Source organism: Lepidochelys kempii, chromosome 27, assembly GCF_965140265.1.
Source record: "Lepidochelys kempii isolate rLepKem1 chromosome 27, rLepKem1.hap2, whole genome shotgun sequence".
In the NCBI taxonomy this organism is placed as follows: domain Eukaryota; kingdom Metazoa; phylum Chordata; order Testudines; family Cheloniidae; genus Lepidochelys; species Lepidochelys kempii.
In genome coordinates this window covers 12,226,563-12,365,171 of record NC_133282.1, presented here as the reverse complement: position 1 = coordinate 12,365,171, position 138,609 = coordinate 12,226,563, and the positions used below count along the sequence as shown (strand labels likewise).

The 138,609-nt window shown below is 57.1% G+C and overlaps 3 protein-coding genes across 11 annotated transcripts; 2 read left to right on the top strand and 1 right to left on the bottom strand.

Moving 5' to 3' along the window:
• Nucleotides 1–25,170: 25,170 nt before the first annotated feature.
• Nucleotides 25,171–69,304, top strand: ITGA3 (integrin subunit alpha 3). Of its 3 annotated transcripts, XM_073326357.1 has the most exons (26): nucleotides 25,172–25,600; nucleotides 44,406–44,533; nucleotides 45,160–45,242; nucleotides 49,118–49,361; nucleotides 49,977–50,060; nucleotides 51,163–51,367; nucleotides 51,953–52,146; nucleotides 52,930–53,018; nucleotides 53,408–53,544; nucleotides 54,406–54,492; nucleotides 54,723–54,790; nucleotides 56,426–56,562; nucleotides 56,884–57,030; nucleotides 57,559–57,656; nucleotides 57,931–58,096; nucleotides 58,880–58,948; nucleotides 59,309–59,388; nucleotides 60,097–60,174; nucleotides 60,668–60,770; nucleotides 60,848–61,024; nucleotides 61,458–61,565; nucleotides 62,133–62,246; nucleotides 63,076–63,174; nucleotides 63,555–63,680; nucleotides 65,415–65,569; nucleotides 66,895–66,982. In XM_073326357.1, the coding sequence occupies exons 1-25, from the start codon at nucleotides 25,350–25,352 to the stop codon at nucleotides 65,523–65,525; spliced, it is 3,183 nt and encodes a 1,060-aa protein (XP_073182458.1). In that variant the 5' UTR covers nucleotides 25,172–25,349; the 3' UTR covers nucleotides 65,526–65,569; nucleotides 66,895–66,982. The 3 variants fall into 3 exon arrangements, with proteins under 3 accessions (XP_073182457.1, XP_073182458.1, XP_073182459.1); XM_073326356.1 differs by lacking the exon at nucleotides 65,415–65,569 and having other exon boundaries at nucleotides 25,171–25,600; nucleotides 66,895–69,304; XM_073326358.1 differs by lacking the exons at nucleotides 25,172–25,600; nucleotides 65,415–65,569 and adding an exon at nucleotides 40,548–40,711 and having other exon boundaries at nucleotides 66,895–69,304.
• A 4,245-nt stretch (nucleotides 69,305–73,549) lies between these two features.
• On the top strand, nucleotides 73,550–93,131 carry PDK2 (pyruvate dehydrogenase kinase 2). The gene is made up of 11 exons (XM_073325478.1): nucleotides 73,550–73,737; nucleotides 77,929–78,070; nucleotides 81,452–81,523; nucleotides 83,587–83,771; nucleotides 84,536–84,625; nucleotides 85,226–85,303; nucleotides 85,829–85,905; nucleotides 86,479–86,577; nucleotides 87,194–87,301; nucleotides 87,675–87,788; nucleotides 91,600–93,131. Exons 1-11 carry the CDS (start codon nucleotides 73,617–73,619, stop codon nucleotides 91,738–91,740), a joined length of 1,227 nt encoding a protein of 408 aa, XP_073181579.1. The 5' UTR covers nucleotides 73,550–73,616; the 3' UTR covers nucleotides 91,741–93,131.
• Nucleotides 93,132–98,445: 5,314 nt separating this feature from the next.
• SAMD14 (sterile alpha motif domain containing 14) lies at nucleotides 98,446–135,184 on the bottom strand. 7 transcript variants are annotated; one of them, XM_073325568.1, is made up of 11 exons: nucleotides 135,090–135,184; nucleotides 131,507–131,747; nucleotides 119,534–119,585; nucleotides 107,420–107,577; nucleotides 104,870–105,191; nucleotides 104,232–104,310; nucleotides 102,155–102,229; nucleotides 101,381–101,540; nucleotides 100,782–100,901; nucleotides 99,789–99,944; nucleotides 98,446–99,319 (listed from the first exon to the last, which is right to left on the bottom strand). In XM_073325568.1, the coding sequence occupies exons 3-11, from the start codon at nucleotides 119,571–119,573 to the stop codon at nucleotides 99,155–99,157; spliced, it is 1,275 nt and encodes a 424-aa protein (XP_073181669.1). In that variant the 5' UTR covers nucleotides 119,574–119,585; nucleotides 131,507–131,747; nucleotides 135,090–135,184; the 3' UTR covers nucleotides 98,446–99,154. The 7 variants fall into 7 exon arrangements, with proteins under 7 accessions (XP_073181669.1, XP_073181673.1, XP_073181668.1 ...); XM_073325572.1 differs by lacking the exon at nucleotides 135,090–135,184 and having other exon boundaries at nucleotides 104,870–105,128; nucleotides 131,507–131,859; XM_073325567.1 differs by lacking the exon at nucleotides 135,090–135,184 and having other exon boundaries at nucleotides 131,507–131,858.
• Nucleotides 135,185–138,609: the final 3,425 nt, after the last annotated feature.

Sequence of the window (138,609 nt, the reverse complement as noted above, 5' to 3'; positions counted from 1 at the left end):
AATGGGCCACTTCACAATGATGCGCAAAGGGCAAAGGTATGTAGAGCCTTCTCCGTGTGCAATAGGAACGGATTTGGGATTGGGTCTCTGCATCTCCCAGTCTCCTGGCATTGTCTGCCTCCGGCTGGGGCTACGGGTTGAGACGTGCCTCATCTGAGCTGTGGCCGGGGCGGGGGAGAGCCCAGGAGAGGAGCAGCCCTGGACCAGAACAGCAGTGGGGTTGCAGGTTAGGGCTGAAGTCTATTATCCAGCACACACGCGAACTAAGACTGGCTTTCACTGTTGCTTCCACTTCCCCACTCTCATGAGCTCCAACGCCAAGCCGGAGTTTAAAGGGCATGGAGCAGTGAATCCATGTGCCAAGGAGTGTCCCGTAATCCAGGTTTGAAAGGAGCACAGGATGGATCCGGTGGCCCTTGACTACAAGCCTGAATTCCCGTAGGACAGAACACAGGTACCCGTGTAATTTATAAAACGGGAATGTAACGCCGCTTACCCTAGTGTCAATTATTGGTACGGTCAAAGCAAGAACCACCCTGCCAGAGCCCTGTGCGAAGGGGCAGCAGCCAGGTCCTCAGCTAAAGTAAACTAGCAGATCTCTATGTCCTGGTCTACCCTAGGACTTTAGGTCGAATTTAGCAGCGTTAAATCGATGTAAACCTGCACCCGTCCACACGATGAAGCCCTTTATTTTGACTTAAAGGGCTCTTAAAATCGATTTCCTTACTCCACCCCTGACAAGTGGATTAGCGCTTAAATCGGCCTTGCCGGCTTGAATTTGGGGTACTGTGGACACAATTCGAGGGTATTGGCCTCCGGGAGATATCCCAGAGTGCTCCATTGTGACCGCTCTGGACAGCACTCTCAACTCAGATGCACTGGCCAGGTAGATAGGAAAAGAACCCCGAACTTTTGAATCTCATTTCCTGTTTGGCCAGCGTGGCAAGCTGCAGGTGACCATGCAGAGCTCATCAGCAGAGGTGACCATGATGGAGTCCCAGAATCGCAAAAGAGCTCCAGCATGGACTGATCGGGAGGTACGGGATCTGATCGCTATATGGGGAGAGGAATCCGTGCTATCAGAACTCCGTTCCAGTTTTCGAAATGCCAAAACCTTTGTCAAAATCTCCCAGGGCATGAAGGACAGAGGCCATAACAGGGACCCGAAGCAGTGCCGAGTGAAACTTAAGGAGCTGAGGCAAGCCTACCAGAAAACCAGAGAGGCAAACGGCCGCTCCGGTCAGACCCCCAAACATGCCGCTTCTATGATGAGCTGCATGCCATTTTAGGGGGTTCAGCCACCACTACCCCAGCCGTGTTGTTTGATCCTTCAATGGAGATGGAGGCAACACGGAAGCAAGTTTTGGGGACGAAGAAGATGATGATGATGATGAGGTTGTAGATAGCTCACAGCAAGCAAGCAGAGAAACCGGTTTTCCCGACAGCCAGGAACTGTTTCTCACCCTGGACCTGGAGCCAGTACCCCCCGAACCCACCCAAGGCTGCTTCCTGGACCCGGCAGGTGGAGAAGGGACCTCCAGTGAGTGTACCTTTTAAAATACTATACATGGTTTAAAAGCAAGCATGTGAAAGGATTACTTTGCCCTGGCATTCGCGGCTCTCCTGGATGTACTCCCAAAGCCTTTGCAAAGGTTTCTGGGGAGGGCAGCCTTATTGCATCCTCCATGGTAGGACACTTTACCACTCCAGGCCAGTAACACATACTCGGGAATCATTGTACAACAAAGCATTGCAGTGTATGTTTGCTGGCTTTCAAACAACATCCGTTCTTTATCTCTCTGTGTTATCCTCAGGAGAGTGAGATATAATTCATGGTCACCTGGTTGAAATAGGGTGCTTTTCTTCAGGGGACACTCAGAGGAGCCCGTTCCTGCTGGGCTGTTTGCCTGTGGCTAAACTGAAATGTTCCCCGCTGTTAGCCACGGGGAAGGGGGAGGGTTGAGGGGGTAGCCACGTGGTGGGGGGAGGCAAAATGCGACCTTGTAATGAAAGCACATGTGCTATGTATGTAATGTTAACAGCAAAGTTTACCCTGAAAGAGTGTAGCGACTGTTTTATAAAATGTGTCTTTTTAAATACCGCTGTCCCTTTTTTTTTCTCCACCAGCTGCATGTGTTTCAATGATCACAGGATCTTCTCCTTCCCAGAGGCTAGTGAAGATTAGAAAGAAAAAAAAACGCACTCGTGATGAAATGTTCTCCAAGCTCATGCTGTCCTCCCACACTGACAGAGCACAGACGAATGCGTGGAGGCAAATAATGTCAGAGTGCAGGAAAGCACAAAATGACCGGGAGGAGAGGTGGCGGGCTGAAGAGAGTAAGTGGCAGGCTGAAGACAGGGCTGAAGCTCAAATGTGGCAGCAGCGTGATGAGAGGAGGCAGGATTCAATGCTGAGGCTGCTGGAGGATCAAACCAGTATGCTCCAGTGTATGGTTGAGCTGCAGCAAAGGCAGCTGGAGGACAGACTGCCACTGCTGCCCCTCTGTAACCAACCGCCCTCCTCCCCAAGTTCCATAGCCTCCACACCCAGACGCCCAAGAACGCGGTGGGGGGGCCTCCGGCCAACCAGCCACTCCACAACAGAGGATTGCCCAAAAAAAAGAAGGCTGGCATTCAATAAATTTTAAAGTTGTAAACTTTTAAAGAATGCATGAATGTGAAGCAACAATGACTTTATTGCCTCTGCAAGCGGTGATCAAAGGGAGGAGGGGGAAGGTGGTTAGCTTACAGGGAAGTAGAGTGAACCAAGGGGCGGGGGGTTTCATCAAGGAGAAACAAACAGAACTTCCACACCGTAGCGTGGCCAGTCATGAAACTGGTTTTCAAAGCTCCTCTGATGCGTACCGCGCCCTCCTGTGCTCTTCTAACCGCCCTGGTGTCTCGCTGCACGTAACCAGCAGCCAGGCGATTTGCCTCAACCTCCCACCCCACCATAAACGTCTCCCCCTTACTCTCACAGATATTGTGGAGCACACAGCAAGCAGTAAGAACAGTGGGAATATTGATTTCGCTGAGGTCTAAGCGAGTCAGTAAACTGCGCCAGCGCGCCTTTAAACGTTCAAATGCACATTCTACCACCATTCTGCACTTGCTCAGCCTGTAGTTGAACAGCTCCTGACTACTGTCCAGGCTGCCTGTGTACGGCTTCATGAGCCATGGCATTAAGGGGTAGGCTGGGTCCCCAAGGATACATATAGGCATTTCAACATCCCCAACAGTTATTTTCTGGTCTGGGAAGAAAGTCCCTTCCTGCAGCTGTTGAAACAGACCAGAGTTCCTGAAGATGCGAGCGTCATGCACCTTTCCCGGCCATCCCACGTTGATGTTGGTGAAACGTCCCTTGTGATCCACCAGAGCTTGCAGCACTATCGAAAAGTACCCCTTGCGGTTTATGTACTCGCCGGCTTGGTGCTCTGGTGCCAAGATAGGGATATGGGTTCCGTCTATAGCCCCACCACAGTTAGGGAATCCCATTGCAGCAAAGCCATCCACTATGACCTGCACATTTCCCAGGGTCACTACCCTTGATATCAGCAGATCTTTGATTGCGTGGGCTACTTGCATCACAGCAGCCCCCACAGTAGATTTGCCCACTCCAAATTGATTCCCAACTGACCGGTAGCTGTCTGGCGTTGCAAGCTTCCACAGGGCTATCGCCACTCGCTTCTCAACTGTGAGGGCTGCTCTCATCTTGGTATTCATGCGCTTCAGGGCAGGGGAAAGCAAGTCACAAAGTTCTATGAAAGTGCCCTTATGCATGCGAAAGTTTCGCAGCCACTGGGAATCGTCCCAGACCTGCAACACTATGCGGTCCTACATGTCTGTGCTTGTTTCCCGAGCCCAGAATCGGCGTTCCACAGCATGAACCTGCCCCATTAGCACCATGATGCATGCATTGGCAGGGCCCATGCTTTCAGAGAAATCTGTGTCCATGTCCTGATCACTCACGTGACTGCGCTGACGTCGCCTCCTCACCCGGTATCGCTTTGCCAGGTTCTGGTGCTGCATATACTGCTGGATAATGCGTGTGGTGGTTGATGTGCTCCTAATTGCCAAAGTGAGCTGAGCGGCCTCCATGCTTGCCTTGGTATGGCGTCCGTACAGAAAAAAGGCGCGGAACGATTGTCTGCCATTGCTCTGATGGAGGGAGGGGTGACTGACGACACGGCTTACAGGGTTGGCTTCAGGGAGCTAAAATCAACAAAGGGGGTGGCTTTACATCAAGGAGTATTTCAGGCAGGACTTCACGGAGGGTTCCAATAAGAAATGGTGCACCTAAGTTATTGTCCTTATTGGAACAAGGAGGTTAGTCTGGCCTCTGATTGATACATGGCTAGATTTATCTCGCTGCACCTTCTCTGTGAGTGACTGCAGTGTGACCTAGAGGAATGAGTCCCCTAGACGGGGGAGAGGGGGAAGGAAATGAGTACAAAACAAATCTGGTCTATTTCTTGTTTTGATCCACTCCATCTATCTTTTACATCTTTGGCTGGCAGCAGACAGTGCAGAAGGACTGCAAGCCATCCACATCTCATGGCTGCTCGGCAGAAGATGGTACAAGAGGACTGCTAGCAATCCGTATTGCCTGCCTGCTCACCATAAGACGGTTCAATAGGACTGACTGCAGGACTAAAGAGAATGACCTGGTCAAGTCACTCCAAATTTAGTCCCTGCACCCATGTCTGCCCAGGCGCTCCCAGCCGACGTGGCCAGGAGCACCTCGGACACGACGATGACGGCTACCAGTCGTACTGTACCGTCTGCTGCCAGAAGGCAATGGGTTGATGCTGCTGTGTAGCAATGCAGTACCAGGTCTGCCAGCACCCAGGAGACATACGGTGACGGTTACCTGAGCGGGCTCCATGCTTGCCGTGGTATGTCGTCTGCACAGGTAACTCAGGAAAAAAGGCGCGAAGCGATTGTCTGCCCTTGCTTTCACGGAGGGAGGGAGGGAACGGGGGCCTGACGATATGTACCCAGAACCACCCGCGACAATGTTTTAGCCCCATCAGGCGTTGGGATCTCAACCCAGAATTCCAGTGGGCAGAGGAGACTGCGGGAACTGTGGGATAGCTACCCACAGTGCAACGCTCCGGAAGTCGACTCTAGCCTCAGTACTGTGGAAGCGCTCCGCCGAGTTAATGCACTTAATGCACTTAGAGCATTTTCTGTGGGGACACACACACTCGAATATATAAAACCGATTTCTAAAAAACCGACTTCTATAAATTCGACCTTATTCCGTAGTGTAGACATACCCTAGGACTTCATTGGCGCTATGGCTGATTTATACCAGCTGGGATCCAGCCCCATTGACTTCAGTGGAGCCACGGTGATTTCACCAGCTGAGGATCTGGCCCAAGATTTTCCCCTGTGTCCCTCTGTCCCAGCAGCTGCTGCGCCGTTTGTTTCTCTGTCCCTGCGGTGGAAAGGGATCTCTCAGCTCAGTAACTCTCCCACCAGCGACCCAGCTGCCAGACGCCCATGAGCAAGTCCCCGTGGGCCAGAGCAGATAGGATGCCAGCAGGAATTCCCGACACTCATCTGCCTTTCTTGGGATCCTGCCTTCTGGCAAGTTTTGTGCCTGTGGATCGTGGGGAATCCCTGGAGGATGGGCAGGACCTGGCAGGTTCGGGGCCAGTGGGACTGCATCCCTCTGTCTGACTTTTGTGTGTTGCTTGGGGAACCAGCTCCATCTAGTGTCCTCTTTGGTGCCACACAAGCCAGGGACAGCTCCTCATCGGCCCCCTTCGCTGAGAGCTGCCCACTTGCGGCGAGCGACGGGAGAGGCATGGGGGTGCCTTTCAGGACTAGCAGGAAAATCAGACCAGAACCTCACCTCCTAGCTCTGTGGCTTGGGCTCATCCTTGCTCCGAGCCTCCGGGGCCTGCAAAATCAGACCGGGATTGTCCCACAAGCAGGCTGTTCGCACAGTCTGTGGCATTCCCTGCTGTAGGCTGGGCTGGAAATAGCCTTTCTCAGAGTGTCTCGCTGCTCCAGACCTAGGGCGGGAGCTGGGGGCTCAGAAGCAGCTTGAGGAATTGGTTGTCAAGAGGGCAGGGGGAGAGAGAGGGTATTTTAAACTGATCAGGGCGCCCAGGGAGTTTGGGCTCTGGTTTGAGTTTGGGCCCATCATCCAGACTGGGTTTTAATGTCCTTAGAAGGCCCGGTTCTTCCATTGCGATTAGAGCTGGGCCTGATGGTGATTCCTTTATAGCAGTAATGCCCCAAAGGCCCCAGCCATTCTAGTCTCTCTTGCTCTAGTCGCATTCTTACAGGTGGTATCTGCGTACCAGGATACCACACTAATGGGTGTCACTCCGAAAAGCTGGATAAGGCAGACAGGGGCCCCATCAAACTAAGCTGGGGAAAGAGACAGCCCCTACCTCAAAGAGCTCACGGTATAAACAGACAAAGGGTGTGTGTGTGAGAATACAACATACAAGCAAAGGGCCTGATCATGCATGGTGCTGAGTGCCCTGTAGGCTCATAGGAATCAGTGGAATAGAGGATGCTCAGTATATCATAAGCACAGGCCCAAAGGAATCAAGAGGGTGGTGGGCTGCTGACATGTTAGCCCCATCTCCCTCTCTCGCTCTAGATTTCTTTTAGTGAAATCACAAACACTTAGTTTTAGGGGTTTTGTATATTTTTAGAGGGGCAGTTTGGGGTAAAGGAAAAGGGAAAGAGTCAGGAAACCAAGAGTGAGACGTAATGGGTGATTGACACAAACAGATGAGACAGAGAGTGAGTTAAGTGGCTGGAGGAATATAAAGGGTAGAGCTTGTTTTAATTAAAAGAATCAATAGTTTTTGTGGGTTTTTTTGGGGGGGGGTCTTTTAAACAAACCATGAAAAATTGTCCATTCACAAAACATCTTGTGATTTTTTAAAAAAAACAAAAGTAACTGGATACAATTAATTTAGGCTTGAATAAAGACTGGCAGCGGATGTGTCATTACACAAAGTAAAACTATTTCCCCTTGTTTATTTCCCCTTCTACTGTTCTTGTAAAGTGCTGGAAATGGCCCGCCTTGATTATCACTACAAAAGGTCTGTGTCCCCCCCCACCCCCCGGGCCCCGCTCTCCTGCTGGTAATAGCTCACCTTTCCTGGTCATTCTTGTTACAGTCTGTATGGTAACGCCCATTGTTTCATGTTCTCTGTGTATATAAAATCTCCTCACTGTATTTTCCACTGCATGCATCTGATGAAATGAGCGATAGCTCACAAAAGCTTATGCTCTAATAAATTTGTTAGTCTCTAAGGTGCCACAAGTCCTCCTGTTCTTTTTCCATCCCTTGTTTTTCTTTTTTTCTTATTCATTCTTTGACAATCATTTTTTTTCTTCTAAACTTAAAAGGGGAGTGAGGGGAGTGTGTGTGTGTGTGTGTGGAAAAAGACCAAGAAAAGATAGAAAAAAAGAAATGAGAATGGTCTTGGAGGGAGACAAACGATCGGTCACTCTCAAACTCTGCAAAAGGACCATGTCAACATATCGAAACTTGCCCCAGAATTTTTTACCCGTTTTTCCATGAGCTCTAAGAGTGGGACAGTGACAACTCAAAGTTCACATACCCAATATGCCATCGCCACCGAGAACTTCAGGCCGTCTGGGACTAAATTTGTTTGCCAGAAGCGGGGAATGGGCGACAGGGGATGGATCACTTGATGATTCCCTGGTCTGTTCATTCCCTCTGGGGCGCCTGGCACTGGCCACTGTCGGAAGACGGGAGACGGGGCTAGATGGACCCTTGGTCTGACCCAGTGTGGCCGTTCTTATGTTCTTAAATTAATCCACTACTGTACTGTCTTTAGGAAGCTATGGCGTATTTATCTGTAGGAAGCCACAGCAGCCACGAGGGGGCGGTAGAAAGAACGCTTTGCACTTCAATAAATCATCCAAGGATCTGAAAGACTTTTATAGACTCTAATCATCCAGCTGTCCTCATGCAGCAGGTTAGGATTTTACAGATGGGGCAGCACAGAGAGGGGAAGTGGCTTGCCCTCGGTAACACAGCAAGTTAGCAGCAAAGCAGGGATTAGAAGCCAGGAGTCCTGACTCCTCGTTCAGTGATTTAATCACAAAATCATCCTTTCTCAACCAGCAGAGAGAAAAGGAGAGAGGATTAAAAAGGCAGCGGGGAAGGATGGAGCGATAACAAAGGGTCAAGAAAAGTCTCTTAGTGGCAGTGTTGGAGGGGAGAGAAAGTTAAAGGGAAAGTGTCGGGTTGATTTATTATTTAATTGAGGCTGCATGGCCTAGTGAATAAAGCAGGAGGCTGGCGATCAGGTTCCAATCCTGGCTTTGCCACGAGTCTACTGGGTGACCTTTGGCAAGTCGCTTCACCTCCCCATGCGTCAGTTTCTCCATCTGTAAACCCCGGATAAGGACACTGCCCATCTTCATAAAGCACATTGATAGCTACTGAGGAAAAGCACTCCATAAAGGCAGGCAGTATTCTCGTTAATCACGTTTACTTGTATTACAGTAGCATGTCCTGGCCTTACACAGGATCAGGGATCCCTTTGTGTCAGGTGCAGCATAAACACACAGTCCCTACCTTTCAGATCACCCCATTTAATTTTAAGGGACATTTGGTAAAACCATCCTTAAGAACAGCTATAAATGTTTCCATGATTCTAGTAAAATCAGTTTGGATCTAAACATCCCCCTCCTACCCACCCCCACCCTTGACCCTGCAGGGAGACAGACCACCTTGAGTCCAAGGAGGAGAAGTGGAAAATGAAACTGACTAGAAATGGAAAGTGAAACTCATCATCCTGCTTTATATTCCTCCAGGGAACCAAGTGACAACCAGAAAACAAGCCTCAATATTGTAACTGACGCTTACACCCACCGCCAAATGTCACTTGATAACTGTGCAACAAAGGGCCCTTCTGCTCAGACTGGATTTATATCTTGACTCGATTTCTCCCTTTTACACATTCATTCAGATCAGAGGCCTGGGTCACCTGTAAGAGCTATTGGGAGCCACTTCCAGGTGAGACTGGCCAAGCCACTGGGAAACTTACTGTCGTCCTGATTGTCTTGGAGGAAATGACTCAAACTGAGACTGGCTCAGCACAGCTCCGGATGGCTTGGCCGGAGGGGGGAAGAACTCTGCGGGGACCAGTTCCACACCTTCCTCCTTGGCCAGGGGGCGGCTCCTTCCTGACTTGGCATGGGAGAGCTGCAAGAATCGGCTGTGGGAACACTTAGGACGAACATGCAGTGTAGACCAGGTGGGGTTGCCTCTGCCAACATTTTGATCTTCTTTGATCAACAGAGATCTCTGAGCCGGTGACTGTCCCAGTTGCTGGGTCAGGTGCTCACGCCATTTGTCCCATGAAGTCATTGTCTCCAGCCATGCCAAAAGGCTGCATTGTTGTAAATGCTTCTTGCTAAGACTTCCTGCCTCTGGGATGCAGCCTCCTTTGCGGAGGGACGCCTAGGCCAAGAGGTGACGTCAACGGGGAAGGAGAGCAGGATGTGCTCTGGGGATTCGCTGTGCAGTTAACAGATCCTTCAGCATGGACTAGGGCACAGAATGTCCTGCATCGTGGGATAGGTTTCCTGGAGCCAGCTGGGGTCACAAGAAGGTAGAGGATGCTGTGAACAGCCAGCTCTCTAGCGACCCAGAGCAGGGACTCAGACCTGAAAGCTTTGAGGCCAGGAGCTATTGCAGCCTGGCTTGTGAGCCCATCAGCTTGCAGGACAAAGAGTTTATTCCAGGATGCAAATATGATTGTGGTTGGGTCTGGATCCCAGGCCGAGTCCCTTTCTAGTTGCAACATAACTTTGACTCCTAGATCAGCTGCTGTGCAGAGTGAAGGCAGTTTTCAGCTTGGCTGACCTTACCCCCTGGGAAGGGGCTGTCTCTGGGCTTCCCCTCTGCCCTTCACAGACACGCCCGCTGACCCCACCCCTCCCAAGCAGAATCCAGGATGCTGCATGGAATAATAGCATATGTGGCGAGCCTGCTGTGGGCTGGGCCCCAGCCCTGCAGCTCTCAGTGGTCCGGAGCTGATGGATTGACAAGGCTTTCCACGCTCAGCTCTTTGTGTGGCTGGCCAGTCCTGGAACCAGTAACATAACTACCCCTGCAGGTGGGATCCCAGCCTTTGGCTCTAGGCTCCTGCAGCCAGCCTCATTCTCAGCCCCGGAGCTGTGAGTTCCTGGGCCAGGTACCGCGCAGAAATCACAGCCCAGGGAAGGGGGGAGGGTAAAGGTGGCTTTAAATCACCTGAGTGCCCCCTGGATGCTGGGCTGCTCCAGAGTTGGTCGTAGATTTGGAGGCCGGAAGAGACCATCAAATAGTCTAGTCTGACGTGTATCTCGCAGGCCACTCCTGCATACCAAATCCAACAACCCTGGGTGTAAGTTAGACCCGCCCCGAGGCTGCTCCAATTTACAATGGTCTTGGCCAGCTCTGCAGCCCAGGGCGCACCAGCCATTCCCCCTCACACCAAGGGCAGCAGTGCAGAACTGAATATCTGATGCCGGGCCTGCCCTGCACTGGGGAGTTCCCCTAGGAGCCACTCCACCCCCGCTGTGCCCTCTGTCCGCTGTGGAAGCAACACACCGGCTCTCCGGCAGCCAGCAGGGAGCTCCTCTCGCAGCATTTGAGCCTGATCCTGCAGCCTTCCGCTGTACAGGTAGCATCCCTGGATTTGATAGCTTCCGGGGCTCGGGGCTGCAGGATTGGGCCTGTCCCAGCTTGTCACACCAGGCTCATCAGTAATAAGCCGGCAGCTACTGGGCATGGCTGGGTCTCTGCTTAAACAAAGCTGGGGCCAAACAGGTGCGGAGAGGCTGGACATCGCAAAGGCTAGTGCCTTCAGTCTGGGCATGGGTCCCTTTTGGCCACTAGGCCTGGGTGAACGCCCCTTGGCTGCTGTGTAACCATCCCCTTCCTCATCCCTGCCCTGTCACCCGAGCTCCGTGCAACCTCCCCTTCAACCAGAGCTAAGCGGCGGGGAGCGGGACGGGGTGGGGGGCCATCACCACCTTGCCTAGCACCAGGTGGCATCAGGTGGGAGGGGCAGTTGCACAGTCTCCCGCCAGGTGGGATGGGAGTGGGCCTTATCAACCCATCGCATTCCTGACGTTCCTCCCTGGGCAGGGGAAGGGAGGCACCAGCTTCGGGTGTATTTTTAAAGGCTCTTTAATATCCTGTGATGTCGGGTCATGGCTCTCCCGCCCCATAAGGCCATGCCCGCGGCCCTCCCCAGTGGGATAACAGGAATAACAGAGACTTGGTGGGATAACTCACATGACTGGAGTACTGTCATGGATGGTTATAAACTGTTCAGGAAGGACAGGCAGGGCAGAAAAGGTGGGGGAGTAGCACTGTATGTAAGGGAGCAGTATGACTGCTCAGAGCTCCGGTACGAAACTGCAGAAAAACCTGAGTGTCTCTGGATTAAGTTTAGAAGTGTGAGCAACAAGAGTGATGTAGTGGTGGGAGTCTGCTATAGACCACCGGACCAGGGGGATGAGGTAGATGAGGCTTTCTTCCGGCAGCTCGCGGAAGCTACTAGATCGCATGCCCTGATTCTCATGGGTGACTTTAATTTTCCTGATATCTGCTGGGAGAGCAATACAGCAGTGCATAGACAATCCAGGAAGTTTTTGGAAAGCGTAGGGGACAATTTCCTGGCGCAAGTGCTAGAGGAGCCAACTAGGGGGGGCGCTTTTCTTGACCTGCTGCTCACAAACCGGGTAGAATTAGTGGGGGAAGCAAAAGTGGATGGGAATCTGGGAGGCAGTGACCATGAGTTGGTTGAGTTCAAGATCCTGACGCAGGGAAGAAAGGTAAGCAGCAGGATACGGACCCTGGACTTCAGGAAAGCAGACTTCGACTCCCTCAGGGAACGGATGGCCAGGATCCCCTGGGGGACTAACTTGAAGGGGAAAGGAGTCCAGGAGAGCTGGCTGTATTTCAAGGAATCCCTGTTGAGGTTACAGGGACAAACCATCCCGATGAGTCGAAAGAATAGTAAATATGGCAGGCGACCAGCTTGGCTTAATGGTGAAATCCTAGCGGATCTTAAACATAAAAAAGAAGCTTACAAGAAGTGGAAGGTTGGACATATGACCAGGGAAGAGTATAAAAATATTGCTCGGGCATGTAGGAATGATATCAGGAGGGCCAAATCGCACCTGGAGCTGCAGCTAGCAAGAGATGTCAAGAGTAAGAAGAAGGGTTTCTTCAGGTATGTTGGCAACAACAAGAAAGCCAAGGAATGTGTGGGCCCCTTACTGAATGAGGGAGGCAACCTAGTGACAGAGGATGTGGAAAAAGCTAATGTACTCAATGCTTTTTTTGCCTCTGTTTTCACTAACAAGGTCAGCTCCCAGACTGCTGCGCTGGGCATCACAAAATGGGGAAGAGATGGCCAGCCCTCTGTGGAGATAGAGGTGGTTAGGGACTATTTAGAAAAGCTGGACGTGCACAAGTCCATGGGGCCGGACGAGTTGCATCCGAGAGTGCTGAAGGAATTGGCGGCTGTGATTGCAGAGCCACTGGCCATTATCTTTGAAAACTCATGGCGAAAGGGGGAAGTCCCGGATGACTGGAAAAAGGCTAATGTAGTGCCAATCTTTAAAAAAGGGAAGAAGGAGGATCCTGGGAACTACAGGCCAGTCAGCCTCACCTCAGTCCCTGGAAAAATCATGGAGCAGGTCCTCAAAGAGTCAATCCTGAAGCACTTGCATGAGAGGAAAGTGATCAGGAACAGCCAGCATGGATTCACCAAAGGAAGGTCATGCCTGACTAATCTAATCGCCTTTTATGATGAGATTACTGGTTCTGTGGATGAAGGGAAAGCAGTGGATGTATTGTTTCTTGACTTTAGCAAAGCTTTTGACACGGTCTCCCACAGTATTCTTGTCAGCAAGTTAAGGAAGTATGGGCTGGATGAATGCACTATAAGGTGGGTAGAAAGCTGGCTAGATTGTCGGGCTCAACGGGTAGTGATCAATGGCTCCATGTCTAGTTGGCAGCCGGTATCAAGTGGAGTGCCCCAAGGGTCGGTCCTGGGGCCGGTTTTGTTCAATATCTTCATAAATGATCTGGAGGATGGTGTGGATTGCACTCTCAGCAAATTTGCGGATGATACTAAACTGGGAGGAGTGGTAGATACGCTGGAGGGGAGGGATAGGATACAGAAGGACCTAGACAAATTGGAGGATTGGGCCAAAAGAAATCTGATGAGGTTCAATAAGGATAAGTGCAGGGTCCTGCACTTCGGACGGAAGAACCCAATGCACAGCTACAGACTAGGGACCGAATGGCTAGGCAGCAGTTCTGCGGAAAAGGACCTAGGGGTGACAGTGGACGAGAAGCTGGATATGAGTCAGCAGTGTGCCCTTGTTGCCAAGAAGGCCAATGGCATTTTGGGATGTATAAGTAGGGGCATAGCGAGCAGATCGAGGGACGTGATCGTTCCCCTCTATTCGACATTGGTGAGGCCTCATCTGGAGTACTGTGTCCAGTTTTGGGCCCCACACTACAAGAAGGATGTGGATAAATTGGAGAGAGTCCAGCGAAGGGCAACAAAAATTATTAGGGGACTGGAACACATGAGTTATGAGGAGAGGCTGAGGGAGCTGGGATTGTTTAGCTTGCAGAAGAGAAGAACAAGGGGGGATTTGATAGCTGCTTTCAACTACCTGAAAGGGGGTTCCAAAGAGGATGGCTCTAGACTGTTCTCAATGGTAGCAGATGACAGAACGAGGAGTAATGGTCTCAAGTTGCAGTGGGGGAGGTTTAGATTGGATATTAGGAAAAACTTTTTCACTAAGAGGGTGGTGAAACACTGGAATGCGTTACCTAGGGAGGTGGTAGAATCTCCTTCCTTAGAGGTTTTTAAGGTCAGGCTTGACAAAGCCCTGGCTGGGATGATTTAACTGGGAATTGGTCCTGCTTCGAGCAGGGGGTTGGACTAGATGACCTTCTGGGGTCCCTTCCAACCCTGATATTCTATGATTCTATGATTCAGTGCACAAACGCCGCTCTGCACGGCAAGCCCTGCGTGCTGCGGCCGAGACCTGTCATGATTTGGGGGGTGACTCGGTTTGGGGGGGGGAGCTGGAGAGGTGTCTCGTCTCATATAGGGGGCTGAGTGCCCGCTTCCCGAAAAGCAGGGCCGATTGGGCCCCCCCAGTCATTAATTGCTTCTGTAAATCATAGTCTCCGCTAGCGAGCCAGGTGTGAACAGCGTCCTGGGTCTTCTTTTGGTCGGTGTCAAAAGCTGGGAGCCTCATAGGGCAGGCACTTAAATCCCCATCCCCCTGCACTGCCTGGGGCTGCCTCTCTTCTGCCTTCCAGGCTGCTGGGGGATTTCGTCTCAAGAGGAAATGCCTCCCAAAGCGGAGTTAAAATCAGTGTTTACTCCTTTGCGTTCTCAGTTAATATTTAGCGTCCCAGGCCTCTGTGCACCGGCTGGGGGCTTCCGAGCATCTCTGCTGTATCCCTGGCTGGGAAGGGTGTAGGGAGCAGGAACCGGGGTTTGAGTTTGTGAATTGCATCGTGGTAATGCCTCGAGGCCCCAGCCGGGGGATCAGGACCTTGCGATGCCAGATGCTGGGCACACGCGTAGGGATAAGATGGTCCCTCTGCTGTCTCTCCAACTCCGCACCATCGACTTGCCATGTCACCTTCAGGCGCCGGGAGGGGGGCGACGGAGAAGGCGGACGCGTGTTAGTCAAACAGCGCGAGGGGCCGGCTGGTGCAACAAGCCCGGCGCCATGCCCCCCCCCCAGCGCTGCAGCTCGCCCTTTGCAGATCCCGCTGCGCTCCCCCTTGTCAAAGATCTCGGCACTCCCGGCTTGTTCTGCAGGACGGGGCCTGCCAGCTCCTCCCGTGCCCCAACTCGTCTGGAGTGGGGGCGAGATGAGCTGTTTCCTGGGGGGTGGCCGGGGGGGGGGGAGAACAAACTGCCACTAACTAGCTGAGTCGGGCTGTGTGGGCCAGATTCTGCTCTCCCTCGGGTCAGCGTCAAGGGCTGGCTCCAAAGCCCATGGAAGCCAGTGGACAGATTCCCAGGGAGTCCAGCGGGCTTGGGATCGGGTCCCAAATCAGAGCAGCTGCAGGGGAAGGCCATGCCATCACCCCAAAGAGAATTGGGCCCGAGACCTTTACGGAAGGGATGGGAGCACACCAGAGCCTCAGTGCCGAACCCCCGCAGCCTGCGGCCCGTTAGTTTATACCAGGCCAGGGAGGGGCGTTTCTGGGCCCTGGCACAGAGGGATTTGTTTGATCATACAGTGCACAGGAAAGAAATCAAGCGAGCAGGTCAGAGCAGAGGTGGCGGGCTGCATCCTGGCTCTGATGGCTGCGGCTGCTGCTTCCCTTCCTGTCCTGGCTGAGAAATGCCAACCCCCTCCTCAGCTCTGACTCACTTTGGGACTGGGTCCCAGCCCTGGCAGCAGGTGAAAACAAAACCTGCCTCTGGGTGACTCAATAGCTCAGGGTCGTTCCTGCAGGATGCCTTGTTGACACAGCCGCAGCCTAGCTAATCAGCAGCCAGGGCTTCGGTTCCTTCTCTGGAGGGGTAGGAGAGATGAGCCAGGCATCCTGCCGCGCTGCAATCCTGGGGCTCCCCCACCCCACACCCGGTGGTACCATCTCAGGGATCTCCCCCCCCCCCCCCCACTGTGCAATCTCAAGGGCCTCCAGCTGATTGTTATGGGTATGGTCAGTGGGGTTGGGGACAGGCCTTGAAGGGCCTCGAAAGGGAAGACAAGCGCGAGAGAGGAGGGATGCACAGAGGCGGTGGAAAAAGACAGGAATCTGTCCCCACTGTGCTGTTTTGGGGGACCCCCGTGTCTCCCCATCTCAGAAGGGGGATCCCCCCCAGCCCTCCCTTCTACCTCTTGCCTTCTCTCCCTCTGCCTCCTCCAGGTAACAGCCATCCTCCTCCCCGCAACCCCGTGTGACACGTCCCAGCCCTGTTTTTCCAGGCAGCTCTGTGCCCAGCTGCCCCCATCTCCAGGTGACTCAGGACTGGATGCCAGGCAGGCTCAGCTCAGTGGAGGGCCCCCAGGCGAGCACGGGGCACAGAGGCTGTCTTCTAGCATAGGAGCCTGAGCACCAGCACGGGGCAGGGAGGTGACAGACAACCAACTCTGCAGGCTAGTGGCTGGCCTAACCAGCCCAACTAGTTCAGCAGCAAGAAGCAGGTGAGAGGCTTTCATTGTCCTCTGGTGCCCGACTCCCAGCATGATCCGGGAGGCTGCGGCTGAAGTATTCCATCACTGGGGTGGCGAGAAACAGGATCCATTTTGAAATCCCCCCACCTCCCTTCCCCCCAGTTCTGTTACTCTCAGGCCCTTTTAATCCACTCTGGCTGCACAAATGGTGTTAAAGGAGATGGAGAAGGCCCGCCGGGCCTGGGGCCCCCAAGTCAGCAGGAGGGCTCTGCATTGGCCCTGCTGGAGGCCAGGGGGTGTGTCTTGGGTGCACTGAACTATGGCTGTTCTCTGCAGGGCCCTGACATGCCTTGTGAGCACAAAGTTGGCTGAAAGCCGCCTTCGCCGTCCCCTCCAGCTCTTCCCCAGCAGCTGTGCAGGTAAGAATTGGGCCCCGAATTTCAGCAAGCTCTCGCTTAGCTTACTCCAACTGTCCCAGCCACCGTTGGATCCAGCCCTGGGAATTTCCCAGGGGGAGGGTCTTTCGTTCCTTTCCTCCCCTGACCCGTTCTCTCTCTCTCTCTCTGCTCTTACATGAGGGATCAAAATCTGCCTCATAGCGGACTCTTGGTGCAACCTTAACTCTGCCGGGAATTATACACCAGCGGAGCTGGGCCCCTCGTCCTTCTGCTCTGCAGCCCGAGGCCTTGCCCACTGAGCTAAAGGAGAGCCTCACGCCACAGCTGTGGCCACAACGTTCACAAGAGTGCACTGGGCACTCCCTAAATGGGGGGTCTGGCAGGTAGCTATTTAATGCTACAGCGACATTGCGGTGCTGGTTTTCATTGCCTCGTCCCCTCGGTGTTTCCCACAGCCCATCCCCGTCTTCCTCGCATCCTGCACCCCCACCCCGAAGGGAAACTAGCTCATCTTTTCCATCGCCAGCCAGTCCCATGCCCTCCTGTCATTCGCAGTAACATCCAGGAACGCTCCATAAACACAGCCCAGAGAGGCTGTTACTGTAAATATCCTTTGCAGATGAGCCCAGGATAAGAAACAGGAGCTGGGAGTGATGCCAGGACGGGGCACTGAGGATGATTCCCAATAGGCGGGGAAGATCTGTCAATTCCCAGCTCCCATGCCAAGGAAGTGAGTGGTATCCGGGAAGCCTGGTTTATCCCGGTGGGACTGCAGCCTGGTTGCTGGCCATTTTGCAGTCCCCCTGGGCTGCTGAAAAACTTTGTACAAAGGTTGATCCCTTTAGGGTTCCCCTGGGGCTGCTGGAGTTGGACGCTTGGGGTGCGAGCACAGGGGTGGGCAAATTTTTGGCCCAAGGGCCATGTCTGGGTATGGAAATTGTATGGTGGGCCATGAATGCTCACAAAATCAGAGGTTGGGGTGCAGGAGGGGGTGCGGGCTCTGGATTGGGGCCAGAAATGAGGAGTTCAGGGTGCGGGAGGGGGCTCCGGGCTGGGACAGGGGTTTGAGATGCAGGGGGAGGGCTCTGGCTGGGGGTACATGTTCTGGGGTGGGGCTGGGGATAGGAGGTGTGGGGTGCATTAGGGTGCTCCGGGCTGGGACCAAGGGGTTTGGAGGGCGGGAGGGGGATCAGCCCCTGGGGCACGGGAGGAGGTCAGGGTGCAGGCTTCGGGCAGTGCTTACCTCAAGCAACTCCCGGAAGCAGCGGCATGTTCTCTTCCAGCTCCTACACGGAGGCACGGCCAGGTGGCTCTGCGGCTGCCCCGTCTGCAGGCACCGCCCCTGCAGCTCCCATTGGCTGTAGTTCTTGGCCAATGAGAGTTGTGGGGGCAGCAGTTGGGGTGGGGGCAGCGTGCAGAGCCCCCTGGCTGCCCCTACGCATAGGAGCCAGAAGGAGGACATGCTGCCGCTGCTTCCAGGAGACGCACGGAGCCACGGCATGCACAGAGCGGGGCAAGCCCCCGACCCTGCTCCCCGCTGGAGCTTGAGGGCTGGATTAAAACATCTGATGGGCCAGACGCGGCCCACGGGCCATAGTTTGCCCACCCCTGTGCTAGCAACTGCTTCACAGATGGAGTTACAGAACCCTTGTTCTTTTCAGTTCTTTGTCCTACCAGTCCCTGGGCACATTTCTTCCACCAGCCTCTCCCAGGGCAATCTCCTCCTGCAGCTGATTATAACAAAGACCCCCCTGTGACTCTTTCTCAGGGTAGCCAGGACTGAGAGTCACCTTGTTATGCCCCGTCTTCACCGTGAGGGAGTCCTACTTGTGCTTAGTTGGGAGACGGCTCCCGGACACCTGTTGCCTGGCAGCCACCCCAGCACTCTCCGCGGGACACTCCGTTGGACCAACACTCTCCCTTGTCGCTTAACAATAGGTGCACCCCAGTCCCCGAGTTCCTCTGATATCCCGCCCCTGTCACTGGCTACTCACAGTCATGCCTCCTGTCTCCAATGGGACAGTAAACACGGGAGCGTGGAAGATTCAGCCATAGATTCAGATAGTGAAAACAAGGATAAGTTTAGTCCCAAAGATTCAAGCTCGAAGGGGGAGTGAGTGAGGCTCTTGGAAACAAAAGGTTTCGTATAAAACAAAATCGTAACATGCTTTCTAGCACCTTAAACGGAACGTAGACTAACCTCCCATCTAAAGAAGTTTTATCTCACCCCCAACATCTTCCGCCGTGTTTCAAGCAAAGGTTTTGTTCTCATGAATGAAAACGCACGCCCTATTTACTTCCTCGGCAGAGGAGGAGGGGTGTCTTCTTTGTCTTCTGCCCCCACCGTCTTGTTGTCTCAGCTCAAAAATGGGATAGCCGCCCCCCCCCCCATCGCCACACGGCTTGTTTCTCTGTGTGCTGCTCCTCTGTTGACTTCTCACCTCCTTGTGACCATTTGACGTCGTGTGTAAATGGACACCCATTGTGTTAACTTGCAATGCTTAATTTACATCCAACAGAGGGGGACAGGTAAATAAATGTCTCCTGTTTGAAAGAAAACCATCTTGTCAATGACTTTTTTTGCAGGCTTTCCAACTATATATACATAACTTCTTACATAGTTTCGGTACATAGACTTCACAATGACATTAATGACCGGTGTGACCTCAGCTTTCATTTAAGACCTGAGATGACATTCTTGGCTGAGCCAGAATGTACGTGCCAGAATCAGGACAGTCCTGTGACACCCTCTCCCCGCCCTCCCGCCCTTGCCAGCTGGCATTAAGGGAGTCTTTGCCACCCCCAAATAGCCGTTGCTTTTGCTCCTGCACCACAAAGCAGATCCCAGCACACGTCCCCATTCCAGCGCCTCCCGGCTGATGTTGGCTGGGGACAGTTTAGCCCTGTTTGGAATCGCTGCCTTTTCCCAACTTGCTCCCCAAGATGTGAGGCTCACCTGAGCCAGAAATTCCAGGGATTGTTTTTTGGGCACTAGACCCAGCCCTCTTATAGGGGTGGCAGATGGGGAGAGGCAGGGCTGGATAGATCAACAGCCCAGACCCTGCATGGCAAATCCTGCAGGGTCTGGGCTGCGTTCACCCGAGGGAAACCAGGACTCTCGTCTCCCTCCCACGCCACTCAGGTCCCCATTGACTACAGGACCAGGATCCCAAGCACCAGCTTCCATGGAGGTCCCCATGTTCCCTGGCACTTGACACACAGGCCCCCACCTTAATCTCAGCACCCCACCCCATTCAAGACCCAGCCTTGGTGCACGGTGCTCATGCATTTCAGGAAGGGCATCTCTTTCCTGGGGCATGAAGTCATCCAGGAGTTTGCTGGGGGGTGGCGGGGGGGTGGGCTTTGTGTGCAGGTGGGGGAGGGGGGGAGCCACTGCCAGGCAATTACAGGCCTGCCCTTTCCAAGGGGGATGTGTGGATGGAGTGGTGCCGGCTACATCGTGGGGGAAGTGAGTCACTTTGTTACAGGCCCAGGAATGCTGGGCATCGTCACTTTCCTTTTCTAGGCAGCCGGAGAGGAAACGGATTCGTTGCAGGGTGGGGCACCGAGGTATCTGGCAGGATATTAAATGGGCAGTGTGCCTATTTATATTGGCACGTCGCAGCATACCTGCCGTAGCATTCAAGCCTGCTTTGATTGGCTATTAAGCCTCCTGCTAGAGCCCTGGAAGGATCCCAAGGCCAAAGGCTTTGAGGCATCTTTACCTGCCTGTGATTTTTTTTGCCATGTGGGACTCGGGGGGCCACTGCCTTGCTGACACGCTCTGTGGCCATTCCCACAGTGCCTGAACTTGGGAAGGCAGAGAGCTGCTGCCTGCAGGCCAGAGCAGATGCTGCATTGCCCAGCTCCTCATTTACACCAGTTCAGAGTGAGTTCACGGCCAGGTGCTCTTTGCACAGGCTTAGATGACTGAACAAGGCACAGGGTGCTGGGGAATCATCCCAGGGACCTGCTGCCCAGCGGGGCCGAGTCCTAAGTCCAGCTGAATTGCAGGAGCTTGGTACTTCTGAGAATCAGGCCTCACTTCCTTGGGGCTCGATCGCCTTCCCCTTCACACATTTCCTTCCTTCTTTGCTCCATAATTCAAGCAAGGGCAATTGTTTAAATCCACAAAGGTGGGGCCAACCAGCCAGCCCTCCCACACCCAATGGCATGGACAAATATTTGGAAAAGCGGGGAAGAGCTAATAAAGACATAGCCCTAAAGGGCTCTCACGGCTGTGGCTGGAAATGCAAAGTCTCCAGCCGTCCCCTAATGAGGAGACTCGAAGGGTTGGGCCGGGTGTATGAAACACCATGCGGTGGCTCCAAAGAGAAGGAGGGAAGAGTGAATGAAAGAATGGGGCTTGGAGCCTGCAGCTCCTGTGGTCTGTGCGACCTCTGTCACCAGTGGCTTCAGGCAAGTTATTTAACTTCTGTGCCTCAGTTTTCCCACCTGCAACAGGACATTGTGAAACGTGACTGGTAGGTGCAAAATGCTTTAAAATCCTTGGATGAAATGGGCTAGAGAGGTTAGCCAAAGCCCTGGTCATCTAGGACGTGACACATGTCGCGGCACAACATTCAGAGCTATAGTGGAAGTAGAACTCAGCTCCGAAAACATGAGCCCCGAATCACTGGAGCTCAAGGAGAATCTCCATCAACGTCTGTCAATATAGGGCATATGATACACAGTCAAGCAGTTCTGAATCTATCCAGTGGAGGGCAGTGGAAGCATATACACCATAGCCAGTGTTACTGTTATTAGAGATTGGCCTTGATTGCAAAGTTCAGCTCCAAACTTGCCCCGTTTCTGTTTCAGGCCTAGCTTACTATTAAGGACACATCAGCTGTGCCCATGTGGCTCCCTTTTCCTAGCAAAATATTATGATGTATTATTTGTATTAGCATAGTGCCTCGAGCCCTCGTGGTGGACCAGACCCCCTTTGTGCTAGGTTCTGTACAAACCCAATCTTGGGTCCTTCCAGGTCATAGAAAAGCTGCCTTGCAGCAGTGATTTGAGGGAGACGGAGAACGAAGTGGCCAGGCCAAGGTCCAGGAAGGATTCTCATGAGCACCAGACCCTCCTGTGTCCCGTTCCATGTAGCTGCTGCTGTTTTGGTTACAAGAGACAGGTCAGAGGGCAAGGGCAGGAGGAAGTGGGGGGGGATGACAAACTAAACATGACTTCGCCTTTTATCCCTGTCACTGAAACAATACGCATCGACTTGTACAATCAAACTGCACGGTTCAGTGGAGCAAGACTCTCTGCCCATGTGCTCGTCTGGAGCAGAGCAGATGTGATGCAATTGTACCTTGGAGCCGGCTGTTCAAGGATGCTGCATGCAAATATACGAGAGGTAACACAGTCGTGTCTGAATGCCGGAGACTCAAAGAAGCTGCGTTATCGTGGAGGAGATGCCGTCACATCTCAGGGCTAAGGAGGGTACTGTGGTGATGCCCTCACAGTGTGCAGTTACAGTCTCTAGGCAAACACCCAAACACAAATTTTTCCCCGTGTGCTTCCCCTAGCCTGGCAAAACTACACGCCACCCTTTCCTCAAAGCTTGCTGTTAAACACACTCTTGCCCTAAAGCAGCACAGTGAACCGTTCAAAAGCCAAGGCATGCTGCCTGTTTACCCTTAACTCTGCCCCTTGTGTGTGGGCAAGTTTCTAACCACGTGACATACTGCTAGATTTCAGCTCCCCTGGTGCTTTGAATGAGCCAGGGGTGTGAATGAGGTAGAACAGCAGGGAGAAAGGCAGATGCCCGCAGTGTGATTGCGGTCTCGCTACCCACCATGTACGAAAGAATCAATTCTGCGGAAATTAAATTCCCTCCTGATGACTTTTCATAAATAGAAACAATTGTTTGCATATCATTCTTTTGGTCAACCCTGGGCCACTCGTGCACCCACAGTGACCATTTGGGAGTCCATGCAACCGAAGAGGTCTGTGCGAGATGGTGAACTCTCTGTCTGTGTCTGTCTTTCTCAAGCTGCAAACTCCCATTTGCCTCCTCCTTGTGTAAGTGGGTGGCAAGGGGCTAACAGGAAAGGGTCGCTGGGTTTAAGTGCTCATCCACTGGAATGTAAATGGCTTTAGAAAAAAGCCCCGGCTCAGAGGAACTGGTTGGTCACCTAACAACAAGATCAGCTGGCAAAACCTGGTGAGGCTGACAGAGGAACTGGAAGGCTGTAAAGGGTGGAAGCTGCTGCTTCTCTACCTTGGCCTTTTTTTCAACAGCGTACAAGGAGCTGCCCCGAGGAATGGGTGAGATGGAGTGAAAGGCAATGCGCGTAGGGTTTATTTTGATTTGGGTCTGTGCACTTCGTGTGTGAGGAAATAAAGAGCACTTCCAGCATTCTGTGTGCCATGCCGCAGTGTGTTACGTGTTACGCCTACCACGTGCCTTGGGAGAAAGCTGAACTGTGACCCAGAACGCTCATGCCTTTGGGTGGTGGTCAAAGAGGGTGTGTTTAAACTACTTGGGGTTCAGTGTTGGTCCTGGGGGCTGAGGCAGATGGGCTGAGGAGGGGCTCCATTCACTACACACCCTCCCACCTGGATACTGGAGGAGGCTGGGGTCCTGTGGAAATAATTGTATGCGATCATTCAATTAAAGACTGTAGTATAATGCATACGCACCAGGCGGTGCAGTTAAGGTTATGTGAGCAACTTTAGCCTTGGTGTTTCCTGGCTTTGTTGAGCAATTAACTTTGCATGCTTAATGGTCTCCCGAAATCGGTTGACAGAGGAGCTACTTTTGTATGCAATTTTGCATTAATTTGCCTTACTTAATCTTTATTAATCAGCGTTCAATGCAGCGCTGTAGATGTATAGGGTATATTACAAAACAAGCTGCATGGCTTGGCAGGCTGCTCACGGGACTCAGGGTCTGATTTTCAAAGATCTCAGCTGCAGGCAGCTGCCCAGGGAGATTTTCAAAACTGCCGAACCTGTAGAGTAAGTTGGGAATTGTTTGATGAAATGACAGGTTTCAGAGAAGCAGCCGTGTAGCATTCGATGAAGTGAGCTGTAGCTCACGAAAGCTTATGCTCAAATCAATTTGTTAGTCTCTAAGGTGCCACAAGTCCTCCTTTTCTGTTTGGAGAAATGTTTTCCATCCAGAACCACTGATTCATGAGAACTGAGACTTTTTGCGGGAAAGCATTGGTTTTGACACATTTCTCAACTCGAAAAAAAAGAAAAAAAAAGGAAAAGTGAAAGGAAAAAACCAACAGAACGGCCCGTGGCTACATTTTCTGAATGAACCGTTTTGGTTTTCTGGTTTTAAATGGTTTTTTACTTAGACATGTCAGCGAATTTTAGTACAACATTTAAAAGGGGGTCAAAATCAAAATGAAATGTGTGGCAATTATCTAAATGAAACATTGATTGACACAAACCAATCCTCCCCCCGTACCCTGCCAAGATTTTTGCAAATGGTTTTGAGATTTTTGACTTTTCATCTTGAGTTGGGATGGGAAACGTTTTCTGAAATCTTAAACTTTTCCCAGGACTGGAAAACTGCTTCCCACCCAGCTCAGCAGGGTGGGAGATGAACTTGGGGGACTTTCCCTGATAGGCTGCCAGTTTGAATTCAGGTCAGTACGGATGGAACGTTATTAACAGAAGAGCGGCCATATTGGGTCCGATCAAAGGTCCATCCGGCCCAGTGTCCTGTCTTCCGACAGTGGCCAATGCCAGGTGCCCCGGAGGGAATTAACAGAACAGGGAACCATCAAGTGATCCATCCCCTGTCGCTCATTCCCAGCTTATGGCAAACACAGGCTAGGGACACCATCCCTCCCACCCTGGCTAATAGCCATTGATGGATCTATCCTCCAGGAACTTATCTAGTTCTTTTTTTTTTAACTTTTTTTGCCATCTGAGGGCTGTTCCATGGTGTAGGGGAGAGGGACTGGGTGGGTTTCAGTTCAATCTTCAGCACAGCCGCTTCCTTCTCACAAACACCAGTACATCTGGCTTCGATTAGCCCACCCCACAGCGGCCTGCACTAGGCCGAGGGCTGAATGGGACCAAACCTCCCTTCCTGCCCCCCAGGGGGCTAGCCTGTTAAGCCAGGCTTGGGTGCATGTTGTTGGAAATTGCGTGCGGATCGCTTGGTCTCTGAGCCCTATTTATTCTCGGTGTCTCCGGGGCTGTGACCCTGACCCCAAGGCCGCCAGGCCAAGATAAAATGCCCGGGGTTCCAATACTTCTGCGTCCTCCGGCTTTCGCCACAAAACCCAGGCACAGCAGAGTTGGACTAACCGCACGGGGCGACTTCCCTTTCCCTGGCGGGGCGAGGGGGCTGGGGGCTTTACTCCGGGGCGGGGGGGCGGGGGGGGGCAAGGCATCCCTCCAGGTGGTGGGATGGAGCAGGAGGTGCTTGCAATGGCCACCCAGGGCTGAAAGCTTGTGTCCAAACGCCTGTATCCGCCTGCAAAAGGCCCTGAGAGTGGGGAGGAGGGCGGACACACACCAGCCCCCCCCCCTCCCTCCGGCCCTCCCCTCCCACCTAGGAACCAGCGCCCCTCCCCAGCGGCACGGCTCCTTTAAGAATTAAACTCTTGGGCCGCCGCGATCGTGTCTGTTCCCCGGAAGAAAAGGGCCGCGCAAGGTGGGGACGGAGGAGGTGGCTCGCTCGGCCCCCGCCCCCGCCGGCTGGAGCCCGGCGACGCGCTCAGCGCCCAGCGCAGGGGCGACCGGAGGCTGCCGCTGCGGACCTCGCCCCGCGGGGGGGACCCGGCCGGGGACGAGCCCGCCATGGCTCCGGGGGACCTGCAGCTTTGCCGCCGCAGCAGGGCTGGCCCCGGGCCCCGCCAGCAGCCGCCGCCGCCCTGGGGGCGCCGGCTGGTGCGGCTCTGCCTGGTCTGGGGGGCTCTCTGCAGCCCGGGCGGCTCCGCCTTCAACCTGGACACCAAATTCTTGGTCCTGAAGCGGGGGGCGACCGAAGGCAGCTTCTTTGGCTTCTCGGTGGCGCTGCACCACCAGACGGACGGGCTGGACAGATACCTGTGAGTACCCAGCCGGCAAAGCCTGCCCCCGATCCTAGCTCATGGGGATCCCCCCCCCCCAGCTTAGGGGAAAGGCGTTGGTGGGATCAGCTCCCCCCCCCGGGTCATTCGCAGCCGGGGATCGTTGCTGGGGGGTCGCATTCGAGCAGCTGCTGTGGTGGGTGCAGCCCCCCTTCAGCCTGCCTTGCTTGCCCGCCCTGGCTTTGCTTGGGAGGAGAGGGCGGGGGGGTGGGCTGTGAACTTGAAGTCTCGGCTGAAAGGCGATCCGCAGCGTTTTGGGGGGGTGGAGGGGAGAGGGGGTGCCAACTTTGTAACTGCACGACTTTATTATTATTTATTTATTTGCCATTTGCACCCCCCCCATGCCTCCTCCAGCCTGTGGGTGCATGGGGCTGCCATAGGGCCCAATCTTGCAAAGCGGGGGGGGGGGGCTAACTTGACTCACTCCTCATTGAAATCCCTGGGTCACCATGAATAAAGTTTACACACCTGGGTAAGGTTTGCAGGATCAGCCTTAACGAGCTGGCTGCAGGGGCATCCCTGGAGGCCAGCTGCCGATGCAGACCGGACCCTGTTCCTGTGTGACACAGTCAGCTTGGCCCTCCAGAAAGCTTTTCCCAGGGGTAAGGCAATGAACAGGAGCTGAAGTCCAACCTGCACCCAGAACCTCCTAGCCCGAGAGGGTGAATAAGAGCTCTCCGGCTAATCTTGACACGTTCCCATTTTAACCCAGGCTGCCATGGGAGCAGCCCTGGGCCTTTACCGTGTTCGTCCCGGATCTCTCGGCAGAGGGAGGGTGGAAAGAGCTTTTTAATGGTTTCCTCTGTGGTCCTTGCCCTGGAGTGTAACTGCAGCGCCATGAACCCTGAAAAATCCCTCCAGCGTCTCTGGAGATGGATGAATGGGTGAGAGGCTGGTGGCGAGGGGAGGAAAATTTCCCAGGGACCTGTTGAACATTCCTGTGATTCTTTACTAAACCCTTGCAAAAGAGCCTTTCAGTCAGTGGATTCTCTCTTGATTAACTAGCTCCCCCCTTACCCTGGACCCCCAGCTCTCTCGGAGAGCTCTATTTCGTGCTCTCAAAGGCCTGACTCCCTTATCCCTGTGTAAATCAGGACTGGCTGATTAGAGTCTGTGAGTCGCGGTCGTGGGAGAATCTAGCTGTAGTATTTTTGTACAGTCGTGGCCGCTTGATTGCCCTGCACCCATAGGTGCTGGAACTGCTGTCACACCCCCGGCTTGAAGTGGTTTCTGTTATATACAGGGTTTACAGTTTGGTTCAATGGCTCTCAGCACAAACTGTTCCAACACCCCTGCCTGCACCTTGGGAGTGGGGGTCACCTTCCTCTGCAGTGTGGGTGACGGTCGCTCGCCAGGATTTCTGGGTGTATCTCACTTCATCAATTCCCTGCCGTTATGGGGGCCTCTGGGGGCCTCTGGCGCTGGTGCCCCTCTCTCCTTCCTAATCTCTGCCTGTCGTACATAACAGTCTAGGCTCCTGTATCATAGAATATCAGGGTTGGAAGGGACCTCAGGAGGTCATCTAGTCCAACCCCCTGCTCAAAGCAGGACCAATTCCCAATTAAATCATCCAACCGATTTTTGCCCCATATCCCTAAATGGCCTCCTCAAGGGTTGAGCTCACAACCCTGGGTTTAGCAGGCCAATGCTCAAATCACTGAGCTATCCCTTGGTCTATCTTCAGTGGTTGGGTTTAGGGCGCGGACGCCGGGTGGTGGTGGCCTGTGGCAGACAGGAGGTCAGGCTAGATGACCCAGTCGGGTCCCCTCCACCCTTGAACTCGCCTGCTGGCCTTATGCTGTCATCGACACCAGTGCAAAATGCTCCCCTGATTCCGTAACGTGGCAGGGTCTGTTTGCGCCGGTGTAGATGTCGGCAGGAGGTGCGGGGCAGCGAGGAGTCAGGTTCCCCCGGCTTTTGAAGTTGGGAGCCAGCTGAAGGGTCTGTTTCCATTGCACCAAGCAGGGATTGGGTGCCCTGCGGAGAGCTCTCACTGCAGCAGCTGCATGGGCTGCAGGCATCCGCTGTGCATTCCAAAGATTCATTGGAAATGCTCTTGATGAAGTGTGGGATTTTTATTTTTTTTTTAAAGGGGGAGTGAAATGGTTTTCTCTCTCTCTCTCTCTCTCTCTCTCTCAAGAACAGCTGCTGGGGAGGAGGAGTGCACGGGTTGCGGGCTCCGTGCTGGGAAATGTTGCCTCACAAAGTGTGTTGGGGAAGCCTGGTGATTGCTGGGATCTACCCCGCTTGGGAGGGGTTGTTAGAGAGGAAGGCTGTCCCGGTGGTTGGGGCCCTAGCCTACGACTTGGGAGAGGTGGATTCAATTCCCTGCTCCGCCACAGACTTGCCTAGGTGGCACTGGGTGAGTCACTGAGGTCTAGCTCCACAAAGGTATTTAGTCACCTCGCTCTGTTGTGGATCTGGGCCTTCGCCGCTCAGGACACTGATCCCTGCCCTGCCTCACCAGGGTGCTGGGAGAAGAAATCCATTAAGGACTGCGAGGGGGTGGGGGCAGGTGAGTACTGAGAAACAGCTAAAAGCCCAGAGGGATCGAGAGCGGAGCTAAAATCCAGACTCTCGCGAGGTTCTTCTCTGCCATATAGGAGTCCATATGCTGCCCATGATTCCATCACCCCAAATCCTCAGCCACACCCAAACCTTGGTGACTCGGGCCTTTTTGCGGATAAAGTGATGCACCGAAGCCAGATTCCAAAGCAGCCCCCTTTACGTGGCTCACCTAGGGTGAGGATTTGGAAGGTGGACACCGGAGCCTTCTCCACGTTCTGCTCCTGGAAGGTCCCATGGGAGTGGGCACTGAGGGCTCTGGAAGGACAGAGGTGTTGTAACTGGGGCTCTCCAGAGAAAGGCAGCAAGGAAAAGTCCGAAGGGCAACAGCTGCTTTTGCAACCCTGACCCTGGGGCTGAGCTTTTCTGTCTCACCTGTGTTAGCTTTGGGATAACAAGACTGAGCAGACTGCAGGCCAGAGGACGTGCTTGGGATGCAGAAGGGGCGGGCCAGTGGTGGCTGTTTGCACCCCATCTGCCGCATTGCACACTTAGCGAGGGATTTGTGCGTGCAGGCTGCTTTCCTGTGACGCGTCCGGTGTCAACCACGCTCCACTGGCCTAGCTGCGTTGGTCGTCTGACACGAACGCACTTCCCCCTTTACGTGAAGAAGCAAACGGGCCACCTGGGTCCTCTTCCCTAATGCTTGGATACAGACAGACCCTGTGGGTCTCTCTGGCTCCCAGCCTGCACTGCCCAATGGCACCACAGAGGGTCTCTTGAAATCCTGGCTTGGATTCAGTGGGCGTGGAAGGGACAGCTGGTTCTGCAGCTGGTGGGGCTGGGCTGCCAGGAGAGCAAGGTGACACAGATGGGAGAGAGCGCACTGGCTATCTGAATCATTAAGGAGCTGGATTTCCAAGTCAGCTCATCATGTGCTCAGCAGGAACATACAATCACCAGGCCAGATCAGACCAGTGGTCCACCTAGTCCAATTATCTGTCTCTGACCATGGTTAGCACCTGCTGCTGCTTCAGAGGATGAAACAGTATAATGGGTAATTATGGAACAACCTGTCCATAAGGGAAGTTTCTTCCTGACCCCTGTCAGTTTGCAGCCAGCTTATGCCTTGAAGCATGAGTATTATGGCTCTGATCCAGCAAAACACTTAAACACATGTATGCTTCTTAGCTCAACTCATGTCAATGAGACAACTCGCGTTACTTAACGTTTCACCTGTGTTTTAAGTGGTTTGCTGGATTGGGGCCTGTACTAAGATGTGCTTTCATCCACTTGCATTTCATCTCTTGAATTTCATCTGCTGTCCTCTCTTCCTTTTGTTGGGGAAGAGGGAAAGGAGAACTGACAGGCATTTTCTGCACCAGACATTATTTTTGACGCTGCTGCCATGTCTCTTCTATTCCCACATTAAATAGCTCTCGGGGAAACTTTTCCAAAGCGCCCAAGTAACTTGGGAACTAATTTTAAAAGGGACATTGGTGTTTAGAACCCTGATGTTTCACTGACCCTGTGAGTGCAGCGGTAAGCTCACTTTTGAAAGGGACTTTCATAGATTCCAAGGCCAGGATGGACCAGTGTGATCATCGGCTGACCACCTGTAGAGCACAGGCCGGAGAACTTTCCCAAAATCATTCCTACAGCAGATCTTTGAGGAAAAACATCCAATCTGGATTTAAAAATGGTCAGTGATGGAGAATCTACCATGACTGACCCTGGGTAAGTTGTTCCAGTGGCTAATTGCTCTCACTTAATTATGCCTTATTTCCAGTCTGAATTTGTCTAGCTTCAGCTTCCAGTCACTGGTGTGTTGTACCTTTCTCTGCTGGAGTGCAGAGCCCGTTGTTAAATGTTTGTTCCCCAAGGGCCCAAGTCACTTCAGGCACTCTGGAAAATGTTACTTTTCACCTTTTCAGTCTCTTCTTTGACCAGTTCAGCTGCCTATCGCTGGACCGCTTTGGTTTCTGAGTCGCCTTGTGGTTAAAGCACTGGGCTGGCATCCAGGACTCCTCGGTTCTCTTTCTAACCGTGCCACCGAGCTGCTGGGTGACCCTAGGTAACTCACCTCGGCCTGTGTTTGCAAGCGTGTTCACCAAGTCTGGTTGTGTCCACTTCTGGGCGCCCGCTCTGAGACATTTAAGAGCTGGATTTTCAGAGGTGCTGGGCACCCCCAGTTGCAGCTGAAGTCAACGGGAGCTCCAGGAGCTGAGCCGCTCTGGAGATCAGGCCTTAAGCATCCCAAGCTGGGCGCCCAGAGGTAAGAGGCTACTTCAGCAAATCAGGCCCTTGTTTCCCCTGCCCAGAGCGGGGGGTGTCTCACTGACCCTGAGCGTGCCTCAAGCCCTGCCTTGAAAGACTAGATTGGGCAGCAGCAAGGGTAGGTCCTTCCCTGTGCCCAGCTGCATATGGTACAGGGGGGTTGCTCCTGTGAGCGCTAGGCCAGTAATGTGTGGGGAAGGGCCCGTCTCTCAGGGAATGCGTATCTGGACAGCAGGGCCTAGAGATGCTCTCTTGGCATTCCTGGTGCTCAAGGCAATGACAGCCTATGCAGGGGAGAGACTCCCTATCCATGATGGATGCCTGGCTGGTATCCAGAGGGTGCATTGGCTCTGTTACCGCAAAGCTGTGAGAAATTACGCCTGTGGATTGGGGCGGGGGGAAGGAAATCCAGGAATTGCCCAACTGATCCATCCCAGCCTGTCTCCAACACTGGAGGCTACAAAGGAAGGTGCACCAAAGAAACCACAAACCCTAGCATGCCTGGCCTGTACAATGCATCGGGGGGAGGGGGCGCGGGGGGGATTCCTGCCTGACTCCATGCCCTGAAGCATGAGGATTGACACCCAATTTAATAGTAGCTGTGGAGTTCTCTGGTCCAGTCCAATAGCTAAGCTCTTAGACATTAGCTCCTTCTGGCAAGACGATGTAACCCAGTGGGTAAGACAGTGGGGTGGAGGAGACCTGGCTCTGCTGAGAGACACTGGACAACCCATTTGTCCTCTCTGTGCCTATGCTCTCCCCCCTCTTGCCTTGACCATGAGGTGTCTCAGAACGGATGCCCAGAAGTGGAAGCCACCAGCCTGTGAGCTCTTCAGGGCCATCTCTTTCTCTGGCTCTGTATGGCACCTGGCAAGCTGGGGCCCCGCTCTCTGCTGGATACTGTAATGTAAATAATAAAAGTGGGCATGAGGACGCAGTGTCTGGTCGTCTCAGATGTTCTTTTTTGTATCTGGAGTAGCAGCAATTGTTTAACTTCTCTGGTACCCCCCATCCCCTCTCCCCCAAAGAGGATTTTGCTAATTCAGGAAATTCTTTTACAAGCCTTTTGCAAATAGCCAGAATTTGTGCTGCTGTCAGTCATTAGCTGCCACTTCTCACTCTCCCTCTGCCCCCTCCCACCTCTTCTTGGGCTGGAGCCCTTCCTAAAATCACTAGGTGCTTAAAAACCTGCCCATCGCCTGCCTTCCAGCCATCTCCTGGCTCGCTGGCAGGCCAGTAATGCGTCCTTTCCAGTAATTACAAAGCCTATAAACTGATTCACTCTCTTTATCGTTGCTCTGGGATAGTGACAAGGGATTGCGAGCTTCAAGGAAGATGCTTTCCCTTTTAGAGGAGCGTGGATCCGTTTGTTTCTTTAACGGGATCGATGGTAAAAAGCCCCAAGTAAAGCTCTGCAATACAGGGACGGGTCTGCCACAGCTTTCAGGGAGGAGGAAGAGAGTGCGGGTTGGGGATGAGGGGGTTGGTCTGGATTTACTGTCTGGACAGCAGGTAAGAAAGGAAAAAGAATTGAGAAGCTAAAATGCCAACTCTATAGGTAAAGCAGCCCTGGACTGCTCAGGGTGCTGTGATAACGGGGACCAGAAGGGTGATAGCTACAGAGTCCTAATGCACGCGGATGGTGAGACTAAGGCCTGGTCTACGCTAGAAGATTAGGTGGTTATAACTACAATGCTCACGAGGGGGAACAATCCACAGCCCTGAACGGTGTAGACATCGCTTGGTTAGAACATAGGAATGGCCATAGTGGGTCAGACAGCCCAGCCCAGTGTCCTGTCTTCCGACAGTGGCCAATGCCAGGTGCCCCAGAGGGAATGAACAGACCAGGTCATCATCAAGTGATCCATCCCCTGTTATCCACTCCCAGCTTCTGGCAAATAGAGGCTAGGGACACTCAGAGTATGGGGTTGCATCCCTGCCCATCCTGGCTAATAGCCCTTGACGGACCTATCCTCCAGGAACTTATCTACGTTGATGGAAGTGGGCTGCTGTAGTGTTTTAAGTGTAGACCAGCCCTTAGAAAGTGACAGGAGGGCAGACGCGAAGCGGCGAAAACGAACCAGGGTGCGGGGTGAATCACGCAAGATTCTGGGTGGGTTCCATGAAGCACCATTCATCCGAGCAGTTGGGCTGGGGACCATGGGGGAGCGGCCGGGATGGATCAGGAAGGACAGAGGCTGCTTGTAAATCTGCACCGGTTCCAAACGTAAGAGAAACGTGTGTGCACGCATGAAGTTTTGCGTTGGTTTGACAGCCCCATGGGGCAGGGACCCCGTGTGTATTTGCTCAGCAAGGTCCCGATCCTGACGGGGTGCTGGGCCCAAGTCAAGACCTCTGGATCTGATCCCAGGCCAACGCTGGGGGAAGCCTATATCCAAACTGATTTAGGGCCTGTCTCATTGCCCTGTGTGGTCAGGTCTGTTGCATCCTGGGAGCTGAAGGGGAGCTGAGCGCTGTTTGATGGGCAGGCATTAAAGATAAAGGAGGCTCAGAGTGGGGCCGCTTCCCATTCCTGTTCTGCCTCCTTGGCAAAGGGGAGCTGTTGAGACATGTCACATGGGTCTGTCATCACCTGGACCCGGGGTTGCAGGGGGCAGAGTCCAGAGTAGCTGGAGGCCTCTTCGAACGGGGACTGAAAATTGCCCAGACGGCTGCTAGAGCAGGGCCATCGGGGCCTACTGCATGGGGATGGTAGGGATTCTTGGGGGGCCCCCCACCCCATTGTGCACTCAGCCCCATGGCTTCCTGCCGGCGGGAGCTGAGGCTGTGCGCGGTGCTTCCCTGCACCGGGTGTCTGCCAAGGACACCAGGGGTTGCTTTGCTCTGGCTTGTGCTTGGAGGGTGAAAGCTGCACAGTGCAGGGATTGTGTCATGTGCACGGTCTCCACTTCCTCTTTCCTCCGGGCCCGGGCTCTTGCCAGGTGGGCAGATGCTGGGCTAGCAGCCCAGAGGAGCTGGAGATGATAAGGAGAGAGAGAGCAAGACAAGTTAAAGCACAGATCAGGGTGTCCAGGCCAAATCCCGGCTGGTTCACTTGCCGCCACCCTCCCCAGTCATTCTGAGTGAATATAGCACTGGCCCAAAATGTAGTGCAGCATAGCTGCATGCTGGCGAAAGAAGCTGCCACGTCCCACCCCAGAGGTGGCTGCATCTTGGTGGCGGGATTGCTGTTTGTAAAGTGCATCGGGGTGAATGGTGCCCTGGGGGGGTTGGATCTTAGCATTAGCAGGGAGCGCTTGGTCCCTTGGGTGGAGGCGGCTGGCTCTGCTGAGAGCCCAGGGCATGACAACCGCCTGGCCGAGGAGAGCCGTGCCTCGTGTCCAGCCCATTGTCCTTCTGCAGGAGCTAGGCCGGTACAGCCGGCACGATCTACGCCCCTTTGGCTGCTCCAGCGCCCACGTGCTCCTGGCTTGTCTGGCGCTCCTGACGCTGCCAGGTATTTGGGATTTTTTTATAGCCGGGAGCTAGGGGGAATGTCAGCGGTCGAAGCGTGTGCTGGCCTGCCAGGCGAGCAGGGGCAGCGCCCAGCCTGTGCCTTGAGCAAGAGATGGGAGAGAATTCCAGGGGCTGGGGCCAGATGGGAGCCTCTCTGCCTGCATCCCCTCCCCACCTTGCTCCCCTCCCCCAGCCAGGGCCTGTGGGGGAGTCACCACCGGTCCCTGCTGTACCAGCCAACACTGGATCCAGGGCAGTGGGGGGGTGGGGGCGACCTTGCATTCTTGCCTGCTCCCTTCCCCGCCCCCCGCTTCCAGTATGCTGCAGCCCTGCCTGCTTCAGGGTGTGGGCAACCCCCCTTCTCCCCTGGCCAGTGAATCCTTCTGCAGCCTCCCCGAATGGGCGCCTTCCTCCAGGAGGATTATCCCCTGCCTGAGGGATCTGTGTTTACCCTGACAAAGCCACCAGCTTTGTCTGCCCTGATGTCCCTCGGTGCTGGAGGGATTCCGAGCTGCGTCACCCGCCCTGGGAAAGCAGCTCATGCAGGAATCCTGCCCGCTTTAGGTGGTCTTTTAATTCCTGGGGAGCAGGGATCCAGAACGGTGGGGGTGACCCTAACTGAAACAAACTTTCGTCCCCCTCCCCGCCCCAAGTATCGGAGGCTTTTTGGAATGATTGGATATGGGTCCAAACTCTTCAATTGGTCCCGCACCTCCAGAGCCAGGAATAGAACCCAGGCGTCCTGGCTTCTGTCCCCACTGCTCTAGCCACTAGATCCCACTCCCCTCCCACAGCCAGGAACAGAGCCCAGCTCTCCTGGCTCATAGTCTTCTGCTTGGAAGAAATCAAACAAAACCCCTAACTCTGAACTTGGGGCCCAGAGGTTGAAGGGGGCTCTCCCCTACATCAGGGCTTGTCATCTGCTTACATTTCCCTGCCGTCCACTTCCTCTGCACCCCCACTCTGCAGCTGAGGCTTCCGCATTCCTGGAAGGAGACCTACAAACGTCTGGGGTTGGGGCGGGTGGGAGGACAAAGCTTTAACCACCTGTCCTAAGGAAAGGCGGCTGGATTTTTCCCAGAATGGCCTCACCGGGACCAGAGGGGAAGAGCATCTCCAGGCCTCCCTTGGCAGGGGGAAGCCTGAGGCTAGAAGCGGTGCTGAAAGGGGAAGTGGGGGCGTACTGCCCACATCCACCCTCAGAGTGCTCTGTGGAGGTTGCTAGTTTGGCTGAGCAAACCTCCCCTTCCTCCCAGCGCTGGTGAGCGTCGATGTGCCGTACGGGGCTCAGCCCCTTGTCCGGCGTCTGGGCTGCAGCTCTGCGGCAGCAGGTGGCCTAGCAGGCAGGGAAGCCGGCCTCGGAGCAGCAAGGGGATAGTTCTCTCTCCTGAAGGCCGTGCGGCAGTGGCAAGGATCAGGTGGTTGCGGCCAGGGGATGTGTTTATAATGGGGAGAAGAGTGAATGATCGCCCTGCAGCGGGGAGGAATGCGCTCGCTCCACGCCGGGATTCACGCAGCTTTAGTGCTAGATTCCCTGCCCCCCCCCCCCAACCCTCTCTCTGCCGAGCCAGGACCACCCACTTCGGGATACCAGGGGAAGTCAGTCCCTGCCTTTGCGCAACCTGGAGATTCCTCCTCACTAGCCGCCCCCCCCCACCCCTTCTGCAGGAGAAGAATTTGTTCTCTGTGACCTTTTGAGGCTTATGTGGGAGCCTCCGTCCTCGGCCAGGCCCCCGCTGTGTTAGGCGCTGTACAAAAAGCCAGCCCCTGCCCCAAGGATCCAGCGCCAGAGATGGCTGAAACCAGATCAAGGAGCACAAGGAAACAATGAGTCAGTAGCGGTCCCAGATCACCCTGCTGCCTAGGTTACCTTTGCCTTGCTTCACGGCTGGACACCCCCAGCTCCACCCTGGCCCCCTGCTCCTGGGGCTGGGAGGCAATCCACGTGCATTCAGTTTTGTCTTCCTCTGCGGGAAGATGAAGAGGCTCTTCTGAAGTAGGGGGACCAGATAGCAAGTGTGAAAAATCAGGGGGGTGGGGAGTAATAGGCACCCATATAAGACAAAGCCCCAAATATCAGGGCTGTCCCTATACAATTGGGACCCCTGGTCACCCTATTCTGCAATATTCTAGGGCCTCCATCAAACCATCCAGTTTTCACGTATTTATCCCCCAGCCCACTTTGTGGGGCAGGGCAAAGCTGGTATCATCCCCCCCATGTCACAGATGGGAGCTGAGGACAGAGAGACTGAGTAACTTGCCCAAGGTCAAACTGGGTGGCTGTGGCAGAGCCAGGAATTGATGCCAGACCTCCTGAGTCCCAGGCTAGTGCTCTAACCACTGGACCATCCTTGCTCCTTCAGTTGCTTTCTGTTGAGGATTAGTTTAATCCCTGTTTCTGCAGCCCATCTCATCCCCGAACTCCACCCTTGCCACCTTCTCCTGGGGACGGGAAGCAATACACGTGCATTTGGGCTTGATTGGCATTGTCTCTCAACTCCACTTTCCTAGGGGATCTAGTCCCTGCTCTGGAAAGCCCCCCCCTTCTGTGCTCCCCCCGGGATCCTACACCACCTCCTTCTTGGTCTCTCAGCTGCCTGAGGGATGTGCACGCCCCCATTCCCTGTTTGGAGTTGTTATTGTCCTTTGCCGGGTGCGGGTGGATGAGCCCTAGGAGGAAGGGATTTGCTTTATCTTGCCCTGCCAGACGTGTGCCCACAAGTTCCTGCGTGGATGGCGCCCATCCCCTCTGACATCACGGCCGCTGCTCTCTAGGCCCCGCGGCTCCTTCTGCTGACAAATGCCCCGCCATCTGCTTGTGGTGATGATGTTCGTGTCCTCGATGCCCCGACGTGGGGCTAGTGGTTAGAGCAGGTAACTAGGACCCTGCACTCTTGGGTTCTGCTTTTGGCTCTGGGAGGGGCCGTTGTCTAGTGGTTAAAGCAGGGGACTCCAGGACCCTGGGTTCTAGTCCCAGCTCTGCCACTGACTGGTTGTGTGACCTTGGGTGAGTCCTTTCCCCTCTCTGTGCCTCAGTTTCCCTTTCCGTAAAATGGGGATAATAATGACTTAACTCCCACAAAGGAGGGGTGTGTGTGAAGCTGAATTCCTTAATGGTGGCAAAGGCGATCCTGGTCTGGAAGTAGCTGGAGATGGACAAACTGCCCTCTCGCCTCCCCGGCTGCCACTTCCCATCTCGCCCCAGGAAGGGGGTGGGTGGCACCTCTTGCCCAGCGGATGTGGGGCCGATCTGCAAGCCGATGTGCTGTTAACTACTGACTGCTGGGGTGAGGCTTCGGCCCAGCTCCTCTCTCCGTGCCAAGGGCTTGGTCCGGCTCCAGGGCTTTATTTGAACAGCTCGCTCTTGGCTTAGCTGGCACAGGGCAGCTTTTTCAGCCCGGCTCTGCCGAGCAGTTGCCTTGGAGCCGGGTTTTCTTCTTGCTGCGCAGGAGGGACCCCCTGACTCCTGCAGGCTGGTTCCCACTCAACCCGCTTCTCCCGCTCTGGGGGGCAGCTGGCACGTGGGATGGCTTCCCTCGGGCGATGAAGGCTCTGCGTGGGCCCCTGGCCCAGGTACTTTGGCCCAGGCACCTCCTGGCTGCTTGGTCCTGTTTGCCCTGCACCAGGCCACTTGCCCTTTGGCAGAGCCGCTCCCCCGGCCTGCTCTTCCATGACTGCAGCCCCCTTCCCGCAAACCCCTCCCAACCTCCCCCCAGGGTCCTGGCCAGCCTGGCACTGATTCCTGTGGAGAGGGGCGGAGAAGAGGCAGAGAGAATCTGCTCGGGGGTTGATAGGTAGAGAAAGAGGCAGTGCACTTCTGGGCCCACCTGGCCTGGGCTGAGCCTCCAGACAGGGAAGGGGAGTCTGATTTCTGTGATGGGATGGGCTCCTCCTGCCGGGAGCTTCCCCGGATGCCTTGAGATGGGCCAAGCCCCGGCTGGGGGCGCGTGACAGAATCTGACTGTGCGATCCCTGAGCGCTGCGGTCCCACCGCCGTCCAGCAGCCAGGGCTTCCTTCCTGGGCATGCCAGAAACCACTTACCCGCAGGGCCCCTCCCTGCGTCAAGGTCACGGCGCTGGTGCCCGGGCCGCTCTCAGCTCCGAGCGGGCTCCCTTTGGTTTCGGCCCTGGCCGCAGTGGGCAGGAAGCCCGGGCTGTGGCTCCTTCCAGCCCTCTCCCCTGTGCTCCACGCACCAAGGACAAGGGGTCTGGCGTTCGCGGGTTCACTGCGGATGCCGCCCTGGGGCGCAAACACAGACCACTCAGAGACTTGAAGGCCAGCAGGGCGCATCGTCGTCATCTAGTCTGACCCTTGCACGTTGCAGGCCGTAGCCCCTCACCCGCTCAATCCTGCGGTAGGCTGGGTTGCTGACCTCCTCAAATCATGACCGAGAGACTTCCCGTTACTCTGGTTCAAACCAGCAGGTGACCTGGGCCCCATGCCACAGAAGAAGGCGAAACCTCCCCAGGGTCTCTGCCAATCTGACCTGGGGGAAAATTCCGTCCCGATCTGAAATAGGGCGATCAGTTAGACCCTGAGCACGTGGGCGAGACCCACCAGCCAGACACCCGGGGAAGAATTGGCAGTAGTAACTCAGAACCTTCCCCGTCTAGTATCTCCAATGGCCAGTGATGGCACATTGGCTACTAGCAGTCATGGATGGGCTGTATACCATTGTAGGCAACTTCTGTACACCGTCCCCTCCATAAACTTATCAAGCTCCATCTTGAAACAAATTAGGGGTTTTTTGTTTGTTTTTTTTTTTTTTTGCCCCCACTGCTCCCCTTGAAAGGCTGTTCCAGAACTTCACTCCTCTGATGCTCAGAAACCTTGGTCTAATTTTAAGCCTAAACTTATTGATGGCCCGTTTGTATCCATTTGTTCTTGTGCCAGCCGTGGTCCTTAACTTAAATAACTCCTCTCCCGCCCTGGTGTTTATCCCTCTGATGTATTTATAGAGAGCGATCAGATCCCTCTCAGCCTGTGTGTTGTTATGCCAAGCTCCTTAAGTCTCCTCTTGTAAGGCTGGTTCTCCGTTCCTTCGATGGCCCTAGTAGCCGTTCTCTGCAGCTGTTTGCCTTTTGCACCTGAGTTGTTTCTCGGTCTGTCTCGGGGAAATCTGTCCTCAACCCTTGTTTCACCAGCATGTCTCATCCCAACCCACAGGGACAAGACGCGGGGCTCAGTTTCCCAGCCCATTCAGCCCTCTCCCCTGGGCCTGACTCCCCGGGAGCAATTAATCCCAGCTGCAGTGGCGGGGAGGCATGTGCATGTGGGCACTGGCCCAGCATGGGTTGGACTGAGAACCCCCAAACTCCTATCACCCAAGAGCCATCAGACGGGAGGAGTCAGCAGTCGCTACCTATGTGGGACATGAATCTGCTGGGGAAGTGATGGGTCGTTTAACCCTTTGTAGCTGGGGCTAGAGCTCCTCGCCCTGAATGGCAGCATGTTTCCTGTAACTGCCAAGAGCATCGGGCATATGGACTTGTCCTGCCAGGAGGGCTGATCTCTGTGGAGAACCCAGCTTGCCTGCTGCTGTCCGGTGGCAGGGTCCGCGTTCGTGGGCCTGCCTCCTGGCCGTTGATTCGGAATCACCCTGCTCTGCCTGAGCTTGCAAAGTTGAGTTTGGGATCTGAAATTCACCTTTGGCAGGGGTGGGTGATTCAGGCCCGTCCCGAATCCCTCCTACAATACCTCGCTCTCTTGGGGAGGCCACCTCAGCGCTCCGACAGACCCTTCCCAGGCGCAGGTACCAAATATTGTGCTAAAGTACCCAGCTTGGGGAAAATAAAGCAAGATCTGCCCTGGTGCATCTTGGGACGAATTCATTCTGGACTCGGAACTGGCCGCTCCCCCATGATTGTCAATTTCCCCTGCAGCTGGGGTCCTGGGCACCTTCCTTAAATGGCTCTCTGCTGCTGATTTGAAAAGACTCCGTTGCCCCTGGATGCCCCCGCCCCTTGCCTTTGCACTCCCCGTTGGCATGAGGCCCTGGCACAGGGAAGCTGACTCACTCCCCTCTGACCCTGGCATCCTGTGTGAGTGAAGCTGGAAGTGGAGTGACTTGTCAGGAAAATATTTCCCCTCCTGAGCCGTGGGCACCTGAGTCACTCGATAAGCAGGCCGCTGCTATCTGCCTGTGCCTTCTGGCGAGTCCGCAGCCCCATATGCACCATGGACCTGCCGGGACTCGCCCAGGAAAGGGAACGGCAGGTGGGTGAGCGGGGGAAGGGCTCACCTCTTCCATCTCAGGCAGCCAGCTCTGACTCAGAGCTAACTCGGCTTGGCTGCTTTCCACCCTCGCAGTCCCGGTGCTCTGGGAAGGTTTAAATTCATACCGCAGATATGTGTGTGTCTGTGTGTGTGGGGGGGTGTCTATTCCAGGCTCTGCCACAGCCTCCCTGTGGGACCTTGGACAAGTCACTTAATCCCTCTGGCTTCTTTCCCGTTGCTCCAGCAGGGCGGGTCTGAGACCCTTCTCCGCCGCAGTGCAAGCCGTCCCAGTATCTCCTAGCCCCCTTGACTCTGCATCTCAGCTGGAAACGGGTTCCTCTCCCTCCCTCCCTCCCCCACCAGCAGCTATTATCAACCCTTTCTCCGTCTGTCTCTTGTTTGGCAGCTGTGTGGTAAAGAGAAACAAATCGACACCAGGCAGCACATGTGGTACATAGCCAGGGTGTAATTGAAAGACACACACACACACATCTAGGATATTAAATGCTGTACGTCGCCGGCACCCGTGCAAATATAACTGACCAGAGAGCGAGGATGGGCCAGTGGGCCCTAGCCTAGGACTTGGGAGACCCAGATTCCTGTTCCATTACAGCCTTGGGCCCAGATCCTCAAAGGTATTTCAGCCCTTAACTTCTGTTAGCCTCCCTGGGCCTTGGTTCTCGCCTGTAAAACAATAACCGTGGTGCCCAGCCTCCCTGGAGTGTCATGAGGGTACGTACAGTGGCGATCGTGAGGTGCAGATGATATGGCAGCGGGACCCATCTAAATACCTTAGACAGACAGGTAGAATTTCAATAACTACCCTCCCCCCACCCCCAGGCTGCCATCCGTGCCCTGGGATTGGAGTAGATGAGTGTGCTGTGACAGGCGGGCAATGGGCGAGACATGGGTTCTACTCCAGATTCTGCCACAGACTCTCGATGAGACCGAAGGCAAGTCACTTAATCGCTCTGTGCCTCAGTTTCCCCATCTCTGTGCAGGTCTAGTAATATTTCCCTACCTTGCAAAGGGGGCTGTGAGGATCAATCCATCTGGGTTCGGGAGATGCTCAGATACTTACTGATGTGGAGTTAACTGGACAGAGAGAGAGAAATTCCCCTGGTCTTGGCTGGACCGGAGAAGATGGGAGTCGGATCTAATTCCCACTTGGTTTTGGGCTTGCAAACCCAGAGTGAGATTCTGCAGAAGCCAAACCACCCTGGGTTTCTTGGCATAGGCTTTTGATCTCCATCCAGCTTCCAGGCCGGGCTGTGTGGTCTTCCCACCTTCCTCCAAGTTGGTGGAAAGTTGCTGGAACCTCTGGAGAGCCGAGCTGCGGAAGGAGCCTACTTCTGCTCAAGAATGTAAAGAAAGCCGCAGCTGAAACGGTTGAATATTGGGGTGGGGGGGCATAAATTTCACCACAGTGCGGTCTCACCCTGCCCTAAACAGGGCCAGATTAACCTTTTGTGGGCCCGGCGCCAAATATATTGGTGGGCCCCCATGGGAGCAATGGCGCAGGGCGCGGGGAGATCAGTCCCTGGAGCCAGGGGCTGGCCAGGGGCATGATATGGCAGGAGCGGCCCCGCTCCGCCCAGCCTAGTACGAGGACGCTACTTTTTTGCCAGATGCACAGTGTCCTGCCCGGCCCTGTGCTGCCAACGTGCCCCTTCCTGTGGGGGGTGGGCCTGTGGCATGCCACACAGCCGCCCAGCCCAGCACCCTCCTGACTCCCTATGGCCAGAGCCCCCCCTGGACTTGCTCTGCCCAGCACCCCCCACAAATCCCCCACTCCCTAGTGCCCCAGCATACCCAGATCCTCCCTGCCCCCTTACAGCCCAGCACCCCCCACCCCCAGACTACCCACTCCCTGCCTCCTGGCTGCACTTACTGGCCCGGCTGGGAGGCAACTGTGTCTGGCACGAGGGTCTGCCCTGGCCGGGCTCCCTCAGGACCCACTTGCCTGGAGGGGCCCAGCCAAGCCCCCCACACTGTCCCCCTGCCCCTGACTGCTGAGACTGGCCAGGCTTCTGCTCCAGTCCCAGGTGGCTCAGCTCCGGGGAGACAGGTGGGGCCCCACAGGTGGTGGGAAGCAGAGACAGCCCAGAGCCGGAGGTGCCCTGGGGTCCAGCCAGGGGGCAGAGAGAAGCTGGGGGGTGGGGCCAGGGGGGGTGGAGAGGAGCCCTCGGCTGGCCAGCGGGCAGGCCGAGAGGAGCAAATGGTGGGGCAGGGGAATCCAGTGGGCTGGCAGGGTCTCAGGGCAAGGAGAGCAGGCTGGGGCCCCCTTCTGAGCATGGGCCCGGCTCCATGGGGCCGCTGGTGCCATTGTAAATCCAGTACTGGACCTAAACACTTAAGCAGTGATTTGCTGTTTAAAGTGGAAATCTGCCTCCCGAGAAGTGACTGTAAAACCAGCCACCTAACCTGCCTCATCTGCCTCGCCACTGTGTGCAGCGGAGGCCGACAACAGAAAGTTTGGAAGAGATCTTAACTGTGGGGCTAGGGGGCTTCAGCTGATCTCTGTCAGAGGTCAGGATGAGACCTTCTTGTGGGGCAGATATTACCCCACAGCTGCCGACTCTGTGGATCTTGCACCTTCCTCTGATACTGGCCACGGTCAGAGATGGGCTACTGGGTTAGCTGGACCTTGGGTCTCATCCTGTTCCCGCACACTGGTCTGCATCGGGGTTTAGAGCCAGCTTAGAGAGAGCGGTGGAGAAATGGATCCAGGGAGGGCTGAGAGCGCCTGTCTGTACAAACCCTCGTTGTCCAGCCCGGGGCTATTCCACCGACTCCTTTAGGGGGTGCCTGGTGGGATGGGATGTGTGCTTTGGCTTCTGGTGGATGGATGCCACCTTCCACCTTGCACAGCAGAGGGGCAATGAACTCCTCTGGGGGGCCCAGGAATCCAGATGGGACCAAATCTCGGCTTTTTCCCTCCCTGATGCCTCGTCCCTCTCAATCATACACAGCCTCCTAACGGGGAGACATTGAGTGGTGGGGGGAGATAATTTTGTCATGGTGACACCCAGCTGCCTCCCCTAGTGGGGCCCCATTCCTGCATCACCTGGGAAGTGTAGCTGTTAGGAAACGCTTGCCCTGATCTGTTCCTTGAGGAGGAGGAGGAGGGTGCGAGGAAGGTTGACGTTTTGGGGCGTAGCTCCCTGTCCTGTATGAAGACATCTCGGGGCCATCTGAAGTACTCTCCGGTGCGACCTGGCTGACTCTCTGTGAGCGGTAGCAGGCAAGGCGCGCAGCCGGCAGGAAGCAGGAAGGGAGATGTTAACTGCAGTGAATTAATATTGAGATGGGCTCTTTGGCACCCCACCCCTACGCGCGCACACGTAAATAATACCTATCCATGGCAATAGAGCTTCCTGCTGCTGCTCCCACCGAAACAGGGAACGAGTGAAATTATGTAAACAGATCTAGAGTGTAATAGTAATCTCAGCGCTCGGTGACAGACAGTCCGACTGACGCGGGAGCAATGGGTTTTGGGGGACAAGCCCTGGATGATACAGTCTGACACTAGAGCAGTGTGGTCAAGGAACAAGCCCTCGGTGATGTACAGTCTGACTGGCGATGAGGTTCGGGGAACGGGCCCTCGATGACGGACAGTCGGACTGACAGTGGGGCAATGGGGCTCGGGGGACGAGCACTCGGTGACAGACGGTCTGACTGACACAGAGATGAGCTGTTGACAGGAGAATGTCCAGCTGATCAACGGGCAGAGCAGGCTGGCTGGCCCGATGCAGCTCCGGCTGCCCTTTCCCCCGGCAGGCTGCATTCAGGATTAGCTCCTGGTATGCTGGTCCCTGGGGAAAGGCCAGTGCGGGCTTTGGTGTGGATTGCTTTGGGGCCTGCGTGCAGAGACTGCAGTCTGCCTGCTGCCACCACGGCCAGCACGGCCTTGTGACAAACAGCTCTCCTGCTGGTGAGCAGCCGTGTTCCCTCCAGGCTTGTCTCTAGCTAGGTGTTCGTACATCCCTAGCCCAATCTCAGGGCCTTCAGGCACTACTGTAACAATAACAACGGGGGTCCGAGGCCCCCTGTAAGCTTCTTGCCCGTTATGGTACATTGCTGTGTGCTGTTAAGCAGCAGCCACGTTCCACCCCAGAGGTGGCTGCATTTTGCTGCTGAGTGAAGTTGATTCTCTTTTTGCTGCCTCTGTGTGTGTAGTGGGGTGTGGGGGGCGTTGCAAGGAAGGATTTAACACTTGCACAGCACTGTGCGATCCCAGGGGGGAAGGCTGCTCTAGGGAGGGTGCAAAGCACTAGGGTTATGATTCCCAGGCCTCTGAGCTCCTTTGCTCCCTTCTGTCTTTGGCAGGCTGCTGGCTGGAGCGCCCCAGGACGTGGCAGCTGGGACGGAGAACGCCACGCGGACGGGGGCCATGTATTCCTGCCCACTGAGTGTCTCCACGAACGACTGCAAGCGAGTGGACATCGAGGAGAAGAGTATGCCAGCACTTCTCAGCCCCCTTCGCCCCACCCAGGGCAACCCACCCCCAGCCAGCCTAGCAACTCGGGAGGTGGGGGTTAAATACCACCCGTCTTGGGTGATGCTCCCCCTCCGGGGATGTGCTGTCTTCAGACGCCTGACCCCATTCTGTCCTCTCTCCGCTGGCAGACGGGGGAGCCACGGGGTGCAGCAAGGGTCCTGTTAACCATTTAAGAGCTGAACCCAAGCTGGATAACGGGCTGTCCAGGGCAGGGCTTCCGAAAGGGAGGAGAGAACAACTCCTTTCTCACTGCGTACCTGTTCCCTTCTCCACCCCAAGCTCTGTCTGTTCCCCCAGCCCTGCCCCACGGTAGCATGCTCTCCTGGGCAGGCAGCCCCATGTTTTCCCAGTCCTGGGCTTTCCCTGTGCACTGTCCCATGCTCTTCTGTGGTGACTCACTCATGGCAATGACATGCTGCAGAGGGCTGGGGGACTCCAGCCCTGCCCGGGAGGGTCTTTTGCTGGAGGGATCCATGTCCCGATTGCATTATATGAGGACAGGCACATGAGCAGGAGAGGGGATACACATTCTCATGCCGAAACTGCTCGTGCGTCATTGTCTTCTCTGCTCCATGTGCCCAGGTGAACCACGGAAGAACATCATTGAGGACATGTGGCTGGGGGTGACCATCGCTAGCCAGAGACAGCCCTCGGGGAGAGTGCTGGTGAGTGTGGCCCGCTGGGATACCTTGAGGGGCTTTGGTGGGGGAGCCTGAGCGTCGCACCTAGGACACGATTCACCATTGCACGTGCCTTGCACAGCATTTACACCAGTGCAAAGCAAATACAAAACGAGGGAAGGGAGCATGGCCTAGTGTTTAGAGCTGGGGACACCAGGCCTGCTTCTCCACTGCCGGCCTCGGTGTCAGGCTTCATGCCCAGGCAAAGTGGGTGGGAAATGCCCCCAGGTCACTCGCTGGTGGCACTTTGCTCAGGTGTGTAACTGGCAGGACCTGGTGCATGGCGGTGGGGAATCAGACCCCTGTGCATCAGGACTCCTAGGTTCCATTCCTGCCCTGATCTTGACTATGGTCAAATCACTTGCCTCAGTTTGCCCATCTGTAAAATGAGACTGACGATACTGACTGCCCCCACAGGGTGGGGGAATATGAGGGTGAATTAATGAATGGAGGAGGAGGGGCTGCAGAAGAGCAATGTAATGGAGCAGGTTGCAGCTGCAATTACACTTGGTAGAGAGGTGCGGCCTGGGGAGACTACAAGTCCCAGCATGCAATGCGCCAGCTTGCTGCGGAGGGCCTGCTGCTTGGAGCATTGCATGCTGGGATCTGTAGGCTCTGTGGGCAGCCCCTCTGCATTAAAGGAGAAGGCAAGTGCCTGTTAGTTGCAGAGGTATACCTCTCTCTAGGGCTTGAAACCATGCAACTGCCTCCCTCTCTCTGTGCCACCCCTTCCTCACCGTCTCGTCGGCTTCGCTCCCATCCGTTCCTTTTCCCTGGGCTTTCGCCGAGCGAGGGTCCGGTTTCCAGCTTGCAATGGCAGCCTGGAGGAAACCAAACCCCGGCAACAGCCTCGATGCCAGCTGCTCAGCCCGTTGGCCTCTGGCTGAGGCCGCGTGGGAAAGAACGTGAAACAATCCAGAACTAAAAGGGGAAGGCAGCCCCTGGGGGATTCAGAGCGGAGCAGGGCTTAACCGTTCCCGTTTGCAGTTCTGCTGAGTGGCTGGCTGCAGAGTTCTCTCTGCTTGGTCTCTGGGAGGTCCATGGCCCATCCCAGTGATAACTGGGCTCTGCGGGAATCTGTGAGTCTGGCCGTCCGTTGCCCCGTTGTTTATACCACGCAGATGGTTCACCGTCTGCTCCGTGGTAACGTTTGACACCCGCTCTGCCCTGTGTAGTTAACGTCTGAGGCGCGGGGCGATGGAGAATCAGCCCATAGATGCCTAAAGGGCCCAGTTACCTCGGTGATGGGCTATGGATCATTCGCTCTCTCTCCGATCCCTTTGCTGGCAGGGGTCCCAGGCTGCTCCTGAGCTCGCGCTCTCTGTCCGAAACCCCAATTCAGAGGCTCAGGAATGGGGGGCAGACCTGGCGGAGGTCAGGGGAGGCTAGCGACCCCGCAATGGAAATATTGTGGGGGCTCCCCCGACTCCTCCTATTCCTCTGCCCCTACTCCATTTGCCGGAAGCTTCCCCCTACCGCCTCTGTCCCCCCTTTCCCCAGGGATTCTAGTTCCAGACCCATCTGCCTTCTTTAAAGCACATTTGCGGTTGGTGTCACGGCCTTGGTGCCTGATGTCTGTGCCGTATCCATAGCGGGCCATGTTCACCCCTGGCGTAACTCCGTGCGCTCCCCTGAAGGTGACTGAGCCCCAGGAGGGATCTGACCCAGAGCAGAGAGAGCGGAGTGTCGGCTTCACCCGCAGGCTCCGTGCCAACCCCCCTTTCCCCCCAGCAGGTGTGTAACTGGCAAGACATGGTGCACAGACGGTGGGGAATCAGGCCCCTGCAGTGGAGTGCATCAGGACTCCTGGGTTCTATTCCTGCCCTGATCTTGACTATGGTCAAATCACTTGCCTCAGTTCGCCCATCTGTAAAATGGAACTAATTATGTTCAGTGTTGTTCAGACTCCATGGTCCTTCCGTCCTTGGCTTTCCTGCCGCAGCTGCCATCCTCGCAACTACCCAGCCAATGCCCACCCATGCTTCCCTGCACACATGTGAGCATGCCTAGGTACGCACGTACCCCGATCTTTTGCATGGGCATTCACACCTATGCCGTGCCCACTGGCATCCAACCCATCCCCCCTTGTACATGCATGCTCCGATACGCATGCATCCACTGGCACTGCTTCTAAGCAGTGGGCTCTCGGGCTATGTGGACTGCTGCTCTGACCTGGAGTGGGAGGAGTAGGATATCGGGGGCTATATGCACTGAGCACCCCAGCTTGCATGCAAACACCCCTGTCCTTGCCCCTGGCATCTCACAAGGCAGATCTTTGCCTGGCTCGTGGAGCTGCAGTTTCTATCTTCCCCCTCATCTGCCAATCCTCAAATTGGTTCAAAAGGCCTCAATTAAATTAGCCGAAAGGCAAGACGGCACTTTGGGTAACAGGAGCTATATCTCCACAGCTGTGATTGGGAGGGCAGGTCCCCGAGGGGCGGAACGGGGATGTCTGCGACTACTGGCGCTGAGTGAACAGCAGACCGTTCCACCCAGAATGTCCCACAACCAACCCCATTGGCTCCTAGGGGGCTACGGCCAGGGAACAATCTCATGAGGTGGAAGAGGAGAGGAAAGGAAGGCTGGCCAGTGGTTAGGGCTTGGGAGACCAGAGGTCATGTCCCTTCTCTGCCACAGACTGTTTGTGTGACCTTGGGCAAATCGCTTAGCCTCTGAGGTCCTCCTCTGTTTTTCGCTGCCCTACCTCACAAGGATAAATAGACCAAAGGTGCTCAGATAACGCACTAATAGGGTTATGTAAGTACGATTGCTAGAGACTGCCAGCGTTGCTGGTTCTGGCTGGATCTTTCCCTCTGTGTAACAGTGTTTAGCTTAGTCTGCCTTGAGCGCAGGGGACGGGACTAGAAGACCTCTCGAGGTCCCTTCCGGTCCTATGATTTCTATGCCTTCGTCTGGCTGGGTGCGGGGCTCGAACCTGGGAATCTAAATGGATGAGCCGGCACTGTTTGAGCCCAAAGGGTGACGCTGGGTTAGCATGGCGTATGCGTGCTTCCCCTTCTCAGCCCACCAGAGAGGGGAAGAAGGGTAATGCAGCTTTTGCTTCTACCCGGCATGCATTGGGCTGAAATGAGGATAGCGTATGCAGTTACACTTTTTGTTCTGCTGCAGACCTGGCACGGTCGGGTCCGTGGCTGGGACTGTGGGAATACAAATAATAGTAATAAATTAATTCCAAGGGCCTGGTGATTGCCAGGCGCCAGGGCTCATGCTGGTTGCCAGCTGGGATCAGGAAGGGATCCCACCTTACGCCAGGGTACAGCATTGCAGAGTCTCATGAGGGTTTAGGCCTTCTTCTGGCTTGAAGAGATGGTGGCCTTGACTCACGGGTCTGATTAGATATGGCAGGAGACAGGAGGAGCTGTTGGTCTGATTTCTGGGGGCAGGAGGCCGGACGCTGGAATAGGTGGGCCCGAGCTATGGTTTGATTGGAGGTGGGTATCAGGTTTGCCGTGCTGTTGGTTTGATCTGGTACAGGACAAAGTATGACACAGCAGAGGATGGACAACTGCTCCAATCCAGTAGGGCAAGAGGTGGGGAACTGGAGAAGATTGACCTTGGTCTGATCTGGAGTGGCAGGAGGTGGGGTATGGGGGCATACGGACTGCTGCTCTGAGCAGGAGTGGCAGGACTGGGATACCGCGGTATATGGACTTCTGCTCTCCCCTGCTCTGGGTAGGAGGTGGCATATCTGGGAATACGGACTAGTGTCGCTGGAGGTGGCTAGCTCTGGCCCATTGGGCTGACCCAGGATACCAACCCCTAGGCAGTAGCCCCAGTGCCCCGCGAGCCCCAGACAGCAGCGTGCTTAGTACTCACCCCGGTTGCTCCTGGCTCCCCAGGCCTGCGCTCACCGATACACTAGGGTCCTGTTGTCTGGCAACGAAGACCAGCAGCGCATGGTGGGGAAGTGCTATGTCCGCGGCAATGACCTGCAGCTGGAGCTGGCTGACGACTGGCAGACCTACCACAATGAGATGTGCAACTCCAACACCGAAGAGACTGGCATGTGCCAGATGGGCACCAGCGGCGGCTTCACCGCCAACACTGTCTACTTCGGGGCCCCGGGCGCCTACAACTGGCAAGGTCCGTGCTGCCGCCGGCTGCTTTGGGTCTCCCGCCCCCTCACCCCGGCACTGCCCTTCCCCCAGCCCATCTGCCTGGACCGACGCGGCCTCTCTGGGTACGTCTACACCGCGAGAAAGGCCCACGGCACGGCCGCAGCTGGCCCGGATCAACTGACTCGGACCGTGGGGCTGTAAAATTGCAGTGTTGGTGTGTGGACTTGGGCTGGAGCCTGGGCTTGGAGACCCCGCAAGTGGGGAGGGTCCCAGAGGCCTGGCTTGGTCCCAGAGCCCTGGCTCCAGCCTGAGCCCAAAGGTCTACGCTGCAGGTTCCCGCAGCCCGAGGCCAACCTAGCTGATCCAGGCTGAGACTCGGGGCCGCAGGGTTTTTAGCGCAGTGTAGACGTACCCTTGATGTGGCTGCAACTGCCCGAGGGATGCTCAGCCAGCGACACCACGAGTATTGAGTGGCTCTGCCAGGGGCGGAGGGCTGGTGGGGAGGGAAAGGGGCAGGGACTGTGCCAGGGAGGTAGCACAGGCCAGGAAGCAGCTGGGGATGGGGATGGGCAGAGATTCCTGTGTCTGCTGCCACCTGCCTCTGGCTTGAACTGTTTCATGTTTCCCTCCCCGGCTGCAGGGACGAACTACGTTCTGCAGCGAGATAGCTGGGACCTGGTCGACTTCTCCTACCCCAACCATGACAACGGCAACATCTACATAGGTACCTTCCGCTGTGTCTGGAAGGGACGTCCTCCCCCCCTCCCCCCACCCCCTTGCCCTCCCCATGTAACAACGTGGGGGGTGGGGATAGAGAAGGGCACAGGGCCTCAAGAGACCTGGGTTCTAGTCCCAGCTCTGCCACTGTCTCCCTATAGGACCCCTGGGCAAGTCAGACAGCCGCTCTGTGCCTCAGTTTCCCCAGGTGTAAACTGGCTGTCTGGTTTCCTCATTGTTCCTGCGAGGGAGTTCCGATGCAGCGCGGTGGGCCTGGCCTTCCTGCTGGCAAGCCCAGGTGCTCCCGGCATCGGAGTCATGCCACTCAGGTCCAGCCTAGCGGGGTGCTTCACCCATTGCTGTTAGCGGGCTGGGAGCCAGAGGGAATCCCGCTCTGATGCCCCTTTCCCCACAGTCACATGCTGAAATGGGAACTGGAACAGGGAAGCACCTTTAAAGCCCAGACGCTTCCCTGACCCTCTGGGGCTGGCAGTGAAATCTCCCCCGGGCCAGGAGGATGCTGGCGACGGTGTCTTTTGTGGGGGCCTTTGCAGCCTACGTGCCATGAGCTTGCTGGGCCTCGGTCCACTTCCCAGCATCCTCCACGCCAAACCCACTGCTGCTAATTGTCCCCTTGGCTGTCAGCCTCAGCAGGGAGGCCAAGGGCTGCCTGGACCAGAGACAGCTCATGCCGAGGGTGGGTCCCTCTAGGTCAGGGCTAGGGGGGCAGCTTGCCCTGCCACTAGGCAGCCTACAAGTGCACTGGTGGTACAGAGAGGGCATCAGCTTGCCAGGGGATCAGTCTGGCGGGTCTAAAGCCTGTTTAAGACTCCAGTGGGCTTTGGTGCTTTGGCCCACACAGCCCTGTCCCCCCCAATGGGTCCATTCAGGGTTGGGACCAGGGTTGGCACCAGTTCTTTGTCCATGCAAAGACTCACACTCTGGGCAATGCAGCTGTCCGTAGCTGCTAGCTAGGGTCCGTCCCAGCTGTGCTTTGCCTGGGATCCCCACTGCACTGGATCCCCCCAGGTTGTGATCCCCCCCCCGCCCCTCCCAGCGAGGGGCCCTGCAGCTCCCAAGGCCTGACGCCTATCCCCACCCTGCTCCAGGCTACACGGTCCAAGCCGCCAGCGCCGTCCTGCACCAGAGCCAGGTGACCCTTGTCACTGGAGCTCCCCGCCACCAGCACGCGGGCGCCGTGTACCTGCTGACGGACACCCGCAACACCCTGGAGAAGAGCCTGGTGCTGCCTGGGGAGCAGGTGGGCTCCTACTTCGGGAGCGCCATCGCCCTGGCGGACCTCGATAATGATGGGTGAGCTCTGCAGCCCCGCGAGTGGGAGCGGCCTGAGGAGAGGGGCTCCTCTGCGTGACGGAGACCTGCATGGGTTGGTGACTCCACAGGGAGACCCAGGATCTCCATAGCTTTGAGGGGGCTCCATAGCGTTGAGGGTGTCTCCACAGCCCATAGCTTGGGGGGCCCCCATAGCTTTGAGGGGGTCTCTGTAGCCAATAGCTCGGGGGGATCTCCATAGCCCATAGCTTCAATGGGGGCCCAGAGTTTGGAGTTGGGGGGGCTCCATAGCTTTGAGGAGAGGGATCCCCATAGCTTTGGGGAGATCTCCATAGCTTCGAGGGGGGCCCATAGCTTTGGGAGATCTCCATAGCCCACAGCTTTGAGGGGGGCCCAGAGCTTTGTGGGATCTCCATGGCCCATAGCTTTGAGGGGGTGTGTCTGAAGCCTGTAGCTTTGGTGGGGGATCTCCATAGCCCATCTCTTTGGGGCGGGGAGGTCTCCAGAGCACTGACCAGGTCTGATCCACCATCATAGTCGTCCTTGGCCCCTGGCCCTGCTGTTGCCCCTTGGCCCTGACCCTGCCCTTCCTGTCCCCGCTGGCAGGTGGCAGGACCTGGTGATTGGGGCGCCATACTACTTTGAGAGGAAGCAAGAGGTGGGCGGCGCCGTCTACGTGTACATGAATGAGGCCGGCCGCTTCCAGAACTGGTCCAGCCTGGTTCTGAAGGGACCCAGCAACTCAGCCTTCGGCTTTGCTGTGGCCAGCATCGGGGACGTCAACCAGGACGGCTTCCAGGGTGCGTGGGGCTTCCCTTCCCACTCGGGGGGCTTGTGATGGGAGATCTCACTCAGTGTCCGCGGGGCACTAGAGTGCCATGGGGCCAGGGAGGTATAAGGGTGGCTCTTGGAAGAGGTAGCTGGGAGGGTGTGGTGGGGGGGTGGTTGCAGGGTTTGGGGTGCGGTGGGGTTTGGGGATGCGCTGGGGGTATGAGAAGGCTCTGGGGTGGGATTAAAGGACTCTGGTGTGTGTGGGGGTTGTGTGGGTATGGGGGAGCTCAGGATGGTGTGGGGCTTGGGAGCTATGGGCTGGCTCAGGGTAGTGTGGGGTTTGGGGGATTCAGGAGGTGGTGTGGAGTTTGTGGGTATGGGTTGCTCAGGGTGGTGTGGAGGTATGGGTTAGCTCTGGGGTGGGATCAGGGGGCTCTGGTGTGCGTGGGGGTTAGTCTGGGTGTGCAGTGGCATTGGGGGGCTCTGGGAGTGGCATAGGGTTTAGTCAGGGTATGAGGTTGTATGGGGTTGGGGGGTATGGGGTGGCACTGGGGCAGGTGTGGGGTTTGGGGGGTATGGGTGGCTTGGGGTGGTTCGGGGATTCAGGGGGTGGTGTGGAGGTATGGGGTGGCACTGGGGCTGGTGTGGGGGTTGGGGAGCTCAGGGTGGTCTGTGGGGTTGAGGGAATGGGGTGCCTTTGGGGTGGCTCATGTGTGGTGGGGATTTAGTGAGGTGCTGGAGGTGGCTTCTGTGGGGCTGGAGGAGCTGGGGTCTCTGGTGGAGCTTGTGTGACCCTTTGCCTCTCCCCACAGATATCGCCATTGGGGCTCCCTTTGAGGGCCCTGGCAAGGTTTACATCTACCACAGCAGCTCAGGGGGGCTGGTGGCCGAGCCCCGGCAGGTAAAGGCACCTTGCGCACCCCATGTCCCCCCTAGGGGGCGCTTTGCAAAGGGCGAATTCCATTGGGCAGAGCCAAGTTCTGGCCAGGGAGAGAGCTGTGGGGTGGCCCCACCTGGCACAGTCTCTCCCCACTCCCCCGCCAGGGAAGCTTTAGCATCAGGAACAGGCTGGAGAATGCTCCCCTCCCTAATCTGTGGGTGGATGATGGCTGTGGGATGGGATGGTCCTAGAAGGGTGGTGGGATGGGGCAAAGGCAGTTGGGATTCCCAGGATGTCCCCAGGGTCCTGCCCCAAACCCCACTGAACTGCTGGCCCGGGGGCACGGGGTGGTGGTGGACCTGGAGCGGCCACGGGTGACTCCCTTTCCTCCCCCATCCCCTGCCCCGCAGGTGATCAGCGGGGCAGAGCTGGGCCCGTCCGGCATCCAGACCTTCGGGTACTCCCTGAGTGGGGGGCTGGACGTAGACGGAAATTCCTACCCGGATCTGCTAGTGGGGAGCTTGTCAGAGCAGATAGCTCTGCTCAGGTAAGGGGGTTTGGGGTTGGGACAGGGCATGCTGCCAGGGCAACCTTTCCCCTGCAGGGGTAGGCCGGGGGTGGCTTCTTAGGGGCAGGTGCTGTTCTGAGGCTGGTCTCTGGACCCACAAGTACAGGGGGATTGTGTGGGGCTCAGCATGGGGTGTAGTGTGTGTGGGGTGGGAGGGGGCTCTGGTGGCTTCAGTGGGGATTGAACCTGGGACCTTCAGTAGACGCACCAGCTGCTCCACTTGAACAGGAGTCAGAAGCAGGTGTAGGTATGGGGTGGGATTGAAGGGGTCTGGGGGTGGCGAAAGAGGGAGACTCAGGGTATTGCACAACTGCCCCCTACAGGCGCCAGTGGGGCGTTCGCCTCCATGGCCCATTGAGCCCTTCGCCAACCATCAGTCCGAACAAGGACAGGGCTGGTGCCCCAAATCCCTCCGCGCTCATGTCACCCAGGCCCCCTGACCAGACAGCGGGCCTCTTTCAGCCACTCCTGTCTTGGGGTGCATTGAAAGCAGGGGAAAGGCTCAATATCCCTCTGCCAGCTCCCTGAGCCCTCTAGCCCTGAACCCCAAGATTTTGGGTCCCCTGAGCCGCGGAGGGGCCTTGCGCTGAGAAGGAGCCATGAATGGTGTGATGAGAGAGGAGAATCCCAGCCTCTATATGGGACAGAGACTGCCCTCACCGCCACCCAAAACCCTCCACTGTGCCCCCCAAAGCCCACCCCCTGCTGGGAGGTGGGAGCACTGGGCTGCTGCAGAGCAGGGTGGCGTCGGGCAGCTCCTGGCGCTGGTGGGCAGAGCTGGCGGCGGTTCCTGGTGGGAGGGAAGCTCGGCTGATCTCTTCCCTTTCTCTGCCTGCCCAGAGCTCGACCTGTGATCAACATCTTGAACAAAACCTTCACGGTGAGCCCCAGCCTGGTGGACCCGGCCAAGTGCACCCCACACTCCTGGTAAGGGTCCCCCCAAAATTGTCATCCGTGCCCCCCCGGGTGGCAGGGCCCCTGAATAGCGCCCCCGGGCTCATGGGGCTAGCTCTGCGTGGGCAAGGAAGAGCCCTGCGGTCCCTGTTCCCGTAGCAGCCGTGTGGGCTCTGTGTCTGAGGCCAGAGCGAATGGGACGTGTCTGGGATCCTGCCCCATCCTGCTGTCGCTGACCCCGGCCTCCTCTCTCGCCCCCGCAGCATCCAGGTGCAGATCTGCTTCTCCTACAACCAGAGTGCTGGGGACCCCACGTACAAGGAGCAAATCAGTGAGTGGGCTGGGGCGGGAGGGGGTGGGTGAGCGTACGTGGCCACACACACCTGAGTGAGAAGCAAATGTGCTGCAAAGTGACCAGCGGGTGTGCACACGCCCAGTGTGAGCAATGGTGTGCGTGTGCAATGGTGTGGTGGGACAGCAAGATGCAGGGGGAAAAGGCGATTGGGGGAGGGGTTCCCAGGATCCAGGGGGCTGCCCCAGCACCACTGAACTGTAGAAACGGGGGGGGGGGGTTGCAGCAGCAGTGGGCGTCTCCCTTGCATGCAATGGCGGGTGTGTTCGCACAGGAGCACTAGCGTGTGGATGCGTGCAGTGGTGTATATGTGTGTGCACATGTGCAGGTCATGCCGTGGTGTGTGTGTGCAACAGTGAGTGTGTTTGCACGTGGGTACGGGGGTGTGTGTGTTCAGTGGTACAGGTGCACGTTTGCGTGCCTGAGTAATGGGTGTGGGTGCGTGTGCACCGGTGCGCACGTGTGCTTGTAATGGTGCACGCACTGGTGTGTGCGTGTGCGATGGGGGGTGCACGTGCACTTGTAATGGTGCACGCACTGGTGTGTGCGTGTGCGATGGGGGGGTGCACGTGCACTTGTAATGGTGCACGCACTGGTGTGTGCGTGTGCGATGGGGGGGTGCACGTGCGCTTGTAATGGTGCACGCACTGGTGTGTGCGTGTGCGATGGGGGGTGCACGTGCGCTTGTAATGGTGCATGCACTGGTGTGTGTGTGTGCGATGGGGGGTGCACGTGCGCTTGTAATGGTGCACACACTGGTGTGTGTGTGTGCGATGGGGGTGCACTTGTAATGGTGCACACACTGGTGTGTGCGTGTGTGATGGGGGGTGCACGTGCACTTGTAATGGTGCACGCACTGGTGTGTGCGTGTGCGATGGGGGGGTGCATGTGCGCTTGTAATGGTGCACGCACTGGTGTGTGCGTGTGCGATGGGGGGTGCACGTGCGCTTGTAATGGTGCACGCACTGGTGTGTGCGTGTGCGATGGGGGGTGCACGTGCGCTTGTAATGGTGCACGCACTGGTGTGTGCGTGTGCGTGTGCGATGGGGGGGTGCATGTGCACTTGGAATGGTGCACGCACTGGTGTGTGCGTGTGCGTGTGCGATGGGGGGGTGCACGTGCACTTGGAATGGTGCACGCACTGGTGTGTGTGTGTGCGATGGGGGGTGCACGTGCACTTGTAATGGTGCACGCACTGGTGTGTGTGTGTGTGCGCGATGGGGGGGTGCACGTGCACTTGTAATGGTGCACACACTGGTGTGTGTGTGTGTGCGCGATGGGGGGGTGCACGTGCACTTGTAATGGTGCACACACTGGTGTGTGCGTGTGCGATGGGGGGGTGCACGTGCGCTTGTAATGGTGCACGCACTGGTGTGTGCGTGTGCGATGGGGGTGCGGGGGTGCACGTGCACTTGTAATGGTGCACGCACTGGTGTGTGCGTGTGCGATGGGGGGTGCACGTGCACTTGTAATGGGGTGTGTCTGTGCGTGTGCAAGGCGAGCATCTGTGTGTGTGCATGGCCAGCATTTGCCCTGTGTCTCCATGGGGCCTGGCTGCCCTGCTGTGGGCGGGGGGGGATCTCTGAGCCCCCTCTCCCCCCCTGCTCTCTCCAGACCTGCTGTACACCCTGGAGGCTGACAAAGGCCGGCGCCCGGCCCGGGTGAGGTTTGCCGGGACGCACTCCGCTGTTTACAAGGGCGTCTTCACCATGCCAGCCGCCAAGTGCCATGACCTGCAGCTCCTCCTGCTGGTGAGCAGAGGGAAGTGCAGACCAAGCTTAGCACAGGGCAGCGGGGAGGGTGTGAAGTTTTGGCAACAGGTGCGAGACAGCTGAGTACCTGGGGCTGGGGCGTGGAGGGGCCTTGCAGGATCTGGGAATAAAGAGCCAAGGGAGGGGAGGGTCTGGCAGCAGAAAAGCCAAGAACCCCCTGTCTAAATCGGGACTCAGCGTGCATGGCGGGGGCCTGGAGGATCCAGCCCCCAGGGAGCCCCAGTCGCTGGGTCTGCTCTGCGCCGGCCGGGGCGGGATCGCCATTATTGCCGGCAATGAAACCCGCCGTCCTTCCTGCAGGAGAACATCCGGGACAAGCTGCATCCCATAGTTCTGCACATGAGCTACTCCCTAGAGGAGAAACCCAGGCACTTCCAGCTGGGGCCCCGCTCTCTCAGCGCCTTCCCCGTCCTGAATGAGGATCAGCCCCGGAAGAACGACACCGAGGTGGGCCGGAGCTGCCGAGCGACAGGGAAGGGGGGAGCTGGGCCGGGCCGAGGGGAATGGCACCTACGCAGCGCCTGCTTTAAGGGCTTTGAACTTGTTTCCGCTGCAGGGTGTGGGAGGGGGAGGCTTGTGGTGATGGGGTCTGAGCAGGGGAACTGGGCGCCACGGGTTCCATTCCCGGCTCTGACACTGGCTCCATGTGAATAGGAGGGAGGCGTCAGCTGCTTGGGTATAACCGACCTGCCCCCAACTCTGAGGACCTGCCCCTCCGTGGGGAGGTTTCTAACGGAAACACGTTTCCATAATCCACACTAGCGCTGGGGTGTGCCACATCCCTGCGAGTAGCCAGGACAACTACAGGATAACGGCCTACTGCTGCTGCTGGTTGATGGAGTGCCTCCCTCAGCTCAAGCGGCCGAGGCCCCCTGCTTGAATGCTGATGGTCTTGGGGTCAGAGCCCGCCCAGCGGGGTGGGTGGCCCCGTGCTGGTTGGGGGCAGCCCGAGTGAATGACCAATGCCGTTGTCAGATTAACTTCCAGAAAGAATGCGGCCTGGACAACAAGTGCAACAGCAACCTGCAGCTGCAATGCGCCTTCGTCAACGAGCAGAACCAGCCGCTGCCCCGGTGAGAGACGGGCGGAGCCTGCCTGGGCACCCTGCCCCCTTCCCGGGCACACGGAGCCAGCTCAAGGCGGGGAGCTGCCTCGGCCTAAACAGCCCCCTGGGGGAAAAGCATCCCTGCCTGGGCCCCGCTTGCTGGCGGGGGGAAGGGGCGGGGGTGTCTCTTTCCTGGTGGGACCCCGAGAAGTTCCCCTCTTGTCGGGGGAGGGCCACCCCCTGCCCGTGTGGCTGGGGGGGCCGGTGCCCCCGGGCTGAGCGCTGTCCCTTCTCCGGCACAGGCTGAATGGGACCCAGGTGCTGCAGTACAGCCGGGACGTCCGGAAGTTGCACCTGAGCGTCAACGTCACCAACGCCCCCTCGACGGGCACCAATGGCGAGGACGCCCACGAGGCCCAGCTCAACATCACCGTGCCCCCCGCCCTGCTGCCCTCCTCCGTCCGGCCTGTAAGGAGCCCCCTTCCCCTGCTGCTCTCCCCGCTCGCCGCTCCCCCTGCTGCCATGGCATCCTCCCCCCTCCCCTCCTCTGTGCCAACCCCTCTCCCCGCTTCCTCCTCTGTGCCGAGCCCCTCTTCCCCTCCGGCAGCCGCGCCCTGCCCAGGAGCGTGCTGGGGGGAGAGAGCTCGGGACTGGGCCCAGCTGGGTAGGATGCAAAGCGTGTGTTGTGGGGGGGTGCACCAGGTGGAGGAGCCCTCTGTCTGTCCGTCCGTCTGAGCCCCAGGTTGGTTTCTGTCCCGGTTTAAAGCCCCTCGGGAGGGCAGGAGGGACGTGGCTTGTGCCCACCGCTGTGAGGTGCCGTGCCCCATCGGGGCTGGCGAGGGGCACCCGGTCAGCGTGCAGTGGAGAGAGGGGGCCTGTGCCCCCAACTGGGGCCAGTTAGCACTGCGGGGGGGGGGGAGGGGCAGGCAGCCTGGAGGCCAACACCCTGGGTATGGGCTGGGGGGTGGGATATGGGACTGGCTTTCCCTTCTCTCCATGCGCTGCTCCCAGGATGGGGTAGGGGGCACCCTCGGGGTTGGTGGGTATCAAGGTCCAGGGTCGGCCCTCTGGCGCGTCTGCTTCTCAGGTAGAGGTGGGCAGCTGCGGGGGTGGTGTCCTTTCTGGGCTGCGGGGGTCGGCAGGGCACAGGGATGGGGCAGGAGGCGGTCGGATGGGGAGGTTTCTCTGTGGCGGGGCTGGGCTCAGGGGCCGAGCGGATGGTGACGCCCCCTTCCCCTGACCGCCCCACAGAACGGCGCTTGCACCTTTGAGGAGACGGTGCTGTGTGACCTGGGAAACCCCTTCAAGAAGAACCAGAGGGTGAGCGGCGTCTGGCCCCCCGCGCCCCAGCTCAGAGGGCACAGTCCCGTGGGGGTGGGGCAGGGGGCACCGCCAAGTGGGGCGGCCGGTGGGGCTAGGACAAGAAGCCTGGGGGAGGGCATGGCAGCCTGTGGGCACCGACCGCCTTGGGACTCTTGCAGCGTGGGTGGGGGTGGGTGCCAGGTGTCCACGGCCTCCACGGTGGGTGATCACTGGGCGTTCCAATGAGATCTGAGCTTCCCCCACCCCAGGGGTCTGTGGCAGGGGGGTGGGGGGGCCCCCAGCCTGGTTGGTAAAGCCTGTGCCAGGCACGGCCCCATGGGGACTTGGCCTTGCAGCGCTCTGTCCCCTCTGGTGCAGGCAGAGCTGATCATCACCTTTGAAGCCATCGGCATCACCCTGGACACCCGCGAGGTCATGGCTCAGCTCCAGCTCTCCACGTGAGTCCCCTGGAAGGGCCCGGGGGCTGGGGGGTCCATCTGCAAGGGGGAGGGGTGCTGGATGAGTGAGTTAAACCAGCTTGGGAAGCAGCTCAGCTGGCAGGAGAGAAAACGGGAAGCAAGGCCAGGCCTTTCCATAGTGAACAATCCACTCCCCGCCACCACACACACACCCCTGCAGCACTTTGCCATCGATGCCCAGGGATTGCTTCGCCTGCTGCAGAAAGGCGGCCACCTCTGGGGCGGAACGGGGCAGTTAATTAACAGCGCGTAGCAACGTCACGCAACAGTCTCGGAAAGGAAAGGAAAGCGAATGCTGTAGCCAGCTGACACCGCAGGCCAGGTGGAATGCAACTCCCTGAGTTATGCCGGGACACCGGGGCGTCCAGAAGTGCCATGGGGCCCTTAATGAGCACAAGGAGTCAGAACCAACTCTGAAAAATCGCACCTACAGCGCCCCCTATCCTTGGGCTGGGGAATTGGAGTCCGTGCAGAGTGACCCCCTACTGAGCCACCCACACCGTTCCCTGCAGCGCAGCGCCCCTTAGCGCCGCTCTGGGGTCAGCATCGGCTCAGGGCTCGGAGAGCGCCCCCTACGGGCTCTGAGGCTGATGGGGTCTGGCTGAAGAACCTCGTGTGTGTCTGTAGCCAGAGCAGGGAGCGAGGTACGAACTGCCCCGTGATGTTATTTCTGCCCTGTCTCGGCAGGCTGAGTTACCAGGAGGATCTGCAGCCAGTGTGGGCCGAGCTGCAGGTGGACTACACCGTCCAGGCGTCTCTCACCCTGTGCGTATCTCTGGGGCTCGTGCCCCCCTCAGTTCAGCGGGTTCGTGGGTCCCCGAATTCCAGCCCCCGGGAGGCACCTCTGTCTCCAGTGAGAACTGGGTGCAGGGAGTGTGAATTGCGGGTGCTGGGCCCCACATCTCGCCCTGCTCAGAGGCTGGCGCCCCATAAGGAATCTGGGCAGGGGCTGGGGCTGCATGGAACTGAGAGGCCTAGCCCAGGAGTGTGTTTCCTCTACAGCCGTTGATGAAGAGACCCTGCGTACCCCCAGGCATTGCTCCCATCTACCCAGCCTGGGCTGCTCCTGGGTCTAGGCCCTCTATGCCCGGCTTGGGTCCCACTCAGGGCCCCCCAAGCCCAGCCTGCCACTTCCAGCTCTGAACCTAGTTCATGCAGACCCCAGCAAATCACCCCTTCCTACGCCCCACGTCCCCTCCCGCAGCAGCAGTCTCCCCTGCCCTGCCTTGCTGACCCCAGCTGCTCTCCTCCCTGGCAGGCTGTCCCCACCCCTCCAGACATCCTTCAGCGGGAAGGTGATGGGGGAGTCCGCCATGAAGAGCGAGCTGGATGTGGGGAGCCCGGTCAGCTTCAATTTCCAGGTACGGAGGCTCCCGATGGGGAAGCGTCGCCGGGGGAGAAGGCGGTGGCCACGTCCCAACTGGGCTTTGCATTGCAGGTGAGCACCAAGGGGGAGTCTCTGGGCTCGCTGGGCACCATCGTCCTGGGCTTCGAGTGGCCCTACGAAATCCACAACGGCAAGTGGCTGCTCTACCCCACGGAGATCCTCGTGAGCGGCAACGGGGACCAGCACTGCCAGCCACCAGGGGGCGTCATCAATCCCCTCAACCTCAGCGTGAGTCAGGCTCGGCGGCCCCTGCTCCCTGCCCACCGGCGCGCCCTCTCCCTCGCCTTTCGTGCCTCTTCTCTGGCTCGCCCTGCCCTGCCCCGCCTCTCCCCACCCTGCAGCTAAACTTCGCTGCACTGCATCGGCACCCACCGCCCCGCGGGGAGCAGTGCCATCCCAAAGCGCCGGTGGGCAGCAGCTGAAGGCATGGCCTGCCGCCAACACCTCCAGGGCAGAGCCTCCAGAGCGACCTCCTGCGGAGGGAGTCAGGCCAATGGTTCCTGTGTCCTCTGCCCCAGAGAGGTGGGACTCTGAGCCCTGGTGAGGGGTCGCCAACCCGTGCGCCCTCTGCCCTGCTTTGCGTCCTCGGGTGCGGGAGCGTGCTCAGCCCTCCATGAGGTGCAGACCCTGGCGGCGTGTAACCGACTCCCTTCCTTTCCAGCTCCTCTCCAGCTCTGCCCGGCAGAAGCGCGACCTGGAGACGGCGCTGCAGGCTGAGCCCCCCGTCATCCTCGCCACCTCCAAGAAAGCCAAGTCGGAAACATTGCTGGTGAGTGCTGGTCTCCTGGCAGCTTCAGCCCGGCCCCGGAGGAGAGCTGGGGTCCCTGGTAGTGTCTCACTATTCACACACCCAGCGCAATCCATAGCCTGTCCTTCACGGACCCCAACTCCAGAGACAATGACTGTGGGATAGACCCCAGCTCCGCCTGCTCCAGAAGCCCAAGAGCTCAGGGGGAATCTCCGCTAGCTGGTGGCAGTGTGAGATCTATGACACATGGTTGAGTAGTTCTGATTGTGCCCACTAGAGGGCAGTTGTCTCCCAGGGCAGTTGCCAGGGTTACAATGGTGTGGTGTCAAAGAGTGTCAGCTGATCAGGGCTGTAACTGATCGATATTCTGCACATGGTGTTGGGGCCTAACCATCCAGCACTGATTCATTTCAGAAGCTCCCCCACCCCGACTTCTCTTCACAAGCTCCTAGCCCAGCCTGGAATGGGCGTTGCTGTCTGGGCGAGCTGCTCTGACACAGAGACGCTTCCCCTTGGGAAGACCCTCCTATGTACATCCGCCTGGACCCGCCCACTAACCCGCCGGCCTTTTTTGTTTCCCGCCCCCAGAGCTGCTCTAAGGGATCGTCTCGCTGCATCTGGTTCCAGTGCCCCATCTGGGACTCCAGGCACACGACGACTGTCAGCGTCCGAGCGCGGGTGTGGAACAGCACCTTCATTGAGGTCAGCGCCAAACTGCCCAGGGTCCCCTACCGCTCTGGGAGGGTGGATTTTATCAATGGGGGGGGGGGAAAATCAGCGATGAGATATTTAAAATTCATGAAAGACGGATTCACACTAAGCACAATTAGTCGGCGGAACTCATGGCCACAAGATAAAATTGGAGCCAGAAACTTAGCAAAATTACCAGAGGCCTCAGCCATTTATATGGATAGCAGGAGTATCCCTATAAACACTAACAAACTCAGGTTTAAGCTAATCTTGCACTATCAGGATGAGAGCAGGGTTGCCCGGGCAGATTGCTCCACATCAGCCCGCTGCAGGGGTTTCTTGCACCTTCCCCAGAGGCAGCTGGTGCTGGCTGCTGTCAGAGATGGGGTACTGGGATGGATGGTTGGTCCGGCACTGCCGGGGTCCCTGTGGTGCCAAGCCCCTCTAGGCCGCTGGCTGGAATATGATGGAGGGAAGGCAGTGACCAGACACTGCATGCAATGAGTTGGGAGGTCTCAACTGGGTTCCTAGCGGCAATGGCCACCCCCCTATCCCGTACTCCAGCTGGCATCGCTCGTCCCCATTCCCAGCAATCTCTGCAGTGGGGCCGAGGGCAGAATGAGCCAGAGGGCCTAGCTTGCCTCTCGCCTGGAAGCTTGGCCAGGCAGTATTTGCTCCAAGGACGACGCTGGACCTGCAGGGCCATCGGGGTTCATCAGCACCAAGGTGGGGGAGAAGGATGGGGGGGAGGGTGTTAAAGTGGAGATACACTCCTGGCCCAGGTTACAAGCCGCCCCATTTCACGCTCCCCACCCTTGTCCCCCCACCCCGGCCTCCACAGGAGTTCAGTGACTTTGACCGTGTCAAGGTGGATGGGCTGGCGACGCTGTTCCTCAAGACAAACGTTCCCACCATCAACATGAAGAACCACACGGTGCGGGTGAGTGAGCCCGGATTGCTTCCTTCTCTGGGTGCAGGGCGTGTGTTTGCCTGCTCTTGCCTCCAGCGCCTCCTGCTGGAAGTGGCTGGAACTGGAGTAGCTGGGAGTCCCGTCCCCCCCCGCCCATAGCCAGTGCTTCTACACCATCCCCCGACAGCGCCTCCTGCTGGAAGTGGCTGGAACTGGAGTAGCTGGGAGTCCCCAGTCCCCATAGCCAGCTCTCCTGCACCACCCCCGACAGCGCCTCCTGCTGGGAGAGGCTGGGACGACAATAGCCAGGAGCTCCTCCCTCCCCCGCGCCCCCCCCGCCCCCCCCCAGCCAGGTGCACAGTTGTGCAGCTGCCGTCCCATCCTCTCTGTTCATTGTGTTTGGCTCCCAGTTCTTCGTGGACATCGACTCGGAGCTGGTCGAGGAGCAGCCGGTGGAGATCGAGCTGTGGCTGGTGCTGGTGGCGGTAGGGGCAGGGCTGCTGTTGCTGGGGCTGATCATCCTGCTGCTGTGGAAGGTGAGAGGGGCTGCTGTTCCCTTCGGAGCGCAGGGCGGGGGGTGAGGGATTCCTGCTCTCCGTCTAGGCTGATACAGGAGCCGCTGGGAGTGAGTGACACAGCTGTGGGAACAGCGCTGAGGCCTGGCATGCTCAAGACACCGGTGGACCATGAGCCCTGCAACCCGGTGACCGCGTCCGTAACGCATTCCGAGGCCCCCAGTTTCAGCAGCGTGAGGGCCCTATAGAAAGCTGCTTCTCGAGAGATTCTCAGCCTAGAGAGGTTCAGGCTAGGCTGGCGACCCCGCAGTTTTTCATCGTGAAGGGTCCCGGAGTCCTTTGCAGACGACACACAGAGATCTCTTCGCCCGCCGCTGAGATGCAGCCACCTCTGGGGTGGATCATGGCCGCTGTTTAGCAGCACACAACTAGGCTGTCAGACAAGATGCAGAAGAGCATCAGAAGGGGATTTAGGGAGACTGACTGTATTTACCCCAGGTGGAATGGGGTTAACGCCCCACTTATATGAAACATCGAGGAATGATTGGCAGTCGGGAGCCTCTGCTTTATGCCAGGGCATGAGAACAGTGCCCCCTATTGAATCACTAGCATCACTCCCTGCAGCAGCATCTGAGCTGTTCCTTGGAGCTCTCCGTTCCACCTCTGCTTAGCTTGACTGGGTTCTAGCAAATTGGGATAAACTGCCATTTTTGGGGGTGGGGCTGAGGAAGTTTTGGGCTTCTCTCAACCCCTGCTGTCTCTGGGGCTTGTCCAGCGTGCGTTCGGAGCAGAGAATGCCGTGAGCCTCCCCTGGGCCCGGTTGAGCTGTGTGAATACCCCCGTGGGATTGCACGTCTGGTGTTCCAGCTGTATTGTTTAAATACAGTTCAGCTTTGGAAAGCGAATTCTCCTCTCTCGGGGATCACGGCTGACGGCTTTGCAAGATAGCAGTCCTGATACTGGGCGGCATAGAGGAGCTGGAAACCCCAGAGATCACCCCAGCTTGGGGAATCCCCCAACACTGCTGCCCTGCGCTCTTCCCAGCACTAGAATATGCTAGGTACATGGTCCAGAGATGGTTGGGGTGTGGCCGCATTGCTCTGAGCTCCAGCTTTTCTCAGCTGCACGATGGTCCCTTGGGGTGTAAATTAGAGCAGTCCCATGGCCTGCTCTACCTTATCCCACCAGCCCCAGAATCCTGGAGGTTAAAAGGTGGTGTAAAGCCACCTTTGCCTCCACTCCCACCCCACTGGGCTGCTCCAAATTCTGGAGGGGGCCCTGGGGAAGACTACTCCTAACCCTGCAAGTGCCACCTGGGGATCTGAGAGTTAAGCTGTTTTTTTCCCCCCTTCAGTTGCACAGTAGGAACTTAATTGATGATGCATGATCCAGAATAGAATCCGGATTGCTGCTTCCACTCCACTAGGCTAGTGGGAGCGAACGGGTATTTCAGGCATCACGGGGGAGCAGATCAGGTGAGTCAGAAGGGGCCATCTCTCAGAGCAGAGTTCAGTTGAGCTTGTTCAATGGGAAGCCAAAATGACCCAGCTGATTAGGAAGTACGTCCATATCCCCAACTCGCCTCCCCGATCCAGCCCTGCTACGCAGGGTTCCCAGAGCCCTATATCAAGCGATACACGCAAGAGATCAGCCCGTCTGCCACTGAGAAGCAGCCACCTGTGGGCTGGAGCCTTTCCTCCCAAGGGATTCCCCGCCACCCATTGCCCCTGACCAGTGTCACCTGCTTCCTCGTAGTGCGGCTTCTTCCGGAGGGCGAGCACCCGGGCCATGTACGAGGCCAAGGGCCAGAAGGCGGAGATGAAGATCCAGCCGTCTGAAACGGAGCGGCTGACAGATGACTACTAGCTCGGGGCTGCCCCTTTGCCCTGAGAGCCCACTCCATCCTCTTGGTAATGAATGGGGGGCGGGGCAACACACAAAGGGGCGGGGCCTATGGGATATTGACTTCTCACTTCCTCCCTGTCTCTGTCATGCCTTCTCCTATTAACCCTTTCCCTGTCTGGGCTGCATCTCTCCGTTGAGGGGCCCACTGAGTTTCCACTGAGTCTCTGTGTGTGGTCTGGTCTGATACCCTCGCAGCCAGGGAACAAATCATCTGACTGCATTTTCGCTGGCACACCCCTAACCCTAATCCCCCTCTGCTTTTCCCTGGCTCCCCTCCACCTGCCGCTGGACTCTGCACAGGCTCCATGGGGGCTCAGAGTGTATGTGTGTGTCCGCTGTTCCACTCAGTTGGCTCTAACCCACGTTTGCGATTGTCTCGCTCTTTGCTAGCTCGGGATCTGCCCCGAGGGCCCTGCCGTATAAGCCCCGATGATGCAAAAGAGGAGTACCTGGGGAGGATACAGCACCAAACCTCGGGGTGGGGGTGAGGAGGGAGAGGGTGCTGCGCATTTGTGGCACCCCATGACCGTTTGCACGCGTTGCCCGGCTGGATTAAAAGGGCATCGCCACCCTCGTGCCTGACGCGTCACTATCCCTCACCTGTGTGATGGTGTGAGCTGAGCCTTGTGCGTGGGACAGCTGCACCAGTGGGCAGAGTCAGAAGAAACCCGAATCGAGAGAAGGGTAGAACAGTGGCCCAGGATGCTGCTGTGATGCTAGGGGGTGCTGATGCCGAATGAGGGAGTCGGGATCTTCCCACGAAGGACCAAACCGCCGCTGACTGCCCAGGGGATAGAACTGCAGATGGGAAGGAGAACCGGCAATTCCACGCACGCCGTCCAGCTGTGGCTGTCTGTCCAACTGTGCTGCCGTTTAACTAACGCTAATGTCTGTCTCCCCCTTTCCAGCATCACTGACCAAATGTTTCTCAGAGCAGCCTCTGGATTCTGTTGTCTCTCCTGCCGGGGAAAGAGTCAAAGTCTGTCTCTGTCTCTCTTTTCTCGTTTGCTCTTGTTCCTTTTGTTGTAGTTGTTTCTATTTTTCTGATCTTTATTTCTTTCTCTCTTTTCTTTGGTCTTTTTCTCCCTCTCATCTCTCTGATTTTGAGCTCATTTTTCTTTCTGATCTCACGTGCTGTCTCTGATTTCCTTCAGCTGTTTCTCTGATTTCTGTCCCTGATTTCTCGCTCCCTGACTGATTGATTTCTCTCTCCCACTCTGATTTCTGTCCCTGATTTCTCTTTCTGATTTCACTCTCCCGCTCTGATTTCTTTCTCTGGCCATTGAAGTTTGATGTTAACCTCCATCCCCTTCCTCTCCCCTCTGCCCAGTGTGACTTCTTCAAGCGGACCCGCTATTACCGGATCATGCCCAAGTACCACGCGGTGCGGATCCGCCAGGAGGAGCGCTACCGGCCTGCTGACGGCTTCCTGCCCCGGAAGCACAAGAAACACTGGGTAACAAATTGGCAGGAGTCGGAGAAGTACTACTGACCCCTCCCTCCCCCTCCCGCCACCCTGTCTGCTCGGCTTGCCCCATGACCACGTCGCTGCTATGTGTAACTAGCCCAGGGACCAGCCCCCTGTCAGCAAAGGACATGTTATTTATCCTAAGTTATACCGCATAGAACGGCAACCCCAAAGCTTTCTCGAGGGGCCTGGGAGCAGCCGTGCAACACGAGACCCGGCAGTGGGAACACGAGGGGCTTTTGTTTTGCACAAATGGATTATTTCACACATATAGACACACTCTTCTGCCTGGGCATAATTGCTGTGTGTTCGGTCTGGGCCCCAGCCCTCACCCTGCCCCCAACTCTCTCGCTCTCTGTCACGCTCGCGTGTACTGCAAAGTGCCTCCTTACGCACAGACAGCGTGTGGTCTCGCACAGCCCCTCGGCATCTCGGCCGTGCACTTGTGCACAGATGGTTGGGTCTTACCCGAAGCTCTTGGGTGCACAGAGCATTGCTTTGCCTGCCCTTTACACACACACACGGAGATGAGCTCTCATGCAATCAAGTCCCCGCACACACTTGGAAGCTTGCAGCCTTTTGGTGTGGGTTGTGACGAGACCCCAAGACGCCCACGAACCACCTGACACCCCCGCCGCTGTCCCATGCTTGCCCACAGATGACTAGTGCACAGAGCATGCTCCTCCTCCGGGATCCGTCTGCACGCACGGCCCCTCGTGCACAGACTCGCTTGCCCCGATTCGCTCGGCTGGCGGTGAATGCAGCACACGGACACTCGCCCTGACCCGTGCGGTCTCTGGTGCACGTTCATGGTCGCTGCTTCTCCCCGGGACCTGCCAACGCCCCCCGCTCAGCCGCCGGCAATGGCCCTGGCATTCTGCACCCAGACAGAAGAGGGGAAGCGGCTCCCCTACTCGGAACCCCCTGCTCCTGTAGGGGGATGAGCCAAGGCAACACCCTTCAGCCTCATCACGGCCCCCTCCTTGCGCCACACTGGATGTTTTGCCACTGAAGTTTCTTAGGTGACAGCTACTGGTACCTTTCCCGGCTTGTCCCCGGGCGTCCTTTGTCTGGGGCGGAGAGCAGCCGTTCGCCGATTGTTACTGGGGTACCACCCATGGAGAGCCGTGCTTTCGGTCTGGGAAGGGTGGATGTTGGGGTGGGGGGGGGGGGGGCAAGGCCAGGCTTTGTCATCCCCGCGGGATGGTCCCTCCCCATCGACTTGCAAGCAGCAGGTCTCGGCTCCCCTCCAAGGACGGGACAGGTAAGGGCTCTTTTCAGCTGAGGCTTGGCGGTGTAACCAGCCGGATGCAGGGGTCAAACACTGCCTGATCTTTATTGACTCCTCTGAAGGAACAGACTGTGGGCCCTATGCGCCCCAACTCTGATCCCAAGGCTGCAGGCTGGGATCTCGCTTTGAGCCTTAAACTGCAGGGGCTGATTTGAGGCTACTGCAGCCTTGATCCCTGTGTGGCGTTATGCCCCCCCCCACCCGTTAGCCCTGCTGGAGCCAATGCAACTAGAGAAAAGTCTGCTCTGCGTCCTGCTGAATCTGCCCTTGTCTAGGGAGGTGCTGCTAAGTCGGGGGAACCTCAGGGCTCTTTGTAGCTGCAGCACCAGCTTCCTCCCATTCATGGTCCCCACTTTCTGGTAGCTGGATCTGCTTAAGCCTAGAGCCCGTGGTCCCCTCTCCAGCTACTCCTAGGGAGTAGCACAGGACTTGACCCCAGGGGTCCTGCAACAGGAAAGGCCTGGCAGGGGATGTTTTCACAGGGTTACCGCTGATCCTGCCCCAGTCAGCACTCTGCCCCCACGTGGCCCCCTCAGCTTGCTGCAGGCATCCCCGGGCCTCCCTTTCCCATCCCAACCGTGCAGCTGAGTTTTCATGCTCCGTCGGCTGGAAGGATCCATGGGCATGAAACGTTCTGTTCCCAGCACTCCCTAGCCGCTGAGCACGTTCCGCTTGTGCGCTCTTGCTAGGGGGCGTTCTTGCAGGCATCACACAATGCTTTAATTAGGAGGTGTCACCCTGGTTTACAATAAAGGAACCTGCAAGAATGAGAGTTTCCTACGCTGACCACTCTCTGACACTCCCTCTGTGCCCTCGGCTGGGGATATTAAATTATTAAGCGTGTATTTGGGGTTTTTTTGCTGTTGATCACTGGAGTTTGTTTCTTTTATGGTACTGGAGGGCTGGAGTCACTGCGCCTTGATGTGAATATGCTTGAGCGGTTATGATGGTGTCAAATAAAAATTGCTCCTTGATTTGTAACATGCAGTTTCCTACAGTCCACCTTCCACCCCCCCACCCCCAGGCTTAAACCACAGATGCACACTCTGGGTATTCACCATACGTAGCACTTTTCAGCAGTAGATCTCAAAGTGTTTTACAAAGGTGGTCAGTTTCATTACCCCATTTTACAGAGAGGGAAGGTGAGTTGCTAGGAGCAGGGCTGGGACTAGAACCCACCACTCCTAGGTGCTTATTCATGGTGCTCCCCATTAGGCCATCCTGCCCATCCCTACCAAGCACCTTCTGGACTATAAATGGAGCTTCAGGTTGGGGGGTAGGGGGTCTCAGGCCACCAGGCCTGATACTTCTCTCGCTTCTGCCAGCACAAAGCCAGAGCAACGGTGTCTAATTTACAGCCTCTTTCGGAACTGGGTTCTAGGCCAGGGCCTACATGGTAACACTGGGCAGCAAAGGTGGGTTGTTGATTAGCCTGGGAACCAGGGTCCGTTAGCGGCCAGCTGCCTCCATAAGGAATCCTCCTTTGGATTCGTTACAGCCAAATTGTGGAAGACACTACACCAGCATCCTGGGGAACAGAACCTGGCCCGCTGGGTGCTGACATTAACCCATTTGCAAACTGCAACACCTAGAAAGGAAAGATGCATTTTTTTTAAGCATGGTGCAGTGGGGGCTGGGTTGCAGGAGGGGGGCAATCTAACTAATAATCTGTGTTTGCACAGCGCCTAGCACACAGGGGTCCTGGTCCAGGGCGGGGGCTGTTGGGGGCTGCCCCAATACCAATGATGATAATCTGAGTTTGACCTCGGGAGAATCTCGGCAGGAGCGATCATATTTTCTTTGGCCGCCAGATGTCGCTGCGGTAGTGAGATTTGGAAACCCCGCGGGGAGCTGCAGCTGTGGAAGGTTATTGCCCCAGTCAGGGCAGTGATGTTGTGGGGTGAGGCAGATTGGCCAAGAAGACATGAGAACGGCCATGCTGGGTCAGGCCCAGGGTCCAGCTAGCCCAGTGTCCTGTCTGCCAAAAGCGGCCGGCACCACATGCATCAGAGGGAACGAAGAGACCAGACAACCACCCAGTGATCCATCCCCTGTCGTCCATTCCCAGCTTCTGGCAAAGAGAGGCTAGAGATTCCCAGACCATGGGGTTGCATCCCTGACCATCTTGGCTGATAGCCAGGGGTGGACCTGTCTTTCAGTAACCTCTCTAGCTCTTTTTTGAATCTGGTTATAGTTTTGGCCTTCCTAACAGCACCTGGCAATGAGTTCCACAGGTTAACTGCGTTGTGCAAAGCAATGCTTCCTTGGGTTTGTTTAAAACCTGCTGCCTATTCATTTCTTTGGGTGACCCCTGGTTCTTGCATTATGTGAAGGAGCAAGTAATACTTTCTCCATGCCATTCATGATTTCATTCCTTCAGAACTCGCGGGTGAATACCATCTGGTCCTGGTGACTTATTACTGTTTAATGTATCAATTTATTCTAAAACCTTCTCTACTGACACCTCAATCTGGGACAGGTCCTCAGATTTGTCACCTAAAAAGAATGGCTCAGGTGCAGGAATTTCCCTCACATCTCCTGCAGTGAAGACCGATGCAAAGAACACATTTAGCTTCTCCGCAATGGCCTTGTCTTCCTTGAGTGCTTCTTAAGCACCTCGATCATCCAGTGGCCCCCCCTGATTGTTTGGAAGGCTTCCTGCTTCTGATGTATTGGTGGGGAAGGAGCGGTGTTAGGGGTCTTATTCCTTCACCCACTTACTTCCCTGGTCCTTCTCGCATGAACAGAGAGCAACAATACCCAAAGTCCAAAGGTGCAAACAATTTGATGTTTATTGAGGTGAACTTCCAGCAAGCATGATTCCAGTTTCCTTCCTTAGTGTCCCCCTTCCCAGCTCTGACACCACAGAGCCTTACACCTGTGTCCCTGTTCCCATTCCTGCCCTTAGCCAAACATGATTCCAATTTCCTTACCCCCTTTCCCATTTCCCCCTTTAGCCAAACATGATTCCAATTTCCCCACCCCCATTCCCTGTTCCCATTTCCCCTCCCCACACCCACACCCTCACTTCCTGATTGACTGCAGACTATATAGTAAAACCTGAGTTTGGCTTAGCTATACCTTATCATTTTCCTGAATCATTTTCCTGAAATTTAACTAACCAATCCTAACATATTGTAACATGACTATGTAACCAATTATATCCCACCACCTTAATTAGTTTACACCCAGCAAAATTAATTATACAGCAGACAGAAACAATCACAGAACCAGACAGAAATTATACAGACAAACAAAAGCAAAGTGGGAACTATAATGACAAAACAACACAGACGTGAGGATTTCACATCCCAGCTATTGATAAGTGAGTTCTTGCCAGACAGGATGCTATCAAACTAAGTTTCCTTTTACATCTTCTAGGCACTTCCCTTTCTCTGGAGGTGATAGGCACTATCAGGACAGGATTGTATCCTAACAGCCCAATAGCACCTTCTTTCAATGTGACTAGTTTGGGATGTGAGGAGGTGTCCGGTCGCTTCCCAGTTTATGGCTGCCTCTGTTGCTTAGCCAAGGGCCTTAGCCTAAGAACAGGGCCTCAGACTGTCACAGTAAGAGAAGGACCTTACACCGGCAGACAGTGATTTTGATTCTTTCTTTTATACCTCTATAACTAGCCAAGTGATAAGAATACACCTAAATTCCTTTGCAGACAGGCCTGAATATCTATATCCTAACAAGCGGTTTCTTGAGCTTGGTCTCTGGGCTCTGATGAGTAAGGTCCAGATCCTTAAAGAGATCTAGGTGTCTAACTCGAATTGATTTCAGTGGGAGTTAGGCATCTAAATACCTTCATGGTTGTGGGCCTGCTGGGTTGGAGGGAGAATGGGTGGGTCACGGAGCGCAGCCCCTGCTATCATAGGGGTTGATAAATCAGTCTCAAGTCTCAAACATTTACACTGTTGACCCCCCTGACCCCCGCTGTTGGGAGGCTGCTCCGGAGCTGCCCTCCTCTGGGGGTTAGAAACCTTTTCCTTTGCAGCATCAATTTACTCCTGGAGAGTTTATCCTCATTTGTTCTTGAGCCTACATTGTCCTTAAGCTTCATTGGGGCCACCTCATGTAGGTCCAGAGAGCTCTCGTCTCCTGGCTCAGCCTTCGCTGGGCTGGACAAGCCGAGTTCCTTTAACTTCATGCCGTGAGCTCAGCTCTGCCGTCTCCCCGATTGAGCTAGCAGCCCTGATTCAGACTGAATTCCTCTGTCTTGAACATGCAGGACCAGAATTGGTCGTGGTGGTCCGGGGCCTACCAGGGCCTTGCCCAAGGGCATTAGTGCTTTGAGGGGGTAGCGAGCAGGGAAGGGAGTTAAATTAGGTTGGGCTGGGCAGCAGGGCCCTGGCCAGGAAGGGGTTAAGGGAATGTGGGGGTCTAGGGTGGGCTGTAGGGCCCTGGCCAGGAAGGGGTTAAGGGGATGGGGGGTTTTGGGGGGAGCTGTAGGGCCCTAGTCAGAGAGGGGTTAAGGGGATGGGGGAGGTCTAGGGAGGGCTGTAGGGCCCTGGTCAGGGAGGGGTTAAGGGGATGGCGGGGGGCGGGATCTAGGGTGGGCTGTAGGGCCCTGGTCAGGGAGGGGTTAAAGGGATGGTGGGGGGGGCCGCAGGGCCCTAGCCAGGAAGGGGTTAAGGGAATGTGGGGGTCTAGGGTGGGCTGTAGGGCCCTGGCCAGGAAGGGGTTAAGGGGATGGCCGGGGGGGGGGGTCTGGGGGGCCGCAGGGCCCTGGCCAGGAAGGGGTTAAGGGGATGGCGGGGGGAGGTTGGGGGGGTCCGTGGGGCCCTGGCCAGGAAGGGGTTAAGGGGATGGCGGGGGGGGGTTGGGGGGCCGCAGGGCCCTGGCCAGGAAGGGGTTAAGGGGATGGCGGAGGGGGGGGTTGGGGGGCCGCAGGGCCCTGGCCAGGAAGGGGTTAAGGGGATGGCGGAGGGGGGGGTTGGGGGGCCGCAGGGCCCTGGCCAGGAAGGGGTTAAGGGGATGGCGGGGGGGGGTTGGGGGGGTCCGTGGGGCCCTGGCCAGGAAGGGGTTAAGGGGATGGCGGGGGGGGGTTTGGGGGGGCCGCAGGGCCCTGGCCAGGAAGGGGTTAAGGGGATAGAGAGGGGGCGGACAGAAGGGCCCCGGGCAGGGAGGGGTTAATGGGCGGGTCGCGGGGCGGGCACGTGGGTGGGCGCGCTCCCCATTGGGCCGCGGGGGATGTTTGTGAGCGGCGATTGGCGGCGGGCGGCGGGGGGCGGAGCCGGCGCGGGCTGGGCCGCAGGCCGCTGTCAGTGGCTCGGGGGCCCCGGGCGCGATGCGGCTGCTGCGGGCCCTGCTGGGGAAGGCGGCGCGGGCCGCCGGGGCCCCGACCTACATCGAGCACTTCAGCAAGTTCTCGCCCTCGCCGCTCTCCATGAAGCAGTTCCTGGATTTCGGTAACGGCCCCCCCCCAATACCCCGCGGCCCCGCCCCCAGCCGGGCAACTGCCCCCCCCGGGGCCCCGCCCCCCACCAATAACCCGCGGCCCCGCCCCCCCCGGGCAACTGCCCCCCCGGGGCCCCGCCTCCGGCCAATACCCCGCGGCCCCGCCCCCACCCGGGCAGCTGCCCCCCCCACCCGGGCAACTGCCCCCCCCGGGGCCCCGCCCCCGGCCAATACCCCGCGGCCCCGCCCCCCCCGGGCATCTGCCCCCCTTCCACACATACCCGGGGCCCTGCCCCCGGCCAATACCCCCCTGGTAAATACCCCCCGGGGCCCTGCCCCCAGCAAACACCCCTTGTGCCCTTCCCCCAGCTGCTCCCCCCACCCCCATCTAATACCCCACGGGCCCTGCCCTGGCCAATACCCCCCTCGACCCCACCCCTGCCTGGGTAAATACCCCAGGCCCCTCCCTCTCGTAAATGCCCCCGGGCCCCTCCCTCCCGGATGAATACCCCCAGGGCGTGCCCCCTCCCTGGGTAAATACCCCCTTGGCTTTTCCTGCGGCGGTAAATAGCGTCGGGTTCATACAGCCTCCACCACCGGGTCAATATCCTCCCTCCCCAGCCTGGGTAAATACCCTCTGGCTCTATCTGTCCCCTTCCCCGTGGGCCTTTTCTCCCCCCGTGTGTGCTCCCTGGGGTACGTCACCCCTCTGCCTCCCGCCTGGGTCCAGCCCCCTCCACCGCCCATCCGGGTGTATGCCACTGTCCCTGCCACGTACCCCCCGCCCCCCCCCTGATGCATAGACCCCCCCCCAGGTAAGTATCCCGGGGGCTTGTGAGGGGCAGGCTCCCCCTCTACCCCTGTGAAGCTGTTCCTGGACTGTGGTAGTTACACCCCACAACACACACTCACACATTGCCTGGGTACCTACCCCCCTGGCACCGGGGGCTGGGGGGCCATGGGGCAGGAGGGGGACAGTCTCTTCCTCTTCCCCCCACTGCCAAGGAGCAATTCCGGGCCTGGAATCAATGCCCCCGCTCCCTGCCTGGCGAAAGACCCCTGGGGTAGCAGAGAAGGGGATCCATGGGGCAGCTTGGAGGCAGGGCTGCCTTCCCCCTGCCCTGTTGGCAGTATGCTCTGAGCGTGGGACATTGCTATTCCCCTCCCACCCACCCTTGGGGGCACGGAGCCGGGGAGATCAGGGGCTCCCTGCTGTTCATGTTCACTAACTGCCCGCTGGGGCAAGGGGGTAGCAGTGGGGCTGGCTTTCCCTATTCTCTTTGTGGAATAGTCCCTGGGTAAATGCCCCCCCGGGGACAGAAGGGAGGTTCATTGGGGTAGGAGTGGGGAGCAGCTCTTTCTAGAACAGTTCAGGGATTTTGGAGCTATCCCCTGCTCCCAGGGCTTAGGGGCAATCTGGCTATGGGACAGTGGTGCTGTGGGGGGCAGTGATGGGGTTGGGGGGAAGGTGAGGTCCATAGTCGTGGCCCGACCAGGGTTCTGAATTCCTGAGGGGCGTGGGCTTAACACAGTGACTAAGTGATTCCCTCTTGGGGCTGGGGGGCTGATTTGCCCCTCTAGCTCAGTGGGTCGCAGTTTGGGCCTTTGGTGCCAGAGATCGTTGGTGCTGGCCTCGCTGGTGATGCAATGTGGGGGAGTCATTACCAAGTAGGGGGTTGGACTAGATGACCTTCAGGGGTCCCTTCCAACCCTGATATTCTATGAAGTAGGGGGGCTAAGAAAGGGCTAGAAGGACTATAGGGCTGAGAGTGGGGGCTGGAAGCAGAAAATCTCCCATATGATCCTGTTCTCTGGGGAGCGGAAGATGTCGGGGAAACCAGTGGGTAGGGTGGTGCATGAAATCAGTGGAGGGAGAGTAGGGAGTGGTTTAATTGGACCCCCCCCCCCAAGCAGGAGCTGTGGGGGGAGGAGAGGATGGTGACTCTTGTCCCTGAATTACAGCAAGGTTTGCTCTCCGCTCTTCTAAGGGACAGCTGTGGGAGATGGTGAGAGGTTGTTCTTTGCACGTTGGAACACACTCCGTCCATCCCCCCCCACACCACGTATTCTGCCCTCCCTCCACTCTCTGGGGCGTCTGACTCTGATACACCCAAATCCTCCAAGGATCCTCCCCCCTGGAAAATCCTCTTTGAAAACAACAGGGTGCTGCCTTTCTTTGAGGTTTCGGGATATAACCCCTCCCTCTCCAGGCTGCTGCAGGCAGCCGCAGCCCCTCCCTGCTGCTTCCCAGCCCACTAGCTAGAGCAGGGGGCTCCTGGGTTCTGTTCCTGGCCCTGCTGCCGACTCCCTTCCTGGCTGTGTGCCTCAGTTTCCCCAGCGGTTGCATGGGGGTAGCGAGACTGAGCCACGGCCCAGGGCAGGCTGGGAAGATGGATTCACTGATATACATGGAGATCCATGGTCTGAAGGAGATAGGAAAAGGCGAAGGGGTTAATTGCCGTAACGTATTTGAGATGCACCGCAGCACCCCCTTCTCTTCTGGCTGTCCTTAGCCGTGTGCTGAAAGGGGGAGGGTGCCGGTGCCCTCAGCCTTGTCCTAGAACCATTCCTCGCTCCTGCCACCCGGAGGCAGCTCCCAGCTCCCCAGTGCTCACTGCCCTCCGTGTCCATTTCGAGTGGCTTCTCGTTCCAGAACAAATGTCAGGCCTGCCGGGGCTTTCAAAACACTAGACAAAGTCCCTGCCAGGCCTGGCTGGCTGGCGCTGCATGGCGACCTGCTGACACGCATGCTGGGGTGTGTGTTTCTCTCCCTTCCACTAGCCACTTGTCTGGCTCGCCTGGTCTCATTGCAGTGCTGCGTCAATAGCCTTCGTTGCCTGCCAAACAATCTGTGCCGTTGTTTAGCTAGAAACTGCCAGGGATGTACGAACGTGCAGGAGCTCAGGTTACATCTGTACATTTGGGTGCGTGTGAGTTACACACACACACACACACCCCGCTACTCCTCTCTACAGAGTGATGCCCTTGTTTACCAGCCTCCCACCTCTTCTCTTCTCCCTGCAGCTACTTTATAGCCCTGCTGAGATCATCACCCACTATTTTTTTGTTTTCCTCCTCCAGACCCTCCTTGAGCCTCTTGGCCCAGGTCCCGGTCACTCGGGTGCTTTTGACTGTGGGTGGGTTTGTTGGCTGGATTCCTTGCAGAACTTGGAGTTGCTGCCAGTGAGGCGGTTAGTTTAGTTTCTGCTGGCCAGTGTAGGGAGTTCCCGGTCATTAAGGCTCCTGGCGTCTCTGTCATTCTGTGGCAGGGCAGACCTCTCCTTAGGCAGCCCGCCAGGGAGCCAGGGTTCGATTCCAGAGAGGGAGCCTGAGAAATGGCTCCTGGACCTGGGGAAGGCAGCCAGCGTGCCCACTCCCAACCTGGGAAGGCAGTGATGAAATATAACCGTACAGGACTCTTTGGAAGCCCTGTGATTGGAATGATGTGTACGGATGGAGGGATCCGAGGCACAGAGAGGTTAGGTGACATGCCTGAGGTCACTCTGTGAATCAGTGGCAGAGCCAGGCACAGGCTCCAGTCTTTTGCTCAAACCACAAGATGACCCCACCTGCCCTGGCCTCGTGGACATGCCTTCAAAGTGATAGGGGTATTCTCCCCATTTCCCACGTTGGGCAGGGCAAGTTGAGCAGTAATGGGCTGCAGCCTGGGGTTAGCGTGCGACCTGGCCTCCCTTGTGAGTCTCCTGTCCAGTATCCCCTGCTGGAGCTCGGCAGCTGGATGAGGTGACTCTGGTGGAGGGAGCAGCAGATGAGAAGGGCTGGTCTGCGATTGGCAGGAGGTGTGAAGTGATGGGGACAGCTTTCCTCCCCCTCCCCATCCCGAGAGCTGTGCCCAAGACCCTGATGGAGTTCAGCCTGTTGCAAGGGAGTGTGGCCTAGTGGTTAGATTGGCTAAAGCTGTACTCAGTGAGGGAGCGTGGGGGTCTGAGGTGTAATGTTTGGGGATCAGCATGAGATCCTCTGATGCAAGGGGCTGTAGTGGAGGAAGGGGCTGGAGGAACCAGGTAAATGCTCTTGATGAGAGCCTGGGAGTCCAACTGGTGGTCTGATGTACCATCCTGAGCTGATACTGGGGGCAGGACAAGTAGGTGTCTTCTGAAGGGCTAGGTGCCTACTTCCCCGTCATCAGGGTGGGGGTCACTGAGATCCTGCTTTTCTAACGGTGGGGCTTCTATCTCTAGGGTCCAGCAATGCCTGCGAGAAAACCTCCTTCACCTTCCTCCGCCAGGAGCTGCCTGTCCGGCTGTCCAACATCATGAAGGAGATCAACCTGCTGCCAGACCGGGTCATCAGCACACCCTCGGTGCAGCTGGTGCAGAGCTGGTGAGTAGGATGGACTGCCAGTCAAGGGGGTGGGGGCGGGCAATATTGCTAGTCTGTGTGTATGTTGGGGGCACGGCACTGCTAACTGGGGTGGGGGGGAGCATGACACTACTAGCTTGTGTGTGTAGGGAGACGCTGCCAGCCTTTGCCTGTCTGCCCCCATATCCCACCGCACCCACCAACACTCCTCAGCAAGCCCCTTGCTCACCTGGTCTGGGTTTACATGTAACAGATGCAGGAGGAGAATGAGGAAGGCAGCTCAAAGACCCTGCCAGCTGAGGGGCTCTGGAATGGACATACTGAGTGCAGGGGGGTAGGGGAGACAAATCAGTGATAACTGGGGACTGAGGCAGTGTATACCCAAGAGACCACTTCTAGACTAGGGGCTCGTCTACACTGGAAATGCTACCATGGCACAGCTTGCCACTGTCGAGCTTCAGCGTAGGGACTACCTACGCCAATGGGAGGTTCTCCCATCTGCGTAGGTACTCCATGTCCCCGACAGGCAGTAGCTAAGTTGATGGAAGAATTCTCCCATCGCCCTAGCACTGTCTACACTGGGGGTTAGGTTGGCTTAGCTACGATGGTCAGGGGTGTGGCTTTTTCACAGCCCTGAGGCGTGTAGTTAAGCCGACTCAATTATCTAGTGTAGCCCAAGCCTAGGAAAACAGGTTGTGTGTACACTAGTTAGCTACTGCATTTTGACCTCTAGTGTAGACAGGGCTTAACCCCTGTAAAGAACAGCTAGCTGACCGATCATGCTGAAAAACATGTCTTCCTAGACTAGACGTGGGCTCATTAAATGGTGCCAGGACAATGGACCAGCTGAGCAGGATCAGCCCAACACGTAACAGTTGGGGTTTTTCACTTCGCCCAGCCCTGGGCAGAACCCAGTTGTGTTTAATTGAGGAGCAGGGAGATTTCCAAATTGACCTTGGGGGAAGGGCGTGCTCCCTGATACTCCCACCGTTGTGGCGCCCCGGCCAGGTCACCCTGAGTACTGCAGGTTTCGGGGCAGCGACTGTATTTAACACCTGAAAGCCCGCTGGCCGGCAGCCCATGCTTGGGCTCACGAAAGCTCATGCTCAAATAAATTGGTTAGTCTCTAAGGTGCCACAAGTCCTCCTTTTCTTCTTCCCCCTTGTACTGGTATGGTTCAGTTGTTGTCATTTCAAAGGCACCAGCTGCTCTGCTCTGCTCAGGTCCTTATAGGTTTGGGGGTCCATAGGCCAACAGGAGGGGGAAGAAATGAGAAATGTCCCTTTAAGACCCCCCCACACCCAGTTCCTGGCCCCTGCCCACCAGACAGCAGCAGCCTGAACTTTGTCCTACTTTGGAGATCACGTGAGGGCTTGTTTGTGCAGCCAGTGATTTCCTCTTTTCACCCCAGAGGCTGCCCAGACCAGCTGAATCCCCCCCACACCCCCCTGGGAGCTGGGGGGCAGGAGCCTGAGTTAATAGTAACTTGGCCCTTGCCTGCAGCTAAGCTGCACCCTGGAATTTGCCCTCCTGGAAGGTGCATTCCTGCATCAGTGATCCCATGGGGCTGGCCGTTAACCCTTTGCTGCCTGCTCCAATGTCTTCAGCCCTCCCATCTCTTCCTCCCCCCGGAATTCGGAGGGGTCTGGGAGGTCCCCTGGCTGAACCCCTCTCCAGCATGAAGCTCTGTGGTCTGTCACTTCTGCTCAGGGGGCTCGACCCGGAGACCCACGGGAGCCCCCATCGCAGCACCCCTTAGGGCGCTCAGCGGGGTTTGCTGTCAAGCAGTGTCTCCCACCCCTCTGAGCCTCCCTACACCAGTGCCCTTGCAGGCCACCTGCTAGTCCAGCCCTGGGCCCCCTACACACAGCTTTGCTAGTGCCCTTCTGTGCTGCCTTGGGCTCTCCACGTATGTCCACGCACTCCAGTCCTTCCTTGCAGCCCCCCCCTCCGCTGCTATTCCAGCCCTAGGCCCCCGCCCCCTCCCCCGGTTCTGCCCACATGCTTGGGTGCTCCGGTGATATCTAGACTGCTCCAGGACCCTGACCTTCCAACATCCCTTCCGTTCAAGACCAGCCTTCTCTCTACTTTGGCCAGGGCCCTCCTGCTACTCCAGTCCTTGCTTTTCTGGCATAAGCCCTGCATCATGCTGCCCTGCATGGTGGCTCTGGTGATGGGGCCCAAATGAGCACTCTCCTTACACCCCTAATCCCTTGTGACTGGTGGCGGGGTCTGCCCCGTCATCTCTGGAGGCGAACCGCTCCTGTACTCATCCTCCTGCACCCTTGGGATCCCATGATCAAAACTTCCTGATCTCACAGGACTGGTGCCTTTGCAGCTGCTTCCCTGTAACCTAAATCCCCAAGCAAATATAGCAGAGCCCTGGGAAACCATTCCGTCCCCACGCTTACGACCAGCCTGCTTAGGTGTTTGCAGCTGTCATGGTGCCCTCTGGAAGGAGCTGTGTGTCTGGAGGGAAATTGTAACCCAGGGGAGGGGATGGGCTGCTACCGTTCTGACTGGCTGCTTGCTCCCGGTTCGACTGGCAGACATTCCCGATAAGCTGAGGCTGCAGAGGGCAAGGTGCGCTGCCTGTCCCAAAGCCTCTGGCATGGTGCAGGCCCGGGAAGTCGCTGGCCCCTGGCTGCTGCTCCTTCACCGGTTGTACTTCCTATCATGCAAGGCACTAGGCTAGGCCCGTCTCTGCTGTCCCTATGTGGGAGGAGGGCTGGGTGACAGTGCTCTAGGGGATGGTAGGCAGTGGGTTAGGGAGCAGCTCTGCCTAGGCTGGGCTCCCAGAGGTGGACCTCTGGAATATGTAGTAGTGGGTGGGGAATGCCCTCGATTCAGTTAGCCCGAGTTGTAATGGCTGCAGGTTAAGATCCTGCCAGGTGAAGCTGGGCTGGGTTGGTGTTTGGAGGGGAGACCTTTGCAGGAAGCCCTGGTGCCCGCTGAACGCTGTGGTGGTGGCTCCAGTAGGAGGCAGCCTTCCCCTGTAGTTCAGCACTAAACCAGTGCCTGCTTCATTGCATGACGGGGGCTATGTTGCTGGAGGTGCCAAGCAGCGATCCTGCCTGTTAAAGATCCCAGAGCGTTCTCCACTTCCTGTCCTAAACTCTTGGGGGGGGGGTGCGTGCTGCTACTTCCCACTCCAGAGCTGGCTGCATTTCAGCAGTGGATGAAGCCATTCCTGTTTGTAAAGTGCGCTGCCTAGACTCTGTGGGTCCTCTTCCCCCCCATGGAGGCGGGTAGTGGGGTATTGCTGTCACACACAGTCTCTCCAGGGCGCCTGCCAGTTGAAGGATGGGGATTGGGGCCACCCTGCGTTGATCAGGACTCCCAACATGTGGCTATGGAATATAAATGGAACCTGCATCCCTGTTCGTCCCCACTCCCTTACAGGTATGTTCAGAGCCTGCTGGACATCATGGAGTTCCTGGACAAAGACCCTGAGGACCAAGGCACCCTGGGACAGTAAGTTGGGTGTGGGCTGAATGGGTTAACAGACTAAGCCCAGGAGGAACCCTTCAGTCTGCCCTCCTGTGTCCACAAGCCAAAGGCTTTTTCCCAGAACCTGGATTGAATCACTCCCAGTGATTGAGAGTCCACGCCTCCGGTGAGCTGTCTCCGTGTTGAATTTCCCTCCTGGCTAGCAAATAGCAGCTTATTTCAAGGCTGAATTGGATCTAGCCATTGGATCTTGTTATGCTTGCGTCAGCAAAATCAACGCCCCACCCCCACCTAGCCAATATCTTTCCCCGTGCACAGGTGCCTAACACAGTGATCCAAGTCACCTCTCACCCTGCTCTTCCGTAAACTGACTAAGTGGAGCTCCGTAAGCTCTCGCTGCCAGGCTTACTTGTGCGGCCACTGAATTCTCTCCCCTGTGTCCGCCTCCCTCTTTAAGCGTGGAGACCGGAAATGGACTCAGTATTCTAGTAGCCGTCTTGCCAATGCTGTGCACTTGTCTATTTCTGCTTGATATCCCTCTGTATACACGCCAGCATCACGTTAGGCCCCTTAGCAACAGCGTTCCCCCGAAGTCCTCCTGTGAGTTCTTGCTTCCCAAGACTTAGTCTCCCCTCCTTTAGGTGTAATCTGCTTTTCTTTAATCCCAGATGAGTAAACATCCATTTGAGTGTGTTACATTGTGACCAGGTGACTCAGAGAGCTCTGTAACGTTAACCTATCCTCCTCATTATCTGTTACTCCACATGGTTTTGTGTCATCTTGCAAACCTAACCAGTGAAAATTGTATATCATTTTTATCAATGATCTAGAAGATGTCAAATAGCACCTGACCAAGAACCAGTCCCTGGGGGACCCTGTGAGAAACCTGGGGGGACCCTGCCCTTCTCAGTGATATCTCCCCACTAACAACAACATTGTCACTGAGCCGGTTGGCAATCCATCGAACAGGTGCCTTGTTAATTCCATAAAATACAAAGTTTTTTCATTAGAGTGTCATCTGGGACTAAATCGAACACCTTGGAGTAATCTAAGGATACTATGCGCAGTTTATCAACCAGACTTATAATCTTGTCAAAAAAAAATAACAGATTTGTTTGGTAAGACCTCGTTTCCATGAAACCATGCTGACTGGCTTTAGTTGTATTGTTCGTCTCTAATTCTTTGATAGAACAGTTAATCGAGACTCTGTTATTTGCCGGGGAATCACATCAGCCTAACTGATCTATAGTTCTCTGAGTCATCCCTTTGCCCCTTTTTAAATATTGGGACTGCAATGGCAGGCCTCCAGTTTGGAATTTCTCTTGTTTTTCCAGATTGGTTAAAAATTAACACTTGTGATATAGCTGGTTCCTTTAACGCCCTTGGATGTCAGTTATACGGGCCCTCGCATTCTCCCTTGTTCCAAATGGTGAATTTTCTATTCCAATGCGATGGATATGTCATCCTGCTTCATTCCAGATACACAACAGGAATCCCTATTGAACTTTGTTGCCTTCTCTGTATTGCTGTTTATGATTTTTACCCTCTGCATCTGGCAGTGGACCGATACCTGACTAGGGATTCCTTTTGTATGGCCGCATTGAACAGGACAGTCATGCTTTCTTGCTGCCCCACCTCCGGCTCCCAGATCCTGGCAGGGACCTCCGCTCGGGCTGGGGTTGGGCGTGAGTGTCACTGAAATTTTATCACAGATCCCAACTCCCTCTGCAGCCCCCCATACCCCCCCAGTCCAGAGCTGAATTCCAGCTACGGCACTTCAGCCATCTCTGATGTTACATGCGCCCTGGAGATCTATGTCAGCTGTGCGGTGGAATCTGCTCCGGGATTTCCCAGGCAGCTGCGCCCGCGTTAGGGTTAGAATGGGGGAGAGAGCTCCTTCAGCCTAGGGGAACCTGGACTGGATTGCTGTGCCTCCCTGGAATGTACTTAGTGTCCCCTGCCTCCTTGTTGTAGCCCTCTGGTTCCAGGCTCTGGGAAGTTGGCTGTATCCTCGCCTCGCTCTATGATGAGCTGCTCACATCTCACATGGACTAACCCCCCCTGCTTTCCCTTCCTCCTTTTCCCAGGTTCACGGATGCCCTGATCACCATCCGTAACCGGCACAATGACGTGGTGCCCACCATGGCTCAGGGGGTGATAGAGTACAAGGAGGCCTACGGGGATGACCCCGTGTCCAACCAGAACATCCAGTATTTCCTGGACCGCTTCTACCTGAGCCGCATCTCCATCCGCATGCTGATCAACCAGCACAGTGAGTGACAAGCGCCCAGCCAAGCCTGCTGTCTCCCATGGAGTGGAAGGGACTGAGTGGGGGCTGGGCTGCAGAGGAGAGGTGGAAAGAGGCAGGGATCAGATCCTGCGGTGATGGGCACAGGATTGAAAATGTACATCCAGTCTGTCTCAACCTTTCCAGGCTACTGGACCCCCTTTCCGGAGTCTGATTGGTCTTGCACACCCTCAAGTTTCACTTCCCTTAAAAACGACTTGCTTACAAAATCAGACCTAAAACCACAAAAGAGTCACTGGATACTATTACTGACAAATTGCCGACTTTCTCCTTTTCACCCTATAATTATAAAATAAATCAATGGAATATTAATATGGTCCTTACATAGAGAGCCGTATAAACAGGTCACTGTGTGAATGAAATGTTAGTTTGTACTGACTTCGCTGGAGCTTTTCCTGTAGCCTGTTGTAAAACTAGGCAAATATCTAGATGAGTTGATGTACCCCCGGGAAGACCTCTGGGCTAGACTAGAAGGAATCAGGGAATAGACGAGACCCTATAAGCAGGGAGATTTCAGCAGGGGACTGGGGCCGAGGGGTGGAATTTGTGGGTGGGTGGGGAGTACTGGGACAGAGTGACAGGGTAGGAGAGATGGAAACTGTCATGCATGCTCTTGATCCTTCTGGGGACCCCCTCAGACTTGTATGTTCCAGTCTGTGCTGAAGTCTGTCCTCCCCATCAACGCACATCCCCCCTCTTCATCTTCCCCTCCGTCTCTTTCCTTGCAGGCCTGCTCTTTGATGGCAGCACCAACCCTGCTCACCCCAAGCACATTGGCAGCATCGACCCCCACTGTGACGTGTCCGAGGTTGTGAGAGGTCCGTGCCCCATAATGGCTGAGAGGCAGCATCCCTACAAAAGGGCGGGGGCCCCTGCGTGGGGGAGCAAAGCAGGCTAAAGGGTCTCACCAAGATGAGGTTGCACTGGGGGCTCGGACTGGCTGGCTTGGGAGATCAACTGGGGGAGCCGGTTCTGATCCGTGCCAGACCAGCGGGGGCTGAAGACGATTTGTTTGGAAGCTTCTCTGTGTGACGAGTTCGGTGGATCTCAGCCTAGGTGCCGGTGGACAAGCATTCATGTGACAGATGTCAGACTGCCTTGGGGGTACCCCAGAGACGCCAAGCACTGGTGGGCCACAGTGACTGAGCTCCCCTTGTCCCTAAAAGGGGGGTCCCTGCCAGGCAGGGGACACTGGTACAGGGCAGCCTGGGGGAAGTTCACCCAGCTGATGCCCAGCTTGTCCTTATTCTGGGAGTAAATATCTCGCTCCAGTCTGTCGTTCCCAGCGCTGTCCATGCTGAAATTCCTTGTCTCCTATCCCCTTGCTAAGTCCTGAGCCTGTCCCAAGAGGAAGCAGGCACTGAGTTCCACTCTCTTGGGTAGAATCTGTGCCGATCCCACCTCTCTCTGCTCTCCAGATGCCTACAACATGGCCAAGCTGCTGTGCGACCAGTATTACATGGCCTCGCCCGATTTGGAGATCCAGGAGGTCAGCGGTGAGTCTAGAGGGACCCATAGCCCCTGGGGACAGGAGGTGGGTGGGGATCCTCGTGGGATAGCAATTGAGCCTGGCGGGAAAGTGAGTTGCTTGTGGGGTGCAGGGGTTGGTAGGGAGCAGCCAAGGGCAAGGAGTTTTCTAAGGAAGCTGTCACAAGGTGGCTGGCCCTTCACGGGGAGCAGGGCCCAGCCTGGCCTGTGGCTGATCAGCGACCTCCCTGCTGAGATTGATGAAGTGACTCGAAAATGGCTCAGTTGAGGAAGGGAGCTGCAGGAAGCAAGGTGGCCTCCTTGATGCAGGGTGAGAGACGCAGAGGAAAGGCCTTGGGGCCTCTGCAGCCCGCTTTATGCAGCGGGAAGCTTTGTATGTGTACGCTGAGAGTTTGGTGTCTGAAGAACAAAACCGTGCCCTGACAGACGGGCCTGAGCCGTCCTTGGGCGTCAGTCCTTCCTGGGCTGGGGGAGTCAGGCCAACAGCTTACAGGAGCATTTCCCTTACAACCGCTGTGTTCTTTCCCTTGTAGCCAACAATTCCAAGCCGCCGATCCGCATTGTCTACGTCCCATCTCACCTCTACCACATGCTCTTTGAGCTCTTCAAGGTAAGGCTCCCAGCCCTATGGTCCTTCCCCTGTAGCGCTCCTTGCTCCGCAAGGAGGTGACGAAGCTGGAGAGAACCATGGTGGAACTTGGCATCCTGTCTGCCAGACCCACCAATGGTTCCCTATAGTAGGCACCGGAGTTTCCAGCTCCTGCCTCTGGCGGTGGGTGAGGTGGAGGCCAGGGAGTCCATGTTTCAGGAGGGGATTGTGAATGTGTCACCTTTTTCTTCTGGTTAAGAGATGAGTAAAGGAAAGCACTTTTTCAGCCACAGTGTTAACCCGTGGAACTCATTCCTGCAGTATTTTTGCCTAGGGAGCTAGCTTTAGTTAAACATTTTAAAGAAGGAATCGACTAATGGTAAGTCCAGGACCATTAGGCCTCTGCTTCAGGGCATCTGCAGATGACCGGCTCAGGGTCAGGAAGGAACTTCCTACCCTTACAAATACTGCACAAATAGGTGCATTGTGGGGGGTCTTTGTACCTTCCTCAAGCATCAGGGCAGGCAGGGGCCAGGCTAGAGGGGCTATCATAAAATCCCTGATGACTTGCTTCTTCTCTCTGTTCCCTCGGAGAATGCCATGCGAGCCACCGTGGAGAGTCACGAGTCCAGCCTCCGACTCCCAACCATCAAGGTGATGGTAGCACTGGGTAAAGAAGATCTTTCTATCAAGGTAGGTGGCCTGAGTGAAAGTCCGAGGGATAGAAAGGGACCCTCAGCATCATCTGTACTGTGGGGCACAGGCTAATTCCCCAGGGAGCTCACTTTTGTCCTGGGAGTTCTCTGCAGTGAGCAGGTAGACTGAGCGGATGTGGTCTAGTGGCTAATAGTGGATTGGGCAAGCAGACCCCCTGAGTTCTGTTTGACTATCTGACTTTCTGTCACCCTGGACCTGAGACTTTGGGGAGCATGTGTGTGGGGGGGTATTTAGCCCACATCCCCAAATGTTGTCTAGCTTCCCTCCTCCAGTGCAGCTCATCTCTGCGGCTCATCTCTGGGATGCCTGTAGCCAGTCCTTGCTTGGGAGCCTCCAGCTTGACCCCTGAGGCTGTTTTCCCTGTTCCCCCAGCCTCACGGGGGCATTTCCTCCCGTCGGGAGGGCTGGACAGAGCACCCTGTCTTGGCCTATTGATGCTTCCTGTGTATCAGCCAGCAGCAAGCACTGCTGGGCTACTGGGATTTCTCCCTGAGTGTGTGTGTGGGGGGAAGGGGAGGCATGGCTAGCACACCACTGGTCAAGGCATGTGGGGAGTCGCCAGGGGCTGCTGACGTGATGTCCCATCGCACAGATGAGCGACCGAGGTGGCGGGGTTCCGCAGCGGAAGATCGAGCGGCTCTTCAGCTACATGTATTCCACCGCGCCCACTCCCCAGCCCGGCTCGGGCGGGACACCCCTGGTACGTATCGGATCAAGTCGGGCCCCCCTGGGTGTCCCTGCAGGTAGCATGTTGGTCAGGGTGATTTTGTGGGGCTGTGGAGGAGGTGGGTGAGTGGGCGGAATTCCCTAAGTCCTTCCGGGTAACCACCCTCCCTGTCCAGAGCTGAGTGCAAGGGATTCCAGTAAGCAGCCTGCACAAATACTGATCTGCTTGGATCGCCTGGTGATGATGGCAGAGGGCCTTCGTGTGACAGCCAGGAGTGGGAGGAGGGTTTGGGGGGTTCCTGATGTCTGGGTGGAGTGATGTTGAGGGAAGTAGGGTCTGGTGGTCGGGCAGTTCGCTGAGACCTCTGCAACCATAATCACCTGTCGTCTTCTCCCTGCTCCACCAGGCTGGCTTTGGTTACGGCCTGCCCATTTCCAGACTCTATGCCAAGTATTTCCAAGGGGACCTTCAGCTCTTCTCCATGGAGGGTTTTGGGACAGATGCAGTCATCTACCTGAAGGTGCGTAAATCATCCCCTGCGTCTCTCCTTCTCAAACCCGCGGGTTCAGGCAGCCACTCCCCTGAGGCCTCCCAGTCCTGTCAGTGGCAAGCACACCATGTGGAGGTGGGGGATCTAGAAGAAAGGATGTCCCAGGGGTTAGTGGGCCTGCCTAGGTCTTGGGACGCCTGCATTCACGTTCCTGCTCTCCCACAAACTCCTTGTGTGACATTGAGCAAGTCCCTTAGGGCTTGTCTACACAGGAAAGTCTTCCTGGCCTCACCAATAGGACTATACCGGTATAATTCCCCATATGGACGCTCTTATACCGGAATAAGTGTGTCCCCATGAGGAGTTATACCAGTATAACTACATTGGTTTAAATTCAGACACTGGCTTGTTCCAGTAGAACTTTCCCATGTAGCCACGTCTTTAATCTCTCTGAGTCTCAGTTCATTGCCATCTGTAATGCAGGGCCGGCGGCACCGCCCGACCTCACGTATGGGCAGTGAAGATAAATGAAAGCTCGCGAGGCATGCAGATGCTACTGCACTGAGGACCAGAGATAAGTGCTTACACTGGAGGGGTTTGCTGACGGTCCCCAGCCTTTGGCTTTTCCTCTTCCTTTGTAACAGACAAGAAAATGATCCCTGCCCCATGTCAGGACAGTGGGTGCAGTCTCCAGATCTTACAGACTTGTCCCCATTGATCCTGTCCCTCCTTGTGAAACTTACGTGGGTCAGTTTCATTCTGTTCCTAGCCACTTCACAGCTACCCCCAAAGGCTCATCTTGTCTCTCAGCCAAACGCGTCTCTGTTCAGGATCAGTTCTTGACTAAGATCAGTGACGTAGCCAGGGTGACTTAGTTAGCCACTGGAGCAGGAGCTTGGGTCTGAGTCGGCCCTGCCTGTGGGTATGGGAGTGGGTTCTTGGGATGCTGGGTCAGGCTGAGAGGTGATGTGTAACTGACCGACTCCTCCTTACACTCCTAGCTCTGGAGTCTCAGGGCTTGTCTGCATCAGGGATTTTTCGCTCTTTGTGAGTAGCTGTTTTAAGTCACACTACTATTAAATCATTTAAATCTAAATATTCAAATATTAATAATCCTATTCAAGTCAGGTTTCAATCGGGTGAAGACTTTTTGTAAAAGCTCATTTGAAAACGTCTGCTAGTGCAACTGTGAATTTTAAATTTTTTTATCACAAGCTAAATTGTAAACACTGTTGTTTTCCTTCAGTGCCGCTACAATTAGGGGCATTGCACATGAATTTTACAAAATCTCTATAATCCAAAAAAATCTGAAAATGTAAGACCCTGATCCTGCGAATGCTTAAGCAGGTACGTAACTTTACTCACATGCCTAGTCTCATTGACGTCAGTGGGATTACAGTTAAGCACATGCCTAAGCGTTTGCCACATCAGGGCTGATACTGTAGCTTTATTAAACTTTTATTTTATTGGCATAACATTTTTGAGCGAGACGAGGTGGGGGAGGTAGTATCATTTATTAGATCAGCTTTCACTGACGGAAGGTAAATGCTTTTGAGCCACACAGAGCTCTTCTTCAGGCCTGGGGAAGGAGATCAGAGTCTGAGCTAAATACAAGTTGGGACAGATTGTTAAGCATAAGGGGTATCCATGTTGTAGAGGCCACTTGAAATGAAGTTGTCAATTGAGGGTTTGGCTGTTAAGTGTAAGGGGGTTGAAGTGGGCAATTAAGGTTTAGCCAGGTAGTATGGTGAGTTACAAATTGTTGTAATGAGCCATAAAACTCTGTGGAGTCCATGGTTTTGAGTGTCTAGCAGAGTTAGGAATTTGAGGTCGCAGGCTCACCTTTTGACGGTGTTGTGTAGATTTTCCTTGAGGAGGAGTATTGAAAGATCAGATCTAGAGTGATCACTTTGTGAAAGGATGGTAGTTTTGTCTTTTATCACTTTTCTGCATGAGTTCATTCAAGAGTGTAGTGATCGTTTGGTTTCAGAACCCTCATGGTGGTTGGTGGGACATTTGAAGCCCTGCATGAGGAACCCCACATGTAGTGTGTAGGACCAGGCTATAACAACACTGCACAAAATCTTTGTCGGTTCAGAACAAAATTGTTGCAGTGTGAACTGTGAAAAGTTATTTCGACTTTCAATACAATGCAAATATTCTCAATGTCTCTGTTATACACACAGGCCAACGTTTTCAAAAATAAAGAGGAGCCTAATGTTAGGTGCTTTGGAAAAATCCCAGAGCCTACGTAATTCAAGTACGCACGTCCCATTGACCTCAAACCCCATTGGAAGCATATTAGCCTGGTTGAAGCATTTCAGCTTTCTTGACTTGTGGGAGTTCAATATATTGGAAGTGGCATTGGCTGCAAACAGGGTCGGGGGTATCTGCTTACCGCTGTTGTGCCAGAGTTTGCAGTTCTCTGTTGATGCCCTGGTGTTGTCTTTTTCAGCACAGATGAACATTTTGTGTGTGAAACTTTAGTAGAAAAAAAATCTTCGTCAAACCTGAAATTCTATCACCAACCAGGAAGCTAATTAAGGGAAGATACAAAACATCCACCTCAGCCAGTTAAAATGGGGGGAAAGTAAAGAACCAGCAACACATCAAATAAAAATGATTAACATTTTTAAAAACTGGGATTTAGGTCAATTAAAGAAACTCGTGGTTTTTATTCACCCAGCTGTAGCTAACCTCAGTATATAGACACTCCCTTGATGCAACTGCTCCTGGCTTCAGTCCATAGCCGGTGCATGGGCCGGGGATCAGAAGTACTGCATTCAGACCGACCCTCGTGCAAAAATCCACAGAGACGTGATTAAAATCTTCCTTGTGGAGGGAGCCAGTGCGGCCTTAGAAGTAGAGCAGGTTGGAAGTTTTCCGACAAAACTCAGTGAAATGTTTCACTGATTCTGTTACAGATTTGACAAAACTTTTATTGAAACACAGGCAGGCTTCACTGCCTCTTCCCCCCACACCCCAAGCTCTGGGGGCCAGGCAGCCCCTTGCTGGGTCCCAGAGCTGGGGGGTTGGCAGAGAGACAGAGCCCTCTGGCTCTCTGCCTGTCCAGCAGCTGGGCTTGGAAGGCTCTTGTCAGTTTCACAGGTGAAATTGACAGGAGCCTTCTCTGAGGGCAGCTGGGAAAATTCCCTTTCAGGTGTCCCAAAATGGAATCTGTCTTTAAATCCTTCCCTGTGAAAGATTTCACGGACTTGACGTTTCATCCCGATGCGAGATGAAACTTTTTCAGAAATGTGAAAATGTCCATGGGAAAAGGATTCCCTTTCTCAGCCAGCTCCAGTTAAAAGCCCTGGGGAAATAAATGCAAGATCTGACCTGCAGAGACTGCTTCCCCCCAGCCTGCCCCTCTCTGAATGCAAATAGCATTCCAACACACACACACTTCCCCCAGCTTCGTGGCCAGGAAATGGAAGCAAAGAATCATAGGGTTTGAGTAGCAGTCTTTAATATCAAACTCCTGTATCATGAAGGGAGCCTAGTAGTCAGAGCAGGAACCTGGGAGCCAGGACTCCTGGGTTTCTTGGATGGAAGGCTTCAGAAGAGGGCAGAACTTTGCTGATGCCCTGTGTCCGGAAGAATTCCAAAGCACTTTACAGGCTAACACGTGGCATGAAATCTGCCTTGAGTAGGGACCAGGCGGGAAACGGCAGAGGTTGGTCTTGAACCATTGTCCAGATTCTACCAGATGTCTCCTAGGGATACTTCCTAGTGGCTGGCCGTGCCATTGGGAGGATGCTTGGAGGCCATGGGGCCTTGGGGCTAGGATTCACTGCAGAGAGAGCACTTCTCCTGTCCACTGACGTGCGGTTACCCACAGGCCTTGTCGACAGAGTCCGTGGAGAGGCTGCCAGTCTATAACAAGTCGGCCTGGCGCCACTACCAGACCATCCAGGAGGCAGACGACTGGTGCGTGCCAAGTACGGAACCAAAGAACACCTCCACCTACAGGGTGACCTAGGCCCCCGGGCGCGGCTGGTGGCACTTGGAGACGGAGAATCTATCCACATCACAAAAACCACATTAGGAGAACTCGAGTGATGGACTCTTCCTATTGACCAGTCTGGCTAACGCTCCGCCCAGGGCATGAATGATTTCTTTTTACGGTATGTAGCGTGCAGTAGCCCATGCCCACCACTGCCTGGCGTCTGCTGGGCTCCCCCATCCTCACCCTAAAGAGAGCCGGGCAGGCTCCGGGCATCTCCCGTTGTTGGGGGTTTTACCCATAATCCTTTTATTCACCATAGATCTGTTCTTTGCCTCTGCTTGCCACTGGGAGGGGGAGGACAGGAATCAGGCTGTGGAGACGGCTTTTATGGTTACGGGGGAAACGAGCCCTCAGGCCGAAGAGTTTCAAATATGGGGAGAGAGGAGGGGGCAGGTGGGGAAGCCTTGTAGGTTCAGGTGTGGGGTGGACAGGGGCCCTGTAGAGAGAGCCAGGAGGGCCACGGGCTCAGACTCGGTCTGTTAGGCTGGGGGAGTTGGGAGCCAGGGCTGGAGCACCTGTGGGGGGAGGTGTGAGGAGAGTCAGGTGTGTTGTGAGTGGGGCGGGGGAGGTGCAAGGAGTGAGGGGGCCTCCATGCTTAGGGGCGTGTGGCCTAGGGAGCTGCTGGGAGGTGCCAGGGTTGCCCTTTTCTGAGCTGGGACAGTGGGATGGCATCAAAGGGAAAGGGAGGAGGCTGTCCTCAATGCTCCCCTGCTTGGGTAGGGGTAGGCATTAGAACAGCCACATGGGGCAAGAACAGTTCCCCTTGTTGCCTGGGGGAGGAGTTCGCAGTGGGATCCCCCCAGATGGGGTGCAGCAGCCATCTCTCTCTCTCGGCTGTGTTTAAACACGAGGCATTACGGTGCCTCTTTCCAGCTCAGAGCCGCTGTCCGGGTCTGTCAGAACTCGGGACCCGTTCCCACTGGCTGCCATACCCACTGCTTGGCGCTGGCTGGAAGACGGAACGGTCTGAGGCGAGCTGGATGAGTTTGCTCTGCAAGGCAAAGGCAGGTGCTGATCTGGTGAGGGTCGGAGGGATTGTAACTTCTTCGGTGTTGTGTGAGGCCTGGGCTCTGGAGGTGCCCTGTTCTCTCTGCCCGCCTCTCGCCCGCTTTCCTGACCCGTTAGGTGTCTCTGTCCTTTTCGGGGAGCTCCCCACGGCACCAGCTGCTCCCCGTGTCTTCACACCACTGCCCTGCACGCCCCATGTGTGATTGATTTCCATGGCATGCTTTTATGTACTCTGGAAAGGATCTGCACAGATATATATATGCTGTGGGCGGAACCCTGTTTCTGCCCCAGACACGGTGGGTTAAGTCATGGGCGTTCATCCCATTGTTGATCCATAAAGATGACATTGACCAAAACCGGCCTGGCATTGGTGTTGTTTTCTTTGCACTTTGCGGGGTCCCAGCGTGCAGCGAACAACGCCGCCCGGCAGTGGATTTCGCATCCTGCCTTCTGCATGGGCCCAACCCGCTTAGTAAGTTGAGTGTTAAAACTGGATCCCATCACCTCTCCAGCCAATTAGCCCTTTCAAATATCTGTAAGTTAAGTAGTCTTTCACACTGGATGGAGCACTGAACTGGGCAGCAGGAGGCCTGGGTTCTATTCGCAGCACTGCTGGGTGAGCTCGGGCAAATCATATCGCTGCCCCGTGCCTCAGTTTCCCCTCCCACCTTATCTGTGTTTATTTAGATTGTAAGCTCTTCAGAGCAGGGTCTATGCAGCTCCCAGCACAATGGGACCTCAATGCTGCTGTAGTATAATACTACTAGGACTCCTGGGTCCCCAGCTCAGCCACTGACTTGCTGTGTGACCACGGGTAAGTCACTGGCCCGATCTCTGCCTCAGTTTACCATCAGTATGACGACACTCAGCTTCCCATAGTGCTTTGAGATCCCCTGGCCCAAGGGACCTTTTTCCTAGCAAGCATGGAACGATATTCCCAAGGGGGCACTGGGCGTCGCTGGCAGAGCTGGGAATGGAACCCAGGAGTCCTGCTTCCCCGAGCGGCACCATGCAGGCTATGGCCGCATGCTGCTCTCTGCAGGGCATTGACCTGTAGGACAGATTTCCCTGTCTGCTTGGTCCTGGGCTATGTGGCTCTGCAGAGCGCTCCAGGGCCTTGTTTATCCTGCTGCTGCAGGGTCCCACACAGGCACCTCTGCTTCTGGCAACCCCTTGGCTGGGCCCAAGCAGCCGGGTGGGAGGGGAAAGAGCCGAGGCCTGAATCCGGAGCAGCAGAGAGCACGGATTCCCTTGCCCAGCGCGCAGCTGCCGTGTTGATGCAAAGCTGCGGGGAGCTGACTCTGCCTTTCAAACCCTGGAAACCACCTCCTCTGTGCCCTTGGGAGGACTCCCGCCCAGCTGAGCGGGAGGGGAAACCCCAGGAGCCGGGAGGTGGCATGTACTGTGTGAGCAGTCACCCAATGGCAGAGCGGGAGGGAGGGCTGGCAGGTTCTGTGTCTGCAGACCTAGTGACTCCTGGATCCCCAAGTTGGGAGCAGGGCCGTGTACAAGCCAGCTGCTCTGCATCCTCTCCCCATTGGCCTCCCTGGACCCAGCTTCCTTGGGGAGAAGGGCTCTCTCCCCCCCAACGCCTCGCTCCGCAGATCACCGCAGCGGGTGACCTTCAGTCCAGGGGTTGACCATAGAGCAGCGGGCGCCCGGCCCTAAAACGAGGCTGCAGGTTCCCAGGTCGGGTTTCACCTGGGGCCCCTTCTTGGCAGCCGGGCGGTTGAGCGCAGCCTCGGGCTTACCAGCCGGCGGGAGGGGAGGGGTGTGGGGGGAGCAAAGGTGAGCCCCGTCCATGGGACCAGCTCCGTTGGCTGTGGCAGGTTTCCCTTCACTCCTGTGGGGCCCTGATATGCACGGGGGCCTGCCTCCCCCACCCCGTACCCAGCATGTGAGGGTTTTATTACTAGGCTAGCGTGGGTGCAGTTATACCAGCCTCAAAGTGCCCCATTCCAGTATTGCGGCGTCCCTGCCATGTGTACCAGGCTAAAGCACCTTTACGGCACTGGATCAGCACCACCCTGTCTGGGGGGGGGGGACAGGGGGGAGCAAATTGCTGTAATGAAAGTTGTACAGTTAAAGAGGCCCAGCTTGTGTGTAGCGCAGCCCTGAGGGAATGCCTTGGGCGGGGGGGGATTGGATCTGGGGCTCTCCCCTTCTCTTGAGGGGCTGGGGAAATGCCCCCAGCCACTGCTCTTGCTGGTGGGAAGGGCGTTGCAACCTAAGGGTGCCTTTATTTTAACTAAAAGACTTAAAATCCCCTTTACAGCCCCGGCTGAGCGGGGTGGCCCCTGCTGCCCCCCGGCAGAACGGAGCGGCTGAGTCTGGGGTGGGGGCCCGCAGTGTCTCTCTCTCTCTCTCACACACACACACACACCCCCCTGGTGTTAGGGATGGAGGTTACAGCAGGGTGAGAATGCAGCCTTGAGTCACCGCCCTAAGAAGGGAAAAAGCAGCTGGCAGTCCCCACCCCCGCGCGGGTCTGGAGCGGCGCCCACTAGGCCAAAGGCTGCTTATTGCTAAACCGGGGCGTGGGCCCGGCTGCGATCTCCAGGCAGAGTTTCCTAAAATAAGTGGGGCATTGTGCTCCTGAGCTGGGAGAGCCCGGCACCGGGCACGGGGGCTTGCAAGGGACCACGGCTGCCCCTGCAGAGGGCCAGCCATGGTGGGGGGCAGTTCAAAGGATCCAGTCCAGCTTGGGGCTTTTGGCGACTGAGATGAGGTACGAACAACAGATCGTGGTGTTTCAGGGGAGCAGAACCGTAGCTCCCCAGTGAGTAACACTGCCCCGGCCTGTGCACGGGATTTAAGGACCGGGGTGGGTTTAATAAACATGACCACCACCCCCCCCGCCTCCGCACCCCCACCGCTGTCAGAGGGTTTTCAGCCCCAGAAGGCCCATTACAGCATCTCCAGCCTGCACTGCTGTGTCTCACAGGCGGGCATGACTGCTCCCCTGCCGGCCTCTGTTTTAAGCCAAAGGCTTCAGGTAGCCCAAAGCTTTTCACTGCTCAGGTGCTGAACACGCCCCTCTGGCAAACATTAGCCCCCTTTGCCAGCAAGGGCACCGCGGGCTCCGAAAAGGGACGGCTGCGCAGCCGGGGTGGGGTCGTGAAAAGAACCCAGGAGTCCTGATTTCTAGAACACACCCCCTGCCCCCGTCCCCTTGGCTCTGACCGGTAGACCACACTCCTGCCCAGGGCCAGGAATAGAACCAGGTGTCCTGCCGCCCCACACCCCTGCCCCTGTTCTTACCCGGGCTCTTGGACCCCAGCACGAGGCTGCAGGGTTGGGGGCGGGGGTCACCACTGCCTGCATTCCCCCCAGCAACCCTTCTTCTGTTTAACGGGCACTGACTGCCCCTTCGGGCTGCGTGTGTGCAGCACCCAGCACAATGGGGAGCCGGGCCCTGTCTGGCGGGGGGGGGGCCTGCACCCTACGCACCCCCAGGTAGATCCTAATTACATGGCTTCAGAGGGGCCTGTGTTTTCGCTCAGCCTTGCTGAGCGCGCCCCGCCCTCTCGTGGCGGGTGTGGGGTCCTGCAGGCCCCCCTGCTAGGCCGAGAGACCAGCTTGCTTTAAAGTCACTGGTCCATGAGTATTTTAGCTCGGTGGACTTGGCCCTGGCGATGGGGGGGTGGGGGGGGCTGCTATTGAAATGCAGCCAGGCCACTGCAGCGCTGATGCCCCCCCCCGCCCCCATCCCTGGCCCTGCTTCCTCCTTACCCACCTGCCCCAGGGTACCGGAGGCTGCTGTAAGCCCCGCTTCCCCTCTGGCTCCCCTCGCCCTGGCCGCGCCAGCCCCCAGGGGAGACACGGCGGCCACCCAGAGCAGGAGGCTGCAGGGCCGGGTCAAGGCCCGCGGCTGGTTCCTGCAACCCCCTCAGGGTGCACGGGAGAGGGGCTCCTGCTCTCCCTCCACCCCCGGCCCGTGTGCTGCAGCCGGCAGCCTGGCCCAGCCCTTGGGACCCCCCCCCTGCACCTTTGTGCCTGGGGGAAGGGCCACCCCAAAGTAGGGCTGCTGGTGTCGCTCCCAGAGCGGTGGCCTCTGGGTGCTGGGAAATGATGCTACCCATTGACACACACACACACCCCCACCCATGGGGTGGGCACATCTGCCTTAGCCCCTGTCCTTGCAGGGCTGAATTACCTCCCTCCCCACACACCATTAGTTAAGCACCTGGACAAACGCCCCCCACCCCAGGGCTCAAGGGCACCCCCTCCCCACCCAGCTGGGCAGCTCAGGAGTGCCCCGCTTGCTCCAGCCAGAATGAAACCCCCACCCCACCCTCTTCTGTAATCGCAGCTCATGGCCACAGCACAGTGGGAGGGGTGCGTGGGCCCCCAGGGCCAACCCATCCACACATCCTGGCGGGGGCTGCCCTTCCCAGCCCCCCCCGCCACCTCCAGGGAGACGGAGGGGCCTGGCCCACTGCATGGGATTAAGCAGGGTTTGTGGGGTGGGATCTGGCCCTTTGCAACCTCCATGCTGGCAGCAGGGCCCTTCGCCCTGGGGTGGGGATGCTGAATGGCCCCCAGCCATGGCAGCGGACTACCTAGCCTGGTGGGGGGAGCTGAATATTAGACTTCTTTGTGCCCCCGTCCCCGAAGGGCCAGGTCACACACAGCTCCATCCCCCTCCAGGGGCTTTGCTGTCTGCGTGGGAGGGGTGGGAGCCGGCTGGCACAGTGCAACTGTCTTAGGCACTCCCCCTCCCTCCGAGCAGCCCCTCTGCCCCTGCAATGGAGCCTCCGGCTACCCCTTCACCATCACAGCCACCAGCTGCTCCTTCTTCTCAGTGTCAAGGGCCTGCCTGCTCCCCCCTCTGGCATCTCTCCTTCTCCACCGCCTCAGATCAGCCCAGCCTCCGGCGCCCACCAGCGGAACTGTCAAACCAGCCCCTTGCTGCCCCCCGGTTCGGGTGGCACGTCCCATCGGCAGCCACAACGCTGCATCATTCCCCGCCTTAAAATTCCCCTGGGCACTCACAAGGGTCAGGCTCCTGGTGCCCTGAGACCAATGCCTGGCCTGCTGCCCACGGCTGACTTACACTGCCCGGTCTCTGTGCACCTCTTGTCTTCCACTGCGCCAGGCAGCGCCTCAGGGCGGGGACCATGGTTTGGTTCTGGTACCGCAAGCAGCAAAGGTTAGGGGCTGACATGCCACGGCTGCCCTATTGCAGGAGTTCTGCTCCCTTAGCTGGAGGGGTTGGGAGGTGCCGTGCATTAACAAAGAAGTCCTTTCTCCTCAAGGTGAGGTAGGCATTGGAGTTACTAGAGGCAAGGGAGGAAATAACAGTAATTCAACGAGCCTGACTAAAAATCCCTTCTCAACCACCCGGGCTTCAGAGGCCTGGCTCCCGCTAGTTCTCCACCCTCCTCGTGCTTTGACTGGACCCCAGTGTTCCCACGAGCAGAGCAGAAGCAGGGAGAAGCAACCCCTAGGGGTGGAGGATGCTCCTGCCCCTGAGAATCCAGCCTCACCCACTTCCTCCCCGCACTCTTCAGCCGCCCTAGAGAAGCAAACAAGGGCCTAATTTGCTTCCCAGGGCAGATCGCCCCTCCAGGCCCCTCCCCGCCCCATTCCCAGCCCCCAGCCTGTGGAACGTGGCGGGGGGTGGGGGGGGGAGGCGATGTTGCGTAGCGCAAAGCAGACCCCAGGGGGGCTGGTTGCAATCGGTTTTATTTCCTTCGTGGTTTCTCCCTGGGTCGGTGTCTGTGCTCTCGGAGTACATTGGCCGGGCCCTGCTAGTCCGGGCTGTGTCGATCCTGGCCCCTGGAGGGTGCCCGGGGCCCCTGAGCACAACCCAGGATTGCTTGTGGGTGGGGGGGAGGGGTAATGCCATGCACTATCTTCATCCTGCGGGCCTGTTGGGGCCGAGCCGTCGTTTTCGGGAGTGAGTGGGGAGCAGCAGTGGTGCTAATGGAAATGGGGCCGGTGAGGTAGGACAGCCGATCAGCATGGAGCAGGAAGGCGCCTTGGTGACTGGAACCGATCGGGAGCAGACGGAGGTCAGCGGCGAAGCTGGGAAGGGGAAGCCGCGCCAGCTGCGGCCCACGGGCGGGTGCCAACCGCTAGCCAGCTGTGGGGCCAGGCCCAGTAGTGCCAGGAGCCCCGTGCGTGGCGGAGAGGAGGGGCAGAGTGGGGGAGGGGTTTGCTTGTCTACTGGGGCCAGCAGGGATCCAGGAGGCCGCTGGAAGGTCCGGGCTCCATGGTGGTGCTGCCCCGAGCCAAAGACTGGCACCTAGGCTAATCCCCTGTTGGGTCCGGTGTCTCTCCCGGTCCATGTGCCCCTGATTCCCCCTCGCCTGGGCGGGGGGCGGTCTCCTTCTGTCCCTCCCCGCGCCGGGAGCCGTGTGCCAACTCGCCCTCCCTAACTCCTCCATTGCTGCTCCTGCTCTTTCTTCTTCTGTTTCTGCTTCTCCCTCTGCTTCTCCACCTTCTCCTGGGCTTTCCGCTCCTTCTCCACCGCCACGCTCAGGTCCTTCAGCTTCCGCTTCAGCAGGGCCCGGTCAGTGGAGCTGCCGACGCCCAGGGCCTGGAGGAGGCAACGGGGAGGGTGTGCCTCATGGTCACAACCACGGCCCTTCCCACCCCCACCCGCCTGGACAGCAGCACCCGGCTGGGGAGAGACGGGCTCCAGGGGAGGGTGCCGGGGGCTCCTGAATGGGACGGCTACCGAAGGGGGAAATGGATGAACTCCGCCCCCAGCCCCTGCGTCGAGTAGCCCGGTGGGATGCGCGGCTGGCCCGTCTAGCTCAGTATCCGTTGGGCCATCAGGGCCCCCAGTCCAGCATCCCCCCCTCCCGCCCCAGTGCATCAGGCCAGGAGCCTCTGGATCAATCCATCCCCCAGGACATCAAAGGGATTGGTCCACCTTGCTGGGGCAAGGCAATGCCTCCCCAAGACCCCCGGCGGGAGGCACCGCTGCAAGGCGCAAGGGCCGACCCCGGAACCCCACTCGCAGTAGGACCCAGCAGCCGCGGGGCAGGCCCCCCCACCCCTACCTTCAGCTTGGCTCCATCCAGGTGCAGCAGCTGCTGGCCGTCCACCTCGCGGGCCACGAACTCGCCCACGTACTGCTCCAGGTTCAGGCTCTCCAGCCACTGGCCCACTTGCTGGCTGCTCCAGCTGGTGGCGGTGCTGAGGGGCTCCTCCAGGAACTGCAGGGGGCAGAAAGGGGGGGGGAGGGGTGAGCACCCCCACCCCGCTCCATCGGGGCGCCCCAGCAGGGAGCCTTCAGAAGTTCCTCCCAGCCCTCCTTCCTGGGCCCACTTTCTAATCCCTGAAAATGGAACACCTCTGCCCCGCCCCTTCCCCATGAGGCCCCACCCCTGCCCCACCCCTTCCCCTGAGGCCCCGCCCCATGCCCCGCCTGTTCCCCCCGCCCCCCCCCGCGTTGCTCGCTGTCCACCCCCTCCCCCGTCGCTCACTCCCACATCTCCCAGGACTCACCTGCGGCCTGCAGAGCTGGGCTGGGAGGAACTGACCCGGAGCCTGCCCAGGCTGGGCACAGCCGGGCCTGGCAGGGGTCAGTCCCTGGAGTGAGGGGCTGGAATGGGGAAATCGGGGCACGGTGGGGAGGGGGATCCCCAGAGTGAGGGGCTGGGGAAATTGAGGCACAGCTGGGGGGTTCCCCGGAGCGAGGGGCTGGAGTGGGGAAATTGAGGCACAGTGGGGGGGGGGTTCCTCGGAGCGAAGGCCTGGAGTGGGGAAATCGGGGCACAGTTGGGTGGGGGTTTCCCCAGAGCGAAGGGCTGGAGTGGGGAAATTGGGGCACAGGCATGTAAGGCATGATGCGGGGGGCAGGCTCTGCAACTCCATGGGGCCCACGGACGGAGTCACCCCAGCCCTGGGGCCCAGGAGGGGAGCGGTGAAAGCCCCCCTGGCCTCTCGTTGTTGGACTTGGCCAACTGGCTCCTCCAGGCTGGTTCTGGCAACGGGAGGGCGGGGGCCCCTCCGTGCTGCCCCCCCCCACTCCGCCGCCCCCGCGGGCTCACCTCGTCGGAGGACTGGGACAGGGTGTGGTAGGGGTAGGAGCATTTCATCTCACTGGCGCCTCTGCTCAGTGTCTTGGGGCTGCTGCTGGGCGGGGTGCAGTCGTCGCTCAGGGTGGATTCCTGCCCGCGGGGAAAGGCCACGGCGTGAGTCGGGTTCCCCCCTCCGCAATGCAAAACACCCGGCACCCTCCTCCCCGAAGGCAACTCCACAACCCCCCGCAACAGCCACGTACAGCCTCTAGGGAGAACACGGGGAGGCAAGATGGATAACGTCATTTTCTCACTTACACTGCGGCCCTGGGACCCCTGCAGCATCTGTAGCTGGGCCCAGAAACTTTGACCGTTGGCTAGCCCAGCGCATGGTGAGAATAATGCAAATCTTTACACCCATGTACAAAATACTCAGCAGGTGAAATTATTCTTCTGGCCACTGGCAAATCCATTAAAAAAACCAGCCAAGCTGGTCAAATACCCCGGCCCTACAGGGGGGTTGGCCCCACCCCCAGGGCAGCGCTGCACCTGGCCCTACAAGGGCTCAGCCCCATCCCAGGGCAGCATTGCTCCTGGCCCTATAGGGTGAGGTGGGGATGGGTACTGACCTGGGAGGCAGATTTCTTGGGGCTTAAGCCCTCCCTCTTGGGCGAGCGGGTCGGGGAGACGGTGCTGCCGGATGAGGCCGAGCCCTTCCCACTGTCCGTGAACCAGGAGAAGGGCATGAACGGGGACACGGATGAGCGGCTGGAGCCCTCCACCAGCTCCCTGGGGAATGAGCCGGCAGTCGGGTTAGCACCCTCGCTCCCCTCGGCCCACCATGGGGGCCACGCTCCCCGGAGCATCCGAGCCTCCAGACATGGCCAGACTCCACCCCACTGAACAGACCCGCAGCAGGACCCAGCCCGGGTCTGGATCTACCCAGGGCACCCAGACCATCCCCACAGTCCTCTATCTCCCTGCTTCCTTCATCTCGCCTCTGCCAGTCTCTTCTCTCTCCGTCTGGAGCGTAGCTAGTGCTCTCCGTCCATCTCCTTATGGCTCTGTGCACCCCAGCTCCATCACTGACAGTGAACCCATTATCCCATCTGCACCTCACTCTCACTCTCCCTCTCCGGGTCTCAGCTGCACCCGGACTCTTAACAAGTCACCCGGGTCTTTGGAGACCAGGCTGAGCTCCTTGATCTCCAGGGCAGAGGGGTGGGTGCTCTCCTCGGGAGGGCCGAGTGCCCCCTGGCTATAGAAAAGCCAAGTGGGTGAATGGGACACACTGAGAAAGGTGGGGTGGGCAGGGGTGGAGGTGATCGTGGGGTTCAGGGAGATGTTGCTTGGCTGTGGCTTGTGAGACTCTCAGAATTTGGGGGAGGCTGGCAGCTCCCCACCTGCTGCCCATGGACAACCGGTTGCTCCCCTTCTCTTTCCTGCTTTTGCTGGAAGAGGCTCGTCTCAGGGTCACCCTGCAGCAGAGAGAGAGGAGGCTTGTTAGAGGTGTGATGGGGGGTAGGGGCGCCTATGGGCTGGGGAGAGATGGGCACCAGGCACTAGGAAACAACATGGGGGGCAGATCAGAGGAGGGTGAGGACAGGGCAGCAGGATGAAAAGAAAAATTCAGACATACAGCATAGAATCTATCCATCCAAACCCCATATACACCCCTCTATCCGTCCATTCATCCATCCCATATAAACCCCTCTATCCATCCGTCTGTCCTCCCCACACCTCTATCGATCCATCCAAACCCCATACACACACCCCTATCCATCTGTCTGTCCGTCCATCCCCACACCTCTATCCATCCATCCCCATACACACACCCCTAGCCATCCATCTGTCTGTCCCCCCCCCCACACCCCTCTAGCCATCCATCCCCATACACACCCATCTATCTATCTATTCCCATACACACCCCTCTATCCATCCTTCCTCATACACATCCTTCTATCCATCTGTGATGGGAAGCCCAGGGTGCAGCCTGGGACTGTGGGACCACTGTGCCCCCTTAACTCTCCAGCCCAGGCTGTCTCTCACAATGCCTTGCTAGTGACAAGCAGCAAACCCCACCAGGTGCTGTGATCACTCAGCACAACATCATGTGGAGCCCCCCATCCAGCTAGATTGCATGACTGCTCCCAGAGCCACTCATGAATCTCACAGAGAAAGGCACCAGCCAAATCCCCCCAGCTCCCAGCCGTGTACCTCAGGCATATGCTGTCTTGCACTGCTCAGGATGAGCAGTGCAAGTTTATTAATTGGTTCCCCACTTCATCAATGGAAAGTGGACATACACCAGCCTTTGAAAACCTGCGCAGATTTATCAAACTCTTCAGGCAAACTCACTGGTAAAGATAAACAGTAAAACAAGTTTATTGACTACAAAAGGTAGATTTTAAGTGATTATAAGTGATAGGCAAAAAGTCAGTTTGTTACCAAAAGAAAATATGAGCCCGCAGTCTACGCTCTCAACTCTGTTAGACTGGGCAACATCTAGCTGGAGCAGTTTTTCTCACCCCACTGGATACTGCAGTTCATAGTACACAGGTTTCACCCTTGAAACCTGGGCCAGTTTCCTCTCTTGGAGTCTTAAGTCTTCTGAGCATCCTTGTTGCTTGTAGCAAAGGTGGGGGCAGGAGAAAAGATCAAGCATGAGGCCCCGGTGTTCTATTTTATACTCTTAGTCCATGTGCTGGGAGAACACAAGTCCAGGCATGCCTGGGGGCACTGCAGAGTCCCCAGGCAAGGTTGAGCAATTCTCTTGGTGTGGCCTTGTGCAAGTGAATCACTGAATTGTAGCTCCCTTGCTGGACAATGGCTGGTGATGGTTGTTTGACACCCGCCCGGGCATTGGTTACTTTCCTGGCTGTTGTCTCTGGGGAGCTAATATCTGGCCGATTCCCCAATTTACAGCATGTTTTACTGACAACCAACGACACAATCTCATAACTTCATATGCACTAATGGTATACATCTTTAGACAGAACAGTGACTTCCTGCAGATCATAACCTTTCCCCTGATACCTTTCATGGCATGCTTTATATGTAAGATCACAATTATATATAAGTGAGGAATATGGGGGTTACAGGGTGCTCCCCTGAGGTATAGAGTGTCACACCATCCATTTGTCCCCATACTCTTGCCTCCATCTGTCTGTCTGTCCCCATACACATGTTTCATCCATCCGTCTATCTATCCCCCCGCACACCTCTATCCATCCATCCATCTATCCATCCCCATACATACCCTTCTATTTATCCATCTATCTGTCTGTCCTTCCCCATACATGCCCTTCTATCTAACTATCCATCCACCCCACCTTGACCTCCCCAGGTCCCCGGGTGATGTGGGGGTTCATGGAGCATACTGAGGACAGCAACATGGAGCTTAGGCATCCAGGGAACCAATGGTAACGTGAGTCCTACCCAGAGAGCTGGGGCTTCCACTCCAGAGTTCGTGGGACTCACCCCAAATCCAGGAACTTCCTCCGGGTCTTCTTGTCAAGCCCAATGGTGGGGCTGGCGGGCTCTGGCGGACTTGTGTCATCTGGGGCAGAGAAACATGCCGGGAGAGATCAAAGGAGCTGGGAGAACGTACCCCGGGCAGGTGGGGATAGGCCCCAGGGATCCCTCGGAGGTTGCAGCGCCCCCCCCCCAGCAGGATCCTGCCAAGGGAGCTCCCAGGCCAGTTTAAGGGAAAGCCTGGGAGCCCTGGGGTGTTTGCCAGCTCAGCGAGAAAGTGTTTTCCCTTCCCAAGCACAGGCAAAGCCCAGCTCTGTCTTTATCCAGGTTAAAATGGGCTACCCGAGCCCCAGCCCTGCTGGGGCCACTGGATGGGTCTGAACCTCAGTGCTGCCTGGCAAAACCACCAGGAACCAACTGGGACTTGGCACTGCAGACCATGACCCAGCCCAGAGGGGCCGCGCTGTTAGCTAGGGCACTGCACAGCCCTGCTGCAGAGAAAGGTGCAGGGGCCCTGGCTGTGGGGAGAGCTGCCAGCGACCGCAGCCCCAGCCTCTCCCAGCAGGAGGCGCCGTAGGGAGCAGGGCCGGGAATGCTATGGAAGGGTTTCCTGTGCGGATGTGGCTCCCCCATCCAGCCATTACCTTCGCTGTGCTGCTCTGCCCGGCGATCCCTCCGGGCGTAGATGGGCGAGCTGTCCGAGCTGTGGCAGGACTTGGGGGGCGAGCTGGTGGGGGTGCATCCCAAGGCCTCCTGGGAGGAAGCGTTGGTCAGGGGCCGGTAGCGGATCAGCGGGGACGAAGGCTGCTCGTCCTCCTCCAGCGTCCGCCTGACCACGGAGGCGTCGAAGGAGAACTCGGTGGCGCGGAGGAAGGGGGAGGAGCCGGAGAGGGGAGAGGAGACCTGCAGGGTGGCATGCAGCGGGGATCTCATACGGCGCCGCGGGCTGCCAGATTTATCGGCCACCTATGGGTGCGAGGCACGGGTGTCAGCAACAGGAAAGACCCTGGGAACCCCCGCCCCCAGGAGCTGCTGCATTGACCGACACACCACAGTGATGCCCCCCATTTATCCGCAGTGCTGGTGCAGGGACAGGGTGAGCTGCTCCCCCCTGCCACTGGTGAGCTCCAACCCGGACCCGCAGGGACCATCGCTATGGGCTGATCAGGGAGCTGAGCCTCCATGGGCCGCGCCTTCCATAGCGGTTGCCAGGTGTCCGGTTTTCGACCCGAACGTCCGGTGGAGAAAGGGAACCTGGAGGAAAGTCCGGTTGGCTGCAGTAACCGGACTTCGCCACCCGGGGGGTGGGAAGAGCAGCCGCTGCGGCTGGAGCCACGTGGAGGGGCGGGTCTCTGCTCCGCTGGTGAGGCGGGACAGACAGCAGTGGCTGGCTTCCAGACCGGGCTGCAAGTGCGGTGGGGGGATCTTGGCCACTCCCCTTTTGCTCCACCGTGCCCCGATTGCTTGGCCCCTAACTACGGGGACCGACCCCCACTCTGCCCCGATTGGGCAGGCTCCCCGTCAGCTCCTCCCAGCCTGGCTCTGCACTCAGCAGGTGAGTCCCGGGGCGGGGGTGGAGAGGAGGGAGTGGGCGGGGCCCCGGGGAAGAGGTGGGGCCGGGGGCGGGACAAGGGTATTCCGTTTTCGGCCATTAGAAAGTTGGCAACCCTACGTAGCACCCAGGTGCACAGGGCTTGCCACCATAGAACAGGCCACTGGGCATCTAGTCTGGTATCCCTGCTCCTGCTCCACTGGACCAGACCATTGCTGGTATCCCCTCCTCCTGCCCCACTGCATCCAACCATTGCTGGTATCCCCTCCTCCTGCCCCACTGCATCCAACCATTGCTGGATTGGCCAGGAGTCTCCCGGAATCAGCCTCTATCTCCCGGTGACCATTAAAACCGGGAGATTTTAATAGGGCAAAGTCCGGTCGGCGGGGCTAAGGCAGGCTGCCTACCGGCCCTGGTTCCACGTCGCTCCAGGAAACAGCTGGCACGTCCAGCTCCTAGGCACAGGGGCAGCCGTGGGTCTCCGTGCACTGCCTCCTGCCTGAGTGTCAATGCCGCGGCTCCCATTGGCCAGGAACTGTGGCCAATCGAAGCTGCAGGTAGGTGCAGCATGCAGAGCCGCCTGGCCAATCCTTAGCGTAGGAGCCGGACATGCCAGCCACTTCCGGGAGCCGCCCGAGGTAAGTGCCGCCCAGCTGGAGTCCGCACCATTCATTCCCTCCCGCACCCCAACCCCTTGCCCCAGCCCAGAGCCCCATCCACCTGCCATGTTGGATCAGACCATTGTTGGTATCCCCCTCCGCCTGCCATGTTGGGTCAGACCATTGTTGGTATCCCCCTCCGCCCGCTACACTGGATCAGACCATTGCTGGTATCCCCCTCTGCCCGCTACACTGGATCAGACCATTGCTGGTATCCCCCTCCACCTGCTACACTGGATCAGACCATTGCTGGTATCCCCCTCTGCCCGCTACACTGGATCAGACCATTGCTGGTATCCCCCTCCACCTGCTACACTGGATCAGACCATTGTTGGTATCCCCCTCCCTCCCCTGCCCCACTGGATCAGAGCACTGATCCATCTCATCTCGTAACCCCTCACCCCCCGTTGGATCGGGCCACTGGTTGATCAAACCCAGTCACTTGCCTGCAGCCGCAGCCCGGCGCAGAAACCAGTTCTGGAGCAGCCCGCCCCCCCTTCAGGACTCTTCCCTCCTGACCCCCATCTGCTCGAGCTCAGCTCCTGCCCTGAAGCAGGATGGTTTATAGCCCCTCCCAGTCACTCTGCAGAGTCTTGTTCTCCGGATCCAGGTCCCGTCTGGGGCCCTGCCGAGCTCTGGGCTTGTACAGGCTCACGGGCCGCCCCGCTGAAGCATTAGTCACTGGCCATTGGCTACTGCACCAGAATCTGGCCTGCTGGGGGCAGGGGGAAGGAGACCCCACCGGGCAGGCCAGCACCTGGCAGGATGGCGGATTTGATGGACCCATGGTCCGATCCAGCGGGGCAGAAGCCTAGTTCCTGAGGCACAGGCCCTGAGCCCAAGAGAGAGGAGTGGGAGCAGCCATTCTGGGTGCAGGGCTTGGGGATGGTCTCCTTCGACCCGGGGCGACAGTCAGCTCGTGAACGCCCGGTTCGCCTCGCGTGGAACAACGCAGCCGGCCCCCGGCCCGAGCCCGGGCTCACCTTCCTCTCCAGGCTCTCGTCCCCTTCCGCCGAGCTGACGCTGTCTCTCAAGCGGGACCGGGACGGGCGGTGCCGCCTACCCTTGGCCGACAGCTGGGCTCGGGCCTTCTGCAAACTGCTGTCCAGCCTCTGGGTCTCTGGAATCACATCATTAAAATCTGGGAGTGAAAGAGAGAACAGGGGGCAGAGAAGTGGGAGAGAGAGCGAGAGAGAGAGAGCGCAGACAGACGGACAGGGCGGTGGGGGACGCAAGGAGGGACAAGGAGCACAGGGGGTTGGGAGAGAGCGAATGGCAGAGCAGGGAGGGAGGAAAGAAAGAGAGAAGGAAGGCATGGAAGACAAAGGGATGGAGGGGCAGGGTCCCAGCCAGGGACAAAGAGGAGGGAGAGGGTGGAACAAGGGGAGAAAGAGAGTGTTCAGAGAAGAGACGCACACCAACGTCCATTTCAGCCCCCCCCCAAATCCACAGGCTCATCTCACGATCTCCCCCCGGCTGCAGCTGGGAACCGCTTGGCCCAAGCTGCCTTAGACACGTGGGGCTGGGGTTCCCCCTGCCCCAAGCTCAGGGGTATTGGGGTCTGAGCACTCTGGAGAATCCAGCTGCCTGGGTGGAGGGCTGCCGAGCTCCTCTGAGATGCGGACATTAGCACCCCCAGTGGGGAAGCAGCCCGCCGCATCGCACAGGGCTACCCTGCCAGGGTTTGCAGAGTGGCTGATCCCCGGGGCAGGGAAATCGCTGCGCATCCGCCTCCCATGCCCAGCTGCTGCTGTCCTCGCTGCCCTTTGCCTGGGGACACGGCGGACAGACGCCCCCCATGACTATCCTTTCGTTGCCACCAAAGCCCTCCCGCCGTCACCTCCATCAAAGCCCGCAGCCCCCGTGCCTCCCAGTCCACAGGGCTGCTCTGATTTCCTTGCAAAAGGGTGGCATGGCCTCTTGGCAGCTTGGTGCCTCGGGGGACCATGTGGGGGCACCAGGCACTGCAGGCTGCGCCCAGGCAGGGAGCAAAGAGCAGAGCTGGGTGAAGACTGCGACGGGCGATCTGACTCGGCTGCGATCAGGCCCCTCTCGTATTTGCTTTCTACAGGGGCGACTGCTGGTGCCCGGCCACGCCAGGCCGGGTTCCTCATGGCCCTGCACACCCGCCGCTTGTGCGGGTGCCCTCCCAGCGAGCCAGACCAGCTCCTGCGTGCACGGCCCTCGCTCCCCGGGAGGAAGGCGGATCGTGTGAGCGACCTGCAGAGCTGGGCTGATTCGAGCGAGGAATCTGCAAATGGTTCGGGGTAACCGATACACTTGCGGGCTTTGCAGCTGGGGGCACAGAGGGACGGAAGGGGCTCGCCCAAAATCACAAAGGCGGGGGCATGGGCAGACTGGGGGAGTGCAACCCAGGAGTCCTGCCTCCCAATGGCCCCTGTTCTAACCACTAGACCACACTCCCCTGCCGGAGCTGCATATGGAATCCAAGGAGAAGCGATTCAGATCAGCTTTGGATGCACCATGACCGGGGTGTGCCTCTTCGAGGGCACCCAGGCCTGACTCAGATGAGGTCCCCAAGCCAGTTTGCCTCCTTGTGTTAGAGCCTGCCCAGGAAACGCCTCCCCACGGCAGCACGCGGGGGACAGGATCCTGCTGAAATCAGGGCAAGAGCTAGCGGAGTAGTCACCAGCCTCCATGCCCACACGGCCTCCTCCTGGGGCTCCTCATCCGGCCTTGATTCCCCCCCCCCAAGTTTTTTCCTCCCTCTCTTACACGGACACCGGACCGAGGTCTCCCACTGGTACTTGTAGAGTCTTACGCACGTGCATTCGCACACTCAGGGATGTGCACATTTACACACACACAAGCTCATGGACACCCAGAGATGCACACCCATGCACGCTCACGTGCAAATGCACTCAGGCACACTCACACGCACACACATAAATGCACTCACGTGTACACGGACACACACAAACACACGGACACGCACACAAGTAAATGCCCTCACATGCACCCCCCCGACACACATGTCAATGGACTCATGCATGTAAATGTACTCCCTTGCACGCATCCTCAGACACGCACACCTCCATGCACTCACCCACAGACACACACGTGAATGCACTCACATGCAAACACTCATACGTTCACTCCTGCACGCTCACGGTTCACACCTAGGCCCCGCACTCTACCCCAGGATACTAAGCAGGCACATCTCGAGTTGCTCAGGGAGGGTGAGGGATAGCGCAGTGGTTTGGGCATTGGGTTATGAGTGCCATCCTTGAGGGGGCCATTTAGGGATCTGGGGCAAAAATTGGGGATTGTGGCCCTGCTTTGAGCAGGGGGTTGGACTAGAGACCTCCCGAGGTCCCTTCCAACCCTGAGATTCTATTTTAGGGAGTTAAATGGGGACCTAGAATGAGTTTAAATCTAACCAAAGCCACGTTTAGCCCTGGCAGCGGGGCTGCCAACCCTGCCCAGCGACCGCCCTGATCCTCAGGGGCAGAAGCACCATCGAACCCAGTCAGTTCAAAGCCATGGAAATGACGAGCTAATTTGAAGGCATTCCCCCCCCCACCCCCCAGCAAGCGAGCTGGGGCTTGGGTTGGGGGGCACTGGTTTGTGGGCAGAAATGATGGATTTAGCAAATCTCCCAGTGGTCAGGGCTGCCTGGAAATCCTTATCTTTACGGAGGGTGCCCAACCCGTCATTGTTAACACAGAGGGCCCCCTCCTGTGCTGCCCGGCAGCCCCTTTGTGCCAGCTAGATGGGCACACGAGGCATGTCGGGGAAGCACCAGGGCACGGGGGGGGGGCACGTCTGGGGCAGAACCAGCTCCGAAGCAGGGTGCTGGGGGTAGAGCGGACACCAGGCAGAAGAGGGAGGGATTGTGGGCAAGGTGGCGCTTGTTCCAGTCATTCTGCACCCTCCCAAGCCCCCCCCCCCCAGGGGCCAGTTAGTCTCTGGGAAGAGCAAACTGCCTGGCATCTGTCCTGGCACCCGCCGGCCCAGGGGAGCATGCGGTGCCCAATCTGGATCTACTGGGTTTTGTATCAGTAAGAGAAACCAGTGGGTCAGTCATTAGAGAGAGCTGTATAGCCAGGGCGATGTTTTAGGGCTGGGGGAGTTGATGACCTGGCCCAGGCGTCCTGATGCCTTCTCAAGAAGCAGGGGTAACAGGCCAAAAGCGCCCACGAGATCCCGCCCTCCTTGGAGGTTTTCTGATCCTTAGAGATTCTCTGAGCTCCCAGACCCAGCGCTGGGCAAGAATCTGCCCCATCTCCAGCAAAGAAAGGCTTCACCGTTCAGAGGCGATTTGGGCCAGTGGTTCAAGTGAAGGGGGCTGGGAATCAGGACTCCTGGGTTGTATTCCCAGCTCTGCCAGTGGCAGTCCGCATGATTCTGGGAGAATTGTTTACATTGTTCTCTGCCTCAGTTTCCCCATCTGTGAAATGGGGCTAATACTGTCTCCCAGAGGGGTTAGCTAATGCTTGTAAAGAGCTGAGTGTGTCCGGGGACAGGCGCCGCACAAGCAGGTGCACACCCACCCACTAGGCCTGTCTCTCTCTTGCCCTGCACCATGCCCAGCGGGCGTGACTGCTATCACTCTGGTTCGGGAGGATTTATACGCCCATTGCACTGTGTCAATGGTCACACGGGGACAGAGAATCAGGCCCCAGAGACATGCCTAGAAATCCGCTCCCACAAAGAAGCACCCCCATTAACACCCCCCAATACCTTCTCACACTTCACCCTCCTGACACATGCAGATATTTGCACGCTTCAGCGTGACCCCCCTGTGCACCCCCAAGAAGTGTGCAGCCAAGCCCCTTCGCTCACCCCTATGCTGTTTCACGCCGGGGACTCTCAGCCCCATGGCACCCAGGGACAGGGACTTGCAAATGCCAGGCACAGCGGTATACGCCCACCCATGTGCGCACACGCACAGAGATGACGCTCTCGAAAGCGCTATTCCTTATGCTGCTCGATAAATCCATCCCGCCCCAGCTGACGATCCAATTTACAAAGCAGCCGTGGCCTGGGTCCATCCATTATAGCCCATAAACCCGTCGTCCCCAGGGGAAAGGAGCTAGAGCTTGCTGCTAATGGGGGAAGCTCCCTTCCATCCCTCGCAGCTGAGAGGGGCTCTTCCCAGAGCTCCCTTTCCAAAGGGGCTTACGGGGTTTTAGCCAGGCCCGCCCCCCCCCCCCCCATCAAAGCCAAAACACACTTGCTACCCTCAGCCTCTGTCCTGGGCCCCACCCCCATAGCCTGGGCAGTGCAGGATCTTATAGGGGCAGGGCCTGGAGAAACTGAGTCTCACAAAGCGGCAGGGGGGCATTTCGTCTGAAGTGTTGGACAGTGAAGATGTGGAGCCAGCGGCCAGGCTGGCACCTCAGTGAGGGACAGGTTGCCCCGTGTCCCCGGCAGCTCCCATTGTGATACTGATGGCCAGATTTTCACTGAGAGCACTTGGGTGCATAGGACAGCACTGGGCAGCACCTGGGGCAGTACTGCACTGCCAGCACCAGGGGGCGCTTGGCCCAGTACCGCTCTGCCAGTGCTGGAGGTCACAGCAGGCGGCACTGCACTGTCAATGCAGCGGGGAGGGGGGTCACTGCCAGTGCTGGAGGTCACAGCAGGCGGCACTGCACTGTCAATGCAGGGGGGGGTCACTGCCAGTGCTGGAGGTCACAGCAGGCGGCACTGCACTGTCAATGCAGGGGGGGGTCACTGCCAGTGCTGGAGGTCACAGCAGGCGGCACTGCAGGGGGAGGAGGGTCACTGCCAGTGCTGGAGGTCACAGCAGGCGGCACTGCACTGTCAATGCAGGGGGGAGGAGGGTCACTGCCAGTGCTGGAGGTCACAGCAGGCGGCACTGCAGGGGGAGGAGGGTCACTGCCAGTGCTGGAGGTCACAGCAGGCGGCACTGCACTGTCAATGCAGCGGGGAGGGGGGGTCACTGCCAGTGCTGGAGGTCACAGCAGGCGGCACTGCAGGGGGAGGAGGGTCACTGCCAGTGCTGGAGGTCACAGCAGGCGGCACTGCACTGTCAATGAAGGGGGCGGGGGTCACTGCCAGTGCTGGAGGTCACAGCAGGCGGCACTGCACTGTCAATGCGGGGGGAGGAGGGTCACTGCCAGTGCTGGGGGGTACTACAGATGGCACTGCCAGCATTCGGGGGTGTCTGGGTCAGCACTGCACTGGGGGTCACTCTGGAGCCTGCAGGCCCTAGGGGACACTGCAGACAGTGCTGCACGGCTGGTGGCTTTTACCCCCCCCCCCCATCGCATGTGCAGGTCACCTATCCAGTTGCACCGAGGTATGTTTGCACACCCACACCTGCACACACTGGCACGCTCATTCACCTGTGTGCCAACAGGAGGTTGCTGTGCAGATGTTCGGGGAGGGATTCCCCCTGTCCCACTGGCATACCCCACTTCCTCTGAGAGCCCCATCAGGCAGGGTCCTCACCTAGGGGCACCTGCCAAAGACTAGTCCCCCCTCCCAATCCTGCACCATGGGAGCTCATCCCATAAGCCCAGAGCCCTTGGATGCTCGGCCTGTCACCCTGAGGTGTCAGTGATTAGCCAGCTTCAGTTCCCCCACCCTGAGGGAAGCTGAGTCACTGGACAATTCCTAAATTGGGGGTGGGGAGGCAAATGGAGCAGAGATGCGGGGGGGGAGCCACACCAGGCAGAACCAGGATCTCCAGTGGTCAAGTCTCCCTGTGCCTCAGTTTCCCCATCCCAGTGCACCGGCTGGGTAATACTCCGAAAGGGCTGGGACCCTGGGGGGTTAATTACTACAGGTGTGTTTTGTCCTCAAAGGGTTAACACACACACACACACACACACCCCACTAAAAAACATACTGCTCCACACCCCCCCACTGCTACAAACACCCCTACACACGCACACACAGTTACACACATACACACGTTCACTCACAAAGAGCTCCCCCATCTCTCATCCCAGCCTCCTCTGCTTTCCCTGCATACAGAGCAGGGAGCTGCCTTCGGGAGGTCATGAATACTTAATCAAGCGTGCGTGCGTGTGTGTGTGTGTGTGTGTGTGTGTGAGTGCGTGTGTGTGTGTGTGTGTGAGAGTGTGAGTGTGTGTTTGTGTGTGTGTGAGTGTGTGTGCTTGTGTGTGAGTGTGTGTGAGAGTGTGTGTGTGAGTGTGTGTGTGAGTGTGTGTGTGAGTGTGTGTTTGTGTGTGTGTGAGTGTGTGTGCTTGTGTGTGTGAGTGTGTGTGTGAGTGTGTGTGTTTGTGTGAGTGTGTGTGTTTGTGTGTGTGAGAGTGTGAGTGTGTGTTTGTGTGTGTGTGAGTGTGTGTGCTTGTGTGTGTGAGTGTGTGTGTGAGTGTGTGTGTTTGTGTGTGTGAGAGTGTGTGTGTGTGTGTGTGTGTGTTTGTGTGTGAGTTTGTGTGTGTGAGAGTGTGTGTGTGTGTGTGAGTGTGTTTGTGTACACGCTGGAGCCTTCCAGGAGCTCAGAATCAGCCGACTCCAGCCGACTCCAGCGGGGAGCGGGAGGGAAAGAGACGCGCGGCTCACGAGAACGGGGAGTGAGCGGGAGGGGGACGGACAGGAGAAAAGCCGATGCAGATGGGCACAGCCGAGCCTTGCCCAAGCTGTGTGGCACAGAGACCGCTCTGCACACGGGCTGGGACAGGGATCAGCCAGGCCAACCTCCCTGGCACAGACGAGGCCGAAGAGATGCTGGGAACGCACGGAGGTTTGCCCTACGAGACCGTTCTGGACATAGTTTGCGCCAGTCGAGGACCCATGTTGCGCCCCGGATACTAGATGGGTGAGGAAATATCTGTTCCTGGACCAACTTCTGGCGGCACGGCCCTTCAGCCACCAGCCCTTGGTCCAACAAGAGAGATCACCTCACCAGCCTTGAGTCTGCCCACAGCAGAGCCCCAGAGAGGGGGCAGATGCCGGGGGGGGCATACAAGAGAGGCAAATAGGCCTGAGCCAAGGGTTGCCCCAGATGCTGAGGGCTCATTGCAGTCTCGGGACACTGATTTGGGACGTGACTGGCAAAGTTTGATATGGAGAGACGGAGACAGATTTCTTTGTAAGTTGCTTTGCTCTGAGCGCCAGGCATTATGTCTGAGGGTGTGGGAGAGTTTAACACCTTGGCTAGCCTTTTTGCACACCAGACAGAAGGGGCTGGGGGGAGCCCCATTCCCACAGCAGTGCTGGGCCCCAACCTCCCCCTTGTCCCCTTGGCTGGAGAGGATCAGACCAGCGCTGGCCCAGCACGGCCAGTATCCCGCCTCCCGCAGCTGCCAACGCTGGATGCTTCAGAGACGGGGACGCTGGCGGCCAGGAGCCTACGGCCTGGCTCCTCGGGGCCCTGGAAGGGGAGAGTTGAAGATCAGTGGCACACGGGTAGCCGCTCGCTGGAGAGAATCACGGGGCCTGCGTGCGTCCAGCAGCCTCTGCCCAGATCCCCCTTCGCAGGGCGCGCAGCCAAGCACTGCCTTTTCCCCGTCACGAGGGACGGCAGCCCAGTCGCATCTGGATGCACTTTCCATGCTTCACATTAGCAGCAAACAACATTTCCCTGAACCCAGGGAGGCTGCAGGCTGTGCCCAGCCCCCACCGCGCTAATGCTCGCGAGCTTTAAAGGCCGGAGATGGAAAATGCCTAGCAGGCAGGGACGGCTGAGCCGGCAGCCGGCTCGGTGCGACCGTCGCGCGCGCCGCTCTCCGCCGGAAGGACTTTTCCGCTTGCACGCAGAGCTCCCCAGGCCCCGCATTGCTTCCCAGCCACCTGCATCTGTGATTCCCAGCCGTCCTGGATTTCCCAGGAAATGTGAAAAGGACCGTGAATGCTGTGAAAACCAGAAAATCTCGCGGCAGGGTGGGGGGAAATCAGACATTCTGCCCATTTCAAATCCCCAAGGCCAGGACGGACTATTAGAATCCTCTAGTATCGCGCAGGCCAGAGGACTGCCCCAAAATACCTCCTCGCCCAAGGGAGAGTGGCTTAGTGACCAGCCCCGGGGCGGTGGGAGCGCTCCCCTTCTCTGGCAGGGGAGATTGGCTTTCGACACTTTATTAGAAAGCCCAAAGGAAGTTTTCTAAAGAGCCTAAGGCCTGATTTTCAAGTGCTCAGCATGCGCACACGGAGGGCGAGCTCCACTTCCATTTAGGCACCGAAAGAAGGTGCCTTGCCTCAAAAACGCGAGGGGGAGTATGACCTAGTGGGTAGGGTGTGAGGCACATGGTTTGATTCCTGGCTCTGCTGCTGATCTGCTGGGTGATCTTGGACAAGCCACTCCAACTCCCTGCCTCTCCCAGCCTTCGGCTGCCTTATCTATTAGACTGGGGGTGGAGAGGGCTCTTAGGAGGTGTTCGTGCCACCCCGAGCCCAGTGGGGCTGGGTTGACACCTTGAAACTCTCCCCACCCCCATCCAATTTCAACTCCCTGCACCAAAGCCTGGGGGCGCTAGAGAGTCTCAAAGAAATGGACCCAAGAATGATTGTTAACCTGGGCAAAGCAATGTGTTTTCTCCTCACCCCGTTCTCAGAAATGGCCAAATAGCTTTTACTGAAGCGCCCCCCCCGACACACACACACACCTTCTCCAAATTCAGTTTGAGGCAGGGGAAATTGCCGACCTTGAACCAGTTGGGCTGCAAAAGTTCTAAGCAACTGGAAACAGTCTTATAATGGACCGTTTCGGGCAATCTGGCTTATAGGCAGAGCCGGTAGCGATGCCGCCAGGAACCACCCAGCTCGCCTTGCCTCTACAGAGGCTCGGGTACAGGGCTCGCCGCGCCTCACAATATACAATGCTGCAAAGCCGGTCCTACAACAGCCACTAACTCCCGTGCTCTGTGTCAGAGGTTCTCAAACTGGGGTCTGTGGACCGAGCACCATTCCGATGGGCCACGGATAGTTCCCTCTAAAGTCCGCACCTGGAGAGACTCCCCTCCTCCCCAGCCCCAGCTCGGGGGCTGCCGCGGAGGGGGCGAGAGGGCCCATCCATCGCATTAGAAAGATAAGCCTATCGATATTAAAATATGAGTTGTGGGTTTTTATTTGTAGAACAAAAAAACCTTTAATGATTATTAAGGGTTTTTTTATATATCACTTTTATCCAAAGTGCTTTACAATACTTAGCTAATGGTACAAGCAACATTTGGAAAGATCATTAAGTGGTCTGCCGAGACCCTCAGCAACTTTCAAGTGGTCCGCGGGGAAAAAAAACCCAACATTTGAGAACCACTGCTCTATGGGTCCTGTGTTATGGTCCCATTTCCTCATCACGTCAGTTACTGCAGTCCCGTTTTACATCTAGGAACGAAGGCAATCACCCTGCATGCTCCAGGCTCACGCTGCCCGGCATTCGCCCGCTGAGTGTCCAGCCCGCCCCTCCCCAGAGCTAGATGCCTCCAGCAGAAGCCTCTGGGTAACCAGAAACAGAGCAGCAAACTCCTGATGCCCGCGTGCACCTCGCGTGAGGACCTGAGCACGCAGGCAGGTGCGTGTGGCCTACTGGGACGCGGGTGTTGTGTGTGCCTGTGACACCATGGATGCCCACCAATATTGGCACAAGTGCATGTGTGTGGCACGGGTGCAGGGACATTTGCGGGCACTCGTGCCTACGTGCGCTCACGGAATCCGTCGGTGGAGGGTTTGAAGAACGGGTTCGAGCCAGCGGTTCTCAAACCTGCGGGTTGGGATCGCCAGTGGGGTGGCCAGGGTTGGCTTAGCCTTGCCGGGGCCCAAGCCGAAGGGATTGAGCCCTGGGCGGCAGGGCTCAGGTTACAGGCCCCCGGGCTGGGGCCCTTGGGCTTTGGTTTTGACCCCTTCCCCACCCAGGTCAGTGGGGCTTAGGTGGGCTCAGGCTTTGGTCCCCCCCTTCCTGGGGTCGTGCAGCAATTTTTGTTGTCAGAAGGGGGTCGCAGTGCAATGAGGGTTGAGAACCCCTGGGGTAGGCAAACACCTTCAGGAACGGTCTAGTTATGACTTTGTCCTGCCGGGGACTGGGCTAGATGACCATCTTCTTCAAACAGTCACCGCATCCCTCCCCATGCGGTACACAGTCATCACCCCCCGGCTGTAATGAGGATGTAACTCACCACGCTGCCTGTCTCCAGCCTTCCCTGGGCTGTCTTGGCCACGCACTGCTCATCCCAGCTCGTTCATTATAAATAGGGCACGCCAGGCGGGTGCCAACCCAAGCAGGGGAAAATCAGAGCTGTGCCTTGGGGCCACTCACCCCTTCACTTGCCAGCCGCTTCCTCTGCCCTGGTTATTTTTAGGGTGACATTTTTTCCTCCAGCCACAGATGGGAAACACTCCCAGCATCGGCTGTCTGCAGCTGGCACGTGGGCTTTCAGCTCCAGCCCCCGGGGAGTCGAGGCAGTGGCCTTTGCAGGAGGGCACGGCTCAGGCTTCTGCTAATCACAGGCACCATACGCGCACCCGCGTGTGAGCGTGGACACGCTCATGCACGCACACCGGCCTGGGTGCTTATCGCCGTCAGCCAATGAGAGGGGCAGATGCACACTGGGAGGGGGAGATTCTGACAAAGCCCTGTCTACACTGGGTTTGGCTGGCACTGGGTCAGCTACTGCAGTACAAACCCCTGTGGATGCCCTGCACCCACATAAGACAGGGTCACGCTATCGTCCCCAGCTGGGACCAGCTGCACCAGAGCCAGCCGTGCTTTGCACAACCTCTGTGCTTTGCACAACCGCCTAGGCTAGGAGGTCCATGGGTGCAAAACACGTGAGGGGCCTGATCCTTTTTCCTTCTGTGCCCCAAACCCTCCTCATCCTGCCTGAGAGTCTCAGGCCGCCGAAGGAGGCAGGATCAGGCCCCGAGGACGGGGAGCAGGGCAGATCTTTGACCCCCACAGAAGATGGATGGGAAATCGAGGCAAAGTAGGAGTGGATGCTGGAGTGGGTGCTGCAGCACCTGGCCACCGAGGGACCAGGGGAAGAAAGCGGCAAGGGATGAGAGAGAAAGTGGAGGGGAGACCAGCTGGAGACAAGAGGGAGGTGTGTGTGTGTGTGTTGGGGGTCTCCATAGGAGGCTGAATGAGCAAGGCCCCATGCAGTCGTCCAGGGGGCTCTAGCGGGACGCAGGGTCCCTGCAGGATCCCAGCAGCCGTAGGGGGCACGGGGTGGAGGCCAGTGGGGAGAGGCGCCTGCGGGGAGGCAGAGCCCCACGTGTACATCCTAGGGGGTCACGCACACCTAGGGCCCCACTTGCACCCGGCTCCCAAGAAGGGATTGGGCGGGAGGGATAGCTCAGTGGTTTGAGCATTGGCCTGCTGAATCCAGGGTTGTGAGTTCAATCCTTGAGGGGGCCATTTAGGGATCTGGGGCAACTATGGGGGATTGGTCCTGCTGTGAGCAGGAGGTTGGACTAGATGACCTCCTGAGGTCCCTTCCAACCCTGATGTTCTATGATTTTAAGGCACCGTCTGACCTAGGTGTGTGTGGGAGAGGCGGTGTCCATGCAAGCTGCACCCCGATTCCCCGCTGCCGGGAGGCCTGGGAGCCAGAGGGCCGGGCGCTGATTCAGCAGGTCCTGCCTTTCCCCAGCACAGCGCCCCTGGAGGGCAGCGGTGAGAGCTCCCACCAGGGATGAATCCAGCCTAGGGCTGGAGGACGGAGTCGAGGGGACAGAAGCCTAGTCCATCTCCCAGGGATCCAGGCCCCGCTGGGCCAGGGAGCCCCATAGATGAGAGGGGTGGGCAAACAGATCTCGGCTTTCAGGGGCAGGATGGGGATTCATTTCCAGACCCTCCCTGGGCCCCTGCGCTTGCTGATCTCCCGCTCCTCCCAGCCAGGTCCTAGCTCCCAAATTCCCCCCTCCCCCACATCCACCCCTATGCCCCGGCTCCCCAACCCATCCACGCCCTAGCTCACCGGCCCCCAACTGCCAGGCCCTAACACCCCCCTCCCACCAGACCTTCCTTCCCCAAGCCCCACATTCCCCCCCAGCCTGGGTCTGCGCCACCCCTGGCCGGCTCTGCAGGCCGGGGAAAGTCTCCCTGGGCTGGCGACGCTGGGGGCGAGCAAGCGGGCGCTAGAGGACGTGGGCTCAGAGAGACCAGGGCGGGCGGGAAGAGGGTGCAGATCGGGCAGCGGACTTACCGAAAACCTCGTCCGTGTCTTGGCGTCTGGAGGACGACATGGCAGGGCGGCTCTGCGGAGAGAAGGGGGGAGGTAGGGTCAGATCCAAGCCAAGCAGCTGGCATGGGTATCTATGGGGAGGCCCTGGGATCTCCGAGCACCCATCGGCGAGCACCCCCGGTCCATCTGGAGCGCGAGAGAGCTCTGGGGAGGGCCAGAGGGGGCCATATGGGCCTGGCCCGGGTTGTACTTTCCCTGGCTATTGGTGTCTCAGCTGCCTACACAGCGGGCCCTGTGTTACAGAGGGGAACGGGGCAGCCGGTCAGGCGGAGCCATCCCGCTGCTTGGCTTCCCCCGGAGCTGCCGCGGCATCTCTGCAGACTCCACCCGGACCCGGTCGGCTCACGGGCACCCCGGGCGGAAGCCCAGCCCGAGCCCTTACACGGGGTCGAGCCGGACGTGTCCGGAGCATGGAGCCGCAGCAGTGGGAACCGTCGCACAGATAACGGGCGCCTGTAGGAGCCCCACGGAAGTACCCTGGAGATAGCCGGGCTCTGGAGCTGGACCAAGCCCGCTGGCTCCTGGGGGCAGAGCGTGGGGGAGGGCGGTAGAGGGACCTAGCAGTATAGCATGATCCCCCTTATCACACACTACTCTCCTCCCTTTCCCCCAGCCCTGCTGTCCCCTTCTCCCTTACCCCACCACCCCATCGCTGGACAAAAGGAATCAGGATGGATGATGCAATAGAAGACATGGACATTGATTGATCGCCTGCTATTGTCTGTCTATTTAAAGAGACAGGAGGCCCGATTCGCCTCTCCCTTCCCCGCCATACAACTCCCGCAGGTTAGACAGAGGAGACACCAGCCCACGGCTGGTGTTTTCCTGACTGGTGGGGTGAAGGACGTACTTAAGGGACATGGTGGAAATGTCAATCACTCGCGGTTTTAGAACTGGATCAATCTGATAAGAGGAAATACTTTTTCCATACAACCCCCAATTAGCCTGTGGAAGTCAGCACCACAATGTTTCATTGCGGCCAAGAGCTGAGCAGGACTCAAAAGGGGACTGGGCGTTTCTGTGGAGAACAAGAGTATCCCGGCTTATAATAGAGAGAATGTAAAAAGCTAAGATTTGAGGGAGGGGTATACACCCTCAGGCTTCAGGGCATGCCAACCATTAGGGGTCAGGAGGTAACTTGTCACAGGGGCAGATTATCCCATAACTGCCCACTGCAGGGTTTCTTTCAGCTTCCTTTGGGGCAGCTGGGGACAGCCACTTTTGGAGCAATGATACCAGACAGGATGATCTGATCTAGCGTTCCAGTTCCCCTCTCCATGTGACAATGGTAATATTCTCCCCAAATCTTTATCCAGCCCTTTCCCGCCAAAGAGCTTTGAAAACAATGAACCCAGACCCACAGCACCCAGGGGCGGGAAGGTGGGTGTGACCCCCAGTTTTGCAGACAGGGAAGCCGCTGGACTGACGTGACTGGCTCAGTTGCATAGCTAGGCAGAGAACCCAGGCGTCCTGACTCCCAGGCCTCTTTGCAGAGAACCATCCTGCCTGGGCAGAGAAAGATGCACTAAATATAAACCCCAGCACTAATACTGCTGGGCTGATCCTGCCAACTTTACTCTGCCAACACTCCCTGTGACTGCAGAATTGGGCCCCCAGGGTCAACTATTTGGTTTGACTTTCCATTGGGGCAGAGCGAGGCATGGGCTCCAATGGGGAGGCGTTTGGGGACCGCCTCCCCCGCCACCCTCCCCTCAGTGCCGGGCAGGGGGCAGCACGTGGCTCTCACACGGGAAAGGCTGGCAGCATCTCTGCCTGGCATAGTCTCTGGCTGCGCGATCTCATGTTTGGCCACTTGCCATGGGTTTGTTTGCTTTCCCTCCTCCGTGTTTGGCCCACGCTCTCCAAACAGCAGCGGTTCCCTCTCCCGCCATAAAATCTGCCACTTGCCAAGCATGAGGGGCGCAGGGCAGGGACTGGAGATGGGATGGGGAGGGAGAGCTCAGTGGTTTGAGCATGGCCTCCTCCACCCAGGGTTGTGAGTTCAATCCTTGAGGGGGCCATTTAGGGATCTGGGGCAAAAATTGGGGATTGGCCCTGCCCTGAGCAGGGGGTTGGACTAGATGACCTCCTGAGGTCCCTTCCAACCCTGATATTCTATGATGGCCTTTTCTTCCCCCCACATGCAGGCAAACTGGCAGGGGGCACATGGGATACCAAATTGGGGAGCCTATAAGGCACTAGGACCAGCATGCAGGGGGGAGCAAGGAGTGTCCCAGAAAGGGGTGTAGGAGAAGGTGTATTCCCCCACCTCACTGGGGGCTCCCCAGGTATCCCCACTACTCCCCTTGGGGCGGTACACTCCCCCTACCCCAGGCAGAACTCCTGTCAAACCAGATTGGGGAGCTTTGCCTTTACTCCCAGCAGCCTTGAGTTTAGAATTGGAAAGAAAATGACGCACCTGGCTTGATGGCCCTGAACCGGGAAAGCGAAGGGACAGCGTCAGGGGGGAAAAGGCGATTTAATAAGTAAGTGTGTTTTTCTTCCCCATCTCTAGGAATAGGACATTATTGTACTGCCCCCAGCCGATCCCAGTCAGGAACACACCTAGGGTGACCAGATGACCCGATTTTGGGTCTTTTTCTTATATAGGCTTGTATTCCCCTCCCCCTATCCCAGTTTTTCACATTTGCTGTCTGGTCACCCTAAATACACCAGCCCTGGGCCGGATTCTCTCGCTCGCATGAGGGTGAATGAGGAGTAGGGCAGCACCTCGCACTGTGCGGTCCCCAAGGAATTTACAAAGCCCTTGGGTGCCTCTGCAAGGGGATCAGCAGCAACATCCCCGTTTTTCAGTGTGGGAAACTGAGGCACCGGCCAGCTCTCTTTAGACTGTAAGATCTTTAGGGCAGGGAGTGTTTACTATGCGCATGCACCTTGCTTAGCCTGACAACGTGTGTCACGTGCCCATGTCCGCTAGAGGATAGCAGCCTGCTACTGCTAACTGCTATGGTGCTGCTTCTTTAGCTCAAGGGGCAAGGGGGGTGGGCAGGCAGTCAAGGGTTCAAATCCAGGCCGGGGTGAGGGTTACAGTCACTGATTTCTTCACTCTGGCAATAGAGCCTTCATCTGGGTTAGCCGCTATGTGGCACTTTCCCTTCTGTAACAGCTGGGATGCCAGTGCTGGGGCGTTCCCTGGAGGCCTCATTGGTGCTGGAAGCGTGTAGCAGCAGAGAAAGATGCTTTAATGCCTGCAAATCTTTCCCCAGGGCCACCCCCGCAAGCAGCTTGGCAACCCCCCCCCCCCGTCCTCCAGCACTCAGCTCCTGCTGGCCTTTGACATGCACCATCGGCCACGCCCCACAGGCCCCTCCCTCCTCCCTAATTCAAACCCGGGTCTCTCCTGCAAAGTCAGCCACCCCCACGGGGGGCGCGCCAGCTGACTAAGGGCGCCGGCAGAGAAAAGACTCCTAACGGCCCAGCGCCTTTGAGGACAGAGCAGCCGCTGTGCAATGAGCCAAGGGGCGTCAGCTTTTCAAGGAATGGTGACACGCCAGGGGCTTGTCCTAGGGGGAAGCCGACTGCAATAGCTGTTCGGGAATTGCTTCCCACGCGGACGGTCTAGTCACAGAATCTCAGGGTTGGAAGGGACCTAAGGAGGTCTTCTAGTCCAACCCCCTGCTCAAAGCAGGGCCAACCCCCAATTTTTGCCCCAGATCCCTAAATGGCCCCCTCAAGGATTGAACTCACAACCCTGGGTTTAGCAGGCCAATGATCAAACCACTGAGCTATCCCTCCCCCCCTATCCTTCACATTTATTCCAGAAGAGCGGCCACGTGGGGAGCTGGTCTGGACTAGGTATCAGGGAACGCTTTATTCCACAGTAACTAGTCAGGTCAGTTTCCCCATGTAGACAATCAGGGCCTGGGGGCTGGAGCTACCTGATTATAGGAAACAATGGGCCAGCAAAGAGATGGTGGAATGTGACTGACTGAACTCAGTAAACTCAGGGCTAAACTCAGTTCTTTGTGCTCCTTGATAACCCTACGTAGCTTTTACACGGTCTCCAGCCAAGGTTTAGAGTCTTAGACTCCAAGGGCCCCTTGTGATCATCTAGTCTGACCCCCTGGATAACACAAGCCAGAGGATTTCCCCAAAATAACCACTAGATATGGGCGGCAGGCATCAAAGGCCAGGGGAGGCTGAGCCTCCCCAAACAGCCCTGTGTGACCCTGCCCACGCTCCATCCCCAGGCCCCTGGTACTGCTGGCTCTTCCCCCATGGCCGGGGCCACAGCTGAGGCTAATGGGGGCCAGCCTGCAGCCCAGGACTCTGCCCAGTGCTCTGGGGCTGAGGGGCGGGGGGGCATGCTACCCGGCGCTGGGCCCACGCCGCTCGCCCCATGCTCCGGGGCTGGGGCTGCTTGGGCAGGCCGGGGCTGGGGTGGCGGGACAAGGGAGGGGCGCCTTGGGCAGAAGGGACCGGCCAGGGGCTAGCCTCACTGAGCCCAGGGTTCACCCACCTCCCATGCCACGAGAGCAGGTGTCTTAGAATAAACCTCTGCTCTTAATTTAACAATTGTCAGTGACGGGGAATCCACCACCCTCCTTGGTAAGTTGTTCCAGGGGATAAACGCTCACGGTTTAAAACATACACCTTATTTGCCGTTGAATTTGTCTAGCTTCAGCTTCCAGCCATTGGCTCATGTTATTCCTTTCACTGCTAGAGCACAGAGCCCATTATTAAATATTTGTTCCCTGTGTAGATACTTATTCACTGTAATGAAGTTACCCCTTAACCGTCTCTTTGGTAAGCTAAGCAGACTGAGCTCTGTGAGTCTGTCAGTATGTTTCCTAATCCTGTAATCATTCTCAGGGCTCTTCTCTGAACCCTCTCCAGTTTAGCAATACACTTTGTAGAGGCAGCTGAGGGTCATCGTCTCATGGCAAAGAAGGGGAAACCGAGGCACAGAGAAGTGACTTGCCCAAGGTAACCCAGCGGCTCAGTCTCAGAATGACCGCACCTGGATTCGTTAGCCACTCAGCCATATAGGATTTTTTTAAGCATGGACCATTCAGTGCAGAAGACCACCCAGTATTTGGAGAGCCTTGCGGAGAGCCATGCATAGCCAAGGAGATGGCTAAAACCCGACACCTCAAGCCGCTGTTCATCGGCACCGCTTTGAAATCAAGAGAGCCTCGCCGCTTTATGCCCCTCATCTACAGGTCAGCGTTCGAGGCTGCGAATCGAGAGTCACGGCCCACAGACTCTGCAGGAGCCTGGGCCAGGACCCGTCCCTTGGGCATCACCCCAACAGGGCACAAGGAGGCATTTTTCAGGTCAAACCCTGATGGTCAGCAAAAATCCACAGGAGAGTCCTCGTGCCCTGTCTCCACCTGGGTCACTCTGCTTGGCATTCCTACATCCCCCCTCCACTGCACCGTGGGCCAGATCTTGATCGCCAGGAAGTCAGCAGCAAAATTCTCCTAGGGGCCAGGAGAAAGGGCTGCAGGTTGCCCCCGGGCCGGGACAGGGAGCGAAGCTCTTTGAAATGGGACAACACACTGAAGAAAGGCTCGGCCACACAAGCCTGGCCTTTCCCCTGCAGCGGGGCAGCAAGGTTTTCCAGCACACAGAGACACAGAGCAGCGGGCAGCTGCCCCGCGGACAGGGGCTGCTGGGTACCAGACGAGGGCCACAGGGGAGCAATGGCGAATGAATCCAAAGGCTGGCTTGAAAGGGAAGTCAGAGCGCCTGGCCCAGAGAAAGGAGCCAGATCATAGAATCATAGAATATCAGAGTTGGAAGAGACCTCAGGAGATCATCTAGTCCAACCCCCTGCTCAAAGCAGGACCAGTCCCCAATGTTTGCCCCAGATCCCTAAATGGCCCCCTCAAGGATTGAACTCACAACCCTGGGTTTATTAGCAGGCCAATGCTCAAACCACTGAGCTACCTCTCCCCCCAATCATATCGCCCCCCCTTACTGGCTCCTGAGCGCCACGTGGGAGGGGACACCGATTCCTGCTGCCCGGCCACCCCTTGCGGGCCCTTTTCCTTTTCCACCGTAATTTTTTCCTCTTGCCTTCTGTTTAGGGTCTGCCTTAGCTGGGCAAGCCTGCCCCTTTCACAACGCCGCAGCGAGCCCGTGGCCGGAAACGCTGCTAAATGCCATGCCCTGAACTGCCTGACACTGGTACGAGTTTGCCAGGCCCCAGGGTGGGCTGATCGCACCATGCACTCTGTGCCTCCCCGCCCCAGCCAGATTGCAAGTAAGAGTCAGCAAGAGACGCGAGCTGGTCGTCTCTACCCCCTTTACGTGGTTTCACTTAAGGAAGCCGGATCAGACAAACAGCTGCTCCAGCTCCAGCCCATCTCAGCCAGCCTCACTTCCCCACACATTGGACAGTAATTCCCATCTTTACCACCACCTCAAAGCCTGTCAGACCAGGGATGGAGTGAAGAGCCCAGCCCTCCGTGCGGTCACCACTGACGGCTCTGCCAAAGAGCAGACAGAAGCGAGGGGCAGTGTAGTCTGGTGACCTGGGATCACCTGGATTCTGAACTGCAGCATGATCTCGGGCAAGCTGCTTTGCCTCTCTGTGCCTCGGTTTCCCCTCCCCACTCTTTGGCTAATGAAGTGTAACCACTCGGGCCCAGACGGTCTCTTGCTGTGCCCAGCATAATGAGGTTTCAGTCTTCACTGGACCCTCTGGAGAGGAATGCTAGTAATAATGACAAGCAATAGCTAGAGCCAGGGACGGCCAATGGGCCAACTTTTGTCTGGGAGCTGCTCTGTCGATTTCAGTGGGGTTGAACGGAGTTACCCCAGCATTCTGGTACTTCAACAAGTTCCCAAGGCAGCTGCCCCGTGCCCGGAAGGACGTGACAAAGGAGATGCCCCTGTACCGTTAATCCTAGAGCTGATAACAAAGGGATAATCAGCATCAAGACAGACAATGTTTTTTATGGGAGAGACTGACAGGCACCCATCAAATCATCCCCTACCGGCCTCCAGCAGCTCCCCCTGCCATCGGCTTTAAATCCCTGCTGAGCTGAGTTTGAACCCCTGGGGATCTAGAGGTGAAAGGTCACTTAGGGTATGTCTACACTGTAATTAAATACCCTCAGCTGGGCAGGCCCATGTGACGGACTCAGGCTCCGGTGCTGTAAAATTGCTGTGGGACAATCCGGTTTGGGCTGCAGCCCGGGCCCTGGGACCACGCGGTGGGGGAGAGTCCCAGAGCGCAGGCTTCAGCCCGAGCCTGAATGTCTACACTGCAATTTTACAGCCTCGCAGCCTGATCCCCCATAAGCCCGAGTCAGCTGCACCGGGCCAGGCATGGGGGCTGAATCACAGTGTCGCTGTACCCACGGTCTCTTAGCGACCCTCCAAGCTAACCAGTCCCACTGCCCCGCTGGTGGAAAAGGTGTGGACCAGACCATCCCTGGCTTGGGACATCAACTGCCGTGTCCCAGCCTGGAGTGAATGTTCACAGACGAGTTACCCGCCTTCCAGAAGCGAGATCCCCAGCACAGCTGAGCCACGGGGTGCTCGGGCTGTCACAGAGGGCGGGAAGCATCCAGCCACAGGGAGGTTTATCTGCCCCAGGAGGATGCCGCTCTTAAGGGCCCCTCTGGATCAACAAACCTGCATTACACTGAACGTTCAGTGTGTCGAGTGGTGAGAGCCGGGGACTGGGAATCTGGACTCTGGGGCTCTCCCAGCTCATGTGGGCTGCTGGTTAGGGCAGGGGGCTGGGAGTCGGGACTCCTGAATTTCATTCCTGGCTCTGCCCCCCGTTCACTGTGTGACCCTGGGCAAGTCATTGGGCCTCTCCTATTTCCCGTTGGTTTGATGCAGCGGTTTTCAGCCTTTTTTCATTTGCAGACCCTTAACAAATTTTGAGTGGAGGTACGGATCCCTTCGTAAATCTTAGGCACAATCTGTGCGGACCACATGTTGAAAACCACTGTTCTATGTGAACAACTGCCTTTTGCAGACCCATTAAAAATAATTTGCAGATCCCCAGGGGTCCGCAGACCACAGGTTGAAAACCACTGGTTTAATGGATATAATTAGGCTTGGAAGGATTAGATTTTTATCGGTAAATGTCAATTTCACCGCAGACACACCCAATAGTTCCGTTGCTAATAATCAAAGTGTACAGCTAGGCAAAGTAGGGAAAACACGGCTTGAGAACGTATTAGCGTTTCATTTACCGATATTTACTTCAGACATTTCGCCATGGGATGCTGACCCTTTGTGTAGGAATGGTTAGAGAGCTTTAACTTTTTGAATCTCCACATTAAATCATCATCTGACCCCCCCTAATTTCCCCTAACTGAACATTTAAATTAGTAAAAAAACATCAATATTATCCATCAAATGATAAAAAAAAATAAAGATCGAAATGTGCCAAGCCTCTGCAGCATGGGGCATGGGTCACTTGCTGGAGGATTCTCTGCACCTTGAAGTCTTTAAGTCACGATTTGAGGACTTCAATAGCTCAGACATAGGTGAGAGGTTTATCGCAGGAGTGGGTGGGCGAGATTCTGTGGCCTGCATTGTGCAGGAGGTCAGACTAGATGATCATAATGGTCCCTTCTGACCTTAATATCTATGAATCTATGAAAGATCTCCCCTCCCCGGGGCAGGGATTAGGTGATGTAATGCAGTCATATTTATAAAGGATGTCGAACTCCTCCAAGAGAAGTTCCTCTTAGCTGGACAAAGTGGCCAATTCTTTTATCTGATGAAAGGGCCTACTGGTTAATATCTGGGAAGCCCTCCAAGGCCTTGGGCTTGAGGGGCAAGATTGACCAGGTTCACAGAGCGGGCTGCACCACAAGGAAACACAAATAAGATGGGCGTAAAATAAAGTCCCCCAAACTCCCTAGGATGATTTCATTGCTGCCCATTGCCCCAGTGAGGGTGGGACCAAGGAGGCTCTGAGGTAGAAGGGAGGGCCCCAGACCCCATTACCACCTGGTACAGAGGAAGCCTCTGTCAGTTCTGCAGCAGCCCCGAGTGTAGGGGTGAGCTGGCGGTGAGCAGGCAACAGTGGGATTCTGGGGCCATTCTAGGTGGGTGGAAGCGTGGCCGGAGTTGATCTGTGCTCCTGTGATTCGAAAGCCCTAAAAGACCCCTAGGAGCCACTGGAGCAGGGATGGAAGTTAGGCCCAGGGCTGTTCTGGCCTAAGTGTAGGGCAGGGCCAAATTTCTTCCCCTCTGTCCCTGCCCCACTGCAGGCTCCTTGGTGTTATCAGAAGGGAAGCATCTAATGCCACGTGGGGTCTGCACTGCTCCCATCGCTGTTACTGGGAGACACTCCAATGGGAAAAGCGACCTTTCTATGCCTGTGGATTTTCAGTCCCCAGAAAGAGCAGTCGGGAGACAGAAAGGCAGAAAATTACAGCCCAGTGGCTCATACGTCTGCTCTGGCAGTGATTCATATCGATCTCAGAGAGCTCCCTTAGCAGCAAAGTGCTTCGCAAATGGAGCTGCTTCTTCTGCCACTGAAATGCGGCCACCTCTGGGGTGGGGGTGCGGTCGCAGGTTTACACAGTGGCACGGCTAGGCTTGCCCAGCAGCTGAAGATGGGAAGTGAAGAACACTAGATCCAGTGGAAAGCTGCAGGGCACCTGTAAGGAAGCGGAATGCCGTTTGCCCAAGGATTTAACCAGGACCCTGGGGCTAGCCTCTTTGACTGCCACAGAAATCCCCAGGGGATCTCGAATGCAACAGAGAGGCTCAGGACCCGGGTTGTGTCTCACATGAGAGTCAGTACCTCCAACAGCAGTGACCAGAGCCTCCAGCGGGGGCGTTGGGGTCAGCGCAGATTTGGGGGTGGGGGAGAGAGCGCCCCCTGCTGAATCACCACGACCTGTAGCACCTTGGATCTCCCTCATCCAGCTAACTGCTTCCCAGAACTTGTTTTGCTTTGGGGAAGGAACAAACTCCCAGCCTAAGGGGGCAGAGCTGGGGAGGCGGGAGTCCAAAGCCAATGCAAAATAATGGATCTGGAGAGGGGTCTGATTGCTCTGAGAGGCAATTGTCCTTCTCTGCAAGAGGCCCTTCCAGGATTGTGCTGCAAACTAATCACCCGACACACACACACTCACATCTAGGGGAGAATCCTTCCAGCCGTATGAACACGACGGTGTTAGAGACACCCCCACCCCGTCAGATCTGAGACAGAGGCCAGAGTATTAGCCATGGTCCCCTCCAGGGGCCATGGGTCAATTTCAGTTCAAGCGGAGAGGGGAAGGGTGCACATGTGGGGGAGGGGGAAGGGAGAGGTCTGTCCATTTTAGCCATAGATCCAATGCCTTTGAAGGGCAGGAAAATCTACACCAATGTGGGCCTAGTGCTCAGATCGAATGATGAAAGAAGAGGCTTGAGAGCCCATGCGGAAAGGAGGGAACGAGGAAGAGAGATGGGAGGGGAAGAGTGTGTGTGTGTTGCGGGGGAGACAGAGAGAGATGGAAGTGGGATCCTGGAGGAAGAAAGCAGGGAAAGGAGAAAAGAGGGAAGAAATCAGAGTCTATGGAGGATAGCAGGGCTGCAGGAAAGGAAGACTGTAAAAGAGGAGATGGAGAGGGAGTGAGAAGGGATGCGTGGGGCGGCCAGGGAATGAAGGGCAGAATGGAGGCAGGGTGGACGTAGCGAGTCCCAGAGATAAAACAAACCAAGGGGAGAAGGTGGGAAAACAGCCAGGGACCCTGCCCAAGGACTAGCTCTCCAAACCCAGCCCAGAGGGTAGCCAATCCCACTGAACCCAAACAAGCTCAGGAACCCAGCCAGGCCTGTGAGGCTGCAGATCCCCTTGCACAGCCCCATGGAGGGAAGGCCACTGCTTCAGCCAGCTTGCTGAGGGTGAAGGACGGGGAAGAAATACAGCCCCACCAGACTCCAGAGCAGAGAGGCTCAAATCTGAACTGCAGCCTGGATTTTAGACCCCAGTCCCCTTTCCAGAAGCCCAGGCCAGGGAGGGTTAAAATGAAATCCCTGGTGGCTGCTGAACACTGGCTCAGAAGAGAGGAGCCAGGTTGTTGTTTTTTTAATGGTTATTAATTTATTGATCGAAAACAGAGAGAGAGAGAGAGAGAGAGAGAGAGAGAGAGAGAGAGAGAGAGAGAGAGAGGGCAGCTTATTAATGTTTAAAGTGTCGCTAGCCTCATGCTGAGAGGGGGGTTTGAATAACCCAAGGTGGGTTCAAACCTGGGGGGTGGGTTGGATTCTACCAAGCACAACGAACTGGATATGCATTTATCTACCCCCCAACCCCCCCCCCCCCGACTCCCCGTCTTTCAGATACGTTTATAAACACCCTAAGTTGAAGACACTTTTCACCATCATAACCCCTCTCCCCGCCCCCCATCGCTCCGTTTCCACCCGGAGCGGACCGACAGGAAAACACCAAAATATGCCGCTGTCCTCCCCTGGTTGCATCAAAACAGGCAGGGTTTGGGGGGCGCGGGAGGGGGGGGGAAGACTATTTGGATCGGGACTGCAGCCTTGCAAGCCGCGGCGATCCATGCAGTCTCGATGCAGGCAGGGCTGGAAATAAACAAACAAGGACCCCCCCAAACAACAACAACAACAACCCCCCCCTCCCGCCCCCCAGCCGGCAGCCAAACAAGCCGCGGAGGAGAGGGAAGCGCAGCCCTGAAACTGACACGAGCCGAAAGTCTGATGGGCGAGGCTGAAATTGACACACACTCACCGAGGGGACCCTGGCATCCTCAGCAGCGTCCTACTGCGTCCATGCCGGGATCCAGAGGCGTCTCTTGTGGCTCTCCCCCCGCCCGCCCCTCCCCTTTCTCTGCCCCCCCCCCTCCCCGGCCCCCTCTTATTTGGATCCAGCAAGCTTGCAAAAATTCAAGGCGGGAGCGGGGAGGATAAAGGAAACAGCGGGAGCATCCTGGGAGGTCTGCAAGGAGGAGGTTCTGCAGAGAGAAATTTCATACTGACCTCTGGATTCTCCAGGCTGGGATGGTCCCAGGGACTTGAGGGAGGGAGGGGGAAAGGTGGGGGGTGGGGGTCACAGGAACCCGGAAGCAGCTCAGGCAGCCTGGCTTGAAGTCAGGGAAGAGGGATGCTGCCTTGGCTGCAACTCCCAGCTGCTGGCTTGGCCGGGCTTCTGCCTGTCCCTCGACTGGTGCTGACGGGGTGATGCATTGTTGAGCTGGTACCACGTAGCCATTCCCTGGGGCTGGGAGATCCAGAAAGATGGGGGTAGATGCGAAGAGATGAAGAAGAGAGAGGCAGCGAATGAGAAATCACAGGCTCACAGAGGTTGAAAGAGCCCAGCTTTCCAGAGAGCCTTGCAGCCTGGATCCCCCCCCCTTCCCCTCCCCCGCCCCAGCTCAACTTCTTTATGTCGGTACCTAAACAAAGCCTGATCGTCAGAGGTGCTGACACCCACAGCTGCCACCAAAGGCCAGGGGAGACGTGATGCTCCGCACCTCTGAAGAAATCAGGCGGATTCAATAGGGACTTGAGGGACTGACTTGGTGCCCCTCAGTTTGAGCATTCTGGCCCAGATGCAATGGCATCACCCATCTCTGAAATGCAGCCACCTCTGGGCTGGAGCACAGAAGCCAGTGTTCTGCAACAATGGAAGGTGGCGACTCTTTTGTTTGCTTGTTCTTAAATCCATTGGGGGGGGGATCCTTGATCCCACAAAAAAGAAACTCTGTGGGATCTTTACTGCGCAGGCGAAGCAGAGAAAGGCCTCGGGTTTTAAGGGGGGAGGGATAGCTAAGGGGCCTTCTAAACCCAGGGTTGTGAGCTCAATCCTTGAGGGGGATCTGGGGCAAAAATAAGGGAGGGTACTTGGTCCTGCTGTGAAGGCAGGGGACTGGACTCGATGACCTTTCAAGGTCCCTTCCAGTTCTGTGAAATAGGCATATCTCCACATGTTTCGGGTCTCATCTGAAACAGAACCCTAATAATCTGCCCACTACTCCAGGATACTTCTGTGATTCCACATGAGAGCTTATTTTCCAGGGCTGCCAACCCACTGTGTTCCCCAGATCACAAACCAATTGCATGTTTTTGAAAGGCAGGTCGGGGGGTCCCCAGATGGAGCGACATGGGTGGGGGGAGCAGACCGAATGAGGAGGCAGATGGGTGGTGTCATTCTGGGCCTGTGCAGTGACAGCAGGAAAAGGCACTGGTTGGCATGGCAAAAGGGTGCGGTGGGTAGGGTGATGGCCTGGGACTTGTGAGACCTGGGTGCTAATCCCGGATCTGCTTTGTCAATTGGCTAGTCTGTGCCTCAGTTTCCCCTATGTCTGCCTCGTTTGGAAGCTCCTCGGGGCAGGGAATGTCGCTCTCGCTAAGCGTCTGCCAAGTACAGATAGAGGTCTATGCTGGGCACAGGATAGAAATAACATCAGAGACCTGGACCTTGCCAGGACTCCCCCAGATCTCCATTGATGTAACCGCCCCTCGGAGGGGCATGATCCCCCCTGCCCGGAGAGGGAGGGGAGAGGCGGGTGAGACGCGGAGCTCTCCTGGGAGTTGCTGAATTCAGGTGGTGCTGAATGGACAGCTCCCAGGAGCCTGGCTTGAGACGGGGAAGGAGGCTCCTGCGTGGGAGAGCTTGGGATGGGGGTGAGCGCCTGGGGGGAGAAAACCGGCTCCTTCCCAGGAGAGACGGATTCAGCCAGAAGGGGTCGAGGCTGGAGGGATTTTATTAACCACAGGAGGCTACTGGGTCAAGGAGCAAGGCCAAGGCTGAGGCTGGGGCCGCTCTGCTCCTTGTCACGTTCTTCACTTGGACACAGAAGAGTCCGTTTAGTGTTTGGGGCAAGAGAGGACCAGAGCCGGCCCCATCCTATGGGGAGAGAGGTCCAGAGCCAGCCCCATCCCAGGGGGAAGAGAGGCTCCGAGCTGGCCCCACCCTGGGGGGAAGAGAGGCCCAGAGCCGGCCCCATCCTAAGGGGAGAGAGGACCAGAGCTGACCCCATCCTGGGGGAAGAGAGGCCCAGAGCTGGCCCCACCCTGCGGGGAAGAGAGGCCCAGAGCCGGCCCCATCCTAAGGGGAGAGAGGCTCAGAGCCAGCCCTATCCTAAGGGGAGAGAGGCCTAGAAAATAGGGATTTTCAATTCACGTTTCATTGGGTCTCTCTTGGCAGAAGAGGGTGTTTTAAGAGGGGCTTAATGTGGGCAGGAGGCTGGTGGTTGCATTCAGGAGGGTGGTACCCTGCCTGGGGCACCAGGAGGCCATCCGAACAGAGACAAGAGTGGCTGGAAGGTGAGGCTCGGGTGATGCTCGGGACCCTGGCTGAGCAGCAGGGAAGGGGGGCGGGGGGGGGTCAGTGCTGATGAGGGTAGAGCTGGGCAGAGCTTTGAGATGGTGGCAAGAATCCGACGCCACAATGGATGGGGAGTTGGGGAGGGGTCCTGGGACTTGGGCAGAGATGGGCCCTCCCTGGAGTGAGCGATGAAGAGGCCACCCCATCCCAGCGTGGGGCAGAATGGATTCGAACGAAGGCTCCAGGACCCGAACTGTGTTTTTGCCAGCTTGCCCCTGGGCCTGCAGGTGGCCCCTTTGCTCTTTGCTGCTGGGCTAGAAAATGAGGCAGAAGATTCTGCCCCCTGTGCCCCCCGGCCCCCCATCTCTGCCCCTCCCTGGGAGCGCCAGAAACCCAGGTTGCCATCCCCATAGCAGCGGTAATAACACTGCCTGGATTAGCAACATGTCGCTGCATGTCCCGGGCTCCGTGTGTGTTTTAATCCACACACACACACACACCCACAGAGATTCCTGGCTCCAGCAGTCACAGCAAGGAGGCTGCCAGCCTGGGGGAGGACTGGAGACAGCATGGGCATGGTCTGGTGCCTTTGCAATCCTGACTGCAGAAAGTAGGGCAGTGAGAGGCAGCGGTCCCCGTGCCAGCCACTCTCACTCCCAGTGCCCATGCCAAACAGCCGGGCATAACAGTCAGGAGCGCTCTCTTCCAGCTCACGTGAGCACGGGTTATGATGTGGCAGAGATGGCTAGAAACAAAGGTCAAGCTGGCACCCATCTCGCTTCTGACTCGGAGATCGCTGCAGCAACCAGGAGCTCCCGCTTCCCCCACCATCACCCCCGGCACGGTCAATGTCAAGGGACAGGGCCTGCCCAGATACTGAGGTGAGGGGCGCTTTGAAAAGACATTTTACCTCTAGCTGGGGGGGGGTGGGGGGAGAAACCAGTTTCCGCATGAGAATTACTGAAATATTTTCCCATTCTAGATGGGGATGAAAAATCAAAATCTCGGAAGCTTTTCAAGAACAGAAAATAAAATAAAAAGAAAAGAAAATAAATAAGAATATAGAAGCAGGTCCACTGAAGGATTTATTTTTTTTTACCTTAAATAAACTTATGTTTCTAAATGATAAATGGGTTTGAACTGGAAAACAAACGGGTTCCCCCCCCACCGGGTTTTAATTTCTTTTTTCAAAATGAGAAACGCGTCCAAGCCGAGCCCGTCCCGCAAACAGTTTCTGTTTTGATGAACGGACATTTTCCGATGGAAAATATATTGTATTGAAAGAGTCCTCACCAGCTGTAATGATAACTTGATCTTAAAATTATTTCGCAGGTCCTCCCTCGACAGCAGGTGAGCTCCTAGAACAGGGTGTAGGCTCCCGCCAGCTAGAGGTAAGGAACAAACATGCAACAGAAAAGAAATCGGCGATGCAATAAAAGTGCATTAATAACTCGTCAAGAGCTCATGTAATCTTAGAAGCCAGTGGAGGAGACCTAGCAGACCAGCTCTTCCTTCTCCGGCTACTTATGATTGATTATTATTATGATTTGTTTCACCAGAGAGCCTAGGAGCCCAGTTTCGGAGCGAGCCCCTGTTGTGTCAGGCGCTGTATGAACGCAGAACAAAACCCCCCTGTCACGGAGTCCCTGGGCGATGCTCGCAGAACAAAACGCCCCATATATAATAATAAATAATGGTCATGTCTCCTCGCTGCCACATCACCACCATGCAGCCTGGGTGGGGAGACAACAGGCCTACGCTGCTTGTTTCCCACTCATGGGAGCATCCCAAAGATCGTAACTGACGGCGTTTCCATCAGCCCCAAAGAGATGTGAGTGTCCTAACTACCCCGATCTCTGGTGGGGCCCAGCCTAGCATGAGCTGTCTCCTCATCAGCCCCCGATCCTCATACCAATCGTCCGGCTTGAAGGTCAGAAGAAACTTGAGGGGGCAGGCGGCTGGCTGAGATTCTGGCGGGGTGTGTGTGTGTGTTCTGGTCGCACACTTGCTCAGGCTCACTTGCACACAGAGTCCAGTAGCTCACTCCCACACAGTCGCTCACCCAAAGACACACGCAATCACTCGCACGTGCGCAGAGCCATGCCCGCAGACACACGCCGGTCTGTCGCACGCCCAGAATTCCTCACACCAGCTCATTTTCTCTCCCTTTTGGTCATCGATTTAGTTACGGCAGCTTCCGAACGGGGGGCTGACCCAATGTGCATGGGGGGGGGGCTGAGAGCCATTGAACCAAACTGTAACCCTTGTATATGATGGAACCCACTTCAAGGCAGGGGGTGTTGCCGCACCCCCAGTACCCCTCGTTCCAGCATCTGTGCTTCAGAACGAGCCTCCGGTGAAGATCTAGCGATGTCACCTGGCCCTCCCTGCGGCCCAGCAAAGAGCAATGTCTCCGCGAGACCCCCGGCAGTGCTGGGCACCGCTCTGCCAACTGCCGGCCCGACTAGCCGCTGAAGGCCCCTGGCATGACTGGGGCTCTCTTTGCATGAGCAGCGACGCCCAGGCAGACAGGAGGCAGAACGACGTAGTGGGTAGAGCAGTGGTTCTCAGCCTTCCCAGAGGGCTGGACCCCTGGCAGGAGTCTGACTGGGCCTGCCTACTCCCGAGTTTCACCTCCCTTAAAAATGACTTGCTTGCAAGATCAGACCTAAACACACAAAAGGGTCTCAGCCCCACACTGTTACCATATAATTATCAAATAAATCGACTGGAATATAACTGTTGTCCTTACATTTCAGTGTATCATTCAGAGAGCCATAGAAACAACTCGTTGTCTGGATGAAATTTTCATGTGTATTGACTTTGCTCATGCTTTTTATGTAGCCTACTGTAAAACTAGGCAAGTATCTAGCTACCCCCTGGAAGACCTCTGTGTCCCCCCCAGGGATGACCCTGGTTGAGAACCACTTGGGTGGAGCACTGAACTGGGACTCAGGTGAGCTGGGCTCTCTTCCACAGAGCTACTGGATAACCCTGGGCAAGTCACTTTCGCCTCTTTGTGCCTTAGTTTCCCCTCCCACCCTTTGGCTGTTTTGGTCGCAAGCTCTCCGGGGCAGGGGCTCGACCCTTATCTCTGTACAGAACCCAGCTCGTGGTGCTATTGTAATACAAAGAACCTGGGGGATGCGGTGAAACACCCGAGGGGCTGAACTGAGACCCCTCAGACTCAGCTCAGCTCCAGCCTCATGCAGTTCCAGAAGCGCCAGGTTTGTGTAATTTTTGGTGGTGCCGTCCAAGCAGAACCATCCCATCCATAGGCAACCGCTCTGGGTCCCACATTTTGGGGGGCCCCGCCCTTCAGGGAGATGCAGGGTCCAGGGAAGCCTGGGGGTGAGCAGCAGCGAGCAACCTGGCCCTATCCTGCTCCGTTCTGCCACGCTGGGTCCCAGCATCGGGGCGGAAGCTGGAAAGAGGCGGGGCTGGGCCAGGGACTTGGGAGAGGGGAGGGGGCAGAGGAGGGGGCAGAGGAGGGACGGGAGTGGAGTAGGGGCAGGAAGAGGTGGGGCAGGGGCTTAGAGAAAGGGGTGGAGTGGGGGCAGGGCAGGCGCGGAGCAGGGGCAGGAAGAGGGGGAGCGGGGTGGGGTGGGCTGGGGCCGGGTCGCTCGCTGCTGCCGGTACCAGGCCTCCTGCTAATCCCCCAGGCTGCTCTGGACCCCACATCCCCAGGAATGTGGAGCCGGGCCCACGTTCCCAAATATTGGTGGAGCACGGGCACCAGGAGCCCATATAACTCGCCGCCTCTGGTCAGGACTTGAACCCAGGTCCCTTTGGGCAAGAGGCAAACCCGGAGCTTATGCTTCTTCCTGTGCAACACTGAGAGTTATTTTGCTTCGCTAATGCCGGTGCTGTGTGCTTCCTTCTAACAGTGCCCTGTTAACCCATTCACCCCACATTCTTTCGCTGCTGCATGCAAAACACACCCCACCTCGGAAGAGTTTTCCGCCCAGCCCAGCCGGCTCCTGGCAGTGCCCTATTAACTTCCCCCCCGCCACCCTTCCCCCCTGGCAGATCTAACACTTCACAGCACCACGTATAGATGGTCTAATCCTTAGTCCTGCCCTGAGTGCAGAGGACGGGACTAGCTCGAGGTCCCTTCCAGGCCTACCTGCAGCTTGGCCTCTGGACTTGGTTCTCAGCCCCTCTGGGCTACCTGGAGCCTGGCCTCTGGACTTGATTCTCAGCCCCTCTGGGCTACCTGGAGCCTGGTCTCTGGACTCGGTTCTCAGCCCCTCTGGGCTACCTTTACGCCATCCCCTGCTCTGCGTAGCAGAACGACTCCCAGGCTGGCTCCTCTGCAGTCCCTTTCGCAGTTTCTCCAGCAGACCCCACCTCAGGGGCCTTCCACAGGAGCCCAAATACTCCCTCTGGGTCCTCTCCCAACTGCCGTCTCTCTGCTGAGGCCCAGGGGTGCCTCACCTGACCCCATTAGTCCTGGCCCCTCAGCTGGGCGGCAGCTAATTATGGCACAGGCTGATTCCCTAGGGCTGGCTGGCCCAAGGCCTCCTGGGCCCGTCAAGGGGCAGGCTGCCATTACACACACGTATGTACACACATGGGCAAATGCACCCATGGAGGTATGCACACACGCTTGCCCGAACATATACACAGGTGCCTCCCCGCATCACACACACGACCCCCGCCCCGCAAGATCTCCCGTACACCTGTGTTACCAGGCCCCACAAACACAGCGTTTAGTTCAAGACTAAATAATGACCAACAAAGAAGTCGTTAAAAAAGAAAAGCAAAAGATCAGAGCAAGCCAGCATCGATTTACCCCCTGCTCCCCTCCACA

Coding starts and splice junctions, on each gene's coding strand:
- ITGA3 (XM_073326356.1), top strand. CDS start 25,350: ATGGCTCCGGGGGACCTGCAGCTTTGCCGCCGCAGCAGGGCTGGCCCC. Junction 49,362..49,976: donor GGGCGCCTACAACTGGCAAG/GTCCGTGCTGCC, acceptor CCCCGGCTGCAG/GGACGAACTACGTTCTGCAG. Junction 63,681..66,894: donor TCATCCTGCTGCTGTGGAAG/GTGAGAGGGGCT, acceptor CCCTCTGCCCAG/TGTGACTTCTTCAAGCGGAC.
- SAMD14 (XM_073325568.1), bottom strand. CDS start 119,573: ATGTCGTCCTCCAGACGCCAAGACACGGACGAGGTTTTCG. Junction 100,902..101,380: donor CCAAGAAATCTGCCTCCCAG/GTCAGTACCCAT, acceptor CCCCGCGGGCAG/GAATCCACCCTGAGCGACGA. Junction 99,945..100,781: donor TGTCCCAGTCCTCCGACGAG/GTGAGCCCGCGG, acceptor TGCCCCCTGCAG/TTCCTGGAGGAGCCCCTCAG.
- PDK2 (XM_073325478.1), top strand. CDS start 73,617: ATGCGGCTGCTGCGGGCCCTGCTGGGGAAGGCGGCGCGGGCCGCCGGG. Junction 84,626..85,225: donor CGTGTCCGAGGTTGTGAGAG/GTCCGTGCCCCA, acceptor TCTGCTCTCCAG/ATGCCTACAACATGGCCAAG. Junction 87,789..91,599: donor ATGCAGTCATCTACCTGAAG/GTGCGTAAATCA, acceptor GGTTACCCACAG/GCCTTGTCGACAGAGTCCGT.